The sequence below is a fragment of the Salvelinus alpinus genome, chromosome 12 (assembly GCF_045679555.1).
Source record: "Salvelinus alpinus chromosome 12, SLU_Salpinus.1, whole genome shotgun sequence".
Lineage (NCBI taxonomy): Eukaryota > Metazoa > Chordata > Actinopteri > Salmoniformes > Salmonidae > Salvelinus > Salvelinus alpinus.
In genome coordinates, this window is record NC_092097.1 from 12511039 (window position 1) to 12655217 (window position 144179).

Below are 144179 nucleotides of genomic sequence, written 5' to 3' on the forward strand. Positions count from 1 at the left end.
TACTGCATCTTGCCATCTTTATGTAATACATGTACCACTAGCCACTTTAAACTATGCCACTTTATGTTTACATACCCTACAGTACTCATCTCATATGTATATACCGTACTCTATACCATCTACTGCATCTTGCCATGCCGTTCTGTACCACCACTCATTCATATATCTTTATGTACATATTCTTTATCCCTTTACACTTGTGTGTGTGTATAAGGTAGTAGTTGTGGAATTGTTAGGTTAGATTACTTGTTGGTTATTACTGCATTGTCGGAACTAGAAGCACAAGCATTTCGCTACACTCGCATTAACATCTGCTAACCATGTGTATGTGACTAATAAAATTTGATTTGATTTGATTTGAATCAGGCCTTCATGGTCAAATTGCTGCAAAGAAACCACTACTAAAGGACACCAAAAAGAAGAAGAGACTTGCTTGGGGCAAGAAACATAAGCAATGAACACTAGACTGGTGTAAATACTTCCGGCGCCGACCGAGATGGCCGCCTCGCTTCGCGTTCCTAGGAAACTATGCAGTATTTTTTTTTTTTATGTGTTATTCCTTACATTGGTACCCCAGGTAATCTTAGGTTTCATTACATACAGTCGGGAGGAACTACTGAATATAAGAGCAACGTCAACTCACCATCGTTACAACCAGGAATATGACTCTCCCGAAGCGGGTCATGTGTTTTGCCTTCCATCCAATACAATGAATCTGATCCCAGCCGGTGACCCTAAACAACGACGCCGTAAAAGGGGCAAACGAAGCGGTCTCCTGGTTAGGCTTCGGAGACGGGCACATCGCGCTCCACTCCCTAGCATACTACTCGCCAATGTCCAGTCTCTTGACAATAAGGTTGATGAAATCCGAGCAAGGGTAACATTCCAGAGAGACATCAGGGATTGTAACGTTCTTTGCTTCACGGAAACATGGCTCACTCGAGAGACGCTAACGGAGTCGGTGCAGCCAGCTGGTTTCTTCACGCATCGCGCCGACAGAAACAAACATCTTTCTGTTAAGAAGAAGGGCGGGGGTGTATGCCTCATGATCAACGAGACGTGGTGTGATCATAACAACACACAGGAACTCAAGTCATTCTGTTCACCAGATTTAGAATTCCTCACAATCAAATGTCGACCGCATTATCTACCAAGGGAATTCTCTTCGATTATAATCACAGCCGTATATATTCCCCCCCAAGCAGACACATCGCTGGCCCTGAACGAACTTTATCTGACTCTTTGTAAACTGGAAACCACACACCCTGAGGCTGCATTCATCGTAGCTGGGGATTTTAACAAGGCTAATCTGAAAACAAAACTCCCTAAATTCTATCAGCATATCGATTGTGCTACCAGGGCTGGTAAAACCTTGGATCATTGTTATACTAACTTCTGCGACGCATATAAGGCCCTCCCCCGCCCTCCTTTCGGAAAAGCTGACCACGACTCCATTTTGTTGCTTCCAGCCTACAAACAGAAACTAAAACAGCAAGCTCCCGCGCTCAGGTCTGTTCAACGCTGGTCCGACCAATCTGATTCCACGCTTCAAGACTGCTTCGATCACGTGGATTGGGATATGTTCCGCATTGCGTCCAACAACAACATTGACGAATACGCTGATTCTGTGAGCGAGTTCATTAGAAAGTGCATTGACGATGTCGTACCCACAGCAACGATTAAAACATTCCCAAACCAGAAACCGTGGATTGATGGCAGCATTCGCATGAAACTGAAAGCGCGAACCACTGCTTTTAACCAGGGCAAGGTGACCGGAAACATGACCGAATACAAACAGTGTAGCTATTCCCTCCGCAAGGCAATCAAACAAGCTAAGTCCCAGTATAGAGACAAAGTAGAGTCGCAATTCAACAGCTCAGACACAAGAGGTATGTGGCATGGTCTACAGTCAATCACGGATTACAAAAAGAAAACCAGCTCCGTCGCGGACCAGGATGTCTTGCTCCCAGACAGACTAAATAACTTTTTTGCTCGCTTTGAGGACAATACAGTGCCACTGACACGGCCCGCTCCCAAAACCTGCGGGCTCTCCTTCACTGCAGCCGAGGTGAGTAAAACATTTAAACGTGTTAACCCTCGCAAGGCTGCAGGCCCAGACGGCATTCCCAGCCGCGTCCTCAGAGCATGCGCAGACCAGCTGGCTGGTGTGTTTACGGACATATTCAATCAATCCTTATCCCAGTCTGCTGTTCCCACATGCTTCAAGAGGGCCACCATTGTTCCTGTTCCCAAGAAAGCTAAGGTAACTGAGCTAAACGACTACCGCCCCGTAGCACTCACTTCCGTCATCATGAAGTGCTTTGAGAGACTAGTCAAGGACCATATCACCTCCACCCTACCGGACACCCTAGACCCACTCCAATTTGCTTACCGACCCAATAGGTCCACAGACGACGCAATCGCAACCACACTGCACACTGCCCTAACCCATCTGGACAAGAGGAATACCCATGTGAGAATGCTGTTCATCGATTACAGCTCAGCATTTAACACCATAGTACCCTCCAAACTCGTCATCAAGCTCGAGACCCTGGGTCTCGACCCCGCCCTGTGCAACTGGGTCCTGGACTTCCTGACGGGCCGCCCCCAGGTGGTGAGGGTAGGTAACAACATCTCCACCCCGCTGATCCTCAACACTGGGGCCCCACAAGGGTGCGTTCTGAGCCCTCTCCTGTACTCCCTGTTCACCCACGACTACGTGGCCATGCACGCCTCCAACTCAATCATCAAGTTTGCGGATGACACTACAGTGGTAGGCTTGATTACCAACAACGACGAGACGGCCTACAGGGAGGAGGTGAGGGCCCTCGGAGTGTGGTGTCAGGAAAATAACCTCACACTCAACGTCAACAAAACAAAGGAGATGATTGTGGACTTCAGGAAACAGCAGAGGGAGCACCCCCCTATCCACATCGACGGGTCAGTAGTGGAGAAGGTGGAAAGTTTTAAGTTCCTCGGTGTACACATCACGGACAAACTGAATTGGTCCACCCACACAGACAGCGTTGTGAAGAAGGCGCAGCAGCGCCTCTTCAACCTCAGGAGGCTGAAGAAATTCGGCTTGTCACCAAAAGCACTCACAAACTTCTACAGATGCACAATCGAGAGCATCCTGTCGGGCTGTATCACCGCCTGGTACGGCAACTGCTCCGCCCACAACCGTAAGGCTCTCCAGAGGGTAGTGAGGTCTGCAGAACGCATCACCGGGGGCAAACTACCTGCCCTCCAGGACACCTACACCACCCGATGTCACAGGAAGGCCATAAAGATCATCAAGGACAACAACCACCCAAGCCACTGCCTGTTCACCCCGCTATCATCCAGAAGGCGAGGTCAGTACAGGTGCATCAAAGCAGGGACCGAGAGACTGAAAAACAGCTTCTATCTCAAGGCCATCAGACTGTTAAACAGCCACCACTAACATTTAGCGGCCGCTGCCAACATACTGACTCAACTCCAGCCACTTTAAAAATGGGAATTGATGGAAATTATGTAAAAATGTACCACTAGCCACTTTAAACAATGCCACTTAATATAATGTTTACATACCCTACATTACCCATCTCATATGTATATACTGTACTCTATATCATCTACTGCATCTTGCCATCTTTATGTAATACATGTACCACTAGCCACTTTAAACTATGCCACTTTATGTTTACATACCCTACAGTACTCATCTCATATGTATATACCGTACTCTATACCATCTACTGCATCTTGCCATGCCGTTCTGTACCACCACTCATTCATATATCTTTATGTACATATTCTTTATCCCTTTACACTTGTGTGTGTGTATAAGGTAGTAGTTGTGGAATTGTTAGGTTAGATTACTTGTTGGTTATTACTGCATTGTCGGAACTAGAAGCACAAGCATTTCGCTACACTCGCATTAACATCTGCTAACCATGTGTATGTGACTAATAAAATTTGATTTGATTTGATTTGAATCAGGCCTTCATGGTCAAATTGCTGCAAAGAAACCACTACTAAAGGACACCAAAAAGAAGAAGAGACTTGCTTGGGGCAAGAAACATAAGCAATGAACACTAGACTGGTGTAAATACTTCCGGCGCCGACCGAGATGGCCGCCTCGCTTCGCGTTCCTAGGAAACTATGCAGTATTTTTTTTTTTATGTGTTATTCCTTACATTGGTACCCCAGGTAATCTTAGGTTTCATTACATACAGTCGGGAGGAACTACTGAATATAAGAGCAACGTCAACTCACCATCGTTACAACCAGGAATATGACTCTCCCGAAGCGGGTCATGTGTTTTGCCTTCCATCCAATACAATGAATCTGATCCCAGCCGGTGACCCTAAACAACGACGCCGTAAAAGGGGCAAACGAAGCGGTCTCCTGGTTAGGCTTCGGAGACGGGCACATCGCGCTCCACTCCCTAGCATACTACTCGCCAATGTCCAGTCTCTTGACAATAAGGTTGATGAAATCCGAGCAAGGGTAACATTCCAGAGAGACATCAGGGATTGTAACGTTCTTTGCTTCACGGAAACATGGCTCACTCGAGAGACGCTAACGGAGTCGGTGCAGCCAGCTGGTTTCTTCACGCATCGCGCCGACAGAAACAAACATCTTTCTGTTAAGAAGAAGGGCGGGGGTGTATGCCTCATGATCAACGAGACGTGGTGTGATCATAACAACACACAGGAACTCAAGTCATTCTGTTCACCAGATTTAGAATTCCTCACAATCAAATGTCGACCGCATTATCTACCAAGGGAATTCTCTTCGATTATAATCACAGCCGTATATATTCCCCCCCAAGCAGACACATCGCTGGCCCTGAACGAACTTTATCTGACTCTTTGTAAACTGGAAACCACACACCCTGAGGCTGCATTCATCGTAGCTGGGGATTTTAACAAGGCTAATCTGAAAACAAAACTCCCTAAATTCTATCAGCATATCGATTGTGCTACCAGGGCTGGTAAAACCTTGGATCATTGTTATACTAACTTCTGCGACGCATATAAGGCCCTCCCCCGCCCTCCTTTCGGAAAAGCTGACCACGACTCCATTTTGTTGCTTCCAGCCTACAAACAGAAACTAAAACAGCAAGCTCCCGCGCTCAGGTCTGTTCAACGCTGGTCCGACCAATCTGATTCCACGCTTCAAGACTGCTTCGATCACGTGGATTGGGATATGTTCCGCATTGCGTCCAACAACAACATTGACGAATACGCTGATTCTGTGAGCGAGTTCATTAGAAAGTGCATTGACGATGTCGTACCCACAGCAACGATTAAAACATTCCCAAACCAGAAACCGTGGATTGATGGCAGCATTCGCATGAAACTGAAAGCGCGAACCACTGCTTTTAACCAGGGCAAGGTGACCGGAAACATGACCGAATACAAACAGTGTAGCTATTCCCTCCGCAAGGCAATCAAACAAGCTAAGTCCCAGTATAGAGACAAAGTAGAGTCGCAATTCAACAGCTCAGACACAAGAGGTATGTGGCATGGTCTACAGTCAATCACGGATTACAAAAAGAAAACCAGCTCCGTCGCGGACCAGGATGTCTTGCTCCCAGACAGACTAAATAACTTTTTTGCTCGCTTTGAGGACAATACAGTGCCACTGACACGGCCCGCTCCCAAAACCTGCGGGCTCTCCTTCACTGCAGCCGAGGTGAGTAAAACATTTAAACGTGTTAACCCTCGCAAGGCTGCAGGCCCAGACGGCATTCCCAGCCGCGTCCTCAGAGCATGCGCAGACCAGCTGGCTGGTGTGTTTAAGGACATATTCAATCAATCCTTATCCCAGTCTGCTGTTCCCACATACTTCAAGAGGGCCACCATTGTTCCTGTTCCCAAGAAAGCTACGGTAACTGAGCTAAACGACTACCGCCCCGTAGCACTCACTTCCGTCATCATGAAGTGCTTTGAGAGACTAGTCAAGGACCATATCACCTCCACCCTACCTGACACCCTAGACCCACTCCAATTTGCTTACCGACCCAATAGGTCCACAGACCAATGCAATCACAACCACACTGCACACTGCCCTAACCCATCTGGACAAGAGGAATACCTATGTGAGAATGCTGTTCATCGACTACAGCTCAGCATTTAACACCATAGTACCCTCCAAACTCGTCATTAAGCTTGAGACCCTGGGTCTCGACCCCGCCCTGTGCAACTGGGTCCTGGACTCCCTGACGGGCCGCCCCCAGGTGGTGAGGGTAGGTAACAACATCTCCACCCCGCTGATCCTCAACACTGGGGCCCCACAAGGGTGCGTTCTGAGCCCTCTCCTGTACTCCCTGTTCACCCACGACTGCGTGGCCATGCACGCCTCCAACTCAATCATCAAGTTTGCGGACGACACTACAGTGGTAGGCTTGATTACCAACAACGACGAGACGGCCTACAGGGAGGAGGTGAGGGCCCTCGGAGTCTGGTGTCAGGAAAATAACCTCACACTAAACGTCAACAAAACAAAGGAGATGATTGTGGACTTCAGGAAACAGCAGAGGGAGCACCCCCCTATCCACATCGACGGGACAGTAGTGGAGAAGGTGGAAAGTTTTAAGTTTCTCGGTGTACACATCACGGACAAACTGAATTGGTCCACCCACACAGACAGCGTTGTGAAGAAGGCGCAGCAGCGCCTCTTCAACCTCAGGAGGCTGAAGAAATTCGGCTTGTCACCAAAAGCACTCACAAACTTCTACAGATGCACAATCGAGAGCATCCTGTTGGGCTGTATCACCGCCTGGTACGGCAACTGCTCCGCCCACAACCGTAAGGCTCTCCAGAGGGTAGTGAGGTCTGCACAACGCATCACCGGGGGCAAACTACCTGCCCTCCAGGACACCTACACCACCCGATGTCACAGGAAGGCCATAATCAAGGACAACAACCACCCGAGCCACTGCCTGTTCACCCCGCTATCATCCAGAAGGCGAGGTCAGTACAGGTGCATCAAAGCAGGGACCGAGAGACTGAAAAACAGCTTCTATCTCAAGGCCATCAGACTGTTAAACAGCCACCACTAACATTTAGTGGCCGCTGCCAACATACTGACTCAACTCCAAACACTTTAATAATGGGAATTGATGGAAATTATGTAAAAATGTATCACTAGCCACTTTAAACAATGCCACTTAATATAATGTTTACATACCCTACATTACTCATCTCATATGTATATGTATATACTGTACTGTATATCATCCACTGCATCTTGCCATCTTTATGTAATACATGTATCACTAGCCACTTTAAACTATGCCACTTTATGTTTACATACCCTACATTACTCATCTCATATGTATAGACTGTACACTATACCATCTACTGCATCTTGCCTATGCCGTTCTGTACCATCACTCATTCATATATCTTTATGTACATATTCTTTATCCCTTTACACTTGTGTGTATAAGGTAGTAGTTGTGGAATTGTTAGGTTAGATTACTTGTTGGTTATTACTGCATTATCGGAACTAGAAGCACAAGCATTTCGCTACACCCCCATTAACATCTGCTAACCATGTGTATGTGACAAATAAAATTTGTTTTGATTTGAATCTGTCCTTTGGTCGGATGAGTCCAAATTTTAGATTTTTCTTCTCCAACCGGTGTCTTTGTGAGACGCAGAGTAGGTGAACGGATGATCTCCGCATGTGTGTTTCCCACTGTGAAGCATGGTGGAGGTGTGATGTGTGGGGGTGCTTTGCTTGTGGAGTGTCAGTGATTTATTTAGAATTCTAGGCACACTTAACCAGCATGGCTACCACAACATTCTGCAGCGATACGCCATCCCATCTGGTTTATCGCTTAGTGGGACTATCATTTGTTTTTCAACAGGACAATGACCCAACACACCCCCAGGCTGTGTAAGGGCTATTTGACCAAAAAGGAGAGTGATAGAGTGCTGCATCAGATGACCTGGCCTCCACAGTCACCCGACCTCAACCAAATTGAGGTACTTTGGAAATAGAAAGAGAGAAAATGCTGAATTGGGTAGTTGGGTAGTTGGAAAAAGAAAACAGACACTGTCAATTTCACTTTGCATATTGCATTTAAAATTTTCTGTTTACAATTTGGCATTTTCCATTTACCATGTTCATTTCAAATTTCTGTTTACCATTTCAAATTTTTGATTAACAATTTTCTATTTTCATTTTAACTTTGCAATTGAATTGTGGAATGAATGAATCATGCACACTGATATAAAAATATAAATGCATTTATCATTTTCACGTTCCTATTTAATATTTCATTTTAAAGTGGCACTGATCCTCCTCCAAACATTTTGCTTGTGGATGGCCTAAACAAAGTAACTATTAATCTGTCTTTAAGTGTGATCACAACATATCTTTATTTGGAGATCACTATAAATGTATAACAGTGATAAACTGTCACAAACTGTTAGCCTACTTTTATTTTTACATGGAATGTCCTCCAACGCCCTCTGCTGAAGTGCACATACTGTCATTTGATACACCGCCGACAATCATGCTATTTTGCACAGGAGATTTGTTTTCCTTCCTCCCATTCGTCGGTAAATATTCCTTGGCAGCCAAAACCGTTGCAGCTAGGAAAACGATTCCATCCAATGTCCATGAAATAATCCAATCTCCTAGAGAGGTAATGTCTGCTCTACTGTAGGGTACAAATGAAGTGGAATATACAAACAGCCAAACTATAGACAACACAACTCGCCAACCATTTACGTAGACCAAAATGGCTTCTACAATCAGTAAAGGTTGACTTTGGGTAATATTTAAGTCCATGAGCTCCGAGAGGTAAAGAATGCATTTTTTTAAATGAGTAAGGTTCTTATGAAATGTCCATGAAAAAGGGATTAGTTACAATCCATGAGTCAAGCTCTGGTTATACCAATTGCTTTACATATTTAAGTCTGAGTTTCCTTCTGACAGAGCAGCCAGCTTAAACTCAAAGGGGATTGAAGCTTTGGAAAATTGAAGTGACTGTTAAAAGTAGACTTTGAGTGATGTTAGTTTCCAAAACACATTTACCCATCCTCGTGTAACACAGTAAAATAGGTGTGAAGCATGACAATGTATAAAACCCCATTTTACCACTGTCTCCTCCTATGATGCATTGTGCATCCTTTGATGCTGTGTTTAGCATCATACAGGAATGATGTCTGTATTTTGGAAGACACATATCTTGGGAACTTGATTGCTAACTAGCAAAATGTTTGTGGACTCTGTCAACAATGGACTAATGAAACAAATACCAAAATATCATTTTTAGCTGTATTTTTGCTTTAAGTTGCAGTGGAGCACCTACATTAGCAAAACATTACAAAGGTAGACTATACACCTCGAGTTAAAATTTGGCTTAAAATTAACCATGACTGATATTTGCACTCCTATCAAGCATACTTTAGTTACTGAAAATGTAATTTTATCCCAACAGGCTCAACTCCAAATGTGATGCTTTCAGAACACCAAGAAAAGCATTTAAATGTTTAAAATATATTTCTAGCTCAGCTTGTTTTTTACATGGAGTTTTCAGGTTGTCAAACCAAGAACAGTTGCAGTTTCCTAAAGCCTCAACATGCTGCTATAGGAAACTCCAAAACCGAAATCCCAGTATTTTCCAGATATTTTCATTTTCTTATGCAGCCATGATGAAGAAAGAAAAAAACAAGCTGAAGGACTGCCGAAGAACGATAAATAGAAGGAATTCCTTCCTGGTCATAACTTATTCGGTACACAAACGCTACATCCAGGGATGCATTCCAAGTAAACCGTCACGCAATATCTCTTGCTAAAATCAATGCCATAGTGCTGTACCATACATATCCACTGGGTTTATATTTGGTGACATTCAGTGTACCTCTTTGAGGCTTGTAATAATTACACACTGATGTTTCTACACATTACATGTTCAAAAATACTAACATTACCTCACATTACTCTGTTATGCAGCCTATTAGTAATACAAATAAATCGATGCAGTTCTTGCAAAAACAATAACAACAAAAGATCCATGCAGCTCTATGCAAATGTACAATGGTCTACTCTCTACTGTATCTAAAAAAGCTCTTGATACGAAGCTCATTATATAGTTGTCTGTATTGTTTTATACGGCATCTTACTGATATGAAAAGCATAGCCATAGAATGTGGAGTAACGTTCTCATCTGCTGTTTGGAGTCGTGTTGCATGAATACACCTGACCTCATCTTTTGTGTCTGTGAGGGATACAAAGAGGATGGAACACAATCTTAAAATAGAATGGAAAGATATCCGTTTCAACAACTATGCTTTTATAGGGTTACTTTATATGTGATTATGACGCAAGGTTTTCTCTGAGCCTTACAAAGTAAGTCACGAACATAATACTTAATAGCAGACTTGTATTTGCTAAAGCACGGATAGAGAACAGTATCAGAAGAATGCAGGCATGGAACTGGATAGTTGACACGATGCCCCTTTTTTTCACAAATATAACTGAACTTGGTTAAAAAATTTAACATATTACTAAAAGCTTTGATTTTTAACTTGGATTCATGCAATGTCTTATTTGCTTTCTTACTATTTTGAACCAGACGTGGTAATTGTCCAATGGTGTGACTGTCCCTGGTAAGGTTTTGGAACTTTGAACCAAGTGAATTAATGGATGAAAAAAATATTCCCTTCACCTACAACGGTACTTATGACACAGATGTGTATTTCAAGAAACAGTAGTCCCCAAGTCCATTCATGATATTTAAAAATTGTTCTGATTGATTAAATGTTGTCCCCAAAAGCAATGTCCACTTGGTGTGACACAATTTTGTGATTAAACAATGAGCCAGCATTTGGGCACCATTGCGTGGGGAGGGTTCTCTTGCAATGAGGAAGTACGAAGACATTGCTGAAGCCCATGGTCTGAACAGATTGTAAACTTTGTCAGAAATATTTATCAGAAATACTGCACTTTTCTGCCATTGCGATAAAAGGGGTAATTTTCTTAGTCCTTTGGTGTGATGCCTTTTGAATGTTTAATTGAAAATAATATTGTTTTGACAATTGAAGTATAAAAAGCAACATGCTGTGGTGAAATCAAATGGTGTACTTACTGTTAACAATAAGGCCAAAAATAGACCATACAATCTGAGATTTCCTGTCTCTGTCTCTGCTGCCTGGGAAGGGACTGGTTCTTTTACCTGGCCGTAGTGATGGTGCAGGCAGATATTGGGGACTGTCTGTGGTGCTCCCATTCCTGGTTCTCACTCCCTGCATTAGATCATTCATCCCCTTGATGCCTCTCTGTCGGTCCCACCAGTCTGTCTCAGTGGTCCTCCGATGGTGTTCTGGTGAGAAGCATGGCACACCTAGGCAACAATGTCTAGGTGTGCCATGCCTTCGTTGCCTAGGTGTTGTGTTTCTCAAACCCTGTCATTGGCTCCATTGTGTGGTATCCTCCAACTGAACACCTCTCTTGAGCGGCTCCTTGGCTCCTCAATGTTGTGGGGGTCTACCTGAGTGATCCTGTCAGCAACATATTCTTGTCTCGAGGATGAAGCCATGCAAGTCTTAGTACACACGGTCGTTACAGTGAAAATGGTAATGGCTCATTAAATCAGTTATGGTTCCTTTGATCGCAACAACGTTACTTGGATAACTGAGGAAATTCTAGAGCTAATACATGCCAATGAGCGCTGACCTTCGGGGATGCGTGCATTTATCAGACCCAAGACTAGGGCTGTGGCGTTCACAAAATGTCATCAGCCGGTGATTGTCAAGCAAATAACTGTAGGTCTCACGGTAATTTACCGTTCATTAATATAAACACATTTAGCATCTCCTGGCTTCCACACATAGCCTACAAGCCACTGATGCAGACCTTTGGAACATCTACATTTTAAAAAGTAAAATAAATCCATGTAATATAGCCTACACCTTCACAATAAATTAATTTTTTTGTGTTAGACAGGTCTAAAGAAGCATGATATACAGAAAAGGCAGTCTATTTCAGAAGAACAGAATAGCATACTCTGAGTTGTCCTTATGTTAGGCCCTGATCTGGCTATGCCATATGGCTGTGGGCTACACTAGTTAATTTAGCAGACAAGATTTGCTTAGAATTCCATGGCATTGTTTTAGATTATTTTATAGTATGAAGAATACAATTGAACAAAGCTGAATAAAATAGAAAGGATATTTTCTACAAACGATTTGAGGGAGTGCACACATGCGGCTATTCTGTGTTGAACAGTTAACAAATAAATAGGTACTCCCATATGCTTAATTTAGCATTATTAATGTAACTTTAGCTGTTCTACAAAAAAAAGCTGATAGAGGCCATCACTCTGTTTTCTCGTGTAATTCCATAGCCTTTAGAAATGTTGCACAACATGAGCTCATGGGCTCTCATGAAGAGTTTGATTTGATTTTCGAAACATTTGCATTGATGTCAGAGTGATTAGAGGGACAATAGAGTGCTGAGTACCAGGCAGTTAGCAAGTCTGGTAGGATACTAATGACCATCAGCAGCATCAGAGCTTGGAGAAGCCTAATTACCGTGACTTAACAGTCACGTGGAATTTAACTGCCTTCATGACTGGTGACCTCCAGTGTGACAGTAATATGGTCCCCGCAACAGACCTACCCAAAACCCATGCGGGGTAGTCTCTGGCATCATGGTTTGTTGACCCCATTAGTGGCCCTGAAGTCTCATTCGAATGTGTGCCCTATCAACTTTCAATGGTACTTTCTGTGCATACCATGTTGACTACGGGTAACAGGGAATCAGGGTTCAATTCCAGGGAGGAAGCCTAAGAAATGGCTACCACATCCAAGGAAGGCACCAGGCACGTAAATTACCCACTCCGACTCGGGGAGGCAGTGACAAAAAATAATAATACAGGTCTCTTTCGAGGCCCTGTAATTGGAATGAATACCCTTAAATAATTGAATGAGGATCCATTATTGATGTTTAGAAGTTGCATATACAATGGTTCGATTATTTCGGGAAAGTGTAAAAATTTGACTGCCTCTATTGTCCATCGGTGTGACATAATGTCCAATAGGGTGACGCCAAATGAACATAAAGAAAGGTGTTGTCTTGAACAAAATGTTAAAATAATTGTGAAGCTTGAGGCAGGTAACATCATCATAATATGCAACTAAGCTAATTACTTTTTTATCTGTAAAAATGTAATAGGGAGACACTTGGTTATCATCATTATCCAAGTAAATTATGTTTTTCAATTGAAATTCCAGAATCTGATTAGTGATTTAAAGACAGAAGTAACTAATAATGACTAAACATAATGTTCTTGCCTATTTGGGGACCATTAAACCTATACAGTGCATTCTGAAATTATTCAGACCCCTTCCCTTTTTCCACATTATGTTACGTTACAGCCTTATTCTAAAATGGATTAAATAAATGTTTTTCCTCACCAATCTACACACAATAACCCATAATGACAAAGCGAGAACACGTTTTTAGAAATGTTTGCAAATGTATTAAAAATTAAAAACAGAAATACCTTATTTACAGAAGTACTCAGACGCTTTGCTATGAGACTCGAAATTGAGCTCAGGTGCATCCTGAATCTTGAAAAGCGGTGATGTCGAGGTGCGTGAAATAAGTAATACGGCAGATATATGTTTGGTGCTGTCAATAATTGATGCTGTGAAATTTGGGGAATAGCTCTCAGATTAGCAAATGCTGTCATGATCACTTGGTTGGTACAGGCGAGCACATCAGCGGTGGAGTTTGAATGTTTGCTCTCTGTCTCATGGCAATAACGTTAGTTGCAGTTTTTAGCTGTATATAGTCATCTAGCTAACTAGTTGGTTGTTTTGTCTTGTTTCTACCAATGCAATTCACGTGGAAATGGCCCAAGCTGCTTGCTATAGCTAGCTAGATAGTTACTCTGTCAGGCAAGAAAAGTTGTGTGTAGCGGGAAATTTGGGATGCACTCATGACGTGTCAACCTCAGCTGTCACTTTCATTTGCTAGCCATACAGACAAGCAGCCAGACAACCAGCTCTGTAGCTTGTTTCTCAGGCAAGAAAGCGTTAGAAATAGGACTAAACAAGCAACTTGTTAGCTGGCTATTTAAACAAATATCCAACTCAATATCATATGAGCTCTACTGCGCGTGCATCTACCCTAACACAACAGCTATGCTGTTAAATAATAGAAAAATTAGGCAATGTATAGCCTATGAATATCTGCACGTAGCAAACATGACAAACCATAGCCTAAGCTCAACAGATAAACACAAATTACTTGAACCTTCATTTTGGTGCTTAGTTAGCTGATTGTCTGTATGGCTAGCTAGTGAAAGTGATAGCTGAGGTTGACGCTTCGTGAGTGCATCCCACCAAATTTACCGCTACACACATATTTTCTTGCCTGACAGACTAACTAGCTAGCTAGCTATAGCAAGCAGCTTGGGCCGTTTCCATATGAATTACATCGGTAGAAACAAGACAAAATAACCAACTAGTTAGCTGTATCACCAACCAACATATACAGTGGTTGCTCAACTAAAGGTTTTGAGATTATGCTGCGGGATTTAGAGGTAATTTGTGGTTTAGTACGGTACCCTGTATACAGCCTCTTTCACAGTGAAAAGTCGTGTCCGCTTCGGTGCCATCCTTTTGATGAAGTGAGTCTTTTTTTGAAAAGTAAAATGACAGCCTACCCTGTTTCCGGTTTCTGGTTGATAACAACAGCCCCGCAAATACCACAATTTGCAAGTTAATTTTGCCATATTGACAGATATTATTGTTTAAAAAACAAGGCCGTTCGCGGTCTCTACAGTCATTTTTTTAAAGGCTGTCGACGGCTGCTATGGGTTCTAAAGAGTTCAATTGTATACATGTTTTTTAATCAAAGGTGGCCACATAACATTTTGAATTGTTTTAACAGTTTATTGCAACTATATGTTTTTTTACTTAAATTTTTGAATGAATTTGTTTGTTTGCCATAATGTCAACTACTATCAAAATCTCAATGTATCAACCGTTTAGAGTTGACCTTACAGATTTACTTGACAATATGCACACCTATATAGAACCTTTTCCTTCTTTGGTTAAAATGGAAGAACCCTTTTCATAAAAAGGGACTAGCTATGTTGCCACTGAACCCATATACCGTTGCTACTGATGTCAGCAACTGCATGTAAGTTGGTCTTCTGCATCATAATAATTATGTCTGCACAGCATTTTTCCTTCATTCTTGCAGGTATAAGATTGACTCATGTTTATGCTGCTTTTTTCTTCTTCTCAGGAACCAGCCAGGACATAACCCATACAGTACTGTTCCATAAAGAATGTATAAACCCTCTGAAGGCATTCAGAGTCACCAAGATTGGCATGGGCTATCATTCAAACAAAGTGCCTCCCTGCCCACCAGTGCATATTTCCAAACAATGTTTGCATTCCCTAAACTGTTTGTTTGAGTGTGACTATAATGACAATAGCATATAAAAACTATGTTGGTATTCTTTTGTGCATTATTTTATTATTCAATATATACTTTTCTTATTAATATTACTATTCTATTAGTAGTAGCCATAATTCATAAATGGCACCGTAAAGGGTTCTATATGGAACCATTTGGTTCGGTGAAAAGGAACCCTTAGAGTTTTATTTGGTTCAGTGAAGAAGAACCCTACAAAAGAGTTCCATATATGAAGCAATCAATAGAACCAATTTTGGTTTTCCAAATTCCTCAATTTATGATAACTGTCATGCCTGCTCCTGCTCCCCCTCTCTGGCCCTCGAGGGCACCAGGCTGCCCTTCATTACGCACACCTGTCACCATCATTACGCGCATCTGTGCTCATTGTACTCACCTGGACTCCTTCACGTTGTTGATTGCTCCCTCTATATCTGTCTGTTCCTCAGTTTTGTTCCCCGTGTCAACATTATTGTCGTAATGTTGTTTTGTTCCCCCTGTCCAGACACTGTCCTTCCTCTGTTTGATGTCTGTTTTCCATTAAATGTTCACTCCCTGTACTTGCTTCTTGTCTCCAGCATCGGTCCTTACAGATAACCATCAGTTGATTTGGTACTGCACACACTTACACCCATAAAATCCAACATACATAGTGTACATACATTGTCCTGAACTGAACATGCTAACATTTACATTACATTTTTGTCATTTAGCAGACACTGTTATTCAGAGCGACTTACAGTGAGTGCAATCATCTTAAGATCGCTATGTGAGACAACCACATACTGTGAGAGTCTGACACACTTAAACTCAATTTTATCTCACTGTTGGTAAGGTAATGCTTTCCCTTTGAGTTCTAATCCTGTTTACCTTAAAGATTATGTCTCTGTCATAGCTACCAGTCCTGAGACCAGCTTTATCAGTACTGAACCTTGACTATTCATGTGCATTTGCAGGCCAAGTAGCTTGTGCTATTTTGCAGATTATGAGTGCTTTAACCTGGGTCTTAGAACTTCTGTACCCTGCATCTTTTGAAATCCACTACTTATTCTCTTGAATATTTTTTTTTTTTTTTTAAACCTTCACAAATATTTGCTGATGTTTTGTGTGGACATGAGATCAGGACTTGGTTACTTCCATAATTCTAAGAGATTGAATGTTTTATCAATCACCGATTTCAACACATCTCAACCATTCCAAACTATTTTCAACATCCAACAACAGAATTTGACTCCAACAAACAATCTTTACCACCAACAATATTCAATATTGCATTTGCCTGGACTTCCTCAAAACATTGAGTCTCCTTTGTGTATATGCAGTGATCTTTCACCACTTCTGTGCCTATCTGTGAGAAATCTGGGCCAAATGTTCGCTAGTTCTTATGCATAAGATTCATTACATGGCCTTAGGAGGGGCTGTCTAATCTGTTCCTACTTGAATTAACTGATCTCTATCTAACAGCTATTTAAGTATTGTCAAGAATAAGACTGCTATATGATTTAAGATTGACAGTGGATGGTGGGGGGTGGGACTCCATTGAAATCCAAGAAAAGCATGACTGGGTCGTGAAGGCCAATATAAATGGTGCAGTAATCAGTAATGTCACAGATCATAATTTTTTATAGTGGCATCTGGGAATCTGGTCAATGGTCCTATTCTTAATATACTGTACAGTGCCTTCAGAAAGTATTCATACCCCTTAGTCAACATTTTGTGTTACAGGCTGAATTCCAAATGTATTGAATATATTTTTCTCACCCATGTACACACAATACCCCAAAATGACAAAGTGAAAACATGTTTTTAGAAAGTTTAGCAAATTTATTGAAAATGAAATACAGAACTATCAAATGTACATCAATATTCACACCCCTGAGTGTGACAATACATGTTAGAATCACCTTTGGTAGTGATTACAGCTTTGAGTCTTTCTGGGTAAGTCCTTAAGAGCTTGCACAGCTGGATTGTACAACATTTTTCCCATTATTATTTTTAACATTCTTCAAGCTCTGTCAAATTGTTTGTTGATCATTGCTGTATCCCCCTTTCGACACCAACATGTTTAATTGTCAAAGACTCCAGCCACCCTAGTTATAGATTGTTCTCTCTGCTACCGCACGTCAAGCGGTACCGGAGCTCCAACTCTAGGTCCAAGAGGCTTCTAACCAGCTTCTACCCCCAAGCCATAAGACTCTTGAACATCTAACCCCCCCCCCTTTACACCGCTGATACTCTCTGTTGTTATCATCTATGCATGGTCACTTTAATAACTCTATCTACATATTACCTCAATTACCCTGACTAACCGATGCCCCCGCACATTGACTCTGTACTGGTGCCCCCCTGCATATAGTCTCACTATTGTTATTTTACTGCTGCTCCTCATTACTTTTATTTCTTATTCTTATTTGTACTGCATTGTTGGTTAGGGACTCGTAAGTAAACATTTCACTGTAAGGTCTACCCCGGCGCATGTGACTAATACAATTTGATTAGACAACAATTTCCAAGACTTGTCATAGATTTTCAAAAATATTTCAGTCAAAACTGTAGCTCAGCCACTCAGGAACATTCACATAGAACTGATTTGGCCTTGTGTTTTAGGTTGTTGTCCTGCTGAAAGGTGAATTTAAACTCCCTGGTCTTTGTGGTTGAATCTGTGGTTGCAATTCACCACTCGATTGAGGGACCTCAATTGTATGTGCAGGGTACAGAGATGAGGAAGTCATTAAAAAATCATGGTTAACTACTATTATTGAACACAGAATGAGTCCATGCAAGTTATGATTTGTTAAGCACATGTTTACTCCCAAACTTATTTAGGCTTGCCATAACAAAGGAGTTGAATACTTATTGACTCAAGACATTTCAGCTTTTGATTTTTTATGAATTAAAAATGTTCTACAAGCAAAACTTCACCTTTAACATTACTGTAGATCAGAGACACAAAATCAAAATGTAATCCATTTTAAATTCAGGCTATAAGACAAAAAAAACTTCCTAAAAGGCATGTGTATTACACTCTATGACACTTCTACTGTATACCTAAACTCTGTGAGGAAAATAACCCCTCCTGGAGGTCTGCATCATATCTCTTCACAGTGTTACTGTGAATACAACCTTTTTGAAGGTATAGTATTGTATGTCCCTCTCAGGATATGAATAAGTAATAACCACGATAAGACATCTGTACTATTAATTCACAGTTCATGATCGACATACAGTACAGATGGTATAGTGATGAAAAATGAATTGTCAAAAATATTGTCGAAAATGAAAAAGTTAAGAGATCAAGATCAATTCTCTGTTTAATTTAAGACACATACTGTACCTTTGTGCAACATAACGTGACATTTTAAGTACACTTCTACTTTCCATCCAACACCTGCTTCTATTTTCAGATGGCCTAGCGTCTGCTATGAAATCCCTGGGTAATTCCAGAGTTAGAGCAGTTCTCAGGAGATTAATGTCCATGTCCAGACACTTACCTGTCAACCAACCTGATAAGATTATTCCAATGTGTGGCTGGCTGGAATGCACTTCCTCTACTGTTGGTGTAGCCACCACACAGTCTTCATGTGTCATGCCTCGTCTTGGAAATGTCATCTGCCATGTGGTACACAACTTTATGTATCGTTTGTTGTCCTAAGTACATCCCATGCTGATCAATTTGTCTCTTGTCACGTTGACGTGCAATATATCCTCAATAAATCAATACAATATCAGATATCAGCATTCCAATATCATGCATTCAACATGACATTGTTTGTCAGGAGGAAACAACAATTAAAGACAAATATTTAACTGGATTTAAAAACGGTTCCATGGATTTCCTTTGCCACCCGCTATTCCGATTACTGAATGTTTACCTCTGAATTTACCATTCTAATTGCTTGTTGCAAGTCAATTTGTTTTCTGAGAAAGTTGTTCTAATTGGATAAAATTATGAGAGCCTTCAATCATATGGTAGCAGTGTACAGTGTTCAACAGAGTTCATACAGGGGACATGGGTTACATTTTGAAGGTTGATTTTCCTGTATCTGAAAAATAATCAATTGTGTTCATGAGAGGTTAACCTTGAGTTATTGATAATTAACGATCACTATGCACAAGACTTTGAATGGATTGTCTCCAGGCAACCATATAGATTGGAAGCAGGATATTTGTTTCACGGGGAAGGTACATCCACACAATACCCATACGTTCAGCAGTATTGAGCTGCTTACAAATACCACCCTGGGTTAGCATGAAGGGAAACATTATTTTCTCTTGATACTTCTCAATGTTTTGATATCAGTGCATCTGATAATAGGGCAATATTAGCAAGAGCATGAAGGTAGCTATTCCCAGGCAATATGTTCTGGTCTAACCCAAGTAAGGTACAGTGATATTCTCGATAGACATAGCACAGTTAACCCTAACCCAAATGTCCTCTAAACCATTATGTAATCATGGCGTGTTATGCTCTGGAAAGCACTGGACAACGTTTGTGGGTGCAACTGCCACTTTCATTAGTAGGGTCAGTGTCCACCTCAGGTTGCAGTGCATCAAATCAAAATCAGGTAATTCAATTCTGATTAAAACAATCTAAATTGCATGCATGAACTGACACTACAGGATTTGAATTTGTATATGTTATGCTAGGCAAGGACCAAGGTATTCAGTTAAATGTTGATTGTGTTCAAAAATAAAACCTTGGCAAGGGAAAGCACAGTAGCCATGCTGTCTGTCAGTGTTGTGAGCTACCTGTTCATGGTAACTGAATGGTAACCATTAATGCAGAAGGGTGTCACACTGACTCCTGTGAATGATGGCTGTCATTCTCCCTGGCACTTTCAAAAGGGCACACACACCTGAAATGAAACACATTTAAAATAGACATTTCAATTTGAAACATTTTATTCATTTTCAATTACATCTCACAGAGATACGTTTTGTTTGTTAATACAATAGTATTAAAACAGTTATGCAACACCTATCAAGCACAACTCAGCCACAACTTGAAATATCTTGATTACGAACCATGGAGAAAGAGTTGAATTAATCGAAAATGTTTGAGAAAATCTTCCCCAGGTACTGTATCAATGCACATTAACATGTTTTTCTGTGTAGTTCTGCATATTGATCCAAGATGTCTGTGATGGTCATATTTTTATTGAAACTATATTTAACTAGTCAAGTCAGTTAAGAACAAATTCTTATTTACAATGACGGCCTACCCCGGCCAAACCCTCCCCTGACCCGGGCGACGCTGGGCCAATTGTGCGCCGCCCTTTGACACTGTTAAATGTTGACGATAGCACGTGAATTTTCTTTCACAGAATCTGCTGAATGTTGATGGCCACCAGACATATCATACTGTCACTGTGCTTCATTGAGGAATTAAAGGACAACCTCGGAGTGAACCATGGTCATTTCCACAGTTCTTACAGAACATTTACAAGAACAAACAAACAGGTCACAACAAAACACAGGGATGAGGCACACATAGGCAAGGTACTGTATCTCTACCAATAGAAAAGGACATAATGTCATTCTAAACAGAAGCTTGACACGGCCCTGGGGAACTAAACATTTTGATGTGTAATTACCGAGGGACGTAACAAACATCATTAAGGGGTACGTTTGCGCCTTCGTTTGATTACTTTCATATTTCCGGCATATAAATATCTCATGTAGATTGTTCTAAGGATTGACAATCTTCTCAGATGTAAAAGCCTATCCTTTCGGCATAAAATCTAGACATAAAACACTCAAAAGCTTGGTTGACAAATTAATTTAAAAAATGCATACAATAAGGCAATGCAGCTGCGTTGAATACTCTAAATAGTTAGCTGTTGATTTCACATTCTTGAGAAGTGAATAGTACACGTAAAACACATCCTTTGCTGAGTACTTGACTCTGAAAGCTAGAGTTCATTAAAGGCATTACATGTTTAAGTCTTATAAAGTCAACTTTGAAAGTATAAAAAACATAACTGCACAAATCTTGCATGGAGCTGAGCTGAAATGGCCCTTTGAGTTAAGACCTGAAAAAGACAAAAACACTCATCAACAAACACATAGTACCTGTGGGATTCATTGTTATGAGACAAAATTTTGTTGAAGGCACTCTGGAAACCTTGAATCGATTCTACCAAAAGTGAATCCTGTGAATGGTGAAAGACAAAAAGAGTTCTCTCTTACTGGACATCTTTGGTATCCTGATGGGGCCACTGCTGCTGCCATCCCCTCCATCACTCAGGGCTTTGATCTCAATGAGGTAGTCCTCACCAGAGGGGACTTGCAGCGCCATGCTGGTCCTATTAGTCTCCACAACGTTGGTCTTCCCAAGCCAGTTCTGACGGTACAGCACCTAGAGACGGGAGAGGGAATATCATGGTATCTGATATCAATAATACTAATTTAAGTGACACAGTAGTTTGACATAAATGAGAAATTAATCGTTTTTGGATAATGCCACTGTATTGTTTGTTTTTTTTAATTGGAAAGAGGAGCTATTTTTTTGAAAAAATACAAAATTATTTTCTTGTGCAGCCAAATAGTCTTAAGAAATTGTATTTGTATTTTTCTGAAGCACCTTTCCAGAGGATGACATGAATTGCAAATTATAGTGTGAGGTGCTAGTGTGGCCCCCGTGGCGCTCCATGGAGGCTAGTGTCTGAGTGTGGAGCTTCACAGGCACTCAGCTGCTTCCTCACCTTCTCTTTCATATCTCTGAGCCATATCAGATCAATCAATTAGCAAAATGTGCTCCGTTGTAAATTAATACTTTAAAAGAAACCAGGACCTTTTCTGAGTCATAATCCTCTGCTGAATCCTCTGAGTTCAGATACTCAAGATGACATGAAACGCTTCCTGTCACGCAGGTTCAAACACTTTTTACTACTGAGCATTGAGGGATCAAAAGGCAGGAAAGAATGGATCCTCAGGGCGTTCCACCATTAGGGACGCCATTAGGGAAAGTGTTGCCTCAACAGCTATCCACAAGGACACATTTTGTGTGTTTCCATATCAAAACTTGGCAGACCTTCAATCAAACATACTCGGTGGAAACCCAGAAAAATTGAGAAACCGATTTGTTTTGTGTCATAACACCAGGAACAGTCTTTTTAATTTTGTACGGATTGTCCACACAATTTTGTATGGACAATCCACATGTGACACTGGAAGTGCTGAGGTTTATACTTCCACTGCGATCAGGGAGACATTAATAGATAAGACAGCTGTTGAGGTAAGCCAACAAACTGCATTTGTTTCCTAGTTTTCAAAGATTCTGCTATTACACTGACAACACTCACCTTGTATCCTGTCACCTCAGACTCATTTCCCATTGCCTTGACATGCTCCCAACTCAAAAAGATCTTGGAGTTTGTCAAGTTCCACTCAATATTCCCTGGAGGTTGACTTGGTGCTGAAAGATATGCAATCATAAAGCCACACAAATTAATCACGTACAATTCCGTCAATAGCTGAAATTACTTCAAAATTACTTTCTCACATTAAACATCCCCATAATCACTGCTGTTTGAAGGAACTATCCACTGGGCACACACTGGTTGAATCAATGTTGTTTCCATGTAGGACTGGGCGATATGGCCAAAATATCATATCAAGGTATCTTTTAAAAAATGGACGGTATTTTATGTTTTGGAATAATAAAATGTCTACGTTTGCTTTATGGGTAGTGCAGGACCTTAGGGTGGCAACACATACATTCTAAGTGATTCCAATGGGTCTTTCTCCTTTCTAATTGTTTTATACTGTTCGATTAAACTTCAACCCAAAATATTTTTCAGCATTTTTCATCAACTTTTGCATTTCCTGCACTCATTTGAGATGTTGCAATTGCGATTTGACTTGCGATTTAGTGCAAAACACTTCGGTGAACTGTTGGTTTCATGGAAATAGAATGATTATTCTAATTCTATAGGCACTTTGAATACAGTGTTGTTTGACATGACGCTGAACATAGATGCCAGGGAGGAGTTATTGTAACAGGGTAGGAACCAAACTGTTGATCATATGTTTCCTAGGGGACCCTGTAATCTTCAGATTCAATGCATGTTCTCATATTCATGCTTTGTGTATTCCTCTTTGATTTGTAAGATACTGTTGCACAAACAACATGCGGATTTAGGTCTACACCATCACTGGTATTATCAGGCTGTATAGCTAATTACCTTTGCTCTGACTCAGTACATTTATTAGCTAGCTAGCTAGATAGACAGCTAACTAGCGATTAGCAGCTAACAAGATGTAGGCCAAACTTGCTAAAAAAATACAAACTAGCTGTTTGCAGATGTAAGAAACACAAACTAACAATGTAATTATAGAATGCTAGTGTATTTATATTAAGAAGCAAAGTGAAAACGGCGTCGTTATCATCAACATTGTTGCATGTGCTGCATTGACCATGCGGACTGAATGCAAGTTTCTCGTGGTCGAGGAACAACATTTGCGCTCCTTGAGTAACGGTCAGTGTTGCCAACTCCTCAGTAAGGAAAGTAGCTATTGGCTGTCCTAAAAGTCGCTAAATGACGTCATTACCTAATTTGCATAATTGGCCATGTGAATGTAATTGTGATGAATGCTGTAGGAGAGAGGAATAATGTCGTGGGAGAGACAAAAAGTGAGTAAAAAACACCCTAAATATGTTTAGAACTACAAATGAACTTTCTTCTGTCGATCCTTGTTTTTTTTATGTCACAATTCCAACCCTCCTCCTTTATCCGGGCTTGGGACCGGCAAAAGTAACCCAAAAGAGACACTCTGGCGGAGTTACTTCGTTTTTAATTTTTTTAAATTATGACATTTTTTTAGTTTTTTAGTTTAGTTTTTTACATTTACATCCCGCTCTGAATGTAAGCCAGGGCGGGATGGGATCAGCCAGCGGCGGCTTCCCACATGCGATTTATTTGCAGTCTGGACTCGGAGGGGTGAACATCTCCTGCTCTGACTGCAGCTGGGAGGGACTGCTGCGCGAGGACTGCGCCTGTGAGGCCTGTGAGTGCTTTGGGATGGGGCCCACGGCAGCACCCGCTGCTCGTTTAGAAGAGTAAGAACGTTACGTGCTTTCACGTCAGAGTCTCCAAAAGTCTCCAATAACACCATAAAAAGTCGCTAGATTTGTCGCTAGTCACTTTTTTGAAAATGTGTCGCTAGAGGGGTCTGAATACTCACTAAATATAGCGACAAAGTCGCTAAGTTGGCAACACTGGTGACGGTGCGGGCTAGGAAAGTGCCATGGAGAAATGACTCAAGTAGTGAAGTAAACTCTAAAAATGGATGTTACACACGGAATATCACATTTAACAAAACAAACATTCAAATCTCGTTATAGAAGGTAAAGTAAAAACCCAAACCAGTCTGTGCATCAATACCGGTATATACTAAAATATGGTATACTGCCCAGCCCTATTTCCACGTAACCAACGTGGAATAGATGTTGAACTGACGTCTGCACCCAGTGGGTCTCGAATTGAAGATAACATAAGAAGGAGGGAGAGCTGATTGCCTTGTGATAGAGTTAGTAGTTGAATAATTGCATCTTTCTCTGATAAGCTCATAAACACGCCTCCTCTCCCTGAGTTGTCAAGGTAAACAGCATCTTATCACCCATTTTTGATTTATTAAAAAGCCCCAAAAGTGAATCTTCTTATCAACTATATGCAAGAATGTGCTATGTGTTGCCTTAAAAATGTAGCATTCTCTGTGTTGGTCTTGCCAACCCCAATTGTCTCACCTCTGAGAAGCAGAGGTTACATCATGTAGGTCTGATATCTGATTGGAGGTTAACTTTACAGTAATACTATTGGTCAACAACTCAGGTTTTGAATCCAACCAACTCAGATGCTTCTATCTCTTATTTGTTCCTGACCTGCTGTGGTGAGACACTCTTTCCTTCTTTCTCTCTCCACACCATGGACTTTTGGGGCATGGCCTTTCAGGCTATGATTTCTGTCTCTCTCACTGACCATGTTTAGAATAATGCCTTGTAATGCTTGTTAATGCCTTGTAACTTAAGCTTTATGCCTTGAATGTGAATCCATTCATTTTACAAAGTAGTTAAATACACTTGTATTTGGAATCCAGTCTCAGACCTTCATTTGCCTATTACTGTAACTCAACTCTTGCATATTGCTAATAATCTTTATGGAGTCAGATAAACATTTAAATAGGCTAATTGCATAGTCTTATTAGTTGCATGTGATGTATAATATACACATAAAACATTTCTGGCTAATTCACATGTTTGTAGGTATGACATAATCCAATTCCATTCGTTAGTCTTGCAGTTAACATGAAGTCAAAACTTTAACCAGATGATGATGTTTCAGCAGTGCTGTTGATGTAGAGTATTCAGAGGCTCTAAAGCCATTGAAGTTGTACTGTATACTGCTGCATTCCAACACAATTCCATTAATGTTAACCTCTGCTGGATATACAGGCTTCATATTCGTGAAAGCAAACTTGTAAAGAGAAAAATGCTCAAATTGCATGTGACAACTGTTCCATCTTAGAGAATACTCACGTGGTTTCTTGGTGGTGACGTTGACTGCGGGGCTAGAAGGCCCTGCTCCAGCGCTGTTCTGGGCCCTGACTGAGATCAGATACACAGTACTGCCCTTGAGCCCAGAGAGAAGGGCTGCAGTGTCTGTGACCCTCACCATCTCAGCATCACTATCCTGCATCCCCTCCTCCCAACAAAGGACCTGGAACCAAAGACATGAAGGTTATTCCAGACCTCCCGACAGCATTAAAACAGGATTAGAGACACTTCCAGCACCGTTGTTTGTGGACCTGATAACCAGGTTCACAATGGGGGTCAAGCAACCTGGGCCTTCTCTACAGCAAGACAGTCCTGGGCTATACTAAGGGGAAAATGGGCAAGGATCCTCAGGGTGTTCCGCCATTAGGGACAATGTTGGTTGTGGAGGAAATTGATATATGATGTTCACACTTGTGAGGGGTGATTTATAGAACACTACTCAGGCAGGGAAGCAGCCAGCGTATTAGGCTCCTTGGGAGACTGGAATAGCTGTAGACAGACCTCTTCACTCTAGATTAGATGGTGAGAAATATACCTTTGTATCCCAAGGTATTTTTCGGTGTAGGGGAAATTTCACGTTTTTGCCATTGGCAGTTCTATTTAAATGCATGCCAACCTATTGCTGAGTCAATCATCGTGAGGATAATACTGTATCTATCATGCTGTTTTCTGCTCTCTACCAGCATCATGATTCTTCGGATATTTTTCATACCTCATATCCAATGATCTTCCAACTGCTGGCTGTCTGGGTAATGGGTTCCCAATACACCTCGATTTCAGAGGCTGACAGCGTCCGGGTCCACACTCTGGACGGGGGTTCAGAGGGCTCTAACCATGACAAATTTAGACCAAGGACATTATCAAGAATGGTAAACATACAAGTCAAACTATCCCAAAGCTTCCATTTCATCAGCATCTTGAGAAATAGTCAAAATAACTAACCTTCCTCTGCGGAATACACTACAACCACATGGCTAGACGGGCCTTCTCCTTTGTTGTTGTAGACTCCAACTTTCACCTCAAATTGTGAGAGGGGTGGGATGCTGTCGTTCCTGAAGGTGTATCTTGATGCATCAGGTGAAGCCAGCACAGTCTGCTTCCATGTGCTTGTACCAAGAGGACGAAAAGCCACAACATATCCAAATTCCTCTCCACTCTGTAGCTCCTCTGGTATTGGCTATGAGACAGAGACAATTTGACTGCATAAATTGTAGCAATTCTTATCCCTTCCCATTGGTTGAACTGAATATCAAATTACTACCTGAACTGGAAGTGTCAAATTCTGAACAGTGAAATACCACAACCCCAACATAATACATTATATCCAAAGATATACACAGTATATACACATTCTGCATGATAAGTTAATTCCCTTTAAGAGACCCACAGAAACACGCATTCTGAGACATCGTCGTAGATTTATGCACAAACAATTTCCACCATCTCTGCATCTGCATTTTGATTTACACACCAGGGGAGCCGTTTGGAACAGGCAAATAGCTAGGCAAGACAGCTCTTCTTTTAATTTAAACCCATTTAATTGAAGTCGCATCGCCGTAGAGAATTCTGTCAAAACCCCACTCATGTCAGAAGAGTGATTTGAAATGTACATATTTGTAGGTATTGTATCTTGTAATTGTCCTTGACATACAAGGAAAAACAAATAAATAATTTAAAAAAGTAAATGAAGAACAGTGACCTGTCATAATAAAGATGTATTCTATAAATCTGTGATGATCAGCAAGCTTACCTCCCATTGGATAACCAGTTCTCCTCGCCTTCCTCCTCCTCCACTCACATTACCTGGTGCTACTTCAGGAACTGGATGGACAAAAACAACAACAGTGTCCAATATAAGCGTGTGTATTCCTTGGAGCAAAGGCATGTATTTGAATCCCTACTACTTCGAAACCATACAGAAGCCTTGATATCACTATCATAGTGCCCCTCATCCCAGTACGGTTTCAAAGCAAAGGCTTAGCTTTTTGATGTAATTAAATTAGGGTTGATACAGGCACGAGCGCCAGTGCATGCTACTGCTGTTACTACAGTGTATCACACTGCAGGAATACTCTTCCCTTGTGATTCAGTGGGCCAGGCGGAAGCACTCTGCTAACCCACTCAGAATAGACACTTTCAAGTCATTGCCTTATGGCATGCGTGGGTATTTCACACGGCTCCTGTTGATGCTACTGACATGAATTAATAATGGCAGGAATTCCTGAGTGCTGATGTAAACAGCATCTAAATGCTTAAAAGGTATGATGCCTCCTGCTCGGGTAGTTCTAATCTGACAAGCAAAAGTTTCAAGTGTCAATATCCACATGGATAGATAGGCCACGTGGTCTAAACACATGAATAAATTATCTCTCACTTTCTTTTCCTATTAGGTAAATTATTAACATCTGTCTCTGTGTCAGTCAAATTGGAACAGAGCTGATTCTGTCTTCATTACACGTAATTAGCAATGAGAAAGGCACAATATCCAATGGACTGGCGTGAAAAGTGTATGTGGGTTCTACATGGTGAAATTCATCAGAGGCTGAACGGAACACTCAATGCAAAATGAAACTAATCAGACCGTTAAATTACATTTCCACTGTGGGGTTGATAGATTCACCACAAGAGGAAAAAGAGAAATGAGAATGTACCTGCCGCTTTTGTTCGAATCTGCTTGGATTGCATGCTGGGCTCTCCAACACCCACATTGTTGCTAGCCACCACCCTGAATTCGTAATCCACCCAGGGGTTCAAATCTATCACCGTTGCATGAAACATCTGTCCAGGCACAGAATCAGGAACTAGGATTAAAGAATTTAGAATTTAAATACATATTGATTCTCATCCACCAACAAAACACATTCATGTTATCAAAGACTGCCTGTGATACAATTAATGTCAATATAACTTATCCAAGAAGGCCCCCAAGATAACAAATGATTAAAGATAAATACTCCTGTTCACATCATTCATCCCCAAAGCTGACTGTTCCCACAGTATTCTGATAGTACAGACATTTTAAAGGAGACATTACAAACTTCAGAAGCCTTTTTAAACCTCAAATATACTAAAAGTTCTACATTTCCTGCATTGCAAGCACATTCTCCTGCAACAGGGTGATCAAATTAAGATCCTACATCTGTAAACAGTGTCTATGAGGGATGGGCTGGCATTGTAGCTACCTGTCCTGACGGCCTGCCAGCCTATGGAGAAGGGGGTCCTGGCCTGGATGTTGTATGTGGTGACAGGGCTGTGGTTGTCAGGCCCAGACTCCCAGGAGAGCTGGGCAGTGGAGTCAGTGATTTCCCCCACAATAAGGCCCTCTGGGGCACCGGGAGGCCCTGAAATAACCAGCAGCACAGGGACAGAACAGGAAGACAAGGACAACCACTGTCAAATAGTTCTATTGTGTCAGCCAAAAAAGGATGGCAAGGTTAGAGCAGTCTGCCCACAAAAGAGAGAGACATTTAATATTTCACACGGCAGAGATAAAGATCCTTCAGTTGATGAGGGGAAATACAAAAGGATTCCAAAACGAAGGAGAAGAGGAAAATTTATGCATTGATTTTCAGATGCTCCTGTAGTCATTATTTAACACTGAATGAATGTCACCCAGAATAGTTGGCTGAAGTAAAGGGAATTAATAGAACGGGTGATCATGTCTGAGGTTGTCTAATTCCTCTTTAGATGGGTGCTACCCTAGATATGGTATATCTTTATGGGTGCTACAGCATGCCAGTAAATCAAAGTATCATCACAGGGAGGAAGTGCGTGCGTACCTCTGACAATCAGGTGGGCTGCTGCTGAGACACTGTCCACCACAGTGTGTACCATGCACACATACTTCCCAGAATGCTTTAGCTGAATATTCCTGACCATCAGATCACCAGCTGATCCCTGATGGCAATAGAACAGAAAAAGTGTGCAATTTCACAACAATACTAGTGTCTCAAAATACAGTCATTCAATGTATATTTTTTCCAAATGTGTAGCACCGTTCATACCACTTATACAGTATACAATATGAAAAGTTTTTTTTATCCCATGTATGCTATTGCAGTAGCAGAAAGGTCAGGCTACATACAACAGTGAGAGAAACGAGCAGGTAGGAACATTGGAGTGACACTGATTTCAACACTCCTTACGTAAAAAACAAAAAAACACTTCCTGAAGTTTAAGAGCTCTGCCAAATGATGCTCACAGTGAAAATGTCAGTGTTATACAGGCCGTTTTAGTGCAGGGTCTTTGTGTGCTCAGCAGACCAGAGGATAAATCCTGTAGTCAGACAGATTTGTGTGCCTTTGTTCACTGGAGTGTCAGGTGATTTACTCATAAGATCAGCAACAGACTGGTTGTTTAATTCTTCATGTCCACAGGTTTTACCTGGCCAGGTCTCCATGTTAAATGCCTTAGTCTTGTCTGAGATGAACAGTGCCTTCAGAAAGTAATCATACCCCTTGACTTATTCCACATTTTGTTGTGTTACAGTCGGGATTCTAAATGGATTAAATATTTGTTTTTCTCACCCATCTACACACAATACCCCATAATGACAAAGTGACATGTTTTTAGAAATGTTTGCAAATTTAATGAAATTAAAACACAGAAATATTCACGCCGCTAAGTCAATACATGTTACAATCACCTTTGGCAGCGATTACAGCTAGGATTCTTTCTGGTAAGTCTCTAAGAGCTTTGCACACCTGGATTGTGTCATATTTGCACATTACAATTTAGTTTTATTCTTCAAGTTCTGTCAAATTGGTTGTTGATCATTACTAGACAGCAATAGATTTTCAGGCCGATTTAATTCTAAATTGTAACTAGGCCACTTAGGAACAATTCAATGTTGTCTTGCTAAACAACTCCAGTGTATGTTTGGCCTTGTGTTTTAGGTTATTGTCCTGCTGAAAGGTGAATTTGCCTCCCAGTGTCTGTTGGAAAGCAGTCTGAACCAGGTTTTCCTCTAGGATTTTTTCCTGTGCTTACCTCTATTCTGTTTCGTTTAAAAAACACTAGTTCTAGCCAATGACAAGCATACCCATAACATGATTCCGCCGCCGCCACCACAATGTTTAATGTGTTGTGTTGGATTTGCCCCAAACATAACACTGTGTATTCAGGACATAGTGCATTTCTTTGCCAAATTCTTTGCAGTTTTAATTTAGTGCATTATTGCAAACAGGATACATGTGTTGGAATATTTGTATTCTGTATAGGCTTCCTCCTTTTAATTTTGTCATTAAGGTTAGTATTGTGGAGTAACTACAATGTTGTTGATCCATCCTCAGTTCTCCTATCAGAGCCATTAAACTCTAACTGTATTAAAGTCACCAATAGCCTCATGGTGAAATCCCTGAGCGGTTTCTTTCCTCTCCAGCAACTGAGTCAGGAAGGACACCTGTATCTTTTTAGTGACTGGGAGTATTGATACACCATCCAAAGTGTAATTCATAACTTCACCATGCTCAAAGGGATATTCAATGTCTGCTTTTTTTACCCATCTACCAATAGGTGCCCTTCTTTGTGAGGCACTGGAAAAACTCCCTGGTTGTTGTGGTTAAATTTCTGTTTGAAATTCACTGCTCGACTGAGATAATAAAGATAATTGTATGTGTGAGGTACAGAGATGAGGTAGTCATTCAAAAATAATGTTAAACACTATTATTGCACATATAGTGAGTCCATGCAACTTATGTGACTTGTTAAGCAAATATTTACTCCTGAATTTATTAAGGCTTGGCATAACATAGAGGTGGAATACTTATTGACTCAAGACATTTCAGCTTTCCTTTTTAATTAATTTGTAAAAATTTGTAAAAACATAATTCCACTTTGACATTATGGGGTATTGTGTGTTGGCCAGTGACACCAAATCTCAATTTAATACATTTTAAATGTAACACAAGAAAATGTGGAAAAAGTCAAGGGGTGTGAATACTTTCTGAACGCACTGTAGGTGTTGATGTAATGATACTGTACAATTCAGGATGCTTGTGTGCGGAGGTTGTAAATATTCTAACATGTTCATATAAGGTGTAGCTTTACTGTCCAAGCTATGAAGCTTGTGAGAAGAGACAACTGTGCGCTGTCTCCTGTACAGTACAGGTAGCAGGTACATACCACTCCTATCATCTCAAAGTGGTCCTGTCTGTTGAAATCGATGAGCTTGCCGTTGAAGAACCACTTAAAGGTGGGATCCAGGGAGGAGTCTCCAGACACTTCACATGGCAACACGATGCTCTCTCCCACAGTGGCATCCACACTCAGCGGTGGAACTGTTATCTTGGTTGGCTCTATTTGAGAATACAGAAAAACAAACACACAGGGTCATGTTTACCTTGAATATGAATATAAACCTGCTGCTGGACAAAATGTACTGTAGACAAGATGGTTCAATGCAGAGGCAGCCTCCCCTACTACTAGTGTAACAAATTGATCTTAAATTGCTCCCATTGAGAAGTGTCTTCCTCTCAATCCTATTACATGTTTTTTTCATGATGTTTTATTGATATAGTCTTGAGACTGAATAATTCAACTAAATGCAATCATGGTGTCAAATTAAGGAAAAAATCCATGTATAACCATCAGTTATGAGAACAGCCAAATTGAAATATGCAGCAGCAGTAATTTTAAAATTAACATGCAATGTCTGACTTGGATGGAACAGAACATCTCTCTCCTCACTACTATAGATATAGGGATTTTCTACCCTCCGCTGTGTGACCAATAACTCACAGCTGACAAAACCAAGGATGAGTTATGTTTCTGTCAAACCAGCAGGAACATAAAACAACTATACATTTCATTATCAATTTCATGCTTGGCTTAGTTTTTTTCTCTCTCTCTAAACAGGTTTAAACCATCTGCTTAAAAGGTAGTGAAATCTGTGTCCGGAAAAGTACCTTTCACCACCAGAGTAGCAGTACTGCTTGATGTCCCAAAGGGGTTCCTGGCCACACAGGTGTACCTCCCTCCGTCTGATTCGCTGATGTTGCTGATACGGAGAGTTCCGTCCTCCATGATGGTCCGTCTGACAAGAATGAAAGAACAGACAACTGTTGTTATCAGGATCAATAATGATTTGATAGCCCTCACTGGGTTATATAGGGATTCTAAATACTATATTAGTGATTTATAAATGAGGATAAGCATACAATTACATCAACACTTTCACATCACATCCATTCCTAAATCCATGCTGTAGTTTGAACGACAACTATTTCATGAATAAAAACATAATTATCTGGAAGATTGAATTCTCTACAAGCACATTTGCAGAGAGCAATTATCTTAGTTGAAGCAGAACAGATTTGCTGTAGGGTCGCCATGCTATTGACAGCACAAAAGATTAAATGCGTATTTTAATAGGATACACAGCGGGACACTAAGGCCAAAATGAGGACAGGGGAAGGAGAAGAGAGCAGAATAACGGGGAGAGATGATTCACTAATGGGAATCTTTACCTGCAGCCTTATCGTTATACAACATGTGAGTGATTCCTCACATAACCAGGACAAAAAAAAGACCATGGTTTTAGAAATGTTCACAAAATACAATCCATAGAATGTGTCTTTGGAGGGATGTTGGCATACACTGAGTGTACAAAACATTAGGAACACCTTCCTAAAATTGAGTTGCACCCTCTTTTTCCGTCAGAACAGCCTCAATTCGTTGGGCCATAGATTCTATAAGGTGTCGAAGGAATTCCACAGGGATGCTGGCCTGTGTTGACCCCAGTGCTTCCCACAGTTGTGTCAAGTTGGCTAGATGTTGTTTGGGTGGTGGACCATTCATGATACACACAGGAAACTGTTGAGCGTGAAAAACCCAGCAGCGTGGCAGTTTTGGACACACTCAAACCGAGTGCGCCTGGCACCTACTACCATACCCAGTGCAAAGGAACTTAAATATAAGGCTCCTGAGTGGAGCAGCGGTCTAAGGCATTGCATCTCAGTGCTAGAGGTGTCACTACAGATCCTGGTTCGATCCCAAGCTGTATCTCAACCGGCTGTGATTGAGAGTCCCATAGGAAGGCGCACAATTGGCCCAGCGTTGCCCGGGTTAGGGGAGGGTTTGTCCTGGGTAGGCAGTCATTGTACAATAAGAATTTGTTCATATCTGACTTGCCTAGTTAAATAAAACGTTCTAAAAATATATATATACGTTGTCTTGCCCATTCACCCTCTGAATGGCACACATACACAATCCATGTCTCAATTGTCTCAAGGCTTAAAAATCTTTTTTTAATCTGTCGACTCCCCTTCATCTACACCAGTGGTTCCCAAACTTTTTATGGTCCCGTACCCCTTCAAATATTCAACCTCCAGCTGCGTACCCCCTCTAGCACCAGGGTCAGCGCACTCTCAAATGTTGTTTTTTGCCATCATTGTAAGCCTGCTACACACACACTATACGATACATTTATTAAACATAAGAATGAGTGTGAGTTTGTCACAACCCAACTGGTGGGAAGTGACAAAGAGCTCTAATAGGACCAGGGCACAAATAATAACATAATAATAATCAATAATTTTTCTCTTTATTTAACTATATTACATATAAACCTTATTTGTTCATCGAAAAATGTGAATAACTCACCACAGGTTAATGAGAAGGGTGTGCTAGAAAGGATGCATATAACTCTGCAATGTTGGGTTGTATTGGAGAGAGTCTCAGTCTTAAATTATTTTCCACACACAGTCTGTGTTTGTATTTAGTTTTTTTTATGCTAGTGAGGGCCGAGAATCCACTCTCACATAGGTACGTGGTTGCAAAGGGCATCAGTGTCTTAACAGTGCAATTTACCAAGGCAGGATACTCTGAGCACAGCCCAATCCAGAAATCTGGCAGTGGCTTCTGATTAAATTCCATTTTCACACAAGAGACTCTCTTGTTCAGATATCGGTAAGTGGACTGGAGGCAGGGCATGAAAGGGATAATGAATCCAGTTGTTTGTGTCATCCGTTTTAGGACCTGCGTAATTGCGCACCCAACTCACTCATGTGCTTCGCTATATCACATTTGACATTGTAGGTAAGCTTGAGTTCATTTGCACACAAAAAATCATACAATGATGGAAAGACCTGTGTGTTGTCCTTGTTAATGCAGACAGAGAAGAGCTCCAACTTCTTAATCATAGCCTCAATTTTGTCCCGCACATTGAACATAGTGGCGGAGAGTGCCTGTAATCCTAGATTCAGATCATTCAGGCGAGAAAAAACATCACCCAGATAGGCCAGTCATGTGAGAAGCTCGTCATCATGCAAGCAGTCAGAAGAGTGAAAATGATGGTCAGTAAAGAACTTTAAGCTTGTCTCTCAATTAAAAAAACGTGTCCATACTTTGCCCCTTGATAACCAGCGCCACTTCTGTATGTAAAAGCGTTACATGGTCGCTGCCCATATCATTGCATAGCGCAAAAAATACAGGAGAGTTCAGGGGCCTTGCTTTAACAAAGTTAACCAATTTCACTGTAGTGTCCAAAACGTCTTTCAAGCTGTCAGGCATTTCCTTGGCAGCAAGAGCCTCTCGGTGGATGCTGCAGTGTACCCAAGTGACGTCAGGAGCAACTGCTTGCACGCGCGTTACCACTCAACTATGTCTCCCTGTCATGGCTTTTGCGCCATCAGTACAGATACCAACATGAGCAACAGCTACTTTTGGCTACATACGGACCGTTAGTGGAATTCCCGCGAGAGAGTAACAGTTCATGTGATTGGTTGTTAATTATTTAACCGCCTGCTACCGACCCCCCTCAGCTCCCAGCTGTGCCCTGGACACCATTTGTGAATTGATCGCCCCGTATCTAGCTTCAGAGTTTGTTCTGTTAGGTGACCTAAACTGGGATATGCTTAACACCCCGGCAGTCCTACAATCTAAGCTAGATGCCCTCAATCTCACACAAATCATCAAGGAACCCACCAGGTACAACCCTAAATCCGTAAACATGGGCACCCTCATAGACATTATCCTGACCAACCTGCCCTCCAAATACACCTCTGCTGTCTTCAATCAGGATCTCAGCGATCACTGCCTCATTGCCTGTATCCGCTACGGGTCCGCGGTCAAACCCATCATCACTGTCAAACGCTCCCTAAAACACTTCTGCGAGCAGGCCTTTCTAATTGACCTGGCCCGGGTATCCTGGAAGGATATTGACCTCATCCCGTCAGTTGAGGATGCCTGGTCATTCTTTAAAAGTAACTTCCTCACCATCTTAGATAAGCATGCCCCGTTCAAAAAATGCAGAACTAAGAACAGATATAGCCCTTGGTTCACTCCAGACCTGACTGCCCTCGACCAGCATAAAAACATCCTGTGGCGGACTGCAATAGCATCGAATAGTCCCAGCGATATGCAACTGTTCAGGGAAGTCAGGAACCAATACACACAGTCAGTCAGGAAAGCAAAGGCTAGCTTTTTCAAGCAGAAATTTGCATCCTGTAGCTCTAACTCCAAAAAGTTCTGGGACACTGTAAAGTCCATGGAGAACAAGAGCACCTCCTCCCAGCTGCCCACTGCACTGAGGCTAGGTAACACGGTCACCACCGATAAATCCATGATAATCTAAAACTTCAACAAGCATTTCTCAACGGCTGGCCATGCCTTCCACCTGGCTACTCCAACCTCGGCCAACAGCTCCGCCCCCCCCCACAGCTACTCGCCCAAGCGTCCCCAGCTTCTCCTTTACCCAAATCCAGATAGCAGATGTTCTGAAAGAGCTGCAAAACCTGGACCCATACAAATCAGCTGGGCTTGACAATCTAGACCCTCTATTTCTGAAACTATCCGCCGCCATTGTCGCAACCCCTATTACCAGCCTGTTCAACCTCTCTTTCATATCATCTGAGATCCCCAAGGATTGAAAAGCTGCCACGGTCATCCCCCTCTTCAAAGGGGGAGACACCCTGGACCCAAACTGTTACAGACCTATATCCATCCTGCCCTGCCTATCTAAGGTCTTCGAAAGCAAAGTTAATAAACAGATCACTGACCATCTCGAATCCCACCGTACCTTCTCCGCTGTGCAATCCGGTTTCCGAGCCGGTCACAGGTGCACTTCAGCCACGCTCAAGGTACTAAATGATATCATAACCGCCATCGATAAAAGACAGTACTGTGCAGCCGTCTTCATCGACCTGGCCAAGGCTTTCGACTCTGTCAATCACCATATTCTTATCGGCAGACTCAGTAGCCTCGGTTTTTCTGATGACTGCCTTGCCTGGTTCACCAACTACTTTGCAGACAGAGTTCAGTGTGTCAAATCGGAGGGCATGTTGTCCGGTCCTCTGGCAGTCTCTATGGGGTACCACAGGGTTCAATTCTCGTGCCGACTCTTTTCTCTATATATATCAATGATGTTGCTCTTGCTGCGGGCGATTCCCTAATCCACCTCTACGCAGATGACACCATTCTGTATACTTCTGGCCCTTCCTTGGACACTGTGCTATCTAACCTCCAAACGAGCTTCAATGCCATACAACACTCCTTCCGTGGCCTCCAACTGCTCTTAAACGCTAGTTAAACCAAATGCATGCTTTTCAACCGTTCGCTGCCTGCACCCGCCCGCCCGACTAGCATCACCACCATGGACGGTTCCGACCTAGAATATGTGGACATCTATAAATACTTAGGTGTCTGGCTAGACTGTAAACTCTCCTTCCAGACTCATATTAAACATCTCCAATCCAAAATCAAATCAAGAATCGGCTTTCTATTTCGCAACAAAGCCTCCTTCACTCACGCCGCAAAACTTACCCTAGTAAAACTGACTATCCTACCGATCCTCGACATTGGCGATGTCATCTACAAAATAGCTTCCAATACTCTACTCAGCAAACTAGATGCAGTTTATCATACTGCCATCCGTTTTGTTACTAAAACACCTTATACCACCCACCACTGCGACCTGTATGCTCTAGTCGGCTGTCCCTCGCTGCATATTCCTCGCCAGACCCACTGGCTCCAGGTCATCTATAAGTCCATGCTAGGTAAAGCTCCACCTTATCTCAGTTCACTGGTCACGATAACACCCACCCGTAGCACGCGCTCCAGCAGGTATATCTCACTGATCATCCCAAAAGCCAACACCTAATTTGGCCGCCTTTCCTTCCAGTTCTCTGCTGCCTGTGACTGGAACGAATTGCAAAAATCGCTGAAGTTGGAGACTTTTATTTCCCTCACCAACTTTAAACATCTGCTATCTGAGCAGCTAACCGATCGCTGCAGCTGTACATAGTCCATCTGTAAACAGCCCACCCAATTTACCTACCTCATCCCCTTACTGTTTTTATTTATTTACTTTTCTGCTCTTTTGCACACCAGTATCTCTACTTGTACATTGATCATCTGATGATTTATCACTCCAGTGTTAATCTGCTAAATTGTAATTATTCGCTCCTATGGCCTATTTATTGCCCACCTCCTCATGCCTTTTGCACACAATGTATATAGACACATTTTTTTCCCTACTGTGTTATTGACTTGTTTATTGTTTACTCCATGTGTAACTCTGTGTTGTTGTCTGTTCACACTGCTATGTGTTTATCTTGGCCAGGTCGCAGTTGTAAATGAGAACTTGTTCTCAACTAGCCTACCTGGTTAAATAAAGGTGAAATAAAATAAAATAAATAAATACAAATTTGACTATTCTACCTGTATTTGACATTGCGTTGTTATTTCGCTGAACACTAGATGGTTTAATTAAAGGCTACTCAGGCGAGAGAAAAAAACTCACCCAAATGTATAGCCCCGTTGGAAAATATAAATGGACTGTTTGAAAATGTGAATAAAAAAGTAATGTGAATCACATTTTTATTTGGCGTACCCCCGACGGCATTGCGCGTACCCCTGAAGTATGCGCAAATATGACTCATATTACAGAGCATGCAGTAAAGCTTCGTATGCCACCGATTTTTGCTTTGTAGCACCTACAGATGAAACATTATGGACTTAAAGAAGGCCTGGGTGAGACCAAAATTGATTAATTATTTCTCAATTATGCTTTTAGATACAAATGTAATGTAAAAAGATGTAAAAAATCCTTCCTCCAAAGGACCATTCTATGTATTCAATTTCATGAAAATCCACCATGTGTGAGATCCTATCGAAACACTAAAATACATTTCCAAAAGGTAATGAAAGCAGATAGGACTAGAGAGCCGTCTCTCTTGTAGCTGGGTGTATGGACTCAGTGAGAAACCAAGGAAACTAGAGCAACAATGGTTGAAAGGCACATGACTGAAATACTAATCAGGGACCATTTAGAGCTGGGCAATTTTTTTCTCTCTATTACGATAAATTGACTGAAGTATCACAATAACGATAAATGGAAGGATAAGTTTATAACATAAACGTGTGCACCGGTTAGCCTACACTTTAAAAGGTGCTATCTAGAACCTAAAAGGGTTCTTCCTCTGTCCCCATTAGAGAACCCTTTGAAGAACCATTTTCGGTTCCAGTTAGATCCTTTTTGGTTCCAGATAGAACCCTATTGGGTTGCATGTAGAACCCCTTCCACAGAGGGTTCTACATGGATCAGCAGGTAGCTTAGTGGTTAGAGCATTGGACTAGTAACCGAAAGGTTGCACGATCGAATCCCCGAGCTGACAAGGTGAAAATCTGTCGCTCTGCCCCCGAACAAGGTAGTTAACCCACTGTTCCCCGGTAGGCCGTCATTGAAAATAAGAATTTGTTCTTAACTGACTTGCCTAGTTAAATAAAGGTTAAAAAAGGGGTTCTCCTATGGAGACAGCCAAAGACTCCTTTTGGAACCCTTTTTTCTAAGAGTGTACTTTTGGATTATTACCGTACCCTTAGAACTACTACTTTGAATGTTGTAACTATCCATTGTAACTATCCATTGTAGCCGACATAAGCAGACTTACAGTATTTCATTGAAAACTTCACATTTCACTAGTATAGGCTACTTATCATGACAGTAAAATGTCCTCGATAAATGGTTGGTACGGTCGGTGGCGAAATTTTTTCTGTTTATCATCCCAGCTCTAGGACCATTGTTCTCTTTGATAATATTGACTTAATCTATTTGCGACATAATCCCCAATTATGTAAAGTGTAAACTAGATTAAAAAGTGGTTTATGTCATACATCACAAAAGCAACCTCATAACACAGCAGTGGTTTCTATTCATTGTTTGCCATATTCCACAAACACCAGAGGCCACGGGGTATCTAATGCTTGTACGTTATTTTAGAACGAACACAATGTAAACACGTGCATAAATGATGCTGAGAACTCCTAGCTATCGTGCCCTTCTGTTTCAGCAAATCAAACACAAAGGCTGTGAGCTGCAAGCTCAGAAATCAAACAATTTCACTGCAGCTCTTAAAAATAAATACGTATTCACTCCAGCTGAGCTGAGAACCAGAGCGCATATCTGACACAGGGTGCTTTGCGCTGATTTATTGACAAAAATATCAAACATTGAGTGATGGAGGCGCGTTGAGAACATGACCTGAGGGGCAATGAGCTGCAAAACAAATACAAAACGTAAAGAACTATCTGCTTTAAGAAAGAAACGCCGTTCCACGCCGTGCATTTTCTATTCTCGTCCAGATGCACAGCCTGTGTAATCACTTCTTTCTCCTTTTCCCCATGACCGCTCCGTGGAATATGATACAGTAACTAATCAATCGCTCTGCTCACATGTTGAGGCAGGACCACTGAGTTACGGAAATACTATGGAAATGTGGCAGCACATATTGATTCGGGCCACAGCCCTAAAGCAGGAGACTAAGGAGAATAACATAGCAGTATCACCAAGGCTCCTGTTCACAATCCGTCTGACTCAACCACACCACCCAAATTAAAGATGCAGAATTGGAGGGAGTATATGCCGGGGTGTGAGAGGAGTACAATAAACAGAATACTGCTGGTGAGAATAAGCTCTCACCTTTTCCCCCTCTCCTTCTCTCAACCACTCACGCACACAAACGCGCGCGCACACACACACACACACAAACGTACACACACACACACACCAGTATATAGCTGCTGAGTGAGATTAGAGCGTAAATCATAACATGGGTGACTCATAAGGTAGGCAGTAGTATACTGGACATACACTGAGTATACCAAACATTAAGAACACCTTCCCAATATTGCTCGGCATGCCCTTTTTCCCTCAGAACAGCCTCAATTTGTCACGGCATGGACTCTACAAGTTGTCGAAAGCATTCCACAGGGATGCTGGCCCATGCTGATGTTAATGCTTCCCACAGTGGTGTCAAGTTGGCTGGGTGTCCTTTGGGTGGTGGACCACCCTTGATATGTGAAACTGTTGAGCGTGAAAAATCCAGCAGCCTTGCAGTTCTTGACACAAACCGGTTTGCCTGGGAACTACTACCATAACACGTTCAAAGGCACTTCAAATCTTTTGTCTTGCCCATTCACCCTCTGAATGGCAAACATGCATAATTCATGTCTCATTTGTCTCAAGGCTTCAAAATCTTTAACCTGTATCCTACCCTTCATCTAAATTGATGGAAGTGGATCAAACAAGTGACATCAATTATGGGATCATAGCTTTCACCTGAATTCACCTGGTCAGTCTGTGTCATGGAAAGAGCAGGTGTTCTTAATGTTTTGTACACTCAGTGTATTATTCTCCCGCCCAGGCCTCTCCAACCCTGTTCCTGGAGAGCTACCCTCCTGTAGGTTTTCACTTCAAACCCAGTTGTAACTAACCTGGTTCAGCTTATCAACCAGCTAATTACTAGAAGCAGGTGCGCTAGATTAGGGTTGGAGCAAAAACCTACAGGATGGTAGCTCTCCAGGAACAGGGTTGGAGAGGCCTGCTCCAGCCATTGGTCCACAGCGTACTCTTGGCCGGAGTCTTTCTTCCAGATGACTGCAGGGCCACATTTAGTACAGTAATTCCCCTGAGGTTAGTGTAGCTTCAGCAGCAGGGCCATGCTGCAGTGACACCATCCACACAACCCTTCTGGGGCTATGACCAGTACCTCAAATACACTTGTGAGCTGTGAACCCGTGAAGCTGTGAGGCTTACATGAGAGGTTACAAGGAAGCATCTATAGCCACTGCTGAATACAAGATTGAAAGACCAAGGTCATAATCAACATAAAGCCCCTACCATAACTGTCACAGAACATCCCTGAATTCAGAGACATACAGAGAGCGATACAGGTCTTTGACATCAGCAAAAAGAGAGGGTGTTAGCACCAAAAAAAACACTTGTCAACGTCAGTCCTCGTAAGTAGAGACATAGGGGTGAGTCCTAGAGGCTAGCACAGCCCCAGGAGAAGGGCCCTTTTACACGTGCCATCAATGGCATGAGCAGCGACGCGTACTGTTACTACGGCTGTTACTGTACCTTGTGCTGTCCTTCAGAAACTCTCCCCCTCTCCGCCAGGAGATGGAGGCCCTAGGGGACGCATGGGGACGGCACTCCATGATCACCTCCCCCCCTCTCTGGATCAGCATGGACTTCTTCACAGGACTGCTGGAGAAGTCGGGTGAAGAGGCTGTATGGGGAACAGAACAAACCCTGTTGCTACCATTCTGTTCTCGTTGACAAGGCACAGCAGCTAGCTATCGCATGTACTGTATGCATTAGCCAAACTGTCAAACGCATCCTAGTCAATTATATAAATTGTATTTCATGAAAAACCACTGGTTGGCTTTCTTTATCAAGTAAATATGCAAATGTGCCTAAAAACCATGGCTCTGCTAATATTCACTGTTTTTGTTAATTTTCTTCTGGAGTTGGTTCTGCCTACTGACAGTGATTCTACACAAATGTCTTGACCTTGCGGTGTCTCTGGCTTCAACTTTCTAAACAAGACAGAACAAACACTCCAGACTAGAGTCCTCCGGACATGCTTACCTACAACTTTGAGTTCAGCGCTGGCATAGATGGCGCCATGTTCGTTCTCTGCCAGACACTGGTACATACCAGAGTCCAACAGGTTGATCCTGGATACGGCCAATCGTCCACCTTCTACCAGTATCCTGTCCTGGTGACAAGAGAGATACACCCTCATTAACACACTTTAGTATGGGATGTGTGATAAAACTATGTTTAAATGGATACTTTTAGAAATGCATAACCTAGGAAGATTAGTATCTGAACAATACAAATGTTCATACAAACTGTCAACTACAATTTAGATATTTTTGCCATGTAGATTTAGCAAAAAAAAAAAAAATGTCAATCAGGATTTTTCTGCAGTGTAATATGGATATCATCTATCTTATGATAGTGTGACCTTTGCAGCAAACCTTGTGACGGGTAGACTTTTGAAATAATAACCGGCTTAATGTTTGATCTCATGCCTTTGATCTGAGATGAAAAAGGGTCTTAAGATGGGTAGAGTAGTTCTTAATGGAATATAACAATGACACATACAAATGCTCAGTACAATGTTTAGCAAGTCATTCTCACCTCCAGCACCAAGGGCTCCCCGTTCTTCAGCCATCTGTACACAGGTTCAGGCTTACCGCTCGCCTTGCACTCCCACTGGAGATTAGCCTCGATGGCCATATGAACATCTTTCAACGTCTGGACCCACTGCAGATGTTCAACACCTGGAGAATAAAGAACACGATTTAGTAACAAAATGTCAGCCTTTATATTGACAGTTCCAATGCAAAACTGTTTTGTTGGGGGGGGGGGGGCTTAAGTCGTCCTAAAATAAATAATGGCACAAACAATAGCTCTATGGAAGAGCTGGAAGCTGCCCTAAGCTTGGGATGCCATTTGTATTTTTCTCTAAGGACCAACTGGCTATTGGCAGTATTCAAGTTGGCAAGACAACGGCTTAGCTACTTCAGAATGACTAAACAGAAAGGTTAATTGGTACAAATTAATTCCAGATTATCCTGTCATTATAATGGCCTTTCATACAGCAAAAGGTTTTCCAGGCCTGACTCATTATCCATAATTTATCCATAATTTATGGACTCTAAATTTTAATTAGACTTGTTTAGCTAAACGTTGACAAAAGATAGATAAATCCATTACCATTCAAGGAATTGTTAGTTTTTATTAGTTATATTTAGGGATTTAAAGTTGAAAACCACTTATTGGTTTGAATTGTTTCATTATTACATAAACAAGCATTTATAAGCCTGGGAATTTTTGGGGGGAAATCCTGTACTCTTCTGAACAGTTAAATTAATTATCACCTATCACAAAAGCAACATACAACTGTTAATCTATATACGTTGTGAGTGATCATACTCTGGAATATGAGTTGTCCTTTGGCAACGTTCTTTCCTCTGGAGTTCTCTGCAACACACTCATATACACCAGCATCCTCCGGTCTGAAATATGGTATTTCCAGGACCCCGTTGGAATGGTTGATTTTGATCTTGCCAGGGAGGGGATTCCCATCTGTTCTCCTCCATGTGATGGAAGGCACTGGGCTGGAGAGGTCAGGCAGGAAAGGTCACCACAGGCACATGCTTCATACTGACACTTAGTATTAATACATTAGCTGCCAGACATAGATATCTAACATTGTTGTGTGTCATGGGAGATGTCTGGCCAATGACTAATACAGTACACTCAGAATCTGAAATTCCATATGCAAAGACTATGTGATGCTGCTACAGTGTGCTTGCTAATGATCTCAGTTGATTAATGGTTACCCAAACTATCTGCACTGACCCTATCTTGCAATGACTCTATGCACACCTTCCTAATATTGAGTTGCACCCCCACACCCCACCCCCTGTTTTGCCCTCAGAACAGAGCAGCCTCGATTCGTTGGGGCACGGACTCTACAAGGTGTCGAAAGCATTCAACAGGGATGCTGGCCCATGTTGACTCCAATGGTTCCCACAGTTGTGTCAAGTTGTCTGGATGTCCTTTGGCTGGTGGACCATTTTTGATACACACGGGAAACTGTTGATTGTGAAAAACCGAGCAGCGTTGTAGTTATTGACACAAACCGGTGCGCCTACTACCTACTACCATACCCCGTTCAAAAGAACATAAATCTTTTGTCTTGCCCATTCATCCTCTGAATGGCACACATACACAATCCATGTCTTTATTGTCTCAAGGTTTAAAAATCATTCTACATAGAATAAATCAATAAGGGATCATAGATTTCACCTCGATTCACATGGTCAGTCTATGCCATACACACTATATACACACTCACACACAACACCTGCACACACACACATAACACACCCATTTTTACACTCATCATTTGCTGCTGCTACTCTGTTCTTTATTTTATTATTATCAATCCTGATGCCTAGTCACTTTACCCTGCCTTCATGTACATTTCTATCTCAAATTACCTTGTACCTCTGCACATTGATCTGGTACTGGTACTCCCTGTATATAACTCCACATTGATCTGGTACTCCCTGTATATAGCTCCACATTGATCTGGTACTGGTACTCCCTGTATATAGCTCCACATTGATCTGGTAGTGGTACTCCCTGTATATAACTCCACATTGATCTGGTACTGGTACTCCCTGTATATAGCTCCACATTGATCTGGTACTGGTACTCCCTGTATATAGCTCCATTCTTGTGTATTTTATTCCTCTTGTGTTACCATTTTTCTTTTTAGGTAATTTAAAAACAACTCTGCATTGTTGGGAAGGGCTCGAAAGCAAGCATTTCACGGTTAAGTCCACACCCGTTGTAAACGCTGCATGTGAGAAATCCAATTTTATTTTATTTGAGACCTACTTTCCTAAGGCGAAACATTCCAGTTTCACTGATGATCCTTTGGTGACATGAAGACTTTCGGGGAACTGAACTTCAATCTTTGGCTCATACTCTCCCATTACAGCTGTGTGAGGTGGAAGAACATCACATTAATTCAAACACAAAATGAACATTGCATTCTATAATTCAAATCAAATGCAAGAACTGTAGGACAGAGCAGGTTGGTAAAGGGCAAGCCTGCGTGTTAATATGCTTTACAACATCTCTGCTCCAGCTCAAATCTTAAGTGGCACACACTGTATAATCACTGGTAATGGGGTTGGGGAGGTGAATCTCACTGTGCAGAAATGTGTTTGTGTGCACGTGCACGTGTGTGCGTGTTTCTGTGTGTGTCTATGCACTCTATATTTCCGGATATGTAAATGCGTAAACGTGTCTTTTCATGCAGAGGGAGAGATGGCTTTTCATGCCGCGTTCAAAACAACTGGGAACTCTGAAAAAAACGAGCTCCGACAGAAAAATCGCTTTCAGCGGTCATCCAACTCCGGACTCATTCTAGAGCTCCAGTTTTCCGACCTGAAGATCACTGGCGTCATGATTGAACCGTGTATTCTTCCCAGTTGTTCCCAGTTGTTTTGAACGCGGCATCAGACCTACAGCTCTGTAGCGTGAATACTGCACAACCCCGATCCTGAGCAGCAGCTAAACAAACACCGTTGCGCTCAAGACAACTGATTTATCTCCTTAGCTTTCACTCCCCACAACGGTACAGGCAAGTTCAGCATGCAGGATAAGCAGAAGCCAGTGGAAGCAGTGGAGCATGCTCACCGTCCCTGCGCAGCTCCACGGGGGTGGGCGAGCTGTACACGGTGGCGTTGGTCATCATGTTCCTCACCACACACGTGTAGTTCCCCACATCAGAGGCCTCCACCTTGGCGATATACAGGTTGCCGGTCCTCTGGGAGACGAAGCGGCGGGTATCCTGCAGCAGGAAACTTGGGCGTCCGTTGAAAACCCACGAGTATTTGATCTCTGCAGAGGAAGAGCACAGACAGCGACCGCAGAGGATCGTGGGTATTGACAAAGGAAGAGATACTTGTGCCAATGACATTACAAAATCTGCCAGTGTGGTGAAACTAAGAATAGACAAGAGATCAGGTTAGATTATTGTACCTGTACTGTAGCTATAAAAAGGACGGAGACATGCAGTAGTTGCATCTTATAATATCTATTAACATTGCATTTAGACAGTGTAATGAGACTTTGCCATTTCCAATGCCAGATATGTGCAGGGGGCAGTTCACAAAACAGTTACACTAAACAGATTGGTAGCACATCCATGGCAGTCATGGCATTCTAGTCTGTGCCTACTGTTGCCCATCGACATACTCAACAGCAGTATTTCAAACAGTTTAGAATTTAATAATGCATCATTCAATAATGTTATGATTTTTTTTAGCTCAACAGCTTAACATGGCTGAACCTTGCTCTTTTCACATCGCCAAGCATTTCAGAGAGTAAGCAGGGATTTGGATACGCTATTGAATTCCATTTTCAGTTAGAGGAGATAGCAGCCTCCTCCCACACGTATTACGGGTCAGTGCCACCGGCTTATGCCGATCACACAGACAGTGGAGAAATTTATAAGTTCAAAAACATTATCGTAATCTAGGCTGGGTCCTTTTTGTCCTGACAGCCTTTAGACTCGGCGTCCCTTTAATGAGAGAGAGAGGGAGTGAAAGAGAGAGAGAGAAGAGAGATGGACAGAGCGAGAGAGGGGGGGGGGGGGGGTTGGAACAGCGGGATCTGGAGACATCAATGTCAAATTAAGAGCTTCTTAAGGGACAGGGAGAGTAGGATGGGCTGGGGTATTAGAGCCTCTCTGATCAAGGAACACATTACATCCTGCAGTCAGTCTTTTGACTGGGCAGACAGTAAAAAATCCTATTACTTCCTTCAGGGAAACAGTGAATTAAAATGATCATAGTGAAAGTCAGGGCAGAGTGACAGACCTTTCATGATTAGAGAGTATTATGGAGTGGTTCTGCTTAAGGGTTGTGGTCTCACAGCAACAGAGGACTCGCAGAATTGAACACTGAACACAGACCATTTCAGAACACCTACTACTGATGGCTCAGAGTTGCTTGACATAACAGGTATCTTCTATTTATATGGCTCTGTATTTCTGTCTCAGCAATAACTTGCACTAAATTGGTTTGACATTACTACAAGTTATGACAGAAAACAAACATGTTTGCTTGGATCTAAAATCCACAGCATTGTTCTCCAATTCAAAAATGTATGCCTTTCCTCTGAAATTCACCTGGAGACAGCAGCATTGAGAAACACAATCCCATCAAATGTCTGGAAGAAAAACCAGAAAATATAAAATAAAAAGATGAAGGCATTTTGGGGAAAAGGAAGACAGATTGCAAAAATGTGCGGTTTGAATCCCTTGTGGACATTGATTCAGTTGGAAACAGAGAGTGGAGAAATGCTGGTACGCTGGCGTGAAATTGTGGTAGCGGCGCGGAGTGGCTTCAGGAGTGCGGGGCACTTTGAGGGTCTGCTAATCAGCAGCACACAGACACGGAACAGACTCGCAGCTGTGCCACGGGATAAACGCCCCCCTCCCCGACACACCAGCCACCAGGAGCGCTGGAAGGAAGTGGAGCGCCGGAGGCTTTACAAATGATAGCACGGTAGCGGGTCACACTGGGAAAGAGTGAGCTTGAGGCCATGAAGTGTGAGGGTATGAACTGGGGATGTAACGGCATTTGGAGTTTGGGGAGAGTTCAGGTAGATGAGGGATCCTGCTCCAGTCCAGTAGGACTGATCATAAAAGCCAGTCCCACAGGAGAGGAAGAGAGAGAAAGTAGGATATGAAAGACTAGAAGTGAGAAGAAATAGTAGATATGAGAGCAAAGACGTGCAGCAGTGTTGGGGAAAGAAAGTGGGTATGATTGTGAGGAAGCATAAGATAGCTGGGGCGTGTGTGAAAGTGAAGCAGCATAGAATCAGTAAGGGTTGAGGATACAAAGTGTTATACACTCTTAGAAAAAAGGGTTCCAAAATGGTTCTTCAGCTGTCCCCATAGGAGCACCCTTTTTGGTTCCAGGTAGAACCCTTTTGGGTTCCATGTAGAACCCTCCGTGGAAAGAGTTCTACATGGAACCTAAAAAGGCTCTTCCTGGAACCAAAAAGGTTTCTTCAAAGGGTAATCCTATGGGGACAACCGAAGAACCCTTTAAGGTTCTAGATAGAAAAAAAGGTGCTAAGAGTGTGGTACCTCCATTGTGGGGTGGAGGGCCACATAGCAGCACCACAGCCTGGCCTTCTCTCACTGACACTGTGTTCCTGGGCTTTCTGCTGAAGTTCTGCAGATCTGTGGGGAGGCAAAGACAAAGTGGCTCTGATTACTGTCAGATGTCTATAGTTGAACCTCCCCTGCATTGCACTGAGATTCTGGAGAGGGCATTTTAATTTTGAAGACCATGTTCCTTTCTATGCACATTGCTTGTACCTCATTTGCTTTACTTCCCTGCTAATACCACCAGTGACATGTGTGAACAGGGAGAGACATAAATACCTCTCTCTAAACCGGGTTTACGGATCACTTTCACTTTTCATTAAATGCTGCTGCATTACAAGGAAAGATAGACAGCACTAGGGACCCCAAACCTTTGGAAATATCATTCAAATCCCAAGAGGGGGCAGGCAAATATCAACAATAACAAAGTCTCATCTCATCCGCAGGCTTATCACCATTTAAATGAACATATCAAGTAGGAGCACCCTTCCTGCATGAATAATACAAACCCTTACCCCCTGAGATTGGTTATAACTTCCCTAATGTAATGTGGGATTGGTTTGGTTTGTTTAATTAGCTGAGCCTGTCAGTAAACCTGCATTGTAAAAAGAAACAACAGCGACATATGAACACCCAACCAGGTCTACCAAGGTATATCACTTAGGTGGACCATTACAACTGGGCTAGTCTTGGCACTATCTCCAGAGATGTAAATAAACGTGTTGATGGATTCATGGGATAACTTTAGTCTGGAATGATGTTTATCTGTTCACCGGCTACAGAGGGAGTGAATTTCACAGTGCATTTGAGTGAGAGGACGAGAGGTAAAAGTGCCCATCTGTTGTTGAAACGCTCCAGATGATGTGATTTAGTCAGGGTGTAACATTAAGCCAGAGTTAAAACCATTCTAAGATTCCGACTTACACTAATCACTAATGGAGCTGCAGGCTTAGTGCATGTCAACACGGCAATTACCCCAAAGTAACAGCTCTTATCAAATTAAAACATGCTTCCAGAGTGAGAAGAAAAACCCTTTTGGGGTTCCTAACCTGAATGATTTGCTTGTGCTGTACTTAATCGTGCGTTAAATCGTAGCAAATCACATCTTCACTTGATGTGTCATGACTAGAAAAACAGAATGTGTCTCTAAGACATGTCTCTAAAAAACACTTGAAAATGAATGGGGTTTTAGGTAAATGTCTGAAATGGCAGTGTTTTGTTGTTCCTTCGTATTAAAGATAAACATCCAAATCTACTCACATGCAAACTGAACCTTGGCCTCCCTGCTGACGATGGTTCCAAAGACATTGGTAGCAATACACTGGTAAACGCCCCCGTGATGTGTTGCATGAGGGTTATTGATCAACAGGTTTCCTTCAACCAGGTTGTAGTTCAAATCCATGTCAATATATCTCCCATCAACCTTCCATCTGTAGAGCCACACACACAAACACAATGATTATTCCTCACTATCAGACAGTACAAACCAACGTGGCCACAGGATAAAATAGTATTCTAAATTAAAATACTGACATGGGGAAAGGTATGAAAAGCTAAAGAGTTTAAAGGACAAGCACCTACTTATAATGCGGGACTGGGTTTCCTTTTGCTTTACAATTGATGAACACCTTGTTGTCCTCAAACCTCAGGGGGAAAATGCTGTCACTTGGTTCTTGAGTGAAGACAGGTCCATGGCGGGTGTTTCTCTCTGAGTGAAGGAGCACAGACGCTTTAGTTTTACCTTGCTACTGACAACTACGTCTGAACGGTGAAAGCCAGGACAGTTACTGAGGACAAATGATACATTGTGTGAACCTATACCCAATTATGTACCAACCTGTTTTATTATACATACGGTAGTCTTAGGCTACAACGATAGCCTAGCCACAGTGTTGACATGAGGGAGAACAAATACTACACTGACAATTAGAGGCCAATTAACTGATCACATTCTCTACACCCTGTAGCTCTGCACGCATACTAGGACGCCGCAATTTACAGTGCTCACGGACAAGTCATACAGGAAGTCCAGGGACATCTTCCACAGTATTTTCCTTCTTTCCATTCGAATTCCAACCAACGTGCAGTCTGTTGGCACACCCATGACATGGATGGCAGCTCAGTCAAGTCTGCTGTTTTGGTAAGCTGCTGCCAACTTACCAATACACCAGAGTAATTACCCCATGTTACAGTAATTAACTCCACTGAAATGCAGCTATCATTCCCTTAATGCGTAAACCCCCCTCCGTCAGAACTAATCGTCTTCTCTGTTCCGACACACAGTAGGCTACAGTATCCTGTTGGTGGCTCTCCACAGCTACAGTCCAAGTTCTAATGTCCCCTTAAGAAATCAACAGGTTTTTTTCTTTCATATGAAGGATATGAGATTCTTTTTTTTTTACAGGTACCTAACCTTGAAGACTAGGACAAAGAGAAGTACTCCCTCCCGCATCATCATCATGCTAATGAGAGTGTGGGGGAGAAGCTTTGCCTGAGGTGAGGACCTCCTTTCCTTTCTCAGCCTCCAAGGGAGGTGCTTCATATCTCTGTCCTTTAAAGGAAATAAATGAATGAACCTTTTATAGCTGGCCTATTCAACCTGGGAAATGCTTGTGCTTCGTGTAATTTGGAGAGATCTCACCCTGGCTAGCAGTCACCCTCCACTTGTCATCAAACTACACATGCACACTGAATATCAATTATATATGTATTTATGTAAATGGGAGCTCAATGATGAGGAAAATACATCAACTTGCACAAAGTTGAAGTCTTTGACATCTCCACATTCTGTTACCCCCCTCTCTCGTCGTTGTCGTTTTTCTTTTCCAGGCTGCCTTGATCTGTACGTGTCCCTGAGAAAGTGCTGACTGAAGATAAAATGCTAACTCAATGGAGATGGCAGCATAGATAACACAATAGCCACCTACTCCATACACTGTATACATTTAAATACATTTGTTTGATGGCTTGTAAATATCCAGGCTTGACTTCCATTTAAATCTGTCAACCAGGCCTGTCAACTTTAAATCCCTCTCCATTCTGTAGATAGTTCATAATACCCAGACATAAAGTGTGGGAGATACACTGCTATATTGACACTCCAGATCTCTGCCTCTCCAAGGTCACACCGGTGTACGGAAACAGAATTCAGGTTAGTAATTGGGACTTTGCAGGTGTTTGTTGAGTGGTATGGCTAAGAAGCTAAGGAAGTGTTATTGCCATGGAGATGAGCATAAAGCGAGACATATGACATGAAGAATGAGAAACACAAAATAGATTAGCACCATGGAAACCATTGTGTTGTGAGTTAATCACAACCTTTCACTCCAAGTTTGGTAGAGTTTGACACATGATCCTTTGTGGTGATATAGATCAAATGACGAGTGATGTCATACCGAAGGTAACCCCCTAACAGCATGCATCCTGGGTGAGAATGGCATGATACTCGTTGAAGAGATAAGGAAATGATAAAACAGACAACACATAAAGAGGGGTGTATGCAGATCGGGTGTGGTATCAAAGGCAACTTGGGGGACATCTTACCAGCAAGGCAGTCCGTGAGTGACAGAAGGATTAACAGTTCCCATGGCAACAACATTTTCATTTTCCAAGGTCAAAGGCTTTCTTTCTTCCCATCCAATTGCCAGTGAGAGGGGAAATGTCCTGTGTAAACTCTGCTCCTTTTAGCTGCGGAAAGGAGAAAAGACAAAATGGGCAATGTGACAACAATCCTTTTGCAATAGGCTATACACTGAGCCTGTTGAAAAATGGAGCTGGAATTGAGGAAAATCAGTCAACCATTAATAATTAGTTCATCAAAATAAGCAGGGTCAAGATCTCGCGCCTGAGGGGCGAGCTAGTATCTGATCCACAGGAGCTGATATTTAGTGTGTACATTCTGCTGCTACAATATCTCCCAGGAGCAAGTCAAGGGAGTGAGAAAAAAGATTCAAGGCTTACAGCAGCAACAGATGAGTAGCTCAACCGCCCTGCCCAAGGCCCTGTTTAGATTTAGCTAAAACTACTGGTTCAATACATTTACAATAAAAATAATGTGATACATACAGCGGTGAAAAGGATGTGGCGGAGAGATGTCCAATGTGACTCTTAAAGGGCAGGGAATATGACAGCGCGGTGAGACATTTTCATTTAACCCGGCCTCTATTGAGAGAACTAGAGAGAGCAATCCATCTAGAGGCAAGGCATGCAATCCACTTCAAAACAGAGCAGACACAGACGATATCCTCTATGAAGCATCAGAGGGAACTATTATTGCTGTGAAGAGCAAAGAATTGCTGCTTTACACTTTCACAGGTTTGATCAGTAGCTCCAGACAGAGAGGGTTAGGTATCAATAACATTAGCTCATTATAATGTGCTGGGATTGGTAAATAAATACCTAGACTATTACACAGGCCTGCATGGGAGACATTTGAATAGGTGCAATACATATCCGATATAAATTGAGATGGGAACACAATTTTCCTAGATTGTGATAACCTTCCATGTGAACAGAAATCAATACACTGATGGGAAAGTAAAGTAAAAGCTAAAAGAAAAATAAATAATAATAATTCTCTCTGACACGGTGTTAAAATCATTACCTTTATAAGTTACACAATGTGCCCAGCATGAAAAGCTCAGCATGAACTCCTACTGTACATAGGTAATGTAGGCTACTTCTTGACTCAGGTACTGCCCCTCTAATTGTGGAGTTGAGCTAATGGCACTTTGTACAGTTATACAATGTTCTTTCAGATTACTTTCTAATGTTAAAACCAGATGATTTACGTTCGATGGTCGACAATAATTCTCAAAACTTTTACATCATTTTTTTCTTTGCAATCAGTGCAGTTTCCTGTGGTGAGAAATAGCCATGTTGGAAACTTAATGGAAGAAAAAGGTGAAAAGTTGTAATCAGGAAAGATAAAATGGCTTAGATCTCAGTAGGGATGAGAAGAGAGATTCAATTAGATCCATTATCTTCTTTATCTTCTACTTTTTTAACCTTCTGCCTTTTTTTCTAGTCATTCTGCCCACAGTCTTGCCATGAATCGCAATCAACTACGGAGGAATAAGTCAGTAACAGGAAATGTGGCTGATGCCTTCCCTTATGAGAGTTACATGGATGATGTATCTGTCTCATGTAGGGGAAAACCGATGCTGAAACAGTACCCATATAACAATAGACAGAACTCACATTGAACCTATTTGAACCCTCATGGGAGAGCTAAATGCATGAACTATCCCCCCCTATCCATTGCAATACCATCAGTCTGTAATACCACCAGTCTGTAATACCATCAATCTACAGTCCTTGGTAGGGGTATACAGTATGTACCATTTTGGTTATATTAAGTTTGTGTGCAATTTTCAACTCTCTGAATCCTTTTGGGAATATTTGCCAGCCAACTACCCAAAACGGCTATTTGCAATCAATAAATTATACATGCCAGCTACTGAGCTGAGTCATTCACAATCAATGTGATCTAAATTCAGGCAAGCTTGCCAAAAAAAATCAGAGCACACAATCCTCTGGCAGAGTGTGCGGTGCAAAAACAATTCCCCAACAGTAGAGATGTACATTGACCAAGAGGGGACATTCTTCCTTTTGGTCCAAGTAGATCCTACTGTAACGATGTAGAATCAGGGCTTTGAATACCGATCCCCAATCATCATATTCTGGCCATCCAAATCATTCCAACATTTTCCAACTCCAAGAACTGCTGCTGCATACTGTAGGGATCATCCTGGCACTCTTATCCACCCAGACAGGTGCTACACATTGTTCATGGATGAGTTGATGTCAACTCAAACATACTGTAGACCACCAAACTTGAATATGAATTGTGTAATAGAGGAGTGGAATTAATCAAGCCATACCTGTGGCGACTAGGATCACTGAGGAATTATAGCTATTTATGGGTACTTAGAGGATTGGAGGGTAGGGGAACCATTGCAGTCCATTGCTGAGGTTGTCTAACAAGGCCCTGAAGCCTAAAGTCATTAGTGTCCCTGCTCTGCCAGATGATCGATGCTAATTTATGTTTGCTCTAGTCAGCTGTCCAGTTTCACTTTCAAGCTGATCAACTTTCTTTTGTCTCCTCACTGTAGCACGTCCTCTCCCCCTGGCGCTCAAAGTCAAACTCATGGAGCTGTTTGCCTTTGCCCCATGGATGGAAGCTATGATTATGCTCAGCGTCAAGATGCAGAGCCTAGATTCCCGGAAGTGTACGGTACGACTGAGAGAGATGGCACTGTTCCTCTGTCAGATAGCACTGCTCTGTTTTTAATGATGCATACGTCCTGGGCATCCTTGGGGAGGATGTGTTTCTTGGTCACAGTCCAGAAATTTAAAGTAGTTGCTCATGATCCCCATGATTAATTTATATACCAGAGAAAAATACAATGGTAATAATTCTTGTGCCCAGCGGACGGTGGTCGCAGGTGTTGGAAACACCAAGTGGGATGAATCCGAGCTAATGGTGCCTGCAAGGGAAAATATCTGTCAGGGATTAATCCCTAATAACACTGTGGTATAGATCATGTGCCTCTTCTCCCTCAATGGCCTCCCAAGATTAAGATAGCTAGCTGGAGAGAAATGATTCAATGGGGTATGGGTATCGACACGGCTAGATTCTGGTCTGACGCATTGGCTGGTTTAATGTTCATTACTGATGAGCAGCATCCCACAGTGGGATATGTAAACTAGGTGGAACTGAGAGGAGGATGCAGTTGAACTCTGTTGAGCAGAGTTCCACTTCATTAGTTCCTGAGTAATTGGCTATAACACGTGACCACGCAAAATTAACATCAGCGGTCTAGCCAGAGGTAATTAAGGCATGTTTTTGGAGCTTACTCCTGTAAATAAGACTAGTACACAAAATCCCACACTCGTGGTTTCAAAGGCCTCATTTTGTTAGGGTTAATCATGGCATAGAGTGCCTGGACCAGGCTGGACTAAACACTTTCTCTGTGAAATTTGCAACGCCAAGGAGGCGAGGGGAAGGGCGCACTCAGAGATACAATGTTGCAATGGACAGACCTTAATTATTGCTATGAAATATTATACCGGGGGTACAGAATGAATTAAGTCTCGTCCATCCCCTTTCATTTATGGCCTTGATCATATCAAAGCTCGCCTCTCCAAAACACTCCTGTAATCTCCTTGATCTCAGATTACTGTCAACCCGTTTCCATTCATGGGGGAGCAGGAGGCAAACACTATGGTGGCTGGATGTCAATCAACATTTACTGGCTAAGGGCTAAACATGTTGCTAGCTAGATGAGAGGAAGAGTAACGTTGACCAGTACCATCCTGTTATTTCCTGTCTTGCTTTTCAACATTCACGCCAACACTAAAGTGATTTCACAGAGTCAACAGGCAACGAAGAGGGAAGGACAAAGTGAAGATACAGTAGCTCAAATTAACCCACAGATTAATCTTTACACTCATACAAATGACTGTTGTCCTTGAGGGGAAGAGAGCTTTTTCAGTCAAAGTGTTATAAGGGGAAGGAAATGGTAAGATAATGGTTATCTGGAGGGCAGTCATGCACAGAATTGAAAGTAACCAGTTCATTCTAGTCCTTACAGCTTGAAATCTGTGATAAGACGATACTGTAAGTGCCATCCCCAATAAAGTAGCTAACACCGATCAGCACCAGGGACAGCTGCAGATACTGTATGTTGAATATTCACAGCCCGCTATTGCTAAATGTAATGTGGGCGTAAAGACATGAATAAGTGGAAATTCACACGCACACACGCACAGGCACACACGCACACACACACACACACACAACATGGAAAAATGGGATTACAGTAGCAACAGCAACAGCTCTTCTACTAAATAACACCCACAGTCGCACTCTTTTACAGTATGAAATAAATCACCAGCTCCACTGACAACCATGTTTCCCACTGATTGAGTACTCACAGAGTAACTGGAGAGAGCCCTCTACTTCCCCAGGAGCTGAGACACAATCAGCCCCTTCCTTTGGTCTGCTAAGAGAGAGAGAGAGCTCAGAGACCGTGTGAGCTGAATCTGAAGCCGGACAGGAGCCACTGAAATGGTGGGAGCTCGGGAAGCTCTGTGCCTTGCTGCTGCTATCGGTCTGTAACACAGTGTGTATCCCTGATCACAGGGAACATTTCTTTGTGCCCTGCCCCTTCATGGCGCCGCACAATTATGGCACCACTGATGCCAGCAATCCACCACGGCAGGATTCAAGGATTGTCCTTGAATTCCTGAAGAAAAGAATGACTGGATGTGAAATAGTGATACAAATGTGAGAAACAACACTACAAGTTTAATCCATCTGATCGATCCCAGATCATAATTTGTTTGACAGAGTTTGTGTATTATACAGAGCCGAAAATCAATAAGTTAAATACTGCCCTTTTAACATTTCTACAATGTTGTGAAGTGGTAAAATTGTATAAAGATATTTTGTACAAGTGGTAGCTACTTCATAGGGTATCACCATTTCTAAGAGGCATTGGTGTGATACACAAACACACGCGCACACACTCACACACACACACCAATCACAATGACCTGAATTCCTGTGCTAGCACCACAGAAGCCATTTACTCATTGTAATTTGGTTTCCAGCATGGCAGACACCAGCAGAGCTATCACAAAAAGACAGATTGTTTCTGCAGGTGGATAGAGCCTCGCTTGCAGTGGCCTTAATAAAAAGCACTCTGCATACATACTCTACAGTGCAACATCTGAAAAAGGGCATTTATTATCCCAAAATAAGCAAACAATATCACAACACTCTTAAAGAGGACCATTGAGCAAGTTGCTGTGAAATGCCTGAAACAGGCAAAAGGTAATACAACTGGTGAGAATGAATATGATTTCATTTCCAACCAAACTAGTGAATGTGTATGTTTGCTAGGCAATTTGACATTCAGCGAAAAAACCTAAGACTCAACAATAATAAGAAAAGATTACTTAACACAAAACTTGTGTTACTTAATCATTATGATGAATGGTTCTTTTTCAGAGAGAGATTCTTGTTTAGTGTTCATTTTTTTTATTGTTTATTTCACTTTTGTTCATTATCTATTTCACTTGCTTTGGCAATGTAAACACATGTTTCCCATGCCAATAAAGCCCCTTGACTTGAATTGAGAGAGAAAGAGGGAGAGAGAGAGAGTGTTGCTTTAATGTATTGTTGTTCTGATTAATATTGTTGTTGTAGCTGTTATTAATGGTAATCCCATGTCCACTACTACTATTATTATTGCTGTTAATCCCACCATTTATTTATATATAAATATATATATATTTTGTGTATATATATACATATATATTTTATTTAAATTTTTCGATATGTATACTTTGACAATGTAAGTAATAATAACTTGCCATGTCAATAAAGTCAATTGAATTGAATTGAATTGAGAGAGAGAGAGAGAGAGAGAGAGAGAGAGAAAGAAAGAGAAAGAGAGAGAAAGAAAGAAAGAAAGAGAGAGGAGACAGTGTGAGAGAGAAGAGACCGAGAGCGGGAGAGAGAGACAGACAGAGATATAGAGAGACCGAGAGTGGGAGAGAGAGACAGAGACATAGAGAGAGAGACAGAGAGAGACATAGAGAGAGACAGAGAGAGAGAGACAGAGAGAGAGAGAGACAGACAGACAGACAGACAGACAGAGAGAGAAAGGAGAGAGAGACAGAGTCTAAGACCTAGTTTACAGCCCTGCATTATATTTCTATTATGAAAAATCCCAATAAATTTAAGCAGCAGCAGTGATATTCAAGATCTCATTTTACCGGAATGGCTGTATCTCAATAGGAGCGTAATGAGGAGGGGAACAAGGCAAGGCAATTCTTTATTAAATTAACATGATTTACCATAACGTGGGGCTGCTGATTACTATGCATAATCCTGCCTGTGACTGGTGGATATTTAATCCACCTTACATCAATGTCCTCTCTCTAGTTCCAGTAGGGAATGGATATGGTATGCTGTTCCCAGTTGGCTGCTATATAAAACCACCCATAACAAGTCATATCTATATTCCTTCCCTGTTGAGCTAAGAGGACGGGTGTTGGAGTATGGTGTTATGCTGCTCTGGACTAATGGCTTTTATATTTTAAGGGGTGACAGGTAATCAGGTTCATGCCATTGTTTCCAGTGAGTTGCTTTCGACACGCTATTTTTCACAGCTCGTTTTTTTGTTGTAGCCTACTGTATCTTACTCAATAACAAGTAAGTTGATAATGAGCACACATAAGCCTATGTTAAGCACAGTGAAAAGTTTCAAGGAGAATATGATTGCTTAGATTGAACTTTTAACTTGTAGTCTAGACACTGTAATTATCAGCTATATAAAAGGGAAATGTCAAAGAACTTGGTGAAATGGTACTGGTCTTTATGAACAGTGCTGGTTTTACAGTATGTTAATAATGTGAAATGGTACTGGTCTTTATGAACGGTGCTGGTTTTACAGTATGTTAATAATGTGAAATGGTGCTGGTCTTTATGAACAGTGCTGGTTTTACAGTATGTTAATAATGTGAAATGGTGCTGGTTTTACAGTATGTTAATAATGTGAAATGGTGCTGGTCTTTATGAACAGTGCTGGTTTTACAGTATGTTAATAATGTGAAATGGTACTGGTCTTTATGAACGGTGCTGGTTTTACAGTATGTTAATAATGTGAAATGGTACTGGTCTTTATGAACGGTGCTGGTTTTACAGTATGTTATTAATGTGAAATGGTACTGGTCTGTATGAACAGTGCTGGTTTTATAGTATGTTATTAATGTGAAATGGTGCTGGTCTTTATGAACGGTGCTGGTTTTACAGTATGTTAATAATGTGAAATGGTACTGGTCTGTATGAACAGTGCTGGTTTTACAGTATGTTATTAATGTGAAATGGTGCTGGTCTTTATGAACAGTGCTGGTTTTACAGTATGTTAATAATGTGAAATGGTGCTGGTCTTTATGAACAGTGCTGGTTTTACAGTATGTTAATAATGTGAAATGGTGCTGGTCTTTATGAACAGTGCTGGTTTTACAGTATGTTAATAATGTGAAATGGTACTGGTCTGTATGAACAGTGCTGGTTTTACAGTATGTTATTAATGTGAAATGGTGCTGGTCTTTATGAACGGTGCTGGTTTTACAGTATGTTAATAATGTGAAATGGTACTGGTCTGTATGAACAGTGCTGGTTTTACAGTATGTTATTAATGTGAAATGGTGCTGGTCTTTATGAACAGTGCTGGTTTTACAGTATGTTAATAATGTGAAATGGTGCTGGTCTTTATGAACAGTGCTGGTTTTACAGTATGTTAATAATGTGAAATGGTGCTGGTCTTTATGAACAGTGCTGGTTTTACAGTATGTTAATAATGTGAAATGGTACTGGTCTGTATGAACAGTGCTGGTTTTACAGTATGTTATTAATGTGAAATGGTGCTGGTCTTTATGAACGGTGCTGGTTTTACAGTATGTTAATAATGTGAAATGGTACTGGTCTTTATGAACAGTGCTGGTTTTACAGTATGTTAATAATGTGAAATGGTGCTGGTCTTTATGAACAGTGCTGGTTTTACAGTATGTTAATAATGTGAAATGGTGCTGGTCTTTATGAACAGTGCTGGTTTTACAGTATGTTAATAATGTGAAATGGTGCTGGTCTTTATGAACAGTGCTGGTTTTACAGTATGTTAATAATGTGAAATGGTGCTGGTCTTTATGAACAGTGCTGGTTTTACAGTATGTTAATAATGTGAAATGGTGCTGGTCTTTATGAACAGTGCTGGTTTTATAGTATGTTAATAATGTGAAATGGTACTGGTCCTTATGAACAGTGCTGGTTTTACAGTATGTTAATAATGTGAAATGGTACTGGTCTTTATGAACGGTGCTGGTTTTACAGTATGTTAATAATGTGAAATGGTGCTGGTCTTTATGAACAGTGCTGGTTTTACAGTATGTTAATAATGTGAAATGGTGCTGGTCTTTATGAACAGTGCTGGTTTTACAGTATGTTAATAATGTGAAATGGTACTGGTCTTTATGAACAGTGCTGGTTTTACAGTATGTTAATAATGTGAAATGGTACTGGTCTGTATGAACAGTGCTGGTTTTACAGTATGTTATTAATGTGAAATGGTACTGGTCTTTATGAACAGTGCTGGTTTTACAGTATGTTAATAATGTGAAATGGTGCTGGTCTTTATGAACAGTGCTGGTTTTACAGTATGTTAATAATGTGAAATGGTGCTGGTCTTTATGAACAGTGCTGGTTTTACAGTATGTTAATAATGTGAAATGGTACTGGTCTTTATGAACAGTGCTGGTTTTACAGTATGTTAATAATGTGAAATGGTACTGGTCTTTATGAACAGTGCTGGTTTTACAGTATGTTAATAATGTGAAATGGTGCTGGTCTTTATGAACAGTGCTGGTTTTACAGTATGTTAATAATGTGAAATGGTACTGGTCTTTATGAACAGTGCTGGTTTTACAGTATGTTAATAATGTGAAATGGTACTGGTCTTTATGAACAGTGCTGGTTTTACAGTATGTTAATAATGTGAAATGGTGCTGGTCTTTATGAACAGTGCTGGTTTTACAGTATGTTAATAATGTGAAATGGAACACAGTGTTGTCACAGTATCAGATTCTACAATAGCGAATCAGACAAATACACTCAGACATTCATCGTATTGTATTCTTTATCAAAAATCCTCATCCTGAGTACAGTTGTTCCTATTTATTCCATAATCCTCAGCCATAGTATCAGTGTTAACATTTGAATCTTTCTCAGCATACACTTAAAATTGCTCTAGTTCCACAACTTCCTTACATGCTCAGCAGCCTTTTGGCAACGCCACTAAGTGCCCGAAGCAAGAGAGTCACATTACTGCAGCCCCGGAGATTATGAATGATAGGGAAACTCTTTTAACATTCATTACAGGACCTCCCATGAATAATTCATTGAATCAAATTACAGGCCCCCGAAATATTCAACTGTGTTGTATCAGGCCTTTCCTCTCCAATTGATCACTTCTTATACAAGTGATGTATTTGCCGACAAGGGAGCTGCAGCCCCATTCACCAGCTAGCCAGATAGGAAATAACTGTTACTGTAGGGCGAAGGGACATTAGGAGCAATTCCAAACGGATATAAAAAGGTGAGATCAAGAGAAACCTAACAGCAATGCTTATCTACGTCGGTGGAACCATTTTATTCGTACTGTCAGACAAAATGTACGTTTCTGTAAATACTACTTTGCCCTGAGTCAAATATTACACGCCTTTGAAAATATATGCTGAGAAAAAGTGAGAAAAAATAAACTTCAAATTACAACTGCTCATACTGTAACGCACGCATCATCACTGTGTATAATATCACCAGAACTGTTCCGGGTTCTGTCAACAGCCTGGTTGTGGGTCCCACCGGGGAATTGCAGCTGTCATTCACCTGAATAATGTGGGAGACAGCAGTGGTATTTGGGAGAAAGAAGAAGGAGTCCATCATCTCTGCTAGGTCACAGAGTGAGTGACTAATTCTGCTAAAGGTTAGGCATGAACTGTGACCGCTTTCCTTGACAGGGGCTCTGACAAAGCACCCACACCCAACAAAACAGGTCAATGCCGCTCCGATTATTCCTCCTACATCCATAAGAATAGGAGAGGTGATAAACTAGGTGGTGGGCTCAGAGGTCGGCAGTGAAGGACATCAAACATAAATGCACCTCGAGGGGAAAAAAAACCAACAATAAAGTTACAATCTAAAAAATTCATGGCCTTTTGTTGCATCTGCTGGATGAATCTGTTCAGAGATTCCAAAGGGTGCAATCTGCGTAGTAGAGCTCAGAACAGCTTTGCTCAGGAGAAGCGTCCCTCAGTTCACAGTCTTCAGATTGCAGCCCCTGTAAAAGCTGCAGATACCATTCCATTGGACTGAAAATTAAAAAGCATCTGAAACCCCTATCGACCTATCTACTGTACTCACCTCACCATAGAAATAATCTATGGTAATGCAGAGTTTTTTTATATAGATAACATTTTCATAATTTATAGATTTTATATTGCACATTTTATTGTTATGTCCATGGCTCATATATAAAAGGAAAGTGCTGTTTTCATAATCATACAATAATTAAATGTACTTTCGAAATCAAGATATACCCTTGCTTTAGTGTTAACCAGCGAATTAACCTACTGGAGAATCTTTAAGGCAAGATCAAAAGGGCACGGCTGCACAACAAAATGGAGTCAAAAGGCAATTTCTCAAGGTCAAGAGTTGAGTGATTAAAGCTAGGTTTGGAAAAAAGATCACACAGATTGAAGTCCAAGAGTTGAGATGGGGGGGGGGGATCCTCCAACTCCTCAAGCATGAAATAGTAATGCAGATCATTTAAAAGTGGTCTTCCTACAAATGGGTTAGGTCGTTGAAATCACTAGCATTTGAGCAAGTAATACAGCTGCTAAATACTGCATGTCATTTTTCAATATTTTTCTTCCTCAAGGGTAGTCTACTTGTTCCAGTGAAACCATGGCTGTGCCATTGCCTGCCTATGCACCCTAAACTCTCTGCAACCCCAATTTCAGAGGTCTCAATTAGGCTGTGTTTCAGTCTCCTTCAACTAGAGACCTCTAGTAACACACAGCCCCAGAGACATAAAGCCCATTAACACTAGTTCTCCAATTCCATTTGGAATCTAGCTCAGCCAAGAGAGGATTTTTTTCTGACTTACCACCATGTATTTTAACCTCCTGCCTGACACTACTATACACACATCAAATAAGGGTGACAGAGTGCTAAGCAGGAGTGTGATTTAATCAAATTGTGTTAATGGAGGTGTTTTTAAACCTATTTTGAGATGTGAAACTTTACCAATTTGATGTTATTCTCACCATTGCCATAATGATTCAAAATACAGCCTTGCAGTATAGGACGTGGAAGTTCTTAAATGATTTATATTCCACCAGTTATTAAGTTATTACATTTCTTTTGTATTATTAATTCATTTTCGGTATGGAAAAAATGGTATCTATCAGTGTAAACTTAAATTACGAAAACTAAACTTGATGTAAATTATGTAGAAAATACACCTACATATATTTTTTTAATAATATTACATTTGAGAACTAACAACCACCATCTATCTACACAGTCAGAGAGAATTTAAAATTCCCAAAACAATACATTTAGCAGTATTGATTTTATTATTATGTTTGCGCATAAGAACACAGAAACAGCATTGGCAAAATGCATAAAATTTAGGGAAATAAGCTATAAAACAGAAAATGTTCTGTCAGCTGCATGGCAGAATATGGACAATCACATTAAATTAGCTTAAGCCCAGGCACCACAGGCTAAAATTAAATTTTTGCATCTACTTTGGGTTATTTTGGTCCATCAATATTAGTATCAATAATACAAATAAAAATTTCAAAAAGCTGGTGAAAATGTATATTTTGATTAGTTTATAATCATACTATCGCTACCAAATGTAATGAATTGTAACCACTTTTAAATGGACATACATCCATAACATCATCCATAAGCTCACTACATTGAATCACACATAATTTACAGTTGAAGTCGGAAGTTTACATACACTTAGCAAAATACATTTAAACTCAGTTTTTCACAATTCCTGACATTTAATCCTAGTAAAAATGTGCCTTGTTTTAGGTCAGTTAGGATCACCACTTTATTTTAAGAATGTGAAATGTCAGAATAATAGTAGAGAGAATGATTTATTTCAGCTTTTATTTCTTTCATCACATTCCCAGTGGGTCAGAAGTTTACAAACACTAGTATTTGGTAACATTGTCTTTACATTGTTTAACTTGGGTGAAACGTTTTGTGTAGCCTTCCACAAGCTTCCCACAATATGTTGGGTGAATTTTAAACCATTCCTCCTGACAGAGTTGGTGTAACTGAGTCAGGTTTGTAGGCCTCCTTGCTCGCACACGCTTTTTCAGTTCTGCCCACAAATTTTCTATGGGATTGAGGTCAGGGCTTTGTGATGGCCACTCCAATACCTTGTCTTTGTTGTCCTTAAGCCATTTTGCCACAACTTTGGAAGTTTGCTTGGGGTCATTGTTCATTTGGAAGACCCATTTGCGACCAAGCTTTAACTTCCTCACTGATGTCTTGAGATGTTGCTTCAATATATCCACATCATTTTCCATGCTCATGATGCCATCTATTTTGTGAAGTGCACCAGTCCCTCTTGCAGCAAAGCACCCCCACACATGATGCTGCCACCCCGTGCTTCACGGTTGGGATGGTGTTATTTGGCTTGCAAGCCTCCCCCTTTTTACTCCAAACATAACGATGGTCATTATGGCCAAACAGTTCTACTTTTGTATCATCAGCCCAGAGGACATTTCTCCAAAAAGTATGATCTTTGTTCCCATGTGCAGTTGCAAACCATAGTCTGGATTTTTTATGTTGGCTTTAGAGCAGTGGCTTCTTCCTCGCTGAGCGGCCTTTCAGGTTATGTCGATATAGGACTCGTTTTACTGTGGATATAGATACTTTTGTACCTGTTTCCTCCGACATCTTCACAAGGTCCTTTGCTGTTGTTCTGGGATTGATTTGCACTTTTCGCACCAAAGTACGTTCATCTCTAGGAGACAGAACGCGTCTCCTTCCTGAGCGGTATGTCGGCTGCGTGGTCATATGGTGTTTATACTTGCGTACTATTGTTTGTACAGATGAATGTGGCACCTTCAGGCATTTGGAAATTGCTCCCAAGGATGAACCAGACTTGTGGAGGTGTACCATTCTTTTTCTGAGGTCTTGGTTGATTTCTTTTGATTTTCCCATAATGTCAAGCCAAGAGGCACTGAGTTTGAAGGTAGGCCTTGAAATATATCCACAGGTACACCTCCAATTGACTCAAATTATGTCAATTGGCCAATCAGAAGCTTCTCAAGCCATGACATCATTTTCTGGAATTTTCCAAGCTGTTTATTAAAAGGCACAGTCAACTTATTGTAGGTAAACTTCTAACCCACTGGAATTGTGATCCAGTGAATTATAAGTGAAATAATCTGTCTGTAAACAATTGTTGGAAAACTTACTTGTGTCATGCACAAAGTAGATGTCCTAACCGACTTGCCAAAACTATAGTTTGTTTACAATAAATTTGTCGAGTGGTTGAAAAACTAGTTTCAATGACTCCAACCTAAGTGTATGTTAACTTCCGACTTCAACTGTAAAAGCCCATTTCAAAGAGCATTGTACAAACTGGACTATATGTAGTAACTTACTTTGAAGAGATGGTGACTGGGTCTAAATAGGCGATTGGTGTGTGGTAGTCTAAATTCAGTGTCCTTGTTTTTAACTGCCATTTCAGAAAAAAGGCAGACACATCCCACACGCCAACTCATTTTTCTCAGCCTCAGAAGCATCTGCATTCACCAAATTGTGTGTGTTTATCCATAGATGTTTTTCTCAGACTTACACATAGGGAATTGTTGATATGTTGTCACATTTTTATTCTACATAACATTACATTATTCTCTCTACATTTATTTCTTTAACACAAATATTTGCCAAAAATGCATTTTAAGTACCTTTCTTTAGTATTTTACACATAGAAAGATGGAAAAAGGTATTTATCCACAATTTGCTATGCAGACCTCCGGTCCTGGAGTGTCTTAAAATGAAACCAAAATATTTAGGCTGACTTCATCCAGTGTCGATAAAAATGAAATTGCATGATATGCAAATATGTGCATATTTAATGAGATATCACTTAATTCGCATATTTTCAACACAATATTACCGGAAAATAATTATACAAAAAATCATTCTATTTGTTTCCACATTCAACAGTTAAAAGTTGACTGTGATATGATTAAGGGGAAACAATTACTGTATTAGGGTGTGGTGGCCTTAAACCTGCAACATTTTCTCTCAGTTCCATTGCAAAATGTGTAGAAATTAGGAAATTAGCTTTAAAACTGTAAAAATGTATCTCAGCTCCATGTAGAAAATGTTAGAATTGCAGGAAATGTACTTTAAAATAATTGGCAGTTTACATGTGCAGTGCACCAATCCACAGCATGTCCTGGATATTGTTATAAATTGCAACAGTGTAAGCTGTTCAAAGCTCAGAAACCACTGAGGAGACAGAATGGATTGTCTCAGTGACAGAGTGTGTGCCAGCCCCTCAAAGCCCAATGTTTACTGCTCCTCTGGACTTCTGGCCTGAACTCCACTGTTACCCAAATCATCATGGCTTTGCCCTTTATCCGCAAGTCCTGTAACTTTGATCTCCTTGCCATCAATTAAGACATGGTTTACTCTGACTAAGTCCATTTGAAGCCTGCAGCAGTGCACAGCACCTCCGCTGAGCCCTTCACACTGGTGGCCTCGAAATATTCCTCAAGTTGTCACCCCATTAGACAGGCCCGCTCCTAATTGCAGTGACACTATCTTGCATGTACAGGGGGATGGTGTTGCTGCAGTCAGCAGTCCACAAGGCTCATTTGCACGTCTCCCTGTGCTTTAGCACCGTGGAACATAGAATTCCTCTGGAGACACAACTCACATCGTCATGTCACTTTAATTGATGGCAAACTTGCTGCCGATGATCATTAACAACATGGAGGGCTTCTGACTGAAGGTGTCTCTATTTTAAAGGGACTCACCTCATTTATCATCCAGAAAGCCTGTGCTACTGTATTGGACTAATCTGGATTCCTTCAGTAAATTATGCCATATACAAAGTAGATGTTCCATATGACATAACTAATTACAGGTCCATTTTCCACCTCAGATTCAACACATTTTCATTTATGAGGATGGGTCACACATTGACCTCCACAACCTTCAGTACACCTTATTTCTAGTCTGTCTTGTTTGATCATGTCGACAAATTACATCAAGAGCCTCGCTCCTGTGCAGTTCAGCGGGAACATTTATGATGGCAAATAACCTTACATGTCTGACATTTCCTAAGAAAAGGCTGCTTGGATGGGGTAGGGGACTGACAGAACCCTGGGTTGTGTCTGAAATGGCACCCTATTCCCTACATAGTGCACTGCTCCGGGCAAATGTAGTGCACTATATCGGGAATAGGGTGCCATTTTGGACACATCCCTGGTTAGGTGCCATGAGGCTCAGGGCTCCTGGGTTTGACCACGCCACATCACACCTGGCTGGGTTGCTGTTGCCTGGTGACTCAATCACTAGGCCTGAGGATTAGTATGCAAAGCATTAGGGCCTTGAACATGGTGTCTGCTGCCTGTGACAAACTGTAATGAACCCAGCGGTAACATATCAACGCTGCAGAAAGCAGCAATGATCACACCGGAACAGTCAGCTGTGACTCAGAACTGAAGTGAAATTGCAGTGCGAGAAAAGGAACTTGGAACAGTGGATTCACTTCTTGCGTTATTTACACAAAACCTTGACTATTTGGTAATATACAATAGGATACTAGTGCACCTTCCTTGCCACTGCACTACTACTATCCTTTTTTGCTACCGCCAAATCCTTACCACATGCTTGGGTGCTCCAGTTGTATCGTTGCTGCCAGAGGCACCACACACCGTAAGCCATTTCTTCAGAGAAAATCTAAGCAAATAGGCAAGCAAGCAATCACTTTGTTGGTAATAGTATTCAATAATAACCATACAGTACACTCTTAGCACCTTTTTTCCCCCCCTATCTCGAACCTAAAAGGGTTCTTCGGCTGTCCTCATAGGAGAAACCTTTGAGGAACCCTTTTGGGTTCCATGTAGAGCCCTTTCCACTGAGGGTTTTTACATGGAACTCAAAGGGGTTCTACTATGGGAACAGTCAAAGAACCCTTTTGGAACCATCAAATGTCCGTTTATTTAGGTAGCGTTGTAATGTGTTGTCTTGGTTATAATCGTCTGAATCTGGTGGGCCTGTTATAAACAGACTTTATTACCACCAGGCAGCATGACATGTGGAATGTCAATGTACCTTTGATACACGTCTTCAATAAAAGTGACAATGAGATGAACTCCATTCATTCTAACAGGGCCAAGGTTTGATACAGGCCAAACAATCGTTCTCGATCCAATTATAGTATGCAAAGCTGGACAGTTCCCCTCTCATAGTCTCAATGATAAATGGCACAAGTAGAGAAAATCTAGATACGATCTTCCATTATAATGCTTGTGCTCATACACAGAGCCTATCAAGAGACCTTTTGTGAATATGCCTGATATCATATGTGTTTGAAAAATAACAAAATCCCTATCAGGGAAAATTAAACTGGGCATGTATATTTTTTAAATACAGCAATTTCCTGTTCTTTGCAAACATTGAGGGTAATGTACATATATTTTCTAAATTATTGATCTAAATGTTGTTTACTTAGCAAATCTCCAAAAACAATGACTCCCTGATATTGGATCAAGACCACAGGCATGATTCAAGCACAGACTTTGGACAAAAGTGATGTCCCTTAATGGGAGACAGAATGTTTATGAAACCTTTGAATGTGGCAAGTGAAGTGGTTTCATGACAATGAGACCATACTGAGGTGTCACATCAGTCGTACAAGGAAACACAAGGCTGTATCCACTCTAAAATCATATTCTACTTTGACAACTAAGTAGAACGACAGCTGCAAGAAAGAAAGAGAGAAAAACGAAAGAAAGAAAGCACAGTCAGTAATTTACATTCATAACCCAAAAAACAGATAGTAACAAACTCCATATACATTTTTAGAACAGTAGGCATGCAGCTGCACCAATCAGTGGTTTGCCTAGCCTGTCAGAGCCTGCTGAAAAAAGAATGTTTTCACACTAAGGCCAATTAGTTCGGAGGCAGAGCTCATTGGAATGGAACAGCTAAGATGCAGAACATTATCCAAACTGTTCCTGGTAAAAGGGATGCCAATCAAAAGCATGTCCCGCTATGTCTGACAGGAGGAAGTGGAATAAGAACAACGCTCACCACTGAATTTGAGTCAGAAACTCTCTACCGTTGAATAGTAAACCTGTTCACAATGTGCCAGAATAGCAATTAGATAATTCCCCAAGCCTACAATCACAGGAATATGCAATACATATTCAGGAAAGTAACAATTGCCATGTTTACCACAAATTTGAATCTGTCCTAGATGCCACCTAACAATGAGTAGCCTTCAAGTCAGCAAAACCCCCAAAATATGGGTGTATTTCTGTCAGGTGAAATTGTACAGAGCCCCTAAACTTCAGAGCGGTACCATGAAAAGCTGTAATAACTACAGATTATCTCCAACTGTGAGTTAATTTCAATGTGGCTGAGGTGTTTAAAAAAAAGACATGAGTTCAGCTGATTCACAGCTAAACTGTCAACAGTTTGGTAATCTCGTCTGGGCCATGTCTGACTTTGCTCGAAAACCTGGGGAACACAGCCTTCCTTTTCCATGAATCTCAATCTGACACATAATAGAATAGTGCAGTATTTCAAGGATGGAAGGATGTATTTTTCAAGCACTTGAAGAAGGCGTATTATGTTGTCTAACCCAGCCACCCCCAGCCAGTTTAAAACAACGTACCACAGAGAAAGGAAACCCCTTCAGATATGTCTTCCATATTCACCAGACTAACATCTTAGTCCTCATTCTCCCAGAGATGATTTTGCGTCTCTATTCTAATGTGTGTTTATCTGTATGAATTGTTTACAAGACGCCACTTGATTACAAGCAAGGGTAGCTGGGTTCTCAAACTCCTTAGCTGCTAGAGCCCTACTGGGTAATTGGTTTTGATAGTGTCGAGGGGTCTTGAATGTTCCTTGACCTTTGCTGTGAGGGCGAGGAGTAGCTTGTTTTAACTGGATAGCTTTTAACCCCTCAACATATTTGAACCTCAAACTGTCAGAGTGATTTCTGGTCCAAAGTGAAGGAATGTTCTGTAGATAAACAGCTTGAGCCCACAATGAGGATTTTAAATCAATCCAATGCAGACCCACCATAGCCCAGCCACAAACTACTGATATACACTGAGTGTACAAAACATTAGAAACACCTAATATTGAGTGGCATGCCCTTTTTTCCCTCAGAACAGCCTCAATTTGTCATGTCATGGACTCTACAAGGTGTCGAAAGCTTTCCACAGGGATGATGGCCCATGTTGACTCCAATGCTTCCCACACTTGTGTCAGTTGTGCCTGGATGTCCTTTGGGTGGTGGACCATTCTTGATAGACACGGGAAACAAAACCCAGCAGCGTTGCAGTTCTTGACACACTCAAACCGGTGCGCCTGGCACCTACGCCAGGCACCTACTACCATACCCCGTTCAAAGGCACTTAAATATTTTCTCTTGCCCATTCACCATCTAAATGGCACACAATACATGTCTCAATTTTCTCAAGGCTTAAAAGTCCTGTCTCCTCCCCTTCATCTACAGTTTTGAAGTGGATTTAACATCAATAAGGGATCATATATTTTACCTGGATTCACCTTGTCAGTCTGTGTCATGAAAAGAGCAGGTGTCCTTAATGTTTTGTACACTCAGTGTTTTTGGCTGGCTGCCCTTTCTTCATTAGACCACTGAGAAGTGGAGGACACTTTCATTTTCAAATTCTGAATTTACTTGCATTCACATACTGTAGATACTGTATATAGTAAGTTTGACAAAACAGGTGACTGTTGCAACTACTAATCTACTAGTATATAAACATCACATTACTAAAAAATACAACACATGGGGAAAGGTGGTTTCATTTTACTGACTTGTTTCCTGCTTTGGGTTTATGCTATTGTCATAACACAATGTCAAAACAAAACAATAGGCTATCTAGATCAAATAGATCATCTAAACCCTAATCAAAATCAAGACATTTTCAGTTTCTTTGCAATTGTATTTTAGTATTCCCTTTTAACTGCGCACTCTGTCAAAATAAAATACATATTTTATTCATTATACAAAGTTGGGAATTTTAGAAATCAAACATGTGCATTCTCTGAGGTCTATGTCTGGGTATAAACTTGCTGAATATTTATACTGGAATAATTGAATGACTATATGAAAATGAATGATTAAAATGTCTGCTCCATAGTCAAGTCAACTCCTTCACTACTTTGAACAAATCTCCAGACCTCCGGAGAATTTAACAGGCTCCTGAGTAAATGGCCGCCACATAAACACCCGCCTCAGGTTTGACTTTTGAGTAGGTTGTGTGCCCTGCGGGGGTGAAAGCTCCACCTCTTAGTTGGGGTCCTACTGCGGCAGCGCTCTAGTTTGTGTGCCCGACTGCAATGAAAGCTTTTTTATTTACCACTTCTATATATTCAATCATCCTGCAGACAACTGCCACTGACACTAAAAATACCCCTGCCCTGGGTTGCCTGCTACTTTGAGCTTTCAGCACAGACCAGCATTCCAGAAATCACATTCAGTCAGTTCAATGTTCAATGGCGGCTTGTGGGGGGCAACTGGAGTGCTCTGATCTCAACTGACTGTGTGGACACTAGCTCAGATCACTCACTTCTTTTAGTTTAAATCAAACCACAAAGTTTTTCCCAAAGCCCTCTATGATATCTTCCCTCCGCAAGCAGGAGAAGCAAGAGAGCTTCGGAAACTTTTCCTTATGTGCCTGTCCCAAATTGGACCACTGGAATCCTACAACGAGGACAGTATCTACAGTTGAAGTCGGAAGTTTACATACACTTAGGTTGGAGTCATTAAAACTCGTTTTTTAACCACTCCTCAAATGTATTGCGAACAAACTATAGTTTTGGCAAGTCGGTTAGAACATCTACTTTGTAATTTTTTCAACAACTGTTAACAGACAGATTATTTAACTTATCACAATTCCAGTGAGTCAGAAGTTTACATACACTAAGTTGACTGTGCCCTTAAACAGCTTGGAAAGTTCCAGAAAATTATGTCATGGCATTAGAAGCTTCTGATAGGCTAATTGACATAATTTGAGTCAATTGGAGGTGTACCTGTGGATTTATTTCAAGGCCTACCTTCAAACTCAGTGCCTCTTTGCTTGACATCATGGGAAAATCAAAAGAAATTAGCCAAGACCTCAGAAAAAAAATTGTATACCTCCACAAGTCTGGTTCATCCTTGGGAGAATTTTCCAAATGCCTGAAGGTACCACGTTCCTCTGTACAAACAATAGTACGCAAGTATAAACACCATGGGACCACGCAGCCGTCATACCGCTCAGGAAGGAGACGCGCTCTGTCTCCTAGAGATGAAAGTACTTTGGTGCGAAAAGTGCAAATCAATCCCAGAACAACAGCAAAGGACCCTGTGAAGATGCTGGAGGAAACAGGTACAAAGGTATTTATATCCACAGTAAAGCGAGTCCTACATCGAAATATCCTGAAAGGCCGCTCAGCAAGGAAGAAGCCACTACTCCAAAACCGCCATAAAAAAGCCAGACTACGGTTTGCAACTGCACATGGGGACAAAGATTATCCTTTTTGGAGAAATGTCCTCTGGTCTGATGAAACAAAAATAGAACTGTTTGGCCATAATGACCATCGTTATGTTTGGAGGAAAAAGGGGGAGACTTGCAAGCCGGAGAACACCATCCCAACCGTGAAGCACGGGGGTGGCAGCATCATGTTGTGGGGGTGCTTTGCTGCAGTAGGGACTGGTGCACTTCACAAAATAGATGGCATCATGACGGAGGAAAATTATGTGGATATATTGAAGCAACAACTCAAGACATAAGTCAGGAAGTTAAAGCTTAGTTGCAAATGGGTCTTCCAAATGGACAATGACCCCAAGAATACTTCCAAAGTTGTGGCAAAATGGCTTAAGGACAACCAAGTCAAGGTATTGGAGTGGCCATCACAAAGCCCTGACCTCAATCCTATAGAAAATTTGTGGGCAGAACTGAAAGTGTGTGCGAGCAAGGAGGCCTACAAACCTGACTCAAACCTGACTGAGCCAAAATTCATCCAACATATTGTGGGAATCTTGTGGAAGGCTACCTGAAAAGTTTGACCCAATTTAAACAAGTTAAAGGCAATGCTACCACATACTAATTGAGTACCACATACTAATCAACTCTATGCAAAAGAGATGTGTCGCGCTGCATGAAGCAAATGGTGGTCGCCTCAGATACTGAATGGTTTTCTGATTCACGCCCATACCTTTTTTAAAGGTATCTGTGACCAACAGATGCATATCTGTATTTCCAGTCATGTGAAATCCATAGATTGGCTCAGTGAATTCTGGAAATTTGTCTGGTATGAATGAGTCGGGAGACAGGCGCAGGAATGCGTAATAGTTTTTTTTATTGCACCCAAATTACAGTGTGCCGTGTAAAGGCACGGGGACGAAGACCAAACAAACACTACACAAAACACAGGGTTGAAACCCAAACAAAAGAGCGAGGATTACCTCAAATAAATAACACAAGCACACAATGATTAACACACGGGACGAGACCCGTAATCATCTGCGCAATCCACAATGGCACGAAAGCCAAAACACACAGCACAGGTACTCACACGCACCAACGGGAAATGTAACAATAAATCGACAGGACAATGGAGAACAAAGGCCACACTTATACAATTACTAAACACTGGGAATAGAGGACAGATGTGCGTAATGAATGTTCCAGAGGGATCCGTGACAAAATTGAAATAACTTAGAAAACTGACCATAAATTACAGCCCAAAAATGGGAGACTGTAAATTATCCATAATTCCTAAATGTATCTCAAAATAAATTGAAAAGATACCCAATTCACTTTCAAAACCAAGTAACAAGTAAACAATATCTCACTTAATGCTCATTGTCGCTTGGAACGAGTATCATTCAAAGAAACATACCGAGTTTTAGCAGAGAAATTCTCATGAGACATGCCAGGCTTTCAAAGCAATTATGACACTCTTATCTATATAAGCATGCACAACTTCCCGTATTCTTTCTGCAAGAAATAAGTGTTAGTTCTACTGTCTGGACATTTGAGATAGTCATATATTTGAGCTAGTCAAATACTTAGCTTATTCCCCGCAGGAAATAAGCTATTTAAGAGCACCTGCCAACTTGGAAAGAGTTGAGCTATGTGAAATCAAGGTTCACATGAACATAAAGCTGATGTTCATATAATAAAACATTCATGATCAGTGGTTTGCTTGAGCATATGTTAATATACAACCTATTATCTCACAATTCAATATGACATATTCCAGCCTGTAGCAATAGAATAATTGTTCTTGGTTGAAATGTGATGCATTGTTTGTCAACATACTGATTACACATCTGGTAGTGATGGAAAATAATGGCATAATGAATAGTGAATGATGAAACTATGATTCTAATGGTTTTGGAATATGCAAACAGAACTGTGACTTCATCTGTCCATATTAAGATAAGCATGAGTGAGGAGTGAGGAGCTTAGGGAAGGGAAGGGGAGCCTTTCAGTGGGATGCTGCTGATTTGAATATGATTAATGGAGGGCCATCTCCTGGAGTTCCATCCAGCACACACAGCCAGTCAGCCGCTGATAGAGTATAACCCAACATTTTCTCTGCCATTACCAGATACACTGCTTCTATTTACCCAGCACTCAGGACCGTAGGACCGTGCTCAGTCTTAAGCCCATAATAAGACAGTGAGGAGTCTGTACAGCTGGAAGAGGAGCTGAAGACCACTGGCACCAACACCACATCCAGGGCTCAGTCCATGGGAGGCCAGGCCATCTCTACCACACAGAGGACAGGACAGTGTTGTGACAACAGCAGTCCCTTTCCCTCTGTGTCACTTCAAAGTGCTGGAATCGAAAGCCATGTCAGAGGCATGCATGTCATCATCACCATCAGGACAGGAAGCACTACAGGCATCAAGGTCAGCCCTGACAAAGTCACCATTCTTCAGGCACTGAAGTGACGCACAACATGAGCTCAGTCAGTGACCTGCGTGGAACTGGGTTATAAATTGCCCTCACAAAAAATATGCAAAGACGGAGCATCACTTACAGAAACTGAATTTAATGCCTTATAGGCCTGTAGGCTATATCTAAGATTGAGCAAGCTGTTGTGCTAAGAGGTGTTCAAACAAGTAGAGTACTGTAAAAAAAAATGTTTTGCCATCACATACTAGGACTTACTGTCATTCAACCCTTTATGTATCGTACTATGCATACGTATGAGAAACACAATTTGGTGCACTGATACAAAACCAGCTTTCAAAGTCAGGTTATATAAATGAAATATTATTACTGTACTTTCACTTTTATCTTCATCCTGCAAAAAAAATAAAAATCCCTGTCGTCTCATACATCATTCCAGCCTTGCCATGTCTACGGCACCATGTGGACAAGGTCTCAAAGAGCTCTGACCTTCCGTGTGTTGATTTCACTTAACCATCTGGCTGCTTGAGACCAACAAGGTCACTTCTCATTCCCATTCACCGGCTCAGCTTGGCCTCCTCTCTTTCAGGCTGCACTACAGTACCTGGAATAATCATGGAAGTTGTGCTTGCTCCCAAACTCCACAAAGTTATTACAGTAGGAAAAGGTGTAGCACAACTATGAAGTTAAATTGTAATACAATTTCTAGCATTAAATGGTGGGTACTACTCTGCCTATATGATCATAAAGTGTGTCTGTTTGACCACATGATGTGCTAAAGCAATATCCTACACTGGAAATGCTGAAGCCAAACTTGAACCAGGAATGTTAAATTAAGGTTGCAAATGTTATGGATACAAGAGCCCCTTGGTGCAGAAGCCGGAGGAGTAAAGACGATTCAGATACAGCACTTAAAGGTCCAATCTGCAGTTGCTACAGTTGAAGTCGGAAGTTTACATACACTTAGGTTGGAGTCATTAAAACTTGTTTTTCAACCACTCCACAAATTTCTTGCTAACAAACTATAGTTTTGACAAGTCGGTTAGGACATCTACTTTGTGCATGACACAAGTACATTTTCCAACAATTGTTTACAGACAGATTATTTCACATATAATTCACTGTATCACAATTCCAGTGGGTCAGAGGTTTACATACACTAAGTTGACTGTGCCTTTAAACAGCTTGGAAAATTCCAGAAAATTATGTCATGGCTTTAGAAGCTTCTGAGAGGCTAATTGACATAATTTGAGTCATTTGGAGGTGTACCTGTGGATGTATTTCAAGGCCTACCTTCAAACTCAGTGCCTCTTTGCTTGACATCATGGGAAAATCAAAAGAAATCAGCCAAGACCTCAGAAAAAAATTCTGGTTCATCCTTGGGAGCAATTTCCAAACGCCTGAAGGTACCACGTTCATCTGTACAAACAATTGTACGCAAGTATAAACATGGGACCACGCAGTCGACATACTGCTCAGGAAGGAGACGCGTTCTGTCTCCGAGAGATGAAAGTACGTTGGTGCGAAAAGTGCAAATCAATTCCAGAACAACAGACAAGGACCTTGTGAAGATGCTGGAGGAAACGGGTACAAAACTATCTATATCCACAGTAAAACGAGTCCTATATCGCCAAAACCTGAAAGGCCACTCAGCAAGGAAGAAGCCGCTGCTCCAAAACCGCCATAAAAAAGCCAGACTACAGTTTGCAACTGCACATGGGGACAAAGTTCGTACTTTTTGGAGAAATGTCCTCTGGTCTGATGAAACAAAAATAGAACTGTTTGGCCATAGTTATGTTTGGAGGAAAAAGGGGGAGGCTTGCAAGCCGAAGAACACCATCCCAACCGTGAAGCACGGGGGTGGCGCATCATGTTGTGGGGGTGCTTTGCTGCAGGAGGGACTGGTGCTTTTCACAAAATAAATGGCATCATGAGGCAGGACAATTATGTGGATATATTGAAGCAACATCTCAAGACATCAGTCAGGAAGTTAAAGCTTAGTCGCACATGTGTTTTCCAAATGGACAACGACCCCAAGCATACTTCCAAAGTTGTGGCAAAATGGCTTAAGGACAACCAAGTCAAGGTATTGGAGTGGCCATCACAAAGCCCTGTCCTCAATCCCATAGAAAATTTGTGGGCAGAACTGAAAAAGCGTGTGCGAGCAAGGAGGCCTACAAACCTGACTCAGTTACACCAGCTCTGTCAGGAGGAATGGGCCAAAATTTACCCAACCTATTGTGGGAAGCTTGTGGAAGGCTACCCGAAACATTTGACCCAAGTTAAACAATTTAAAGGCAATGCTACCAAATACTAATTGAGTGTATGTAAACTTCTGACCCACTGGGAATGTGATGAAAGAAATAAAAGTTGAAATAAATCATTCTCTCTACTGTTATTCTGACATTTCACATTCTTAAAATAAAGTGGTGATCCTAACTGACCTAAGACAGGGAATTTTTACTAGGATTAAATGTCAGGAATTGTGAAAAACTGAGTTTGAATGTATTTGGCTAAGGTGAATGTAAACTTCCGACTTCAACTGTACCTCCATTTTTGGACTTACACATGAATGATTGATTCTTGAAGAATATAAGTTCTACATGCCTCATGAGCTTAGTTTAACTCTTGTACCCCATCAGAACCCCAAATATAAGCTTTTTTAATTTCAATGTTTGTAAACAAAGTACATGTAAACAAACACTGTATAGCCTCAAAACATGGTTAAAACTATAATTTCTTGCATCCATAACTGTGTCTATGAATTTGAAATTGGTTACATTTTGCCAGATCCATCCCTTCCTACAGAAACCATGCCAGGGAGGCCACTGTCATTGCATTCAACTGTGGATTGCCCCTTTAAGCACTATCTCCCTTATTAATCTGGACCACCCATCCCGGATCCGGGATAACTGTCATCAGAAACGCTGACTAGCATAGCCTAGCCTAGTGCCAAAGGGATATAATATAATATAATTTCATGAAATCACAAGTCCAATACAGCAAATGAAAGATAAACATCTTGTGAATCCAGCCAACATGTCCGATTTTAAAAATGTTTTACAGCGAAAACACAACATATATTTATGTTAGCTCACCACAATATCCAAAAACACACCGCCATTTTTTCACAGAAAAGATAGCTTTCACAAAACCCACAAATAGAGATAAAATGAATCACTAAACCTTTGAACAACTTCATCAGATGACAGTCATATGACATCATGTTATACAATACATTTATGTTTTGTTTGATTATGTGCATATTTATAGCCAGAAATCGTGGTTTTACATTGGCGCCATGTTCAGAAATGGCTCCAAAATAGCGAAAGTAATTACAGATCGCAACGTGAAATACAGAAATACTCATCATAAACTTTGATGAAAGATACATGTTTAACATATAATTAAAGATACACTGGTTCTTAATGCAACCGCTGTGTTAGATTTAAAAAATAACTTTAGTAAAAAGCACAGCATGCAATAATCTGAGACAGCGCTCAGCCATTCTCCGCCATGTTGGAGTCAACAGAAATACGAAATTACATCATAAATATTCCCTTACCTTTGATCTTTCATCAGAATGCAGTGCCAGGAATCCTAGTTCCACAATAAATCGTTTTTTTGTTTTATAATGTCCATTACTTCTGTCGAATTAGCAACTTTGGCTAGCATGTGTAGTTCACGTGTCCATCGACCTTTACGCTAATGAACGAAAACTTCAAAAAGTGATATTACAAATCGAATAAACTGGTCAAACTCAGTTGAGAATCAATCTTCAGGATGTTTTTCTCATATATATCCAATAACGTCCCAAACGGAGCATTTCTTCATGTCTATCTAACGCATTGCAGACAAAGACATCACATGCCCTCTGTGCGTGGCCAAGAACTGGCAATCTGCCTGACCTGTCACTCCAAAGGCTCTCATCCGGTCCCACATGAAGCTATATGCTCCATTCCACGTTCTACTGCTTGTTGACATCTAGTGGAAGGCGTATGAAGTGCATACAGATCCATAAATATAAGGCAATTGAAGAGGCGATGCCTTTCACAGCGACCCATTTCAGAATTTTCACTTCCTGTTTGGAAGTTTGCCTGCCATATGAGTTCTGTTTTACTCACATATATAATCCAAACAGTTTTAGAAACTTCAGTGTTTTCTATCCAATAGTAATAATAATATGCATATCATATGATCTAGGACAGAGAACGAGGCCGTTTAATTTGGACACAATTTCATCCAAAAGTGAAAATGTCGCCCCCTATCCCTAAAAAGTTTTAAGCAGTGCAAATGTTGAGATGTGGTGTGGGCTATTTAAGGCTACTCAGAAATCCATAACTGTTTACTGTATGTTGCATGCCAGAAATTAGGGACTAAGCAATTTAAAGTTGTCTTACCAATGACTTTGAGGTTAATAGCTGCAATCGTGGTTAAGCTCACATTCTTTTTATATGAGAAATGTATTGGAGTGTGTCTGAGGACAGAGGAGTCCTCATAAAAAAATCTTATACTGTAGGCCAGCTGAGGGTGACAGGTGAGTATCTTTCATTTTGTATATCTTGCTGCCCACTCAAATAGCCTCCCTGTCTTCATATTTTACATCATAAAAAAATGACAAGCAGTCACAGGTGGGTCAAGTGTGAATGATATAAACGGAAATAAACATTCCAATCTCTTAATATGCAAAATATCACAATTTATAATACATCATACTGTATGTCATTCACACCAAGGAGTAACATATGATAGCATACCGTATGAGTTATCAATATGTCAATCATTCATATTTTAATTAAACCGTTTGATTATTTAAGAAAAGGTGTGTACAATTGATTGGTAGGCTATCAAACTGTCCTATCAAACTATGATCATAAACACTAGCTCTGAACCATACTAGAGGAGAAAGGTTATCTAATGGCTTTATAAGCACCAGCATTATGAAAGGCAGCAGTATTATGTAAATAATAGCAGGGAGAGAAGCATAGGTTTTTTTATAGACAACTATTGATGCACAGTAAGAGGCAAACCTTTTAGCTTATAAGCATTATATGTGCATCATAAAATACATAATGCATGTTTAGACAAAATGTGGGGATATGAAACAGAATAAATAAGTAAATAACAAGGCCAATGAAACTAAATCAGTGTAATTGTGCATATAAAAGTGACATAGTATGGATTATTATTGAGATCCCTGAACCCACGGTGTTGTAAAACGATACATCTTCCAGTGGACAGGGGAGATGAGGGAGACATTGCGTCAAAGGCTGCTTGCTACAGGCTCTGCATAAACGACCCTCATTCAACATCCACCCAGGAGGCATTTTCTATTCATCCTAACAAAAACAACACCTGTATACTGACATGGGAAGTGAATGTTGGACAAGAATGTGTTTTTATACAGTATTTTCTATCCACTCTTACTGCATACCATAAATACTCAAGGAATATATGAAATATTTGTTCACCAGGGAAGAAATATATGAATATCTGGGTGGAAAAAATGTGTCATTGGAAGCTATCTATCTTGGGAATGGATACACTAATGGATTCTACAGCCCACATCGAACCGCTGAGAGGATACAGTGAGCATATGCAATATGTCCTTCAAGTCATCTAGGTACTGTAGGTTGGGCATTGGACCAACAAACATCAGAGGAGCATGTAATGTCTCTCATCATCATAGGACACGTCTGTCAGGGTAGTGGCATGGAGCCAGAGAGTGCTCTCTCATCTCTGGAACTGACCACTAGCACAAAGTAATGAGATCATCCTGGGCAAAGTGATGCTGAGAATCATCTCCTCTCCATCCCTCAATGGCACGGTGTCCACATTTCTCCAGGCCCTTCTGCTGATAGTCCATCCATTCTCTAACAGAGGCCAGTGGCACCGAAGTGATCACTGCCTGGAATAGCCCAGCCCCCAGCACAACATCTGACTAGTCAAATCATAGCAGAAACATAGGAAGGATGGAGTTCAATCATATTGACAAAATGAGACATCTGAACCCCCCTTTAGAGGAGCATTTTTCTTTTCTCACTCCCCACTGTCATCTAAATGACCATTGTCCGACCTAAGTAAGGCCAGGTAATGATATTTGCTGGTTGAGATAGGTATGGCCAGATTGTAGATCTACAGTATTCCCAGTGCATCTCCGGGAAATGTTTTCTATTAAGAGGGCAAAGAAAGGAAATGGCTATTCCAGTTAAAATCTATTTTGCTTTTGGAAAAAAAGTATGAGAGAGCATTTGTGGGTAAATCACAATGCAGAATCAGTGGTGAAGCTGAGGGATGGCAGTGGTCTTAATCCATTAGGCCTGGCAGCCATTGAGAGACTGACTAAAGCCTTCTTTATGCTGCCCCTATATTTGGGGACACATTATTGATAAATCCCTGCAAAGAGGGGCTTTTCAAGACAGACACAAACATATACAAACAAGAGAAAGTAAAAAGGGCCACAGTGTGGCCCTGAAGATAAAGCTAAATCTATCACAGGCCAGTAAGTGTAACGGGAAAAGACAGTTTAACGGTTTAGAATAATCACAGATGTCAGGAGTTATTTTTCACCGTGTGAGGATGTAAGTTGTCTTAGAAATATAGAGTCAACTAACGGTGAGGTGCTGTGATGTCTGGGAGTGTTCTGATGATGGATGGGCTGGGGCAGCGCCCACAGTAGCCTCACAAAGCCAGAGTGAAATGGCACAGGGCATAGGGCAGAATGACAGACCATGACACAAGCAGACAAAATCAGTAGAGCCAAGCTATAGGGACAGACAGACAGCACACACAGCCACAGACAAATAGGCCTTTGACCCACTCTGTCTGCCCCAGAGAGTTGTAGCCACACAGTGGACTGAGCCAGTCACAGTCACATGCTTCACAGAGGAGAATCACATGCCAAAGCCATTACCTCTCTGACTGATGACTTATTCTCCTCACGTTCACACTCATGGACCTAGTTGTTTGGTTTGCAAATTCCAAGATAAAAAAGACTGGGAGGGAGGCCCTAAACTGGAGGCAGGCATGTGCTGGTTTATTGCAAGTGTAAGCAGCTCATCAGAAGATTGGTTCATTGCAAATCCATTTAGTGTGCAGTGCATTAATCATGCTGCAGCCTGCACTGCCTCAGTATTTATGTTGTGGTGTAGTTTCTAGCGAACAGGAGGAGTGGTGAAAATGCTGCCCAACAGCAAGGAAACTCTCATTATGTTTGTCACATCATTCATTGTCCCAATATCGTTAATTTTGTTACACATACTGATTTACTTGTGTTTGAAAGCGCATATTAATAGACTTCAAAATATATGAAATATGGGATGCACCCACACTGCTCGGCAATCTAGTCTGTTACAGTAGAGGTTATTCACAAACAGTACCTTCGGAAAGTATTCAGACCCCCTTTACTTTAAAAAAACAAATGTAATTTTTTAAATTTATTTAACTAGGCAAGTCAGTTAAGAACAAATTCTTATTGTCACGACTTCCGCCGAAGTCTCCTTGTTCGGGCGGCGTTCGATGTCACCGGCTTTCTAGCCATCGCCGCTCCATTTTTCATTTATCTATTTGTTTTGTCTTGTTCCCTGCACACCTGGTTTTCATTCCCCAATCACACTACATGTATTTATTCCTCTGATCCCCCTCATGCCTTTGTGTGAGATTGTTTTGTGTTACGTGTCTATTTTGACGCGCTATATTGGTATGCATTTATTCCGTGTTTTATTTCACGAGGTACGTTTATTTGTTTGTACATAATTATTGTGACTGTTTGCCAATTGGCTGGAGGTTTCGACGCAGTGGCGTCCGTCTGTTGGTTTCTCCTGCCTAAATAAAGTGTGCCCCTGTTTACAACTCTCTGCACCTGACTCCGCTCCCAGTACGCACACCATTGACACTTATTTTCAATGACGACCTAGGAACAGTGGGCTAACTGCCTTGTTCAGGGGCAGAACGACAGATTTTTTCCTTGCCAGCTCATGGATTTGATCTTGCAACCTTTCAGTTACTAGTCCAACGCTCTAACCACTAGGTTACCTGCCGCCTTATTCTAAAATGTATTAAATAGCTTGTTTCCCTCATCAAATCGACACACAACAAAAAACAAAGCAAAAAGTTCTTTTTTTTTGTGCTAATTCATACAAAAATATATAAAAACATATAATATATAAATTATTTTTCAGACCATTTACTCAGTACTTTGTTGGAGCACCTTTGGCAGCAGTTACAGCCTTGAGTCTTCTTGGGTATGACGCTACAAGCTTGGAAAATCTGTATTTGGGGAGATTTTCCTATTCTTCTCTGCAGATCCTTTCAAGCTTTGTCAAGTTGGATGCGTTGCTGCACAACTTTTTTCAGGTCTCTCCAGAGAGGTTCGATCAGGTTCAAGTCCTGGCTCTGGCTGGGCCATACAAGAACATTCAGAGACTTGAATGAAAAACACTGAAAAACACCCCCACAGCATGATAATGCCACCACCATGCTTCACTGTAGGGATGGTGCAAGGGTTCCTCCAGACGTGACGCTTGGCATTCAGGCCAAAGAGTTCAATCTTGGTTTCATCAGACCAGAGAATCTTGTTTCTCATGGTCAGAGTCCTTTAGGTGCCTTTTGGCAAACTCCAAGCAGGTTGTCATGTGCCTTTTACTGAGGAGCGGCTTCCGTCTGGCCGCTCTAGCATAAAGTCTTAATTGGTGGAGTGCTGCAGAGATGGTTGTCCTTCTGGAAGGTTTTCCCATCTCCACAGAGGAACTCTAGAGCTATCAGAGTGACCACCGGGTTCTTGGTCACCTCCCTGACCAAGGCCTTTTCCCCCCTATTGCTCAGTTTGGCCAGGCGGCCAGCTCTAGGAACAGTCTTGGTGGTTACAAACGTCTTCCATTTAAGAATGATGGAGGCCACTGTGTTCTTGGGGGCTTTCAATGCTACCAAAATGTTTTGTCACCCTTCCCCAGCTTTGTGCCTAGACACAATCCTTTCTCAGAGCTCTACAGACAATTCCTTCGACCTCCTGGATTGGTTTTTGCTCTGACATGCACTGTCAACTGTAGGACCTTATATACACAGGTGTGTGCTTTTCCAAATCACGTCCAATCAATTGAAATTACCACAGGTGGACTCCAATCAAGTTGTAGAAACATCAAGGATGATCAATGGAAACAGGATGTACCTGAACTCAATTTTGAGTCTCATAGCAAAGTGTTTAAATAATAATAAATGTGCAAACATTTCTAAAAATCTGTTTTCGCTTTGTCATTATGGGGTATTGTGGGTAGATTGCTGAGGCATTTTTTTATAAATGTAATACATTTTTAGATTTAAGGCTGTAACGTAACAAAATGTGGAACAAGTCAAGGGTCTGAATACTTTCCAAAGGTTCAGGTTATCATAACCATTGACTTATTCCACATTTTGTTGTATTACAGCCTTAATTTAAAATTGATTAAACATTTTTTTTTTTTTTATCTCACCCAATACCCCATAACGACAAAGCACACATTTATTGAAAATTAAATACAAAAATATCTAATTTACAGTACTAGTCAAAAGTTTGGACTACTCATTCCAGGGTTTTTCTTTATCTTTACTCCTTTCTATATTGCAGAATAATAGTGAAGACATGTAGTAACCAATAAAGTAGTAAACAAATCAAAATATATTTTATATTTGAGATTCTTCAAAGTAGCTACCCTTTGCTTTGCACACTTGGCATTCTCTCAACCAGCTTCCTGAGATAGTCACCTGGAATGCATTTCAATTAGCAGGTGCCTTGTTAAAAGTTATTTTGTGGAATTACTTTCCATCTTAATGCATTTGAGCCAATCAGTTGTGTTGTGACAAGGTAGGGGTGGTATATAGAAGATAGCCCTATTTGGTAAAAGACAAAGTCCATATTATGGCAAGAACAGCTCAAATAAGCTATAAGAGAAACAACAGTCCATTCTTACTTTAAGACCTTAAGGTCAGTCAATCTGGAAAATTTCAAGAACTTTGAAAGTTTCTTCAAGTGCAGTCAGATGAAACTGGCTATGATGAAACTGGCTCTCATAAGAACCGCCACCGGAAAGGAAGACCCAGAGTTACATCTGCTGCAGAGGATAAACTCATTAGAGTTAACTGCACCTCAGAATGCAGCCCAAATAAATGCTTCACAGAGTTCATGTAACAGACATCTTAACATCAACTGTTCAGAGACTGCTTGAATCAGACCTTCATGGCCGAATTGCTGCAAAGAAACCACTACTAATGGACACCAATAATAAGAAGACTAATTTGGGCCAAGAAACACGAGCAATGGATATTAGACATTAAATCTGTTGTTTTTGTCTGTTTAGTCCAAATTTGAGATATTCGGTTCCAACCTCCGTGTCTTTGTGAGATGCAGAGTAGGTGATCGGATGATCTCTGCATGTGTGGTTCCCACCGTGAAGCATGGAGAACGAGATGTGATGGTGTGGGGGTGCTTTGCTGTCACTGTCAGTGGTTTATTTAGAATTCAAGGCACACTTAACCAGCATGGCTACCACAGCATTCTGCAGTGATATACCATCCCATCTGGTTTGCGCTTAGTGGGACAATTATTTCGTTTTTCAACAGGACAATGACCGAAAACACATCTCCAGGCTGTGTAAGGGCTATTTGACCAGGGAGCGTGATGGAGTGCTGCATCACCCGACCTCAACCCAAGTGAGATGGTTTGGGATGAGTTGGACCGCAAAGTGAAGGAAAAGCAGCCAACAAGTGCTCAGCATATGTGGGAACTCCTTCAAGACTGTTGAAAAAGCATTCCTTATGAAGCTGGTTGAGAGAATGCCAAGAGTGTGCAAAGCTGTCATTCTACTTTTGAAGAATCTAAAATATATTTTGATTTGTTTAACACTTTTTTGTTTACTACACGATTCCATGTGTCCAAACTTTTTACTGGTACTGTACATAATTATTCACACCCCTGAGTCAAAAAATTGTAGAAACACCTTTGGCAGCGATTATAGCTGTCTGTCTGGGTAAGTCTCTAAGAGCTTTTCACACCTGGATTGTGCAACATTTGCCCATTATTCTTTTCAAAATTCTTCAAGCTCTTTCAAATTGGTTGATTGTTTGTTGATCCTTGGTGGACAACCATTTTCACATCTTTCCATAGATTTTCAAGTAGATTTAAGTCAAAACTGTAACTCGGCCACACAGGAACATTCAATGTCTTCTTGGTAAACAACTCCAGTGTAGATTTGGCCTTGTGTTTTAGGTTATTGTCCTGCTGAAAGGTGAACTCATCTCTCAGTGTCTGTTGGAAAGCCGACTGAACCAGGTTTTCCTGTGAGATTTAGCTTGTGCTTAGTTCTATTCCATTTCTTTTTTATCCTGAAAAACTCACCAGTCCTTAACGATTACAAGCAGACCCATAACATGATGCAGCCACTACTTTGCTTGAAAATATGGAGTGTAGTTCTTATTAAAGTCTAGTATTGGATTTGCCCCAAACATAAAGCTTTGTTTTCTGGATCAAATTGAATTGCTTTGCCACATTTTCTGCAGAATTACTTTAGTACCTTATTGCAAACAGGATGCATGTTTTGGAATATTTATATTATGTACAGGCTTCCCTCTTTTCACTCTGTCAAGTAGGTTAATATTGTGGAGTAACTGCAATGTTGTTGATCCATCCTCAGTTCTCCTTTCACAGCCATTAAACTCTGTAAACTGTTTTAAAGTTACCATTAGCCTCATGGTGAAATCCCTGAGTGGTTTCCTTCCTCTCCGGCAACTGAGTTAGGAAGGACGCCTGTATCTTTGTAGTGATTGGGTGTATCGATACACAATTCAAAGTGTAATTAATAGCTTTGCCATGCTCAAAGGTATATTCAATGTCAGATTTTTTCTTCTTCTCCAATCTACCAATAGGTGCCCTTCTTCGCAAGGCATTGGAAAACCTCCCTGGTCTTTGTGGTTGAATCTGTCTTTGAAATTCAGTACTCGACTGAGGGACCTCAAAGATAATTGTATGTGTGGAGTACAGAGATGAGGTAGTCATTAAAAAATCATGTTAAACATTATTATTGCAAACACAGTGAGTCCATGCAACTTATTATGTGACTTGTTAAGCACATTTTCACTCCTGTACTTGCCACAACAAAGGGGCTGAATACTTATTGACGCAAGACATTTTAGCATCTCATTTTTTATTAATTTGTAAACATAATTACACTTTGACATTATGGGGTATTGTGTGTAGGCCAGTGACAAAAACGAAATGTAAATCATTTTAAAATAAGGCTGTAACACAACAAAATAGTCAAGGGGTGTGAATACATTCTGAAGGCAATGTACGAGTTGATATCTGAGTTGTATTGAAATAAGTTCGGTACAAATGGCAGTGGTGTATGGAATCAATATACAGTATATTCCACCCCATTCAAATGTAGTGTCAGAAATGAATCACCCACTCAGAGAAAGGTGCTATGTTTTAAGGCTGTAATTCTAAACCATTTGTGGAGGTAGATGGAGATATTACTGTGTTAATATGAGACTTGCAATTTCCCATCCTATGGGATCTCAATTACATCCTTGCGGAACTGCATAGAGTGTGGCACTGACATTACTTTCCCAGTTAATGTGATGTTAATACATCCACAGAATAAGATTGCACTACAAAAAGGTTACGCGAATTAACCCGGACATAAAAATAACATGCATAAATTGCCGCCCCTCTCCATGTCTTGCATTGTCAAGATTAATAGGTTCCTAGGTGCGAGTCAAATGTTTTATTGGTAGCATCGGTACAAGCTGCACATTCTACGTGGTCACCTCACTCCAAACTTCCTCGTTTTTTAGGAGGCTAAAACAATGATTTGGTCAAACAGTAATGTGCATTATGCTCATGATTCCTTTAATGAAAGTCTCTGCCCTGCCCCTGTGCCTGTTTCACTTGGGCCTGCTGCTGAGATGAGTGAGACACTCACCATTCCTTTCCCCCCTAGCCCTTGCTGTCCAAAGGGAATATGCCTTTCTCTCGTTTCCAGGGCAGGGACATCTGTTTTTTGGGAGATTCTGGGAAATCTGGTCTAAGGCTTACGGTCTAATTGAGTTCACAATGCTTCCATTATACAGAATTGATGTCATGTTGCTAGCTAGCCAGCTAGCTTCACTAATGTTGCTAGCTAGCAAGCCAGAAATTGAAGAAAGTCCTTTGCCTACAACTAGCTAGATAATTTGCAAGCTAGCGATATGTAGGCTGTCCACCCACTCTGCCTAGAGTGATGAAATAAATAAAAATAAAAAAAATTATCAAGACAAATATGAATATTAATTTTCTGAATCACTCAGTGGGGTCTTTCTCAAACACACTGTATCATTAAAATGATATCCAAAAAGTCTGATTTTGTATCCTAATACATCTGATAATAAGCACCGAGCTCTGTTGACATAACTTTTGAGGAATTTAAATGTTGTGGTTTTGTGGACTTCATAGTTAATGGGTTGCATAAAGCTAAATTAGCATGACATGAACTGAATTAAATGTAAAAGGCTTTGCTAAATAAAAAGCTTGGTAAACCCTCAGTGCTCCATTGACATTTCACAGAGATACACTTGTTTTTGTGAGAACTTTAAAAAATAACAGAAATGTTCCATCCTACAAGGGTGAACTCCAATAACTTTTACACGGATTATGATAGCGACTTGAGGTTAGGACCATTGGTTTTATTAGAGGATAATCTACAGAATGAACATATTATTTAACCAATTGGTCAAAATATGCTTTTTTGATTGGACACACTAAAATATGTTGAACAAAGAATTGAATTCACCTTCACCATGCTGTAAAGCACGTTGCTCCCGATGCCAAGTAACCAATAGTTTAGCTTGCTAGCTAGCTAAACGGTTAGCATGGTCACTAACATAAAAGGCTTTTTAATTTTTTTATTAACATTTATTTAACTAGGCAAGTCAGTTAAGAACTAATTCTTACTTAAAATGACGGCCACCAGAAGGCAAAAGGCCTCCTGCAGAGCCGGGGGCTGGGATAAAAAAAGAAAAAATATATATATATAGGACAAAACACACATCACAACAAGAGAGACACCACAATACTACATAAAGAGAGACCTAAGACAACAACATAGCATGGCAGCAACACATAAAAACACAGCATGGTAGCAACACAACATGCCAACAACATGGTACTGTAGCAACACAGCATGGCAGCAGCACAACATGGTAGCAGCACAAAACATGGTACAAACATTATTGGGAACAGACAACAGCACAAAGGGCAAGAAGGTAGAGACTAGAGGTCGACCTATTAATCGGCCATGCCGGTGTTCAGAACAAGGTTAAAGGCAGAGAAAGATTGTTGGACACAAAGAAAGATTTGTTGTAGAGCATTTAACACAAAATCCGGGGAGGGGCCAGCTGAGTAGAAGACTGTATCATCTGCATATAAATGGATGAGAGAGCTTCCTACTGCTTGAACTATGTTGTTGATGTAAATTTAAACTGGCAGGTTGACTTAATTCCTAACCTTGCTTGCCATGGCATTGGCTACTAGCTAGCATACTAACTTAATGTTTTGAATTAACATTATACATTTATTTGATTGTATATACACTGTACATGATCATAGTCTTAGCAAAGTCCTTGGCAGCAAGCGAAGCATTTTTTATATTTAGGTACATAGCTAGCTAGCTTTGCAAACGTTAGCTTAGCAAGCTAGCTACCTGTCTCAGACTACTGGATTCCTAAGTGACAGTGGCTGAAAAATCAAGAATAGGCAATAGAGAAATGGCTGTAAAATCAGTTCTAGCTTAGTTTAGAAGAAAGTCAAACTGTCACATGTGCTCCCTCTCCAGCGTCTAGGTCTCCAGGCGGCTCGTTATGGCGCATACCTGTTAGCATCGTTACGCGCACTTGCGCGTCATCAGACTCACCTGGACTCCATCACCTCCCTGATTACCTTCCCTAAATACGTCACTCCCTTTGGTTCCTTCCCCAGGCGTTATTGTTTCTGTGTCAGTTCTGTGCGTTGTTCGAGTTTCTTAGTTTTTGTATTATGATTTCCTTATTTATTAAAACACTCACTCTCTGAACTTTGCTTCCTGACTCTCAGCACACATCGTTACAGAATAACACCTCACCTAAGGGAAGCATCAAGGAGTGTTTTTTGTGTCAGGTGGAATGACGTCGGGTCCGGGAGCTGCTATAGGCTTTCATGCTTCAGCCAGATCGCCAGGCTCCCCTGCCTCAGCCGGCTTGTCGGGCTTTCATGCCTTCGCCGGATCGCCAGGCTCCCCTGCTTCCACTGGCTCATCAGGCTTTTGTGCCTCAGCCGGATTGCCAGGCTCTCCTGCCTCAGCCGGTCTGTCAGGTTCCCGCGTCCCAGCTGCCGACAGGTTTTCACGCATCAGCAGGGGTGACCGGTCCGCTCCTGAACCCGGGGATCGTATTTTTGGTCGGCGTCCTGCGGCTGGAGCCACACGTCAGGGAGGAGGTACTGTCACGTGAGCTCCCTCTCCGGCCTCTTGGTCTCCAGGCTGCTCGTTATAGCCTTTGCCTAGCCTTTTCCTACCTGGCAGAATGATATGATTATTTGGCGCACACCTGTCACCATCATTACGCGCACTTGCTCATCATCAGACTCACCTGGACTCCATCACCTCCCTGATTACCTTCCTTACATATGTCACTTCCTTTGGTTCCTTCCCCAGCCGTTATTGTTTCTGTTCCTGTGTCAGTTCTGTGCATTTTCATGTTTCTTAGTTTTGTACTATATGTTCATTTATTAAAACACTCACTCCCTGAACTTGCGTCCCGATTCTCAGAGCACATTATATACAAATATTCCCTTTGGACGGTAAGATGAAACGACTCAATAGCGCCATCTGCCGGTCTTTGAGCTATCTCCCCTCGTGCTCTGGGAGAAAATCTGTTCTGGTTGTAGGCTATAACATTCCCAAATCCAATTGCAGGAAAAACACAGCTTTGGAAGCTACTGCTTAAAAATCTGCACTGCTGAGAATGTGCACAGAATCACGGAATCCATACATTAAAAAGGAATTCAACAATATTCTAAATGTACTGAACTGAACAGAATGCATCAGTGATTTGTATTTCCTGCAACTTTCTGTAGAGGCAACTGCACGGGAATGCCCCCGTCTGTGTGTGTGCGGTGTGCCCGTCTACAACTTTGTGTAGCCATTAGCGACGATGCTAATAACTGTCTACTGGTAGATAGAAAGGCATCCCCAAAAACCTTCTCAAATAAATGTTAACTAGCCTTTGCCTACCTGGCAGAATGATATGATGATTATTTGCAATTAAAGGGTAACTACACTCTAAAATCCAAATGTTTTATATTATTCCCAGACCTTAAAAAGGTGGTCTCCTGATATGGTTTAGACAAAAAATAACAGATTTTATAGGGCCATACTACAACTGCAAAAAACAAAATATCTGTACATTGAATTTACTGTTGAATTAATGCATTGCTACTAGTAGTGGATTTATGTTTAGAGTTAGTGATCCAGGCTGTATCACAACCGTCCGTGATTGGGAGTCCCATAGGGCGGTGCAATTGGCCCAGCACCATCCGGGTTTTGCCGGTGTAGGCCGTCATTGTAAATAAGAATTTGTTCTTAACTGACTTGCCTAGTTAAATTAAATAAAGGTTAAATAAAAAAATATATAATAATTAAAGTGACCTAGGTCAGGGGTCCTCAAAGTGGGAAGGTACTGCTTTAAAAAAATATATATATATATATTTTATACTATCACAAAAGGGTTATCCAGACCCCAAAATGTTGAGAACCCCTGATCTAGCTAATTTGTTTTGATATATATAAAAATATGTATATTACTAACAACAACATTTTAAACACATTTTGGCTAAGGGATCCGTGGAATAAGTTTAGAGTGTGTAATACAATACAATTAATCTCTTATGTTCTTAACCCTGGCCAACATGGGCCTGGGGATACTAGTATCCACAGGACTCCACTATTTTTACATAAATGCATTGTAATTTAAGCTTTAAAACTGCAATGTTTTCTGTCTGCCTCCTAGAAAATGTGTAGAATTGCAGGATACTAGCTTTAAAGCTGTACCCACAAAACATTTCTCTGCTCCATGACAAAATGTGTACAATTACAGGAAATTTGCTTGGAAAGAACTTAATTATCTCTCTGATGCGGGCCAAGAAACAGGCCTTTAAAATGTTCCTTCCCAGGGCCCGAGCCCTATGTCCGAGACTTGGTTCGTCCGGCCATGCACTGCAGAAGTCATAGTAAAACTATTTTTTATCTCACTCGAGTTGTGTTTTGATTATGAGGAGGTCCCTGATGAATTTGCTATCACAAAAGGGTTATCCAGACCCCAAAATGTTGAGAACCCCTGATCTAGCTAATTTGTTTTGAGTTTCCACTTACTCATGTGGTGAATTAGCCCCAAATAAATTAGCCTATGATACGTGACTCATTTCAGAAAACTAGGCGTATGTCGCGTGTCACTACTTCACAGAAGAGACATTTGAACATAAACTATTTTTTTTATTTTTAAATCTAAACGCGTTTTTTGGCAGAAAGGCCTTCTTGAACATGTGAACTGTCATGTGCCTTAATAACAAACTTGTATGCCATCTGTAAAGCAGAATAAAATTGTTAAATTACGAGCCTAGCTGGTTTAGCCACAGAAAGTCAGAAACCTTCCCGCTAGCCATGAGTGGCTGAGATAATAAGTGGGCTGGACATGCCGAGAGATGAGTTCGGATTGGTATGCCATGTAGTACGCTTCTGTCTACTTGAGCTGGTCAGTATGTGTAGGTAATCCTGTCTAACGCTGCTTTTAAAAATATATATTGCCTAGTAGAACTGCATAAGTGTTGCTCTCCACTTTCTGGAGGACAGAGTTTTGAAATCAGTGGAATTAGAATATGATAGCTAAGGAGATGGAGAAAACACCTGTATCCAGATTACATCTTCAAACTAAGGGCAACCATGGCATCAGTGAGAGAGTTATATATCTTTCAGATATTACATGTCTATAATTTTGTCAGAAAGTCATTTTCATTTCAAGTTAAAGTGTACTGTTAGTTGCTAGCTAAAGTTAGCTGGCTGGCTCGCTAGCTAACGTTACATGTATGATCTGTGTAGTAATATTATTCGTACTTCAGAGCCATTTGCTTGGCTAGTTATAGACTAATGTTAGCTAGCTAACATTGAACCTGGTTGGGTAGCTACCTGCAGATTCATGCAGGGTATTAACGTCATGAGTTGGGATTATGGTTAATTGTTTAGCTAGCTAGCTACATGTCTTAACAAAAGACTCCACTATGCAAGTAACCATTTCAAAATAATTTGAATGATGTCACTGTGACAACTGTTGATAGACGTAGCTGGTAAAGAGCAAAGAAAAACTGACAGATTTACGAACACTCAAAACCTGTTGAATATGGCTGGTGTCAGTAAACGTTGGCAAAAAAGTGTAAATTGTTGCAAGCAGCACAGTTGCAGTCAACAACGCTCTGGATAAAATAGACATGGCCTAAACAGCTCTGCTAGAGCGAGTAAAATGGTCAGCGAGCTGTTTGTGTCTGGAAGTAGCTAGCAAGCTAGCCAATGTTAGCCAGTTAGCTTGGGTGCTTGACTGCTGTTGTTAGGACAGAATGCTCTGATCAATCCTCAAAGAGATGGGTGGGGCTAAAGCTTAAGAGGGTGTGAACAATGCTGAATGGGTGTAGACAGAGAAGAGGTATCTCTATTTAACTACATACAATTCTGAAGCCCTATTTTAACAGTAAAACATAACAACAATAGCCTAATTGTCAACCCAACATTCCTGACAATCACTGGATTAGGTTGCACATCAAAATATTTTGAATGCATTCCTGCATTGACATGCTACCTGCTTAGAAAAAAAGGTGCTATCTAGAATCTAAATGGGTTCTTCGGCTGTCCCCATAGGAGAACCCTTTGAATAAACTAGTTTTGGTTCCAGGTAGAACCCCTTTCAGTTCCATGTAGAACCTTTTGCACAAGGGTTCTTCTATTGTGACAGCTGAAGAACCATTTTGGAACCCTTTTTTCTAAGAGTGTAAATGAAACAATGTTCTTCTTGAATACTATCTCAGTGGTCTGTTACACCTCTTCATAAAGCACTGTGAATGACTTTCTAAAACAGTTACACATTTTTTCTATTGCGACCAAATTATGGGCTGGTGCCAACAACTGAAAAAGTTTAAAATGTTAGTCTGGTGCCCTGGTCTGAAGCATCTTCAATTATGCGTGGTGATTAACTAAATCATTTATCACCTTAAAGCTTTAATTAGTATACAGTACTAACTGTTCATTATAACCCCACACATTTCCATTAAACTGTGATCCAAGCAACATAGAGTACACACTCTTTTCTTACTGAGAGGACACTGAAAGCCTGCACATGTTTTACAAAGAGTAGAACATAGTTCCATAAAAAATGGAGACTGAAAGACACATACTTTTGTCAACCATCACCCCCCATTCATTATTATGAGATATGGCACCATTCATTATTATGAGATCTTGCTTAATCTAAATGTAATGTTCAGTTCTATGATCTTAACCTTCCTACTGCGAGTGTGTATGGTTGAGAATGGGGGACATTGATAATGCAGTAAAAACACAAGTGGAAAAGAGGTGCTTGTAACGTGTGAGCTAGCAGCGCAGTGTACAGTATGCAGAGGTCAGGGCCTGTCAGATACTATCTTCACAAACACAACTGCATAAGAAATTCACATAACGGTAAATGTAACCTTCTAGCAACTGGAGGCACACTGCCAGAAATAGTGTACTGAAACCATAGACATTAAAACCCAGTAGATAGTGATAGCGCTGACGTCATCAACATATCCCTATGGAAAACTCCTGATGGCGGATGAAGCCAGAAGTATTTGAATTTGAAGTGCGCCATATTGCTGAATGGCACCAAACAATCGCTAAGGATCATGGTGAAAGTGGCCCTAACTAGCAAAGGATCATGGTCAATGTAGTCATTTTCATCCTGCCTGAGAGAGTCAGCCTTAATGACTCCTTGTAGCCTGCCTGCCCGTGATTGGTCTGTGTCAGCAAGTGGTCCTGTGTGATGACACATGTAGTAATCAGAATAGATCACTATTTAATCATTTATCTTAATTTGTAGCGAAGTTAAAAGAATCCACTGTGGGGATGAAACTTATTTTAGAGGCCAAAAACGGCAGTCTAAAAAAAATTATGTTGTTTGGCAGAACGATCGTAATTTAGATAAGCTTTCTAGGGCAGACCAGGCCTTTTGCATTGCAAGGTTTCTACGCAGTAGCCGACCAGCACAGCTCATGACTTCAAGCTCCAGACCGAAAACTGGGGGCCTGATTGAAAAAAGTATGAGGCAATGGTGTGACACTGGCATGTATTACAATGCAGCAATACAGAGAGTAACGCAACGCTGCCATGCAACTGCTACTGCTACTGCTACTGGGCTATACTTGGGACAATGCAAGTGGCAAACCCCGAGACATACCAGAAAATAAAGATTTCTGGGGAGTTTTGAATTCTGCACGTCACACTGAAATAGAAACTCTCTCACAGTGCTCAAAGAAGCACCTGTGAAATTCCTCTCCTGCAGGTGGATGTTGAAATTACTGACAGGAGGTAGGATTTCAAAGATGAAGGAGTGGAATATGCAAAACCGCAGAAGATTATGGAAAGAGAAAGTTTAGAAGTGTGAATCTGAAATATGGAATAGATTATGCATACAGGAAGATTCAGAGCTATGGGAGTTGAGGTTATTTGAGATTTGACATATGTTTTTATTTATTTAAAAAACGTAACTTTATTTGCAAACTAAAAATGTGTATTCACTCAAGTTAGACATGTACATATGTACAGTGTTTGTAAACATTACCCATAATATGTTTCTGAATGTATGTTAGGTCTATGAAATTGATTTGTCAACAATTAAGAGAGCAGAAAATAGAGACAAAAATGTGCTCTGTATTTGCTACTAGAAGAAGCAATCACAAAACGCAATGGCTTGTATGTACAAGCTCCAAAGATTATTCAGCCCCGATCTGACTGCCTTGGGAGCCTTGACCAAAACTCAATTTCCAGAATACATATTGAATCCTCTGAGACATTCCTCTGAAAGGAAGTCTCCAAGTCTCAAAAACTGTACTTCAGCCCAAGTCACTACCCCGGTGTACCTCAAACTTATACTTCACACTTTTTGAAAACATAAATTCTACATGACATGTTTTAGATTTCTGTTTAACTGGAAATTGCTACTGTTATAATATAATTTGCGAGGGTTTGTGCAGTATCTGTCTTGCGTGACAGGCCAACACGCTTGTCCTCTTTTAGGCTGATGCAGGTGGCCCTGGACTCAGTCGAGTCTCTACTACAGTATATAAAGTGCCTTCCCAAATTATTCATACCCCTTGACTTATTCCACATCTTGTTATGTTACAGCATTAATTCAAAATGGATTACATTTATTTTTTCCCTCACCCATCTACACACAATATCCCACAATGACTAAGTGAAAATATGTTTTTAGAAATTGTTGCAAATTTAAATACAGAAATATATCATTTACATAAGTATTCACACCCCTGAGCCAATAAATGTTATAATCACCATTAGCAGTAACTCTCTTCGAGCTTTGGATACCCGGATTGTACAATGTTTCGTTTGCACATTATTATTTAAAAAAATGTTCAAGCTCTGTCAAGTTGGTTGTTGATCATTGCTAGACAGATATTTTCAAGTCTAGTCATAGACTTTCAATCCGATTTAAGTCAAAACTGTAACTAGACCATTCAGGAACATTCAATATCATCTTGGTAAGCAACTCCGGTGTATATTTGGCCTTGTGTTTTAGGTTATTGTCCAGCTGAAATGTGAATTTGTCTCCTAGTGTCTGTTGGAAAGCAGACAACCTAAAGATGGCGCCGGAGAGTAGGGCTGCCGTCTTATCGGCTCTTAACCAACCATGCTATTTGTATGTTTTTTCGTGTTGTTCGTAAATTGTTTTGTACGTCATGTTGCTGCTACCGTCTCTTATGACCCGAAAAGAGCTTCTGGACATCAGAACTGGGATTACTCACCTCAAATTGGACGAGGAGTTCTTCTTCAATGAGTCGGACGCGAGGGATATACTACAGACACCCGACCATGCCCAGATCCCTGTGATTCGCTGGAAAAGGAAACGTAGGTTTCGCGGAAAGAGACGACAAGTGGCTAACCTGCCCTTGCCTTCCATTCTGCTAGCTAACGTTCAATCGCTGGAAAATAAATGGGACGAACTGAAAGCAGGTATATCCTACCAATGGGAAATTAAAAACTATAAAATCTTATGTTTCACTGAGTCGTGGCTGAACGACGACATTAAGAACATACAACTGGTGGGTTATACACTCTATTGGCAGGACAGAACAGCATCCTGGTAAGACACGGGACGGGGGCTTATGCATATTTGTTAACGATAGCTGGTGCACGAAATGTAAGGAGGTCTCTGGGTTTTTCTCGCCTGAGGTAGAGAATCTCATGATAAGCTGTGGACCACACTATCTACCTAGAGTTTATCTGTATTTTTCGTAGCTGTCTGCATACCACTACAGACAGACAGAGGCTGGCACTAAAACCGCACTCAATGAGCTGTATTCCGCCATTAGCAAACAGGAAAACGATCATCCAGAGGCGGCGCTGCTAGTGGCCGGGGACTTTAATGCAGGGAAACTTAAATCAGTTCTACCTCATTTCTATCAGCATGTTAAATGTGAAACCAGAGGGAAAAAAAATTCTAGACCACCTTTACTCCACACACAGAGACACATAAAAAAGCTCTTCCTTGCCCTCCATTTGATAAATCTGACCGTAACTGTATCCTCCTGATTCCTGCTTACAAGCAAAAATTCAAGTAGGAAGAACCAGTGACTCGGTCTATAAAAAAGTGATCAGATGAAGCAGATGCTAAACTACAGGACTGTTTTGCTAGCGCAGACTGGAATATGTTAAGGGATTCTTCCGATGACATTAAGGAGTACACTACACCAGTCATTGGCTTTATCAATAAGTGCATTGAGGACGTCGTCCCCAAAGTGACCGTAAGTACACACTCCAACCAGAAGCCATGGATTACAGGCAAAATTCGCACTGAGCTAAAGGGTAGAGCTGCCGCTTTCAAGGAGTCTAACACAGAAGCTTATAAGAAATCCCGCTATGCCCTCCAACGAACCATCAAACAGGCAAAGCGTCAATACAGAACTAAGATTGAATCGTATTACACCGGCTCCGACGCTCGTCAGATGTGGCAGAGCTTGCAAACTATTATAGACTACAAAGGGAAGCACAGCCGAGAGCTGCCCAGTGACACGAGCCTACCAGACGAGCTAAATAACTTCTATGCTCGCTTTGAGGCAAGCAACACGGAAACATGCAAGAGAGCATCAGCTGTTCCAAATGACTGTGTGATCACGCTCTCCAAAGACGATGTGAGTAAGACCTTTAAACAGGTCAACATTCACAAGGCACTCTACACTGCCCTTTCCCAACTGGACAAAAGGAACACCATAGTGCCCTCAAAGCTCATCACTAAGCTAAGGACCCTGGGACTAAACACCTCCCTCTGCAACTAGATCCTGGACTTCCTGATGGGCCGCCCCAGGTGGTAAGGGTAGGTAACAACACATCTGCCACGCTGATCCTCAACACGGGGACTCCTCAGGGTTGCGTGCTCAGTCCCCTCCTGTACTCCCTGTTCACTCATGAATGCACGGCCAGGCACGACACTAACACCATCATTAAGTTAGCTGATGACACAACAGTAGTAGGCCGGATCACCGACAACGATGAGACAGCCTATAGGGAGGAGGTCAGAGACCTGACCATGTGGTGCAAGGACAACAACCTCTCCCTCATTGTGATCAAGACAAAGGAGAAGATTTTGGACTACAGAAAAAGGAGGACCGGGCATGCCCCCATTCTCATCGACGAGGCTGTAGTGGAGCAGGTTGAGAGCTTCAAGTTCCTTGGTGTCCACATCAACAAACTAACATGGTCCAAGCACACCAAGACAGTCGTGAAGAGGTTACAACAAAATCTATTTCCCCTCAGGAGACTGAAAAGATTTGGCATGGGTCCTCAGATCCTCAAAAGGTTTTACAGATGCACCATCAAGAGCATCCTGACGGGTTGCATCACTGCCTGGTATGGCAACTGCTCTGCCTACGACTGCAAGGCATGACAGGGTAGTGCGTACGGCCCAGTACATCACTGGGGCCAAGCTTCCTGCCATCCAGGACCTCTATACCAGGCGGTGTCAGAGGAAGGCCCTAAAAATTGTCAAAGACCCCAGCCACCCTAGTCATAAGACTGTTCTCTCTGCTACCGCATGACAAGCGGTACCGGAGCGCCAAGTCTAGGTCCAAGAGGCTTCTAATCAGCTTCTACCCCCAAGCCATAAGACTCCTGGACAGCTAATCAAATGCCTACCCAGACTATTTGCATTGCCCCCCCAACACCCTACGCTGCTGCTACTCTGTTATAATCTATGCATAGCCACTTTAATAACTCTACCTACATGTACATAATTACCGCAATTACCTCGACACCGGTGCCCCCCGCACATTGATACATTGACTCTGTACTGGTACCCCCTGTATATAGCCCTGCCATTGTTATTTACTGCTGCTCTTAATTATTTGTTATTCTTCTCTTACTTTTGGGGGGGATTTTCTTAAAACTGCATTGTTGGTTAAGGAATTGTAAGTAAGCATTTCACTGTAAAGTCTAATACGATTTTATTTTGATTTGAATCAGGTTTTTAGCTAGGATTTTGCCTGTGTTTAGCTTTATTCTGTTTCTTTTAATCGCAAAAAACTCCCTAGTCCTTGCCGATGACAAGCATACCCATAAAATGACGCAGCCACCACCATGCTTGAAAATATGAAGAGTGGTACTCAGTGATGTGTTGTCTTGGATTTGCCCCAAACATAAAGCTTTGTATTCAGGACATAAAGTAAATTTCTTAGCCACATTTTTTGCTGTATCACTTTAGTGCCTTATAGCAAACAGGATGGTTTGGATTATTTGTATTCTATTTAAGCTTCCTTATTTTCACTCTGTCATTTAGGTTAGGATAGTGGAGTAACTACACTGTTGTTGATCCATCCTCAGTTATCCTATCACAGCCATTAAACTCCGTAACTGTTTTAAAGTCACCATTGGTCTCATGGTGAAATCCCTGAGCAGTTTCCTTCCTCTTTGGCAACTGAGTTAGAAAGGACACCTGTATCTTTGTAATGACCGGGTGTAATGATACACCATCCAAAGTGTAATTAATAACTTCACCATGCCCAAATGGACATTCAATGTCTGTTTTTTGTTTTTTTTACTCATCTACTAATAGGTGCTCTTCTTCGCAAGGCATTGGAAAACCTCCCTGGTCTTTGTGGTTAAATATATGTTTGAAATTCACTGCTCGACTGAGGGACCTTACAGATACTTGTATGTGTGGGGTACTGAGATGGTATACCATTATTGCACACACAGTGAGTCCATGCAACTTATTATGTGACTTAAGCACATTTTTACTCCCGAATGTATTTAGAATTGCCATAACAAAGAGGTTGAACACGTATTGACTCAAGACATTTTCAGTCATTTGTAAACATTTCTAAAAACATCATTCCACTTTGACATTATAGGGTATTGTGAGTAGGTCAGTGACACACAAACTCAATCTCAATTGAATCCATTCTAAATTCAGGCTGTAACACAACAAAATGTGGAACAAGTCAAGGGGTGTGAATACATTCTGAAGGCACTGTAGCTAGCGTATCCTCAGTATGCTTCCTGCACCACCACCTCCTCCTCTACCACCAATGTGTTACTGATGCCTGTGAGTCAGAGGATTTGTTAGATGTAGCTAAGCTCAGCTCCCACCTTCTTCCTAGGGGATTATCCTCAGGCATCTTTCTCTTCAACCCCAGAGTCTGCTACAACTTCTCCACTGCATACCGCCGGATTGAGCAGATGCTGGATTAATACTCTGTCTGTACTTTGGCGTTAAAATTTGAGGTAATTTATTTCCAAGTACTGTGTCCTGTTTGAGAATGGTTTGAGTTAAACCTTGCTCCGTATTCTAATATTTCTACACTGCTATTAGGGTTGATGACGTACAACTTCCTAAGTATTTTCCCGAGAATCTAGAGCTGGATATTTCATACAAATATTAGTGTGGTGACAGTACCCTGCACCTACATAACCATTACACCCAACAACAACAAACACTATTAATCAAAATGAATCTCATGTGAGCATAATCTATCTATCTATCTCTTTGGAAATATATGACGACAAGGTAATGTGCAGCATGGCATGATGAATAATGTCTATTGCTAAGAAGATTACAACCAGGAGTGACCACAGTGGAGCCAGCCATCTTACATAAGTAATTGAGGAATATGTGTTCAAACCCCTTACACAAAGGCGTTTGGCTTCACAGTCAGGTTCTGATAAATAATTGATAGTGACAGTATTATTATGGAATACAGAAAAAACAAGGACAGAAATTATTCATGAATTCCACATAAAAACGAAATCCCAATGATAATGTATAGACAGTACTTTAAATAGTCTGGGGTGGGTATTTTTAGTGAAGGAGGAGCAGGAAATGGATGAAAGTACTTCCCAGTTCAGAATGGTACAGTACATGATAAGTCCATTCCCTCTCCCTCAAAGCCCTGACAGTGAGGGCTCTGATTTATTCATGAGCCTCTGCTGCCAAGGAGTATTAAATGAGAGGTTGACTGAAAGGTAAAGATTCTGCTGAGAAAAGCAAATTACAAATCAAAACAAATCAAACGTAGGTGCACCCACCCATTGACTTTACAGGAATAGCTGTTTGCCTCGACATCAACAATTAATGCTGCACTGCCCCAACCTCTGCATCACTCCGGGTGTCAGGGGAGAATGCCAATCTTTCTTCTGTTTCAGATAAAGGACTGAAATGGAGACCGCTTATCATGTTCTTTCATCACCCGAAAGGTTATTCAGTAAGTTCTAATAACTTGGTGTGAAATGTTGAGGGCAGTTTAAGGATTGTAGCAGCACCAGAAATAAATCACGGTGGTTCCTGTCACATAGATCAGCCTCCACCCACACTCCAATCAGTCTCCATCAGCAGGTGAAGGTCACCAGTCTGTCCTCTTTACTGTACCTGGCCTCCTGCAGACCTACCACATGTCCTCTCCCTGCTCCTTCAAATATCCTCGCAAGATATTTTGGCATTCTGCAATCCATTGGAGATGGATTCTTAAAGTGAAAATATATATTGATGATGTCTATATTTGATCAATCAGAAATAAACCCTTTTGAAGAATTGTGCAGATCAGGAAAAATCAGTTTTTTTCCTTTTACAATTTAAGGACATTTTAGCTGTATGTGTTCTTGATCAGAAGGCTACTCCATGCAACCTTACCTTTTGAAAATGGTATTAAATTGTAATTTTGCTAAATGCTTTGTGGCATTGTATTCATTAAGGATGCATCAAGGCACCTTTGTTGATAGCTTCGGGTAGTCTAAAAAGGGTGTTATTATCCTTCTATGCCACACTTCCACCACAAGGGTGACATAAAGCATGATTCAGTTGGCAATGAGCCATCATTAACTAATTGCAAGAACATTTCCTTCCATTCCAATCACCAAACAGGGCCATATAAGTAAGCATCATTGCTCACTTTCCTCCCTATTTTCTAGTACTGAACTTTCCAAAAATGCACTTCCTGAAGACATCACTGAGAATGTAGCCCACACGTCACAATAACATCCTGGCTGCCTGCTGGCTAGCTGGCGGATGGCCAGGGAAGCATTTCACTTGAAGTGTGCGAGGGACTGACAGGCGCCTGAGCAGCAACACAGCATTCATTAAAACATCTGTGGCCATGAATACAGAACCAGCCTGGCTCATATACACACCTGCAGCTATTAACAATGCCAAGATCCCGGGCATGAGGACGGGTGGAGGGAGAGTGGAGCTGGCTGAACTGGCGGTCTGATATCACAGGCCTGACCCCGGCAGACAACACTGAGCTCAGGATGTTAAACCTCACCAGCCGCTCCATCTATCAGTGTTATCTCTCTCTATCGCCCAAGTGAAGATTAGGCCTCAGCTAGATACTTGCCCTGGCCTGCTGGCCTGCACTGACTCACTGCCATGCAGCTTCATATCCCAACATGGGGAACTGGGGGGAACATGCATAATGCATGATACCTCAGAGAAATGTCATGTATACTCAAGTTATAATACAACTCAGTGATAGTAGCATTGGTGAGATAGTTATAGACACAGACAATTACACCCCGTATATATGAATATATATGAAAAACATTGAGGCTGTCTGTTGGTCAGTGCAACACACCATGTTGTCATTCGGATCATGTGTCTGTAATATGCATACATTTGTCAGCGAGAAGCAGCCTGGCCAATATTTTCCTCTCTAGAACAATGACCAAATGGATCACTTATTTTATGTTCTAATTCATTTCCTGTGGATGGTGGAAGATGGAGTGATTTCACATCTGTTGCAATTTGGTGAGAGCAGGCTGAATGGTCAGGCCGTAGTGGGCCACTGCCAGTCTGTCTGCTGGGCATGAGCAACTGAGGAGGCCCATATGTATTCTCTCAATGGCCCTCCTGAGACTAATCGACAGGGCTGCAGAGACGTGGCAGATTTATTAAGTCACTGCTTTAGAAATGAAGCCACAAAGTGGTATATTAATCATTGTTTTGCCAGACTAAGTGACTGAAGAGCGTGATCATGGAATAAATATTTTGAGTTACATTTGAAAGAAAAACAGCTAATGATACATTATGGTTTACCTTCCTGTAAGGGGTTGAACTTTATGGTAATCATGTCAGAAGAGAGGATGGTATATATTTCCTGCCAATCATGACAACAGACTTGGGTGTAGATAATAAGAACTGCTCCTGTTGACCAAAGTCCCACCGTACCATTATCGAAGTTGAAAGCAGTACATATGCATAACAGATCTGACACACACATGCACACACGTGAACATACGTGAACATACACACACTGCCTGTCACAGAGAGAGAGAGAGAAAATCAGCACCGTGGATAACTCAGGAAGACTCGGCGAACTATGTTTTAATTTTTTTCAACTTGCATCACATAACGGGGTAGCTTGGTGAATCACGTTACTGAATTTCACCCAGCTTTTGAACCTATTTCGTATTCTCTTTCTGGGTTTCCTGAAGTTGTTCAGGTAGGCTATAGTCTAATTGCTGAACATGTCATACTCCAGTGGGTAGCTCCTGTACCCTCCTAAAGCGGTACAATGTATTTCTGTTTGAAACAACCAGTGCTTGAGCGAGTCTTCCAACAGGAACGTTGGAAAGCATTAGTGCACCAACTGTGAAGGTATGAGGCGGGGAGATCAATTAAAACGCTTGCTATACTGACAAAACTACAACGGATAACCTTCCATTTTGAATGTACTGACAATATGCTTCGAAATGCAATTCCGAGTGGCAAATGCTTCTTGTACCGAAGTGTAGATCCGAATGTAGCGCGCGAAATTCTGCCACCGACTGTTTTTTTTTGGGGGGGGGGGGGGTGAATATGAACTTTATCTTCATGTACCCGGGAGATAAAGCATTCATTTGTGTTCAATGCACTGGCAATATAAGGTTTTTCATGAAAATGCGCAAATCAACCAGCTGTGGTGCGACTAGGTAGCCTAGCCTAGGCTACTAGTTATACCTGCTGCTATGCGTTTACTCAAATTATAAGTGGAGTGAACGCATTCACCACCGAAGTAGCCTAACATTCTTCATTCACATAATAACTTTCATGCAACCTTACCTTCAACAGAAAAGACAGGGCAGGTTGCTTCAGGCGAATGGAAAGGTTCTTAAAAACCAGGAGGATGCTGGAGACGATGACAGTGGAGACGTCCGGGACACAGGGATCTCAAGCCGCTTTTGATACAGAACCGCTTGATGTCCGAACTGTTTCTCAAGTGAGTCTGGCTTTTTACGGCACAAAAACGCCACACCATAAACCCCTCCCCCGTATAAATCACAATCTGTATCAAATAATGGTTGTTCTCATGAATAGGCTATACTAATTATCTCAACACAATTTGAATATAACATCAGACTATTGAATATTAAGGTGCATTTGTGGTGTAGACTTCATAATAGCCCATCTATTTAAAGTGTAGGCTAATCCTTCATAAATTGGGACAAATTGTTGCCCTTTTTTAGTGAATGACAAACTACAGGAGGCTATAGCCTACACCTATCCTAGCCTACCACCAACATTTATCAATCAGCAATGTTCTATTCCGCACCTTTGTTATGTCCATTTACAGCAATGTGCCCATACAACCTGGTCTCATAGACTAGACGTAACATATTAAGTCAGGGACACATTAGTATGATATGTTACATTTGGTATGGTTACATACACTACCAGACAAACGTGTGGACACACTTACTCATTCCAGGGGTTTTCTTTATTTTTACTATTTTCTACATTGTATAATAATATCCCAGGGGACTACCTCATGAAGCTGGTTGAGAAAATTCCATGAGTGTGCTAAGTTGTCATCAAGGCAAAGAGTGGCTACTTTGAAGAATCGAACACTTTTTTGGTTTCTACGTGATTCCATATGTGTTATTTCATAGTTTTAAAGTATTCACTATTATTCTACAATGTAGAAAATAGTTTTAAAAAATTAAGAAAAACCCTTGAATGAGTAGATGTATCCAAACTTTTTACTGGTACTGTAAGACAGAAGGTTACTTAATAAGGCAAAAACAAAAGTAGGGTGGTTGGTCAGGGTGGATGGGTAGGCGTATAACGTGAACATCTAGCAACCCAAAGGTTGCGTGTTCGAATCTCAACTTTAACATACTTTGCAACTACAGTACTTACTGCTTTTTAGTTCATTTTTCAACTATATAGCATGTTAGCTAACGCTTCCCCTAACCTTGACCCTGAACCCTTACCTCTAGACTAGCTAACTTTAGCCACCTAGCTAACGTTAGCGACCTAGCCACAACAAATTGGAATTCATAACATATAGTTGAAGTCGGAAGTTTACATGCACCTTAGCCAAATACATTTAAGCTCAGTATTTCACAAACATAATGATGGTCATTATTACCAAACAGTTCTATTTTTGTTTCATCAGACAAGAGGACATTTCTCCCAAAGTACGATGCAGTGCAGTTGCAAACCATAGTCTGGCTTTTTTTATGGCGGTTTTGGAGCAGTGGCTTCTTCCTCACTGAGCGGTCTTTCAGATTATGTCGATATAGGACTTGTTTTACTGTGGATATAGATACTTTTGTACCTGTTTCCTCCAGCATCTTCACAAGGTCCTTTGCTGTCGTTTTGGGATTGATTTGCACTTTTCGCACCAAAGTACGTTCATCTCTAGGAGACAGAACGCATCTAATTCCTGAGCGGTATGACGGCTGCCTGGTCCCATGGTGTTTATACTTGCGTACTATTGTTTGTACAGATGAACTTGGTACCTTCAGGCATTTGGAAATTGCTCCCAATGATGAACCAGATTTGTGGAGGTCTACAATTTTTTTATTGAGGTCTTGGCTGATCTGATTTGATTTTCCCATGATGTCATGCAAGGAGGCACTGAGTTTGAAGGTAGGCTTTGAAATACATCCACAGGTACACCTCCAATTGACTCAAATTATGTCAATTAGCCTGTCAGAAGCTTCTAAAGCCATGATATATTTTTCTGGAATTTTCCAAGCTGTTTAAAAGCACAGTCAATGTAGTGTATGTAAACTTCTGACCCACTGGAATTGTGATACAGTGAATTACAAGTGAAATAATCTGTCTGTAAACAATTGTTGGGAAAATGACTTGTATCATGCACAAAGTAGATGTCCTAACGGACTAGCGAAAACTATAGTTTGTTAACAAGAAATTTGTGGAGTGGTTTAAAACGAGTTAATGACTCCAACCTAAGTGCATGTAAACTTCCGACTTCAACTGTATCAGAACTTGGGATAAGACCCAGATGCCGACAGTGAGAGTCACAGATGTTTATTTACCCAAACAGGGGGCAGGCAAAAGACAGATGAGTGACACATGGAGGGGGGTGTAGACAAGCACAAAGACAGGTGAAACATATCAGGGTGTGAAATTATTTGTTTAGCAAATTCATAACATATTGTACGAATTGCAATTCGTAACATATCATACGAATTGTAATTCAAACATATGATACAAATTGGATGATGGACATGCACAAATTAATACATACAATAAGAAATGTAACATATCATACTAATTGGAGTGTCCCCCGGTTTACATTTATTATGTTACGTCTACCCCTGAGTCTGTTGGTCCATCTAAAACTAGGTCTATTTAAATGGAATTTGCTACTGAATATCTGTACATCATGCACTATCAAGATAATTGAAGGTTGACAATTCACACAGCAGAAATCTAATTATAGCATACCATATTAAAAGTGAAATAATAGGTTAAATATCTCTCATAAGCATAACATATTGCATAATGTAGCCTAACATACAGTGCCTTCAGAAAATATTCGTGCCCCTTGACTTTTTCCACATTTTGTTGTGTTACAGCCTGAATTTAACATTTATTAAATTGAGATTTAGTGTCACTGGCCTACACACAATAACCCATAATGTCAAAGTGGAACTATGTTTTTCAAAATATGTACATATTAATTAAAAATGAAAAGCTGAAATGTCTTGAGTATTCAACCCCTTTGTTATGGAAAGTCTAAATAAGTTCAGGAGTAAAAAATGTGCTTAACAAGTCACATAATAAGTTGCAAGGACTCACTCTGTGTGCAATAATAGTGTTTAACATGATTTTTTGAATGACTACATAATCTCTGTACCCCACACATACAATTATCTGTATGGTCCCTCAGTCGAGCAGTGAATTTCAGACACAGATTCGGCCACAAAGACCAGGGAGATTTTCCAATTCCTCACAAAGAAAGGCACCTATTGGTAGATAGGTAAAAAAAAAAAGCAAACATTAAATATCCCTTTAAGCATGGTGAAGTTATTAATTACACTTTGGATGGTGTATCGATACACCCAGTCACCATAAAGATACAGGCATCCTTCCTAACTCAGTTGCCGGAGAGGAAGGAAACCTCTCAGGGATTTCACCATGAGGCCAATGGTGACTTTAAAATAGGAGATCTGAGGATGGCTCAACAATATTGTAGTTACTCCATAATACTAACCTAACCGACAGAGTGAAAAGTAAGAAGCCTTTACAGCATACAAATATTCCAAACATGCATCCTGTTTGCAACAAGGCACTATAGTGATACAGCAAAAAATGTGGCAAAGCAATTAATTTTTTTTCTGAATACAAAGTGTTGTGTTTGGAGTGAATACAATACATTACTGAGTACCACCCTCCATATTTTCAAGCATAGTGGTCCCAAGCAAAAAAAAAAATTATTTTAATATATTACAAGTACTGTGCATTCGGGAAGTATTCAGACCCATTGCATTTTTACAAATCTTGTTACTTTACAGCCTTTTTTGTCATCAATCTACATACAGTACCCCATAATGACAAAGTGAAAACAAGTTTAGAAATATTTGCAAGTTTATATTTAAAAAAAAAAACAGAACTACCTTATTTATATAAGTATTAAGACTCTTTGCTATGAGTCTCGAAATTAAGCTCAGGTGCATCCTGTTTGCATTGATCATCCTTGAGATGTTTCTACAACTTGGTGTCCACCTGTGGTAAATTCAATTAATTGGACATGATTTGGAAAGGCACACACCTGTCTATATAAGGTCCCACAGTTGACAGTGCTTGTCAGAGCAAAAATCAAGCCATGAGGTCGAAGGAATTGTCCGTAGAGCTCCGAGACAGGATTGTGTTGAGGCACAGTTCTGGGGAAGGGTACCAAAACATTTCTGTAGCATTGAAGGACCCCTGGAATACAGAGGCCTCCATCATTCTTCAATGAAAGAAATTTGTGGATTTTCATTGTATCTTGGAGGATACTCATTTTTTCTCTTGGCATTACTTATGACGTTGTGGATTTATATTTCTTGCCTGAAGATCTTTTTCCTTTATTAAACCACCGTCTCTAGTACTGCTGTGTCTGCCTCATCTTCTGGGTTCTGGGACAGGAGAACCTTCCAGAAGGACAACCATCTCTGCTGTACTCCACCAATCAGGTCTTTATGGTAGAGTGGCCAGATGGATGTCAATCCTCAGTTAAAGGCACATGAAAGCTCACTTGGAGTTTGCCAAACGGCACCTAAATGACTCTCAGACCATGAGAAATTAGATTCTCTGGCCTGATGAAACCAAGATTGAATTCTTTGGCCTGAATGCCAGGCATCACGTCTGGAGGAAACCTGGCACCATCCCTACGGTGAAGCATGTTGGTGGCAGCATCATGCCTTGGGGATATCTTTCAGCAGCAGGGACTGGGAGAGTAGTCAGGATCAAGGGAAAGATGAACAGAGCAAAGTACAGAGAAATCCTTGATGAAAACCTGCTCCAGAGCACTCAGGACCTCAGACTGGGGCGAAGGTACATCTTCCAACACGACAATGACCCTAAGCACACAACCAAGACAAAGCAGGAGTGGCTTCGGGACAAGTCTCTGAATGTGTGCATATTAGGTAAAACTTAAACATAACATTTTCTAACTGTTCTTGTAATATTCTGAGGCCCTCCAAGAGAAGGTCCAAGAGAAGTTCAAATGTATATTGCGTGATTATCAACGGAATATTAAATATTACATCCCCCCCAATTTTGTGATATCCAATTGGTAGTTACAGTCTTATCCCATCACTGCAACTCTCGTACGGACTCGGGAGAGGCGAAGGTCGGGAGCCATGCATCTTCAGAAACACGACCCCGCCAAGCAGCACTGCTTCTTGACACACTGTTCGCTTAACCCGGAAGCCAGCCACACCAATGTGTCTGAAGAAACACCGTACAGCTGGCGACCGAAGTCCGCGTGCATGCGCCCGGCCCACCACAAGGAGTCGCTAGAGCGCGATGGGACAAGGAAATCCCAGCCGGCCAAACCCTCCCCTAACCCGAACAACACTGGGCCAATTGTGCGCCGTCTCATGAGTCTCCCGGTCGCGGCCGGCTGCGACACAGCCCGGGATCGGACCCGGAAAAAAGAGAATGATGCCAGAGGAGACAACTGCCGTTTTACAAACTCCTAACCAATTGTGCTATGGTTAGTGTTTTTTTGCATTATTTGTAACTTATTTTGTACATAATGTTTCTGCCACCATCTCTTATGACCGAAAATAACTTCTGAATATCAGGACAGCGATTACTCACCTCGTACTGGACAGAGGTTTTTTCTTTAATGAGTCGAACATGAAGGATTTACTTCAGACACCCGACAAGGCCCAAATCCCCATCATTCGCATGAGAAAGAGACGGAGATATCGGGGACCTACAGTAGGTCGGGGTGCCTTGTAAGGATCCGACGGCGAGTGGGCAATCTCCCTCTACCATCAGTCCTATTAGCCAACGTACAATCATTGGATAACAAAATAGATGAGCTGCAATCATTAATATCCTACCAATGGGACATTAAAAGCTGTAATATCTTATGTTTCACCGAGTCGTGGCTGAACGACGACACGGATAGCATACAGTACAACTGCCGGGGTTTACACTGCATCGGCAAGACAGAACACCTGCGGTAAGATAAGGGGTGGCGGTCTGTGTATATTTGTAAACAACAGCTGGTACACGAAATCTAATATTAAAGAAGTCTCAAGGTTTTGCTCTCATAATTCTATTTACCAATAGAGATTAATCTATATTTTTCATAGCTGTCTATTTACCACCACAAACCGATGCTGGCACTAAGACCGCACTCAATGAGCTGTATAAGGCCATCAGCAAACAGGAAAACACTCATACAGAGGTGGCGCTCCTAGTGGCCGGGGACTTTAATGCAGGTAAACTTAAATCCGTTTTACCTCATTTCTATCAGCATGTTAAATGTGCAACCAGAAGGAAACAAATTCTAGACCACCTTTACTCCACACACAGAGACGCGTACAAAGTTCTTCCTCGCCCTCCATTTGGCAAATCTGACCATAATTCTATCCTCCTGATTCCCGCTTACAAGCAAAAACTAAAGCAGGAAGCACCAGTGACTCGGTCAATAAAGAAGTGGTCAGATGACGCAGATGCTAAGCTACAGGACTGTTTTGCTAGCACAGACTAGAATATGTTCCGGGATTCTTCTGATGGCACCACATCAGTCACTGGCTTCATCAATAAGTGCATCGATGACGTCGTCCCCACAGTGACCGTAAGTATATACCCCGACCAGAAGCCATGGATTACAGGCAACATTCGCACTGAGCTAAAGGGTAGAGCTGCGGCTTTCAAGTAGTGGGACTATCACCCGGTCGCTTGTAAGAAATCCCGCTATGCCCTCTGACGAACCATCAAACAGGCAAAGCGTTAATACAGGAGTAAAATTTAATCGTACTACACTGGCTCCAACACCTGTCAGATGTGGCAGGGCTTGCCAACTATTACAGACTACAAAGGGAAGCACAGCCAAATCAAATCAAATCAAATTTATTAGTCACATACACATGGTTAGCAGATGTTAATGCGAGTGTAGCGAAATGCTTGTGCTTCTAGTTCCGACAATGCAGTAATAACAACAAGTAATCTAACCTAACAATTCCGCAACTACTACCTTATACACGCAAGTGTAAAGGGATAAAGAATATGTACATAAAGATATATGAATGAGTGATGGTACAGACGGCATAGGCAAGGTGCAGTAGATGGTATAGAGTACGGTATATACCTATGAGATGAGTACTGTAGGGTATGTAAACATAAAGTGGCATAGTTTAAAGTGGCTAGTGGTCCATGTATTACATAAGATGGCAAGATGCAGTAGATGATATAGAGTACAGTATATACATATACATAAGAGATGTGTAATGTAGGGTATGTAAACATTATATTAGGTGGCATTGTTTAAAGTGGCTGGTGGTACATTTTTACATAATTTCCATCAATTCCCATTTTTAAGGTGGCTGGAGCTGAGTCAGTTTGTTGGCAGCGGCCGCTAAATGTTAGTGGTGGCTGTTTAACAGTCTGATGGCCTTGAGATAGAAGCTGTTTTTCAGTCTCTCGGCCCCTGCTTGGATGCACCTGTACTGACCTCGCCTTCTGGATGATAGCGGGGTGAACAGGTAGTGGCTTGGGTGGTTGTTGTCCTTGATGATCTTTATGGCCTTCCTGTGACATCGGGTGGTGTAGGTGTCCTGGAGGGCAGGTAGTTTGCCCCGGGTGATGCGTTCTGCCGACCTCACTACCCTCTGGAGAGCCTTACGGTTGTGTGCGGAGCAGTTGCCGTACCAGGCGGTGATACAGCCCGACAGGATGCTCTCGATTGTGCATCTGTAGAAGTTTGTGAGTGCTTTTGGTGACAAGCCGAATTTCTTCAGCCTCCTGAGGTTGAAGAGGCGCTGCTGCGCCTTCTTCACAACGCTGTCTGTGTGGGTGGACCAATTCAGTTTGTCCGTGATGTGTACACCGAGGAACTTAAAACTTTCCACCTTCTCCACTACTGACCCGTCGATGTGGATAGGGGGGAGCTCCCTCTGCTGTTTCCTGAAGTCCACAATCATCTCCTTTGTTTTGTTGACGTTGAGTGTGAGGTTATTTTCCTGACACCACACTCCGAGGGCCCTCACCTCCTCCCTGTAGGCCGTCTCGTCGTTGTTGGTAATCAAGCCTACCACTGTAGTGTCGTCCGCAAACTTGATGATTGAGTTGGAGGCGTGCATGGCCACGCAGTCGTGGGTGAACAGGGAGTACAGGAGAGGGCTCAGAACGCACCCTTGTGGGGCCCCAGTGTTGAGGATCAGCGGGGTGGAGATGTTGTTACCTACCCTCACCACCTGGGGGCGGCCCGTCAGGAAGTCCAGGACCCAGTTGCACAGGGCGGGGTCGAGGCCCAGGGTCTCGAGCTTGATGACGAGTTTGGAGGGTACTATGGTGTTGAATGCTGAGCTGTAGTCGATGAACAGCATTCTCACATAGGTATTCCTCTTGTCCAGATGGGTTAGGGCAGTGTGCAGTGTGGTTGCGATTGCGTCGTCTGTGGACCTATTGGGTCGGTAAGCAAATTGGAGTGGGTCTAGGGTGTCCGGTAGGGTGGAGGTGATATGGTCCTTGACTAGTCTCTCAAAGCACTTCATGATGACGGAAGTGAGTGCTACGGGGCGGTAGTCGTTTAGCTCAGTTACCTTAGCTTTCTTGGGAACAGGAACAATGGTGGCCCTCTTGAAGCATGTGGGAACAGCAGACTGGGCTAAGGATTGATTGAATATGTCCGTAAACACACCAGCCAGCTGGTCTGCGCATGCTCTGAGGACGCGGCTGGGAATGCCGTCTGGGCCTGCAGCCTTGCGAGGGTTAACACGTTTAAATGTTTTACTCACCTCGGCTGCAGTGAAGGAGAGCCCGCAGGTTTTGGTAGTGGGCCGTGTCAGTGGCACTGTATTATCCTCAAAGCGGGCAAAAAAGGTATTTAGCCTGTCTGGGAGCAAGACATCCTGATCCGCGACGGGGCTGCTTTTCTTTTTGTAATCCGTGATAGACTGTAGACCCTGCCACATACCCCTTGTGTCTGAGCTGTTGAATTGCGATTCAATTTTGTCTCTGTACTGGGACTTAGCCTGTTTGATAGCCTTGCGGAGAGAATAGCTACACTGTGTGTATTCGGTCATGTTTCCGGTCACCTTGCCCTGGTTAAAAGCAGTGGTTCGCGCTTTCAGTTTCACGCGAATGCTGCCGTTAATCCACGGTTTCTGGTTTGGGAATGTTTTAATCGTTGCTCTGGGTACGACATCGTCAATGCACTTCCTAATGAACTCGCTCACCGAATCTGCATATTCATCATTGTTGTTGTTGGACGCCGTGCGGAACATATTCCAATCCGCGTGATCAAAGCAGTCTTGAAGCGTGGATTCAGATTGGTCGGACCAGCGTTGAACAGACCTGAGCGCGGGAGCTTGTAGTTTTAATTTCTGTTTGTAGGCTGGAATCAACAAAATGGAGTCGTGGTCAGCTTTTCCGAAAGGAGGGCGGGGGAGGGCCTTATATGCGTCGCGGAAGTTAGTATAACAATGGTCCAGAGTTCTGCCAGCCCTGGTCGGACAATCGATGTGCTGATAGAATTTAGGGAGTTTTGTTTTTAGATTAGCCTTGTTAAAATCCCCAGCTACGATGAATGCAGCCTCAGGGTGTGTGGTTTCCAGTTTACAGAGAGTCAGATAGAGTTCGTTCAGGGCCATCGATGTGTCTGCTTGGGGGGGAATATATACGGCTGTGATTATGACCGAAGTGAATTCCCTTGGTAGATAATGCGGTCTACATTTGATTGTGAGGAGTTCTAGATCAGGTGAACAGAATGACTTTAGTTCCTGAGTGTTGTTATGATGGTCACACCACGTCTCGTTAATCATGAGGCATACCCCCCCGCCCCTCTTCTTACCAGAAAGATGTATGTTTCTGTCTGCGCGATGCGTGAAGAAACCAGCTGGCTGCACCGACTCCGTTAGCGTCTTTTCAGTTAGCCATGTTTCCGTGAAGCAGAGCACGTTGCAATCCCTGATGTCTCTCTCGAATGTTACCCGTGCTCGGATTTCATCGACCTTATTCTCAAGAGACTGGACATTGGCGAGTAGTATGCTAGGGAGTGGAGCGCGATGTGCTCGTCTCCGAAGCCTGACCAGGAGACCGCTACGTTTGCCCCTTTTTCGGCGTCGTGTAGCTTCGCCGGCTGGGATCAGGTCCATTGTATTGGGTGGAAGGCAAGACACTGGATCCGTTTCGGGAAAGTCATATTCCTGGTAGGAAGGGTGGTTAGTTGACGTTAATCGTATATTCAGTAGTTCCTCCCGGCTGTATGTAATGAAACTTAAGATCACCCGGGGTACCAATGTAAGAAATAACACATAGAAAAACAAAATACTGCATATTTTCCAAGGAACGCGAAGCGAGGCAGCCATCCTGTTCGGCGCCGGAAGAGCTGCCCAGTGACACGAGCCTACCAGACAAGCTAAATTACTATTACTAATTACTTTTCTCGCTTCGAGGCAAGCAACACTGAAGCATGCATTTCAGCACCAGCTTTTCTGGACGACTGTGTGATCACGCTCTCCGTAGCCGATGTGAGCAAGACCTTTAAATAGGTCAACATTCACAACGCCGCAGGGCCAGACGGATTACCAGGACGTTTACGCCGAGCATGCGCTGACCAATGGGCAAGTCTCTTTGCTGACATTTTCAACCTGTCCCTGACTGAGTCTGTAATACCAACATGTTTCAAGCATACCACCATAGTCCCCTGTGCCCAAGAACACTAAGGTAACCTGCCTACCGACCCGTAGCACTCACGTCTGTAGCCATGAAATGCTTTGAAAGGCTGGTCATGGCTCACATCAACACCATTATCCCAGAAGCCCTAAACCCACTCCAATTTGCATACCACCCCAACAGATCCACAGATGATTCAATCTCTATTGCACTCCACACTGCCCTTTCCCACCTGGACAAAAGGAACACATATGTATGAATGCTATTCATTGACTACAGCTCAGCGTTCAACACCATAGTGCCCTCAAAGCTCATCACTAAGCTAAGGACCCTGGGACTAAACACCTCCCTCTGCAACTGGATCATGGACTTCCTGACGGGCCGCCCCCAGGTTGTAAGGGTAGGTAACAACACATCTGCCACGCTGATCCACAACACGGGCCCCTCAGGGGTGCATGCTCAGTCCCCTCCTGTACTCCGGTTCACCCATGACTGCATTGCCAGGCACGACTCCAACACCATCATTACGTTTGTCGATGACACAACAGTGGTTGGCCTGATCACCGACAACGATGAGATAGCCTATAGGGAGGAGGTCAGAGACCTGACAGTGTGGTGCCAGGATAACAACCTTTCCCTCAACGTGATCAAGACAATGGATATGATTGCACCTGCCCATTCTCGTCGACGAGGCTGTAGTGGACCAGGTTGAGAGCTTCAAGTTCCTTGGTGTCCACATCACCAACAAATTATCATGGTACAAACATACCAAGACAGACGTGAAGTGGGCACGACAAAGCCTATTCCCCCTCAGGAGGCTGAAAAGATTTGGCAATGGTCCTCAGATCCTAAAAAGTTCTACAGCTGCACCATCAAAAGCATCCTCACTGGTTGCCTCACTGCCTGGTATGGCAACTGCTCTGCCTACGACTGCAAGGCACTACAGAGTGTCGTGCGTACTGCCCAGTACAGCACTGGGGCCAAGCTTCTTGCCATCCAGGACCTCTATACCAGGCGGTGTCAGAGGAAGGCCCTAAAAGTTGTCAAAGACCAGCCACCCTAGTCATAAGACTGTTCTCTGCAACCGCACGGCAAGCGGTACCGGAGCGCCAAGTCTAGGTTCAAGAGGCTTCTTAACAGCTTCTACCCACCAAGCCGTAAGACTCCTGAACAGCTAATCAAATGGCTACCCAGACAATTTGCATTGTCCCTCCCCCTCTTTACGCTGCTGCTACTCTCTGTTTATTATCTATGCATAGTCACTTTAACCATATCTACATGTGCATATTACCTCAATTACCTCGACTAACCTGACCACATTGACTGTACCGGTTCCTACTGTATATAGCCTCACTACATTTATTTTACTGCTGCTCTTTAATTATTAGTTATTTTTATTACATTTTTTACTTATCTATTTTTACTTGACACTTATTTTTCTTAAAACTGGATTGTTGCTTAAGGGCTTGTAAGTAAGCATTTCACTGTAAGGTCTACTGTTGTATTCGGCTCATGTGACAAATACAATTTGATTTGATCTGTAGTGACGCCTCTAGCACTGCAATTCAGTGCCTCAGACCGCTGCGCCTCTTGGGAGGCCTGCCAACTGTGTTTCTAGCATGTATTGTGAATAGTTATGTAAATGAAGTGTTTCTGTATTTCATTTTCAATACATTTGCAAAAGTTTCTAAAAACATGTTTGCACTTCGTCATTTGGGTTATTGTGTGTAGATGGGTGATATAAAATAATATTTAATCTATTTTGAATTCAGGCTCTAACACAGCAAAAAGTGGAATAAGTGTGTGCCCCCCCCAAACCCCTCTTTTACGCTGCTGCTGCTCTCTGTTTATCATATATGCATAGTCACTTTAACTATACATTCATGTACATATGTACATACTACCTCAATTGGCCAGGCCAACCAGTGCTCCCGCACATTGGCTAACCGGGCTATCTGCATTGTGTCCCGCCACCCACCACCCACCAACCCCTCTTTACGCTACTGCTACTCTTTGTTCATCATATATGCATAGTCACTTTAACCATATCTACATGTACATACTACCTCAATCAGCCTGACTAACCGGTGTCTGTATGTAGCCTCGCTACTTTTATAGCCTCGCTACGTTTATAGCCTCGCTACTGTTTTTCACTGTCTTTTTACTGTTGTTTTTATTTCTTTACTTCCCTATTGTTCACCTAATACCTTTTTTGCACTATTAGTTAGAGCCTGTAAGTAAACATTTCACTGTAAGGTCTACACCTGTTGTATTTGGCGCACGTGACAAATACACTTTGATTTGAAGTCAAGGGGTATAGATACTTTATGAAGGCGCTGTAAGTAGTTGTTTCTTATCTCCAAGTCAAATGTCAATTTCGCAACACTGGAGAATATTGGCCACAAGAGTCAAAACATAAAGCTATTTTACTTCAGGACTACTCAAGTGCAGAAAATCAGTCTGCATGAATTGTAACTCATTCTATTACAGTAACATAATATGCAACTTTAGTTTCAACATATTGTATGTAGGTAGGCTCACATTACAAGCACCTCACATTACATTGGCTGTCAAGAAGCAAGTGTAGTAGACTTTTTGGAGAGACCATGGAAGGGCATTAGTTCGCAGAAGAAATATATAGTTTAACTTGTATGGGCAATTTAATACATGACACAGTTAGAATCACATAACTTTACTTCAAAATCAATGTAAGGCTGTACACAAAAGGACTAATGTCAATATTAACTTCACTGTTTAAAGACTTTAAACCTTTACAGGATTGTTGGGTCCCCCTCGGTACAGTTGAGCTAACGTAGGGTAATGCGATTAGCATGAGGTTGTAAGTAACAAGAACATTTCCCAGGACAAAGACATATCTGATATTGGCAGAAAGCTTAAATTCTCTAACTGGACTGTCAAATTTACAGTAGCTATTACAGTGAAAGAACACCATGCTATTGTTTGAGGAGAGTGCACAGTTATAAATTTGAAAAGTTATTAATATACCAATTAGGCACATTTGGGCAGTCTTGACACAAACGTTTGAACAGAAATGCAATGGTGCATTGGATCAGTCTAAAACTTTGCACATACACTGCTACCACCCAGTGGCTGAAATCTAAATTGAACCTGGGCTGGAATAATACATTACGGCTTTTCTCTTGCATTTCAAAGATGATGGTATTATCTTTTACCAGATCTAATGTGTTATATTCTCCTACATTCATTTCACATTTCCACAAACTTGTTTCCTTTCAAATGGTATCAAGAATATGCATATCCCTGCTTCAGGTCCTGAGCTACAGGCAGTTTGACTTGTGCATGTCATTTTAGACAAAATTTGAAAAAAAAAGTGTCTGATCCTTAGCCTTACACCTTATTCCCACTATGATATATGAAGGAGAGTCTGAGGAGTGGTGTGGCAAAAGATAACTCTACCTTTATGTTCACATTACATCCATGCATTACTTTTCCTTGTGACTGGCAATGCAACATTTTTGGCCCGCAGCTCAAATTGACTGTAAATATCACAGTAGCCGCTAACCAGTAAGCACAAACTATTCAATGACAGAAGCTTTTGTTCTAAAACATATTACACTATTGAATAATGCAACCAAACCATATTACACTCTTGAATAACGCAACAATTCACAAGCATGTATGTGTAGACAATTAAAGGGTTTATCTTCTCATCTGTAAGCTACTCATTACATTTTAGCATCAAGACAAAAGCACAGAGTTGCTAACACCATGTGCTCATCAAGTAATGTTAGCCTATCAAAAATGATAGGCTAAGTGGGTCAGTGCAGCCAGCAGCTACTGCGTCATTTTCAGAATGTACAGTAACAAGCTGATACTGCAAATTAAAGTAAAAACTAGTCTCAAATAGGAAAATGGCTATACATTTCAGCTGTTTCAAAAACATTGCTCTGCTATTACCAGTAGGAGTGTTGGCTCAATGAGACAATTCTGTTTACACTCCCCTTCTTCAAGGGGGGCAACTGTCAGGCAAGTTTTGTGCACTACCTAATAGTCGAGACGTAGCAAGTACGTAAGTTTACATTTTAGTGATATGTGTAGCCCACATTATTTTTACAAAAAAAGTGGAAAGTGTGAAGAGACTAAGTGAACTATCATTTGACACCTTTCTCATGCAAGTGTGCCACAACAGGCAAGTATTCTTCAGTAATCAAGTAAGTTGTTCAACTAAAGCAAACAGAGGAAAAACTGTAAAGACCCATCATTTTTCTGTGCTATTTTAGATGGTATGACTACCTGAATATCTCTAATGCTAAAATCTGCCAGTGGAGGACAATGGACTAAATTACGCTAAGCCTGATAGAAAGTCAAGTAGCCTCTGGAATACAGTATATTATCTTAAAGGGTAAACACAAAACTTGGCTACCATCAGGAAGGCTAAGAACAATTGTCTTTGATCAATTGCAATCATGTTCCTTTATTTGTGTGTAATATACCTGTATGTCAAGAGGAAAACTGCTGGATAGTGTTTTGTGACTATCAAGCCTAACACAGGCTTCTCATGTAAATGTCTAAATATCACAAGTATTTTTTGAAGCGTTTTTGCACATGATCAAATCTGAAATGCCTCTCTGCTACAAGATAGGATCAACAAGGCATTTACATTTCATCTTGAATCACTTGACACCAGGTATTCTAACAGACATAGAATGAGAGCTAGCTGTTCCTTACTGTCATCTAGCCTATAGGTGAGACTTCCTCAGCTTATATCCAAAGGTGTTTTACTTCTTCATGCAATTATTTTCTTCCTATTGAGGTAGAGGTAGAGATATGAGGTATTGAGATGGAAAATAAAATCCCTAGACATTTGACTTATACTAAACCATTATCTTTCTCTTTCATGCAATCTTACTATAACAAGCAATGGGTTACCATCTGATTTCAGCCCAAGGTCTTTTGCCAACAAGGTAGTGGGAAAAGACAGTGTAGTCATTAGCATAATGGATAATAACTCTGGGGGCATTCATGTAAAGAGAAGTCCCCTTGAAGCTATCTCTTGTGCCGTCCTGTTAGCATATCAATACTCCCAGCTCCCTAGTGAAAATCCACTCACCAGAATAGAAAGGATGTGGCAAGGGTAGATCACAGTTTCATCATCAGGAAATAATAAACTACACCACAGCTATCAGAAGTGTTTACATAATTAAGGTATACATTTCATGTAATTACTGCAAAAATCCAGAGTGACACGAAGTGTTACATTATGAACAGTGCATTTGGAAAGTACTCAGACCCCTTCCCTTTTTACACATTTCAAATAAAATCTAAATGTATTTGTCACATGCGCCGAATACAACAGGTTTAGACCTTACCATGAAATATTTACTTACAAGCCCTTAACCAACAATGCAGTTCAAGAAATAGAGTTAAGAAAATATTTACTAAATAAACTAAAATCAAAAAGTAACACAAGAAAATTACAAAATAATAACGGGTCTATATACAGGGGGTACCGGTACCGAGTCAATGTGCAGGGGTACAGGTTAGTTGAGGTAATTTGAAAATGACTATGCATAGATAATAGACAGCGAGTAGCAGCAGTGTAAAAACAAGTGGGGGTGACGAGTCTTTGACCATTTTTTGTTGGGCCTTCCTCTGACACCACCTAGTATATAGGTCCTGGATGTCATGAAGCTTGGCCCCAGTGATGTACTGGGCCGTACGCACTACCCTCTGTAGCGCCTTACAGTCAGATGCAGAGCAGTTGCCATACCAGGCAGTGACGCAACCAGTCAGAATGCTCTCGATGGTGCAGCTGTAGAACTTTTTGAGGATCTGGGGACCCATGCCAAATCTTTTCAGTCTCCTGAGGGGAAAGGGTGTTGTCATGCCCTCTTCACAACTGTCTTGGTGTATTTGGACCATGATATTTTGTTGGTGATGTGGACACCAAGGAACTTAAAACTCTCGACAAGCTCCACTTCAGCCCCGTCGATGTTAATCTTCGAGATCGGTTTCCCTTCTATGGGACGGTTGAGCTAACGTAGGCTAATGCGATGAGCATGAGGTTGTAAGAAAAAAGTACATTTCCCAGGACATAGACATATCTGATATTGACAGGAAGCTTGAATTCTTGTTAATCTAACTGCACTGTCCAATTTACAGTAGCTATTACAGTGAAAGAATACCATGCTATTGTTTGAGGAGAGTGCACAGTTTTGAACATGAAAACGGCTACGAATAATATAGATGGGAACTCTCTCGGTAGTGTGATCCGCAGCAATACCTCGATACTTCTTTAATATTAGACATCGTGCATCAACAGTTATTAACAAATAGACACCCACCCCGCCCCTCGTCTTACCAGACGTAGCTGCTCAGTCCTGCCGATGCATGGAGAAGCCAGCCAACTTCTCAGTCCATCGGAGAAGCTTGTAAAAATTGATTAAATAAAACATTTTCCTCATCAATCTACACACATACCCTTTGCTATGAGACTTGAAATTGAGCTCAGGTGCATCCTGTTTCTATTGATCATCTTTCAGATGTTTCTACAACTTGATTGGAGTCCACCTGTTGTAAATTAAATTGATTGGACATGATTTGGAAAGGCACACACCTGTCCTTATGAGATCCTACAGTTGACAGTGCATGTCAGAGCAAAAACCAAGCCATGAGGTCGAAGGAATTGTCCGTAGAGCTCCGAGACAGGATTGTGTCGAGGCACAGATCTGGGAAAGATCTGTGCCTCGACAGAGCCCCAACTGTTTTGAGTCCCACTTGTTTAGCTAAAAGAAATGTGCACCGTGATTGGCTCAGTGTTCTGTCACTCATGGGGACATTATGTCACAGCAAAATCTCTTGGGAAAAATCTAAAGTTAAGCCCCCTTTGGTGCTGCCATAGATTTACATTAGAAATGCCTGTTCAAGAAGGCTCAAGGTCATTGGCCACAAATGAAATTATGTCAAATCACGTTATATCTGCCATAGCTTAGATTGGACTGATCATGTTAACATCATACTTTCAAAATCTTAGCTAGCAAGCTAGACAAGCAGTCATCATCATTAATCATGTTGACAATCCACTGGCAAATACTTTTCAATCCTTGTCATATGAAGAGAAATAATGAAGAGAAATTATAGATGAAACGTATTGGTGCTCATTGGACATTGGACATAAACATTACACAACAAGTTGGAATTTGCAAATTCAGTGGTTTGGAAGGAATCAGTGGCTAACTGCAAGCATTGCAAAGCAATCACAATTTAGCTTCCCCTGACTGCTATTTGGTGGAGAGGGTGTGTGGTCCAAGTCTGGGTTTAAGGGTCCCTTTTCCAAGCCTTAAACAATAAACATTCACACGCAGCATCATGGACCAGAAAAGGTTGAATACATTGGCTGTGCTGTCAATCCAGCATGGCTTCTGCCATGTTCAAAACAACTGGAAACTCGGTACTGGCAAATCTCAGAATTCAGTGAGTTCAAAACAACTGCGAACTTGGAAAATAAATGTTTTAATCGTCATCCAACTCGGAATTCCAAGTCGGGAACTCAAGCCTCTTTCTAGAGCTCCAACCTGAAGATCACTGACGCCATGATTCGACCTTGTTTTTTGCAGAGTTCCCAGTTGTCTTGAAAGAACCATGAATCCCGAGAATGCTCAACTTTGATGACAAAGTTTCATGACAAAGTTTTCCCACAAGAAGGTCCGCCACTCCACCTTCCTTTTCAAGTGAGCACAGCACAACGGTAAGTCATAAAATGTCTTGTATGCTGCTGCATAAATGATCTAGTATGCCAGCGAGGTATGTAAACTGTAGCTAAGAAAGTAATACTAAGTGTATGTTGTGTAGTAAGCTGTTAGTAGCCCATGTGCCTCACCCTAATAATTTGGTCCCTTTTCCCCCCTCATAATTTAGCCTACTGTTCTTACTTGGTGTATCTTATGGACTGTTTTAGAGAAACGTCATCATCAAATATTGTAAGAGCTTTCATTGTCTGCTCATATGGCCCCTTTATTTATCCTACAGTTCTGACTTGGTTTACACAGAGAATACTGTAAGAACGGCCCATGTTCTGAATTCTTACGCTGTACATTTAAAAATTGCTGAACAAATAGTTATATTAACTACATCTGTCTTAGCTCGCTCATTAATGTCTTAATCAAAATTATGGATTGCCTCTTATCCGCTTGTCGTCCCCTTATGCCATAGTTGGCTCATCTCAATTGTCAGTAGAAATTACATTTGTTTAAGAAAGTCAACCATATCAGCTATGTGTTTTTTAAGGCTAAATTAACTGTTTTGCTGCCAGACAAAGCTCCGTTGATAGCCAGGTGTTGCAGTGGTAAGGTGTTGGGACTCTGCTGTTGGGACAGCTTTATGTAGTCCCTAACAGTTTGGGGGCACCGTTTGTCACCGTTATAGTGCAATTAATGTATTATTTAGTGTTGTGTTGTGTAGTGGCTTTGCTGGCATGCATTAAAAAAATGTTGGGGGGAGATTGCCCCACCAAGATTTACATGCTAAAATCTCCACTGTATGTAATATTAGATTTTTCCAGTAGTTTGAATGAGAAAGTGACTTTTAAACACTCAGTCAGGCCAGTGTCTCCTCATTGTGGTTCTTCGGCCATGTCTACTGTTTTACTCCCCTGCCCATGTATGATTTTGGCAAAGAAAATAGAACCTGATGTGCAATTTGACATCTGCATAATCATGTTTGCTTCAACAAGGGCTAAATTGAAAAGATGAAAAATAAACACACAATTGTACTGAGTCATTACACTTGACTGCAGATGAAAATTAAACCCAAGACTGATCGCATCATACTGGCCGTGGACCGTCCTTAGTCTCACATTCATGCTCTTATTTACAACTCAAAGGACTCTGCCGTATTTCTATTTTAAAATGTCTGAAGAGCAGTATCTGTGCTTTTGCCTTTACGAAACTGTCCCAAACTACATACAACCTCATGTGTTAGAGTAATACATGTTTTTATATTGTGATCCAGTCTTTATCCAGTCTTAAAACTCCCAGTACAGAATCCTCACTCTCTGGCCTGGTTTCCTTGTTGATCCATTTGCTCTGCACATTTCAACACACACAGAGACACAGACACACACTCTGGTGAAGAACTCAGATATATTTGTGTGACTAATACATACTGTATATCATATCAAGATAGCTAGAAGGGTATTACAAATGCTATTACTCTCCTCACATTTAGACATTTCCAAGAATGCAAAGAAGGATTCTCAGTAATGGAGGACAAGGCATTATTATTCATTAGTTATTTTATAATCAATTAGAGTTATCATTATTGTGTTGTGTTCACCTGTGGCAACTGGCTACCATCTGGGCTGATATTGGATATTGAGTCAACATTCTTTTTTCTATTTACTTTATCAAAGTAATTCCATTGCTTCACAATGGCTAGTAGGTTTGGTGTATTTCAATTTGAATTTCACTTTGGTTGACAACCCGAATGTCAACCAAAACTGGATGTTGACCTGACTACTTTGCCCGGTGGGTAGACTATTGGACCCACATCTCCCACTGAGAGATTTATAAAGTGCACTCAGTAATGATATTAATCTTGTGTACCTGAAAGGGCAATCTCTTACTAACTTGTCAAAGAGAATATCCTTCATATCTACTGTGATCATGTTGTGCTCTAAACACATTCACAACTCACAAACCTTGCTGTCGTCACTTTGCATGTCCCTATCATGGCTGGTTCAGCTCACTGGCAACATGACCTTATCAACCTAGCAGATGACATAGAGAAGAGTGGAATGAAAATACGAATACTGTTAAAGAGGGAATTAGGTATTGTTTCATTATTTAAGCCTAACTTCAGAGTCGTTTTATGCTACTAAGCTACAAACTCCATGGCACTAGTAAGCTGATGTTTATTTCTTCTTTAGTCACCTTACCTCTGATAAGCAATTTAAAAGATTACTTTCCAATTATCAACCCACAGAACATTGTCTAGATATTATACAACGCTTTCTTTTTCATTTCAAGCATAATATTAAATGTACCAATATTAGCTGTATTCATCATCAGATAGAGTTAACAATTCCTAACTGATGTTAAGATTCATCTGCTATTTTAAAGTTCATTATTTTCAAAGTTATTTTATAGATGATATGCTTTTACTGGACTGTCTTCTCCATTCTCAAGAGGTACACACTTTTCAAACGCTACTCAAAGTTTCTCTGTTTAAGGTGGCTGTGAATAATGAATAATGGGAATTCTACACTGTGCGAGTGCAGACACTGTTCAGCAGAAAGAGACAAATCAGAGAGGTGCTTTTTATATGTAGACCTTTCAATCAGAACCTGACCCACCTCTAATAAGTGACATCCCAGACTGGCTGTGTAATTTATGAGCTGCCTCAGCAAATTGCTTCACAAGGGACCAGAGGAGCACCTCTCAGGCAGATGAAACCCATGGAGACTGAGCCTCACACACAGGGACACAATGCTCTGCCTCGCTTTCACACAGAGCTGCCCCTATCTCTGCCACCACCTCATGCCAATTTGACAAACTGTGTAATGAGATAATCATATTTATACCCAATCCCTAAACAGCTATGGTAACCTCAAAAGCTGCTTAACAAGGTCTAATTATTCGTATTCATATGGATTTGCTTCAGTTTCTCTTCTTGTTATGGCTGTTGTTGATTTCACATGATTGAGAAAGAAAGCCTGTAAATGTGGTTTGCTAGGGCTTCTATTGTTGCCTGAAGCCATAGTGGTGTGTTATTACGTTTCTGCAACGTTATTTGCTCTCGGAAATTACTCTCATTTTTCCATCTAATTGTCTCTTTAGGGAGCGGAGCATCATCCGAGAGGTATTAAAGTCTGGTCCTTGACCCAGTTTTCTTCCTGACCTCAAGACCTTCTGACCTAGCATCACCCTTTCAGCTAGACTAGCCAGCCCTGGCATCATTTACCCACAAATAAAAACCATTGGGTTGAAGATGACAAATGGGTTGTTTTTGTTTGTCGGAAAACTGGCGTCTTAAAACAAAATAGGTCTGTAGTTCATGTTGCTATGATTTTTCTATTTGGTTCTCTCTGCATGATGTCCCAGTTAAAGGATGGCATGTCAATAAGAAAAGGTGTCTGTTCATTACATTACACTCAAATCCAAATGGAAAAGCATTTTGGAACTCCAGCACCAAGACCTAATTTCCAAACACTCAGTGCACCTGGAATAATGGGGTGTAACCACGACTCAGAGCTCTCTAAATATATGGCAATGAAATTACTAAAAGTATTTCAGAATTCAGAGAGCAATGTTTCCAAGCACGTAGTTGGGAAGATGAATTGCTGTTTATACCCTGAGAAGTGCATCCAAGCTGTTGCTCTCAAAGAACATATCTCTGAGGCTTACTTAGCCACAGCTTCTCATCAACACAATGAGAAACTGGAGAGTAACAGTGAGAAACTCAACCCTCTGCTGCGTACATGCTGGAGACTATTCATGCTGAAAACCAAAAGGCCAAATGCGATCAAACCTGCCTTAACAAATATTATGTAGTATATTCCTTCACACAGCTATGTCGGAAATTGTTAGTAATGATGGATTAACTGCATTGTGAATTTATGAAATTGTGCTTCATTTGTCTAATTGAAGTCCTTTCAGAATGACAAGAACAAATCAACAGCACTGTAGGTCATTCTCAACTAAATCACAACCAAGTTATCTCTAAAGAGTTGTTTAGTTTTTTATATGAAATGTTTTACATATATGGCTTTAAATGAACATGCCTATTTCAGCATCATTCTGAAGACTGAGCTGAGGGAGCCAATGTCAACAGGAACACAATCTCAGGTCCTCACCTTTCTGAGAATGTGCAGCGTGTGCTCTAGTTTTAAAAGTGGTGAATGATGCATAATTTGTCATGAAACGCTATCCTTGTAAGAGTGTCTAGTGTCTAGTGTTGTGCTTTCGGCACCCCCTGAGTCTCCAGGAGGCGTCGGTCCCTGGCCAAAGACAGATCTTTGGCGCCGAAAAGAGATGGCTGCCTCGCATCGTGTTCCTTGGAAAATATGCAGTATTTTGTTTTTTTACGTGTTATTTCTTACATCGGTACCCCGGGTAATCTTAGGTTTCATTACATACAGTCGGGAGGAACTACTGAATATACGATTAACGTCAACTCATCATCGTTCCTACCAGGAATATGACTTTCCCGAAACGGATCCAGTGTTTTGCCTTCCACACAATACAACGGATCTGATCCCAGCCGGCGACCCTGTGCGACGCCGAAAAAGGGGAAAACGTGGCGGTCTCGTGGTCAGGCTTCGGAGACGGGCACATCGCGCTCCACTCCCTAGCATACTACTCGCCAATGTCCAGTCTCTTGACAATAAGGTTGATGAAATCCGAGCACGGGTAGCATTCCAGAGAGACATCAGGGATTGCAACGTGCTCTGCTTCACGGAAACATGGCTAACTCAAGGGACGCTAACGGAGTCGGTGCAGCCAGCTGGTTTCTTCATGTATCGCGCCGACAGAAACAAACATCTTTCCGGTAAGAAGAGGGGCGGGGGGGTATGCCTTATGATTAACGAGAAGTGGTGTGATCATCATAACAACACACAAGAACTCAAGTCGTTCTGTTCACCTGATCTAGAACTCCTCACAATCAAATGTCGACCGCATTATCTACCAAGGGAATTCTCGTCAATCATAATCACAGCCGTATACATTCCCCCCCAAGCAGACACATCGATGGCCCTGAACGAACTTTATCTGACTCTTTGTAAACTGGAAACCACACACCCTGAGGCTGCATTCATCGTAGCTGGGGATTTTAACAAGGCTAATCTAAAAACAAAACTCCCTAAATTCTATCAGCATATCGATTGTGCTACCAGGGCTGGAAAAACACTAGACCATTGTTATACTAATTTCCGCGACGCTTATAAGGCCCTCCCCCGCCCCCCTTTCGGAAAAGCTGACCACGACTCCATTTTGTTGATTCCAGCCTACAAACAAAAACTCAAACAACAAGCTCCCGCGCTCAGGTCTGTTCAACGCTGGTCCGACCAATCTGAATCCACGCTCCAAGACTGCTTCGATCACGCAGATTGGAATATGTTCCGCATCGCGTCCAACAACAATATTGACGAATATGCTGATTCGGTGAGCGAGTTCATTAGGAAGTGCATTGACGATGTCGTACCCACAGCAACGATAAAAACATTCCCAAACCAGAAACCGTGGATTGACGGCAGCATTCGCGTGAAACTGAAAGCGCGAACCACTGCTTTTAACCAGGGCAAGGTGACCGGAAGCATGACCGAATACAAACAGTGTAGCTATTCTCTCCGCAAGGCAATCAAACAGGCCAAGTCTCAGTACAGAGACAAAATCGAGTCGAAATTCAACAGCTCAGACACAAGAGGTATGTGGCAGGGTCTACAGTCAATCACGGATTACAAAAAGAAAACCAGCCCCGTCGAGGACCAGGATGTCTTGCTCCCAGACAGGCTAAACAACTTTTTTGCCCGCTTTGAGGACAATACAGTGCCACTGACACGGCCCCCTACCAAAACCTGCGGGCTCTCCTTCACTGCAGCCGAGGTGAGTAAAACATTTAAACGTGTTAACCCTCGCAAGGCTGCAGGCCCAGACGGCATTCCCAGCCGCGTCCTCAGAGCATGCGCAGACCAGCTGGCTGGTGTGTTTACGGACATATTCAATCAATCCTTATCCCAGTCTGCTGTTCCCACATGCTTCAAGAGGGCCACCATTGTTCCTGTTCCCAAGAAAGCTAAGGTAACTGAGCTAAACGACTACCGCCCCGTAGCACTCACTTCCGTCATCATGAAGTGCTTTGAGAGACTAGTCAAGGACCATATCACCTCCACCCTACCGGACACCCTAGACCCACTCCAATTTGCTTACCGACCCAATAGGTCCACAGACGACGCAATCGCAACCACACTGCACACTGCCCTAACCCATCTGGACAAGAGGAATACCCATGTGAGAATGCTGTTCATCGATTACAGCTCAGCATTTAACACCATAGTACCCTCCAAACTCGTCATCAAGCTCGAGACCCTGGGTCTCGACCCCGCCCTGTGCAACTGGGTCCTGGACTTCCTGACGGGCCGCCCCCAGGTGGTGAGGGTAGGTAACAACATCTCCACCCCGCTGATCCTCAACACTGGGGCCCCACAAGGGTGCGTTCTGAGCCCTCTCCTGTACTCCCTGTTCACCCACGACTGCGTGGCCATGCACGCCTCCAACTCAATCATCAAGTTTGCGGATGACACTACAGTGGTAGGCTTGATCACCAACAACGACGAGACGGCCTACAGGGAGGAGGTGAGGGCCCTCGGAGTGTGGTGTCAGGAAAATAACCTCATACTCAACGTCAACAAAACAAAGGAGATGATTGTGGACTTCAGGAAACAGCAGAGGGAGCACCCCCCTATCCACATCGACGGGTCAGTAGTGGAGAAGGTGGAAAGTTTTAAGTTCCTCGGTGTACACATCACGGACAAACTGAACTGGTCCACCCACACAGACAGCGTTGTGAAGAAGGCGCAGCAGCGCCTCTTCAACCTCAGGAGGCTGAAGAAATTCGGCTTGTCACCAAAAGCACTCACAAACTTCTACAGATGCACAATCGAGAGCATCCTGTCGGGCTGTATCACCGCCTGGTACGGCAACTGCTCCGCCCACAACCGTAAGGCTCTCCAGAGGGTAGTGAGGTCTGCAGAACGCATCACCAGGGGCAAACTACCTGCCCTCCAGGACACCTACACCACCCGATGTCACAGGAAGGCCATAAAGATCATCAAGGACAACAACCACCCAAGCCACTGCCTGTTCACCCCGCTATCATCCAGAAGGCGAGGTCAGTACAGGTGCATCAAAGCAGGGACCGAGAGACTGAAAAACAGCTTCTATCTCAAGGCCATCAGACTGTTAAACAGCCACCACTAACATTTAGCGGCCGCTGCCAACATACTGACTCAACTCCAGCCACTTTAAAAATGGGAATTGATGGGAATTATGTAAAAATGTACCACTAGCCACTTTAAGCAATGCCACTTAATACAATGTCTACATACCCTACATTACCCATCTCATATGTATATATACTGTACTCTATATCATCTACTGCATCTTGCCATCTTTATGCAATACATGTACCACTAGCCACTTTAAACTATGCCACTTTATGTTTACATACCCTACAGTACTCATCTCATATGTATATACCGTACTCTATACCATCTACTGCATCTGCCATGCCGTTCTGTACCACCACTCATCCATATATCTTTATGTACATATTCTTTATCCCTTTACACTTGTGTGTGTGTGTAAGGTAGTAGTGTGGAATTGTTAGGTTAGATTACTGTTGGTTATTACTGCATTGTCGGAACTAGAAGCACAAGCATTTCGCTACACTCGCATTAACATCTGCTAACCATGTGTATGTGACTAATAAAATTTGATTTTGATTTGATTTGGATTTGATTTGATCACTGGAGTAGGTTGATTTCCTCAGAGTTTGCTTCCTGCCTGCCTCCACTCTATTTTAGGGAGCCACTTGAAGGTTGCACTGAGAAGATAACAAAGTCCACTTTGAACTCCATTAAAGTGTTCATTCCCGTGCTGGTAATGATGGTTGGATAACAGGTTCTGGCTCTAAGTAATTAATGGTGGTAGTTCCCTTCAAAGTGAGTTGTTAGTGGATAAAAGCATTTTTGGTTTGACCATAGTGGTACAGTACATTGAGTGTTTCGTGTGTAGTAGGAATATAGACAGTCATCCTCTTAGACATAGAAAACAACAACACAAATGAACACATTCAAACAGAAAAATGTATCGTAACTGTAACATAGTCAACCTACTATCCCACTGGGTTCCTTCAAAATGCTGATGAGTTGTACTGCAATGTGGATTGGATCAAGTAGCGAGTAGCTACGAGCATTTGCATAAGAATTACTCATGTTGGGTGTTGATTTAACATATACCATAGTCATCTACAAAATAAAGGCATTTGGAAATAATGGATATTAAATGAATTAAACATGGTTTCTGCTCTACACACAAAATGGTCCATAGTTCCTTATTTTAATTTGAAAACAGGCTGCACTAAAATACTTGCTTTAAATTAACCGTAATCTTTCCCCATGTTGCTTAGCACTTTGCTGGAGGCAAAATTGGGTTACCGTGTCAACAGCTCTGTGGCATGCCTTTGAGAGGCCGAGGCTGCTCGCTTCAGGGGGAGGCTAGCTTCCCACTTCCCTTGTCTGATCCTGTGATGAAACGTGGGTGAATAAAGAGAAGAGAGGTAGACACACAACCAGAAATCCCAGCATGACAGAAGGGGAAGACCGAAGCTCATTAATAGCTGCAGCCTGGAATGATCCCACACTGAGTCAAGGGAATAAGGGGTGGCAGGTAGCCTAGTGGTTAGAGCATTGGTCTAGTAACCGAAAGGTTGCAAGATTGAATCCCTGAGCTGACAAGGTAAAAATCTGTCATTCTGAACATGGCAGTTAACCCACTGTTCCTAGGCCGTCGTTGTAAATAAGAATTTGTTCTTAAATGAATTGCCTAGTAAAATAAGAGCCAACTTGCTCCATTACTGAATAGAGGCAGACTTCAAAAGGGCATGAACATCTGGGATGATCCTTAGTTTGAGTGGCTGAGAAGAACTCTCTGTTTTACTAGTGCATGCTCATGTAGCACATCTGGTTTGGCCCATGTTCGATATCTGATGGATCACATTGGTGCCATGACCTGGATCACACAGTTCATGTTTATCAGTTACTGGTGCAGAGAGCAGAGAGAAGGTCAAAGTGAGAGAAGGTCAAAGTGGGGTCAAGTGTGGTTTGGTGAACTACACCCGCACAAAGAGTTGCCTTGCCAGAAGACTCTTCCAAAGCTAATCAATAGAGTAACCATAGTCTTGAGGCGGGGGACGACCCAGTTTCGATACCCAGTTGGTCACATTGGTGCTGTGACCTAGATCACAAAGAAATATCACCGCTCACTGAACAGAACTAAATAATACATTTTTTGAAAAATGTACTTTCTGTTGGTAAAACAATACATTTTTGTGTAGTAAAAGTGCATAACATCATTACAAAGGCACACAATTATTGATCACTAATCAGAAGCATGCATGTGTCACTGTGCAGTAAGTTAGAGAAGACTCTGAAGTGTTGGTCTAACAGTACAGTTTCCAGGAACCATCAGGTGAAAGATATGGAGAAAGCTAGGTGAGAACTCTGATGGTCAAGGAGATTTGTATCCAGTCTTGAGATGACATTTGTTCCCCAAGGACAAATGGCTTCATATGAAAAATTGATACGGGGCAGAAAATAGACTTCCAGTCAGATATAGAGGGAGTCTGACTGAGAGATCAGCAGGATTCCAAGTTACAGCGGCCCAATTTACCTGAATCAATTATTCACTGAGCCTGATATCAGCACCTAAAAGCACAACTACAAAGCACAACTACAAAGACCATAGGTTGTTTAAGGATATATCCAGAAGAAAACTAATGAAGACTGACATATTGATTGATGGCAGCATCTTAAAGCCATTTGTTTGCCTTCCGGAGGGCTCCACATTGGCTGGACTACTACTTTCCTTTGGCAAAGGAATGGGTGTCTTGTTGTAACCTGCAGCCTACCTTTTAAGCCCGTCACTAGCACGTCACATAAAAAAATGGACATAGCCTCTTTAGATGTGCTAAAAGTATTTGTATTCAGTAGGGTTGTCAGAGTTAATCAATTAACTCGAATTCACACATTTTTATTATCGTGTTCAATGGTGTTGAAAATATAATGAAAACGTCCAAAATAGCAAGTACTGCGCTTAACTTGATTACATTTTTCAATCATTTGACAGCCCTAGTTTTCAGACAATGCTTCATAAGTAGTAGCTAGGTTTCCATTGGCGATAGATTTTCATATGAATATTCTAAAATCTGCATAAATAAAATATGCGCATTTTCCCACCAGTGGTGTCTTTCCACCAAATTGACTTTTTGTGGATAAATATCAGTGTGTGATGATGCACTATAGTGCACACAAAAGTACTTTATCGCTTATCGCTTTCATGTACTGAATAAAAATTGAAAGTTCAATGTGTTTCCATCGCATTTTCAACTCTACCAATAGTTTTGTCACAAAAGCTGTTGAGTTAAATAGCAAATGTGCCTCCTCTGGTCCTGGCAGGTGTGCTCTAGTCAACAACAGCTCACAGATATAGTGAAGGTAGGCTGTATGGATAGGCTAGTCTACAAGATGAGATTATTAGGGAAAAGAGCGAGAATTCTTTTATTTTTCAAAGAGCAGTCAAGCATCGCTCGTCATGTCACCAGAGTAAGACTCTTGATATTTATTGGAAAGGAGCATCAAGCTCATGACCGTGCACTTTCACCACCCTGTGAAGTTCATCATAACTTATTTCATCTGACTGTTGCCTAATAAACTCCACGGTTTCCCGAGTCATAGTGGGAGGACCACACACCATATCATCATGTGACTCCAAGTTTCCTTCGATATGATGGCTATGTCGTGACGTTGTATTAGTTCATGTGACGACTGCAGCTCATCGAATGATTAAAGGTTTATAATTGCGTGATTAAATGAATCAGGCAATTATTAAATCATTAACCTGGGGCACCATGGCAAAATTAGTTTTATTGAGTTTCTATTTCCCAAATTAACTCAAAGAATATCAGAATATTGATTTTACAACAGTCGCTAATTAATCAATTTCCTCTACAGTCTCATGAACGTCGCATAATCCGGGAATCTGCACAAACCCGAGTCCCACCAATGAGTTCGTACCACACCAATTTTAGTTGATTGTTTATTTACTAGAAGGCTAAAATGATAATAACAGATACACATACACAAAAACACAGTCTAGGCTATTGATTATAACTTAGTATAACAGGCCAACACACTATGTGTTACCCAAAATGGGGATTTAAAAGAGAGAGAAAAAGAGAAAGTACACGAGAGAAATATACATTTGGGTGCATTTATCAGCTATGCTTATTTTAACCCTAGCCTTGACCCGAACTGCCGCTCGTATGGGTCAGAATATAATGATGTAATTACGTGTTGAAGGTCTCCGCTGTGGGTCCTCACGATGTCAGTGTCCCTTTGACTTAATAGTCTGAATCCTCGCCCTCGTTCTGAAAGGGGTCTTCTGAGGACAGCCAGCGTAGCAATGAAACAGTGTAGATACGATTCGATGGGGATCGGAGGCCAGGTGGTCCGGCTTGAATTCACACGCTTAGACGCAGCTACTCCTCCGTAGCATGGATAGAATAATGTTCCTTTGTCTTCAACTTCGTGTTGCGTTTTGGGTTCGTTGACTACTCAGACCTTGGCTGCAGCTCAGGTCACTTAGTCTGATAGGTTCATTCTTAACTCACATGTTTTATACCCTCGGGTCAGAAGTGGGTGTAACCGCATTTAGGGCAATTCTCTGGGCGTACCAAGTTAAGAGGCAAGGTCTAGATTTGACTCAAATCCAATTTTAGATAACTAACTTCACATTTCATCTTTACCAAAACATTCTCTTTGATTTGGACATTTTACACACAACTTACAATGTATAAACATCAAGCATATACTAGGAAAACTCTTAAAGTTACAATGTTTTCGTAATAACGTCATCCTTTAACCTTTAATAACAAAACAAAAATGACATTAATTTTCATATTCCATCTATCGTTATTACCACCATTGTGGCTGACGGAAACCATTGTTCCGAAGTCCATTTATTGCATGTTTAATGTTTTGAGACTGGTTCTCCATAGTGAGAGGACAAAGGAATTTTGTCTGTTGCCTAAGATTTACAATGGGCGTGAGGGGTCATAAAAACCCCACATCTTCATACCCCTAGATATCTCCTCCTCTTTTGGGGGTGAGAGATAATCTGTAGGGTTGTGGTCTCCTGTAACCTGACCTGATCTGATCAGGACAGTCATGACAGCTATTATATCAATATTTGTCAATATTTATATCAAAGATCCCACCATTATCTGTAGGCATTTATAAAATTATACCGAAACTTACTGTTTCCATTACAGCTGTTGTGATTTTTTATTATACAGTATGACCACAGATGAGCCAGATACGGTATTTCACCGGATGTATAAGTGTGAAGCATCCGGTTAGTGTTTCCACTCACTACCAAATATGGAGATGAGAGGAAGCACAGTGGCCGGCAGTGGGAGAAAATGGAGTGAGATGGATTTTGGCCGACATTCTGCTTATTTTCTTATAGATTATATTTTTGATCTCCAAACAGTTTTCTGCTTCCCAAACTAGAATCTGTAACAAATAGAGTGGACTGCATTTTGTAGACTTTACCCTTTGCCAAAGTTTTAAAAAATGGCATTGTTTATGAGTGCAAGAATGAAATTCAGAGTAGGCATTCCCTAACGGAAATATGCGAGTAAATGCTAGAACGGGCCAATAGGATCCCACTAGCTCGTGCTTGGCTCTGCCCACCTCCTTGATTGTTCTTCCCACTATGATTAATTTACTCCAATTGGAAACGACAGGCTCTGGTCTATCTTAGGTTAGTTATAAAAATCTTTGATATGACTTTACTCACATCAAAAACTGTGGATGGAAATGTGGTTAGTGACCCTTACATATAGCCTTTTCTTTGCAGTGGTAGCTACATGTATGGAGCCCTATAAGAAACAGTCACTGCTAATGATAAATAATCCATGATGTATGTCCATCTTGTGTGACATTTGCAGAGAGAAAGACAGCCAGAACAAAACCCATTTTCTCCTGAGACATCTACCAGACAGTGCTGCCTAGATGGAATCAATTCTAGAGTCAGACAAATAATCACTGCATCAGAATTACATAATATTTTGTGTGTACTTTATCCTGCACATAATAATAATCATGCTCCCTGACTCTAGGGAACTGGACTAAATGTTTCATAAGTGACAGTCAATTTAATAACTCAGCGACCAGATTGCAGATAATAGTGATCTGTGCTCAAGGCAACTAGGCCTACATCACAGGAGGTTGGTGGCATCTCAATTAGGGAGGACAGGATCGTGGTAATGGCTAGAGCGGAATGAGTGGAATGGTATCAATACATGCAGCGGCGACCCGTCATTCAGGGCAGGTGGGGCAGAGACTCACCTGTTTTGAGCCCCACGTTTTCAGTAACAATTTTTATTTACTTTTTGGGTTTTGCCTGTTTTGGATGTTATTTTGGTGTTAATACGTGTGGAATATCAGTTTGCAAACAATGAGTTAATAAAGCAGCATACAGCTGCATGCAAACATGGTCTCTTTTTTGTTTTCTTGAGTAAGGCAGCTCCAAAATGCAGGTGTTTCAGCCTAGCTCAGTGCTTTCTGTGGTGGTGGGGCAAGCCAGCAGAAAATATGGAGCTTTGCGCCGTGGTTGGCTCAGTGTTCTGTCACTCATGGGGTCACTACTGTCCCCATGAGGGACTTCTGTCACTCATGGGGTCATCGCCGCCAAGTCTAAGGGTAGACCTCGAAGATTCAAGCTCCTTGGGTGTTGCCATAGAGTTACATTAGAAGTGCCCATCCAAGAAAGATCATTGGCCACAGATAAAATTATGTCAAATCACGTTATATCTACAGTAGCTTTGATTGGACTGTCAAGATCATACTTTCAAAATCTTAGTTAGCAGTCATCATCATGAATGAAGTCGACAATCTACTGGCAAATCTTTTTTAATCCTTGTCATATGAAGATAAATAATTAAGAGAAATTATAGATAAAATGTATCGGTGCTCATCGGTCATTGGACATAAACATTACACAACAAGTTGGAAATTGCAAATTCAACAATGAGTGGTTTGGAAGGAATCAGTGGCTAACGTCAAGCAATGCAAAGCAATCACTAGCCTGCTATTCAGTGGAGTGGCTGTGTGGTCCCAAGTTTAAGATTAAGGGTCTCTTTTCCTAGTTTAAAATTATAAACATTCAACATTGGCCATGCTGTCAGTGAGTCATGATTTGTGCCGCACACAAAACAACTGTTAACTCGGAACTGCAAAATATGAAAAACGAGCTACGACTGGGAAAATAAGTTTTGAACTTTCATCCAACTCGGAATTGTAAATTGGGAACTCGGGCCTCTTTCTAGAGCTACAACCTGAAGATTACTGAGTGTAATACTAAGTCTATGTTGTGTAGTAAGCTGTTAGTAGCCCATGTGCCTCACCCTAATAATTTGGTCCATTTTCACCTATTAATTTCACCTACTGTTCTTACTTGGTGGTGCACATGTGGCCTATAACCTGTTTTTGAGAAATGTAATCATTGAATATTATAAGAGCTTTCATTGTCTACTTATATGCCCCCTTTATTTATCCTATGGTTCTGAGTTGGTGTACAGGGAGAACACTGTAAGACAGGCCGATATTCTGAATTCTGTCGCTGTACATTTCAAAAGTGCTGAACAAATAGTTATATTAACTACGTCCGTCTTAGCTCGCTCATTAATGTCTTAATCAAAATGACGGATTGCCTCTTATTCGCTTGTCGTCCCCTTATGCCATAGTTTGTACATCTCAATTGTCAGTAGAAATCCCATTTGTTTAAGCAAGACAGCCATATCAGCTATTTTTTTTAAAGGCAGTAAATGAGGCTGAATGAACTGTTTCGCTGCCAGACAAAGCTCCACTGATAGCCAGGTGTTGCAGTGGTAAGGTGTTGGGACTCTGCTGTTGGGACAGCTTTATGTAGGCCCTAACAGTTTGTGGGCACCGTTTGTCATCGTTATAGTGCAATTAATGTATTGTTTAGTGTTGTGTTGTGTAGTGACTTTGCTGGCATGCATCCCACTTTATTTATTTTTTGCCCCACCAAGATTTACATGCTAAAATCGCCACTGGTTTGACACCATTCCATTTTCCTCTGTTCCAGCCCTCAGCAGCCTCCTGTGGCCTACATACTGTAGATAATCAAAGCATGACAGCAGATTTTACATTTCAAATAACCCACAGTGCATTACCAGCAGTTATTTACAGTGTAAGCACTGCTCACTAATTTTTAACAAGCCCTTAAGGTCCCGGTCACAGACAAAGCTGACAAGCAAAGCAGGAGAATGCAGTTCTTGTTTTACCCTTCAGAATATAAAACATAGTAATGGCTCTGAGTATTGGTAAAGTAGGACACCTAGCAAAGTGGGATACTTAAGCTTTGCAATGGATTTTTTAAAATGTGTACAATAACATAACCACCAGTCAATGCCTGTGTGTTAGATAGGAGGTATGTGATGATAAACAATGGGTTCAGTGAGTATGACGTCATCATTGTGTGCGTGACACATGTAATGACACATGACGCCAGAGGCATTATGGTAAGTAAATGTACGGAATCCCTGAATCCCCTCAAAAATACAAAAACTTGCAGAATTATCTTGTCTGAACGACATTTCCAAGCACTCCGTGTTGCATCGTGCAGAGAACAGCACTAAGCCGTGGTATATTGGCCATATACCACGCCCACTCGGGCCTTATTGCTTAAATACGTAGGCCTACATCTGGCCACCTCTGTATTTCTTTTATCAAATTACTCACTCATCTTACTTAAATGATAGTACATGAGTTTAATATCTCTGATTTTTGGTGACATTTTGAAACAATGTCACCAAAATAAATGAAAAAAGCGAACACTTGATGACTTATGACATTAACAAAAATATAGTTCATTTTTTGTCATTTAATTCCTGAAGTAAGATTGATTGTCATCCATTCCTATACTTTCCTTGTGCTTCCCATGACAAGCCCGTGGAGATATTAAAACAGCTGCGACAAATGTCGTTCCCTGCCACAAACATGATGCGTCAGGGAGCACCACAGACTTGAGCACCACAAATGAGTTCACACACCTGCCATGTCTCCACCATCCACGCTGGCACTGTATTGAGTGTTAGCTGAGGCACACAGGAGTGTCTCTGCTCTCCGCAGTGGAGGTGAGGCTGTGACAGCATGTACCTGGTGGTCTTCCTTTCTGGCTCCTCTGCTACAGCTTTGTAATCTCATTACCGATGCATGTCTCATTAATTTCCGTCATGGCCGAATGGCCCACCATTCTTGCTGTCACTGCCTGGGACCAGTCTCCTGCCACCACTGCTAGGAATCCAAGGACCTGGATCCAAAGCAGATGAAGGGGAAAACGATGGCCTGTTAAAATGGTCATCTATGCTGAATCATCAATGATGATCTGTCCAAGTGGAATTTTAAATGTTAGCAAGGGTTCATGAAGATGACAAATCCAGCTGCCAAATTTGTCAAAAACATTTTTGCTTGGGGGTAGCTTTTGAGAGAAAAAGTACAATTTGTATGATTTAAACAAACAACCAAGTCAAGGGAGAGAGGCAGCACAGTATGAATACATTCATTTGGCAGATGGATGTTGCATTGATGCTGTGCTATTCATATTTGTTCTGTGAAAAAATACATAAATAATAATACAAAATAAAATATGTGAAAGACACATTCAACTAATTTCATGCAGCACTTCATGGCAAATGTGCAAATGTGCTTCTCATCGAAGGGGCTGTAATGGAGCAGGTTGAGAGCTTCAAGTTCCTTGGCATCTACATCACCAACAAACTAACATGGTACAAGCACACCAAGACAGTTGTGAAGAGGGCACAACAAAACCTATTCCCCCTCAGATTTGGCATGGGTCCTCAGATCCTAAAAACTTTCTACAGCTGCACCATCAAGAGCATCCTCACTGGTTGCCTCACTGCCTGGAATTGCAACTGCTCAGCCTCCGACCGCAAGGCACTACAGAGGGTAATGCGTACAGCCCAGTACATCACTGGGGCCAAGCTTCCTGCCATCCAGGACCTCTATACCAGGCAGTGTCAGAGGCCCTAAAAAGGCCCTAAAAATTGTCAAAGACTCCAGCCACCCTGGTCATAGACTGTTCTGTCTGCTACCGCACCGTAAGCAGGACCGGAACGCCAAGTCTAGGTCCAAGAGGCTTCTAAACAGCTTCTACCCCCAAGCCATAAGACTTCTGATCGTCTAATCAAATGGCTACCCATACTATTTGCATAGCCCCCCCCCCCCCCCCTTTCACGCTGCTGCCACTCTCTGTTATACCTACATGTACATACAGTATTACCTCAATTATCTCGACTAACTGGTACCCCCGCACATTGACTCTGTACCTGTACGTCCTGTATATAGCTTCGCTATTGTTATTTTACTGCTGCTCTTTAATTATTTGCTTCTGTTACTTATTTTTTTGTGGGCATTTTTCTTAAAACTGCATTGTTGGTTAAGGGCTTGTAAGTAAGCATTTCACTGTAAGGTCTATAACTGTTGTATTTGGCGCATCTGACAAATAACATTTGATTTCATTTGATGTAAAGCTGATGTGGGCATAAAAAAGTTTGTCCATTGTAAAACCCAAGGGGCTATGGCTTGCAATATTTTGATGTAAGTTTTGTAGGCCCACAATAATGAGGATGCTAATGATGCTTTAAATGTGTTTGTTGAGATTTTAACTGCTTAGTGTTTCTGTTCAGTTGTTTTCTTGCATGGAATGATGACCGAATCCAATATCACTTTAAGTGGTCATATTTGTTATCCTGCTGGTCATAGGTATCAGTTATGAGGCTGTGTTTGTGAAGTACATTTATTCTGTATATAAGGGAGGCTTTATTTCAATCTAAACATACCTTTTCTCAGAAAACTTCCAGAGTGGTTATTGAATTTGAATGTTCAGTGATAACTACAAAAAACAGAATGTGAATCTCACACACAATTCAACCATTCTAGCATATTTAATTGTTAACTTCCATACCAAGTATAAATTATAATCCTGGTAGAAAAGACTATTAATGTAAAAGTGGCTATTTGATCATACTTTTTTGTTGTTGTGCTGATTGTAAACACAATCTGGCCTCCCTTATTGTACTTCTCTGTTCTGGTATAAGACAAGTTCCTGATGCCTGCTCAAGGTTGGCATTAAATGAAACATACACAGATTGTCCTTGCCTGAGGCCTTTTCACATTATTTGAAATGCAATGTTCAAATTCCCCTTTGTCAGTTGGTGGTCTTGTTTGTTCTTCAAAAGGTTGTTGTTTGATGTTTTCCCTTTGCCACTTGCTCATTTACATTGTCCGAATTGCAAAGATTGCTTAAATTCTCAAAATCGCAAACATTGACATGCTTTTAGGCATGCTAGCAAGTGCTTAGGGTTTGGGTAAGTGTTTGGGAAAGGTTAAAACCTTTTCAATTTTCACCTAAAATGACATACCCAAATCTAACTGCTTGTAGCGCAGGACCTGAAGCAAGGATATGCATATTGTTGATTACCATTTGAAAGGAAACACTTTGAAGTTTGTGGAAATGTGAAATTAGTTGGATCTGGTAAAAGATAATACAAAGAAAAAAACATGCTTTTTTTTGTTTTTTGTACCATCATCTTTGAAATGCAAGAGACAGGCCAAAAACGGTGCACAAATGTGTGCTATGTAAGGTTCCTCTGTCGAGCAGTGAATTTCAAACACAGATTCAACCACAAATACCAGGGAGGTTTTCCAATGCCTTGTAAAGAAGGGCACCTATTGGTAGATCGGTAAAAATAAAAAATAAAGCCGACATTATTACAGGGGCTGAGTCACTGGCTTACTGGTGCTCTTCCATGCCGTCCCTAGGAGGGGTGCGTCACTTGAGTGGGTTGAGTCACTGACGTGATCTTCCTGTCTGGGTTGGCGCCCCCCCTTGGGTTGTGCCGTGGCGGAGATCTTTGTGGGCTATACTCGGCCTTGTCTCAGGATAGTAAGTTGGTGGTTGAAGTTATCCCTCTAGTGGTGTGGGGGCTGTGCTTTGGCAAAGTGGGTGGGGTTATATCCTGCCTGTTTGGCCCTGTCCGGGGGTATCATCGGATGGAGCCACAGTGTCTCCTGACCCCTCCTGTCTCAGCCTCCAGTATTTATGCTGCAGTAGTTTATGTGTCGGGGGGCGAGGGTCAGTCTGTTATATCTGGAGTACTTCTCCTGTCTTATCCGGTGTCCTGTGTGAATTTAAGTATGCATACTCTCTAATTCTCTCTCTCTTTCTCTCTTTCTTTCTTTCTCTCTCTCGGAGGACCTGAGCCCTAGTACCATGCCTCAGGACTACCTGGCATGATGACTTCTTGCTGTCCCCAGCCCACCTGGCCGTGCTGCTGCTCCAGTTTCAACTGTTCTACCTGTCCCAGACCTGCTGTTTTCAACTCTCTAGAGACAGAAGGAGCGGTAGAGATACTCTTAATCGGCTATGAAAAGCCAACTGACAACCGACAACTACTGTGATTATTATTATTTGCCCATGCTGGTCATTTATGAACATCTTGGCCATGTTCTGTTATAATCTCCACCCGGCACAGCCAGAAGAGGACTGGCCACCCCCATAGCCTGGTTCCTCTCTAGGTTTCTTCCTAGGTTTTGGTTTTTCTATGGAGTTTTTCCTAGCCACCGTGCTTCTACACCTGCATTGCTTGCTGTTTGGGGTTTTAGGCTGGGTTTCTGTACAGCACTTTGAGATATCAGCTGATGTAAGAAGGGCTATATAAATCAATTTGATTTGATATCCTTTTTTTATTATTATTTTTTTAACCTTTATTTAACTAGGCAAGTCAGTTAAGAACAAATTCTTATTTTCAATGACGGCCTAGGAACAGTGGGTTAACTGCCTTGTTCAGGGGCAGAACAACAGTTTTGTACCATGTCAGCTCGGGGATTTGAACTTGCAACCTTTCGGTTACTAGTTCAACGCTCTAAACACTAGGCTACCCTGCCGCCCCAAGAGCATGATGAATGCTTGCAACCTTTCGTTTACTAGTTCAATGCTCTAAACACTAGGCTACCCTGCCGCCCCAAGAGCATGATGAAATTACACTTTGGATGCTGTATTTTATCAATACACCCAGTCCCTACAACGATACAGGCGTCCTTCCTAACTCAGTTGCCGGAG

The 144179-nt window shown here is 41.6% G+C and overlaps 1 protein-coding gene across 2 annotated transcripts; it reads right to left on the reverse strand.

Moving 5' to 3' along the window:
- Window positions 1-20322: 20322 nt before the first annotated feature.
- On the reverse strand, window positions 20323-105850 carry LOC139535554 (contactin-4-like). 2 transcript variants are annotated; one of them, XM_071335061.1, is made up of 23 exons: window positions 105661-105850; window positions 52528-52671; window positions 50566-50692; window positions 50245-50414; window positions 48964-49059; window positions 46503-46706; window positions 45696-45798; window positions 44220-44404; window positions 43422-43564; window positions 42864-42993; window positions 42351-42501; window positions 32899-33026; window positions 32117-32289; window positions 29773-29890; window positions 29176-29334; window positions 28645-28794; window positions 27744-27814; window positions 26936-27170; window positions 26706-26821; window positions 25976-26156; window positions 22743-22855; window positions 21628-21796; window positions 20323-21470 (listed from the first exon to the last, which is right to left on the reverse strand). In XM_071335061.1, the coding sequence occupies exons 2-23, from the start codon at window positions 52586-52588 to the stop codon at window positions 21385-21387; spliced, it is 3069 nt and encodes a 1022-aa protein (XP_071191162.1). In that variant the 5' UTR covers window positions 52589-52671; window positions 105661-105850; the 3' UTR covers window positions 20323-21384. The 2 variants fall into 2 exon arrangements, with proteins under 2 accessions (XP_071191162.1, XP_071191163.1); XM_071335062.1 differs by lacking the exon at window positions 105661-105850 and adding an exon at window positions 56923-57181.
- Window positions 105851-144179: the final 38329 nt, after the last annotated feature.

What these genes read in the sequence shown, in the direction of transcription:
- LOC139535554 (XM_071335061.1), bottom strand. Translation starts at nt 52,588, where the DNA reads ATGAAAATGTTGTTGCCATGGGAACTGTTAATCCTTCTGTCACTCACG. An exon ending in CCCTCCACCCCACAATGGAG is followed by an intron (nt 46,707 to 48,963) that starts GTACCACACTCT and finishes CTTCCTCTGCAG; the next exon opens with AGATCAAATACTCGTGGGTT. An exon ending in CTGGCAGGCCGTCAGGACAG is followed by an intron (nt 28,795 to 29,175) that starts GTAGCTACAATG and finishes CTTTAATCCTAG; the next exon opens with TTCCTGATTCTGTGCCTGGA.